This window comes from Ammospiza caudacuta, chromosome 6, assembly GCF_027887145.1.
Source record: "Ammospiza caudacuta isolate bAmmCau1 chromosome 6, bAmmCau1.pri, whole genome shotgun sequence".
Classification (NCBI taxonomy): Eukaryota; Metazoa; Chordata; class Aves; order Passeriformes; family Passerellidae; genus Ammospiza; species Ammospiza caudacuta.
The window spans coordinates 20,308,917-20,437,646 of NC_080598.1; the positions used below are offsets into that span (position 1 = coordinate 20,308,917).

Genomic DNA, 128,730 nt, shown 5'->3' on the forward strand with positions numbered 1-128,730 from the left:
TTTCAGAATCATTCTTGTTTAATTCCATTCTCATCCACAGAGTTATGAGAACTACAAATTAGTGAAACAGGCAATGAATCAAGGATATAAGGCTTGCCAGTAAAGGTTTAACTGACCTTTTTTTCCTGAGCATTGACTTTTTTGCAGTTTTACTGGGCAATCATTTCAAAAGCAGGAACAAATGCATATTACGACAAGTGCAGACAGTATTTCTACTTCTTGTCACTTTATCTTTTTTAGCTTGACATTGGAGGTAGGATGAGTTTCTCTGGGCAGATTTCTGTCTATTTCCTAGGTCAATAGATCTTACTTTAATAGTAAAAGATGGACAAAACTATTCAAAGTTACTGAAACAATTCTTTGAAACTGCTAGGTTTGGCAAAAACAATTTCCAGTCCAGCACTTGGTATATACATCATTTTCCCTCAATACACCATCAGCTTTAGCCTTCTCACAGTTTTCCAGAGTGCAGGTAACTGATGGATTAAAAAAATCTCCATCATAAAGAATGGAATGAAGGCTGCTGCTCAGTGGGGGATTTAGCCAGAGGGATCTGGGAGATATACTTTGGGGTAGGGGAGCCTCAGGAGCAAGGAGAAAAAAAACCACAAAAAGTAGGTTGTGTGGAGAGGCAGAAAGGAATTTCTTTGGGTTAAATGAGACAGTTTTACCTTCTACATGTCTGTAAGATTCAGTACAGCAGTGTCTGCTTGTGTTTATCATTTCTGCTGAAGCAGGGGAAGGACACAAATTCGGGAAGATGTTCTAATTGTAAAATGGGATCACAGCCATAACCTAACTCCCTTGGGTTCTAACCAAAATCCTACCCTGCAATTATACATTTTAAAATATTTCCGTAAAAGAATAGGGGAGTATAATACAATATTCCATTCAGGTGTTTCTGAATTGAATGATGTAATTTTCTTTCAAATTTTTTCCTGTTGAGCCCCTATTTCCACTTCTGTTTAGCTCTAAAGAGATCAGAGCCTCACATATTTAGTGCTATAAAATAAATTAAAAATAGTTTCTTTATGAAGTGTTATCTGAATTTGATTTCTGGATGGAAATCAGTAGAAGCTTGCTATGGCAATGTTGGGGTACCTAAGTCAACTTTTTGGCCTGCTATAGTATGAAATGTGTTCTCTGTCAAAATGTCCAGGATGTTTAATAAAGTTACATCTTCCTAAGCAGTAGTAAGCTGTTTACACACTCTAAATCTGTATCTTTATGCTTCAGCAAACCAGGAGAAAAGAAAATACTGCATTTCCTGCCCAGAGAACATTGTTTTATTCTGTGCCAGTACTCCTAATGAATATAAATTCATCTGTACATAGAGAAGGCAAATGGTTTCTTGTTTACGTGACCATTTAGCTGTATTAAACAAATATACTCTAGTCTCACTTACACAATTAGACAAGCCACCCAACAAACTTGGCTTTCAGCAACCAACGTGCATATGCCTTTAGCTGTGGGCTGTTTCTGATGGAGAGGAGGAGCAGAGCTTTCCCCCCTTCTCAGTCACACCCACCTCTGCATGAGGGGCAGAACAGAAAGTCAGGATCTTCTTGTGCTGCTTTGAAACATTCGAAGTTTCTTGATTTCCCCTGGGTGTATAAGAGCAAGAGAATGCTGATAATGTAGGGTGCAGTCAATGCTCTTCATACTCATCTGAAAGGTCACGGAGATGTCCATACCTAGGATGATCAGGAGTGTCACTGGGGTCAAGGCTGCTTCCTCTTTTGCCCTGTCTCTTTTTTGGGGATTGTTGCTAGGCAGAGTGCTAATATCAAATACTTCCTCTTTTTTCTAAGATAGTTTTTAATTTTTACTGTAATAACTCTTTGTGACCAAAGCAATACGTGTCAGACTTCAATATGTTATTCCACTAAGCATTTAGCAGTGGACAGTGGTTGTTCAGAAGGCTGTCCCAGTTGTACTCAAAGGGGCTCTTCAAAAGATATTCTCCAGGAATTTTGCTCATACCTTTCCATGTTCTGGAGTTGCTTTAATTGCTACTGCTCAGATGGAGATTTTTGATCTCTAGGGATGGTCAGACATGTTCCAGTATTCAGCTTATTCAACCTTACAGCCTCTCTCTTTCTCTCCTCTCCAAGGAGTGGATGAAATTGTTAATAACACTGACAGGTGCAGAAGAAATTCACAGAATTTACAGAGTGACTAGGTTGGTTGCCTTCAACATCATTGAGTCCCGCCTGAATTCAGGTCACTCTGTTGCGTGGCTTATGAAATTTTGAAAGCTATGAGGTCTTTTTTGTTTTTTACTGATTGGTAGGGGAATCACGTCTGTAGATGAAAGTATCACAAAAGTTACAAGGGTTTAAGCAAACATGTTCATTGGTCACAAGAATTGCTTCAAGTGGTTCACATAGATTAAAAAGCAGTTGTTCAAAGACTTCTCAGTTTCCCAGATAACACAGTGAAAAGAGCTTACATAGGAGCAAGTTCTCACCTACCGTTATATGAGGGAAAAAAACTCCATAAACAAGTTTTGAAGTGCTTTAAAACCAGAAGCTTAGCAACTGTTTTTACTGTTAATTTGTATCAGGAATATGCCAAGGGAACCACAGTTTCTGGTTTTGGCTGGCATTAAAACAAAGCATTTTCATTTCCAAGAGGAAGTTTTCAGGGAAATGTCAAAGCCATTATTTATTTATTTAGTGCATTTTTGTCTGTTTTTCTCAGTTTTAACATGTGTAAAAACCAGAAGCTTGTCTTGACACCTCAGTATTAATTCCCATGGCCAAAAAATTCAGGATAGATCTGTAGAGATGACAGACACCAATTATCAGAAAGTTATTGGAAGTCATTAGAAATTAACTGCAACAGCCAATGATATGGCTGACAAATATTCTTCTCTCGTTTTGATCTTGTTTCAAAAATCTGTACCAATGGATTGATCACTAAAAGTACCTCTTGTAACAGTCAATCAAATAATTCTGAGGATGGATATCATATCTCAAATTTTACCTTTTTTTCTTGGTTTCTTACACAGAAGTAGGGGCAAAACTTGGGACATTGATTATACTCACTTAATCTAAAATTGCAAATGCCAGATAAAATTTCAATATAATATGTACTATAAATACCATAATTGCAACCTGAATGTAGATCATATGAGGGTGGCAAAGGTAAGCATTCAGAATTTAGGTAGGGGTAGTAGTAAGGCTCTTAGTGAAAACCAAAATTATTTGCCTTCTGTGTTCAAATTACAGCTCCTGTAGAGACAAGAACTTGTACCTCCTCACAAGTGTGATAAACCAGAGACAGCTGGGACCCGGGTTTTGTGCCCGGTTTGGGTTCGTGCCCAGGCATTGTGCCTCAGATCTGTGAAGCCATTGCTTGCCATGTCAACTGGCAAAATGAAAGAATTGGATTGGTCAGAGAAGAGCCCATTGTGGCGTGGAAGGTAACGTAACGTAATGACAGTCTGCAATTAACGTCAACGAAGTTGGTATTAACTTAAGCAGAGGATCCGGCACACCCTTTCCCCAAGCTCTGTAGAGGTTTTGTTGCTGTCCTCAGCTTGTCCTGCTGAAGTTTTCTCACCTGTCTCTGATAGCTTCAGTCATTCTTTCCTTCCATCAGTCTACAGGTTACTCCCCAGGGTTTTACTTTCCAGCCCTTCCCAGGTACTCACTCTCCACCCTTTCTTTCAATAGCCTGTTAACTTACCCACAATAAATATGTACACTGCTACTGTGGAAGAAAATGCTGGATGCTCTCTGGCCATGGGCTCCTTTCCCTGGTTCTTAGAATAAATTTTACAGTCTGGGTTTTTTTTATTATGACATGTCGCACTACTTGAGAAATCTCACAGAGGTTTCTTCAGAGAAAACAAGGCTGAAAATCATGTGGAGAGAGAGTTAAACTCTTAACAGTGCATGGCAGATGAGCTCAGTGTTATATACGGTTATCACTTTTTACTATGTTACAGTAACTTTACAACTGGTTATGCAAGATACTGTGGAATGTGGAAGAAAACTTTCTGCGGAGATTAGATTGTCTAAATGGAAAAAAAAATGAGTGAGAGCTAAGAGCAGTGAAGGTAGAAATAATGAAGTAACTTGCCTCATTTTTCAGCAGTATTAGCCCATGTTCCTTAATTACAGAGTGACACCTTAAGTGTGTGGTTATATTAAAGCTTGTCTAGTTCCAACCCTCATGCTGTGGGACACCTTCCACTAGGCCAGGTTGCTCAAAGCCCCATCCAACCTGGTCTGGACACTTACAGGGATGGCGCATCCACAGCTTCTCTCAGCAACCAGTCCCAGTGTTTCACCACCTTCATGGTAAAGAATTTCTTCCCAATATCTAACCTAAAACTGCCCTCTTTCAGTTTGAAGCCATTCCCCATTCTCCTATCTCTTTCTGCCGTAGTAATGGTTCCCCTTCAGCTTTCTTGTAGGCCCATTTTAGGGACTGAAACGTTTCTCTAAGGTCTCTCCAGAGCCTTCTCTTTTTCAGGCTGAAAAACTCTCTCAGTCTTTCCTGACAAGAGAGGTGCTCCAGCTCTCTGATCATCTTTGTAGCCCTTCTTTTGACTCATTTCAACAGGTCTGTCTTCTTCTTATTCTCCAGAGCTGGATGCAGTGCTCCAGATGAATCCCCTCCCTCGAGCTACTGGCCACACTGCTTTTGATGCAGCCTAGGATGTCATTGGTTTGACATCTGGAATGTCAGGCTTCTTATCTGGGAGGTTCAGGCTCTAAGTTTAATTCTTATCTGAAAACTGAGTTAGAGGCTCAGGCGAACTTCTGTCTGAAGAGCCAAGCTTACCATTCTGTCTCTCCTTGTCAGTGGATGTCTGGGCTCCAAAATTTCATTGCCCTTTTGTGCAAGATTATCCATTGTGAGTTTAATTATTTTTCTATAGTTTTGCAAAAAAATCACATGTGATTTATGATTTATTATTCCTCCAAATTTTTTGGGTATATGAACTGAAATAAAAAGTTTTACAGATGACATATTTGTGGCTTGAAATTTCTTGCAGCAAACTTCTAGGTCTTCATACAAATACTTATCTTGTAAGACATCTAAATGCTGCAGTACCAGCCTTTTACTACTAATTCTGTTTCCATCTTTATTTTCCTAACTCATTCCTATTTAAATTTCAGAGATCCTCTTTAGTTGTTAAAAATCACCATGAGATTGTTAAATGTGCTTCTGCCTGCTCAGGAACAGGGAATCAGCGTTCTAGTTTAATTCCTTTTCCTACATATAGTCATCTTCCCTAAAATGCTTCCTAAAAGTAGGATTTTCCAAATCCCTAGGCCTTGCCATTTACACAGGGCATCACAAGAGCTGCCACTTCCATGAAGGAGAGGGACTGTGACCCTTGTGGCTGTGACTGTTAAAATGCTCTCCTTATTTTATCTGTCAAACACTGGTAACCACCAGACATCGGGAAGAGAGCCTGGTGCTGAGTACAGCACCTGCTCTCTGAGGGTTCTGCAGCCAGCAAACAGAATGAGAGGGGCAAAGCAGGAATAGGGGTAGGCAAGCTTCTGCTTCCACAGATCATGGCATCACCCTTTATTTTAAGACCAAGCAAGAATTACAGGACAGCAAAGTGCTGTCTGCCACTGCTGGGGTAAATAAAGCAGTTGAACTGATTTTCAAACCACTCACAACTCATTTAAAGTACTTAGTAAACAAAATCTGGTTATTTCTGCCTATGTCTGTGTTTAAACATGGACAGGACACAATTCAAAGTAAGAATCTTGATTTTTCTTTGACTGCACTGCTTGACTAATTTTAGTTGCAACAAGAGGTTTCCAGAGTAATACATCTGTAGTGATTGCTGCTATTATTTTACTGCTGAGGTGAGTTGCAATTTTAAGTTTTGTTCTTTACAAACAGAAAGAACATGCAAAACCACTCTCACTTGGTTTAAATTAATTGCCATTCTGCATATGGTATTTAGGGGCCAGTCAAAGCAGAATGTCAAATCCTCCTAGCTCTCTTCTATCCTCCATTTTTCAGAGCTGGATCTCAGGCAGTCCGTTTTTGTAGCTGAAATAAATATTTTAACCTGTTAATGATATTATTTTGAGCATCTAAATCATGAGTAATACCAAGGTAGCTTATTAAACTGCATTGCATATAGAAGTGCTTGAAATTTCTATCATAATGGAAAAAGGAGGATACAAATCTTTTCACTTCATTTTTCTTGGGGTATCCCATACCCATACTGCATACTACCCATAGCTGCAATGAGATAGTGTAGCTCATTGTGTATGTAGAGCATAATATTTTAATTCATATACCCTGTGCCTTGTGCTAAGATTAAGTGATTTAAGCAACTTGTCATCCTCCACGACTCATCTCTTGATGGGGTAGGTAAAGCAGTTGAACTGTTTCACACCATTTGCAACTCATTTGAAATACTTAGGAAACAAAAACTGGGTGTTTCTGTTAAAGTCTGAGTCGGGATGTGGATAGGACACAATTTACAGTAAGAATCTTGATGCATAATGCAAGAAATGTTAACAGAAAAAGTATCAAAATAAATTAGCTCTAATTCAGAATCAGAGTAATGGTGTGATTGCTAGCAGGAATATGATGGACTTTTGTCTCTCACAGAAGTGGATATGGCAGTCTGCTGAGAGTCAGGAGTCCTCAGATTTGCTATCAGCTTCATGATGTAGAATGCAAAATTTCTCTTGTGTCTGATTTCCATCTCGATCACTGGCTAAATATTTTTATTATAAATGTCTTGAGAAGAAACTAACAAATTCTACATTTCTATCCTATTATGACAGAAAATCAATGCTGGTTACTCCTAGAATTAAAAAACCTAATTATTGAAAATTGATAATTTTAAATGCAAACGCTTTCCCCCATATTCTGGTGTGCTGAGGGTAGGAATGGGCTCTTCTGCCTGCAGTGATTTCATTATACCTTGACACTGGGAGCAAATTAAAGTACCTTTGATGTTGTCCTAATCTGAGCAAAGTAACTAATGCTCTCTTGTTTCACTCATGGAAGAGAAGTGTTTCACCTCTTGGGACTCTTGTATGTAATAGAACATAGTGCTGGATTAAAATAAACCCACCTTAATTGTGAGTGGTAAGGTGGTCTCAACCACAGACCTTGCTGTATACACAACTGGACAATCCAGTGGGTTTTTCCATTTAGTGCTACTTATTTCCTAACAAAATCTGTACATATCAAGATCAAAGACAAGTAAGACTTTGGGAAAGAATTTCCAGTTTGACCAGTCATGAAAGAACTGAATGAGCTCATTCTGTACATAAGAGACATTAGCTGTACCCAAAAAGACATCTGGCTCTAGAATTATTTACTAGGGTATTTGTGGATCAAATCCATGTGAAAGTTCTGAATGGAGCAAAACCTTTGGCATGTTATATTTTAAAACCAAGGAGATTGAATAGAATGTCAAGAAACTCTCATGGTTGTTCTTTTGGGCGTACCCACTAATTAGTCACTATTATAGCTAATATTTGCTCATAAAGTGAAAGGAACATAACTATATTTATGCATGTGAATTAGTCAGTTCTACATCAAAATTTATTTTAAAAATTATTTTCCTCAGACTATTTTTATTCAAAGGCCCTTGAAACTTAACGTGGGAAAGTTATTCCTATGGGCTTAGAGCCAGGACGATTATCTGAATTGATTTAATGAAGAATACCTTGAGAGAAAAACTGTCTTTGGGTATTTTTTTCCTGTGGTCCAGAAATCCAGACAATGAAAGTCATGACAAAGTTCTAGGCAAATTTATATTTTTCTTAAATTATGCTAATTTGCTAAAACATAAGAATTTGCAGTTGTATTTTAGTGATTAACCTACTAGCTCCCTTCTATCCTCTATTTTTCAGAGCTGGATAAGAATTTAATTTTCATAGAACATTATTCACCTCCCTCTCAATGATGAGACTTCTATGGGAGCTCATATAAATGTTATTAATCCTTTAATAATGCATACTTTGATAATGATTGTATCCTTTCCCATGCTGCCTCACTAAGTGGGCAAAGTGCTACCTATCCCAAGGCAATGCACAATGCAATGTATAATCACAGCAGCTGAATAACTGCATATCTACTGCTATGAGTTAATATCTGGAACAAGCAGTTATACCTTGGCTTGAACATAATTGACTCCTTTTTTTATTTGCTCCTGAGTGTTTCTTATATCTTTACTTCATAGCACTGCCAGATGAGATTACACAACATATTCCACACAAAGACCCTCTTTCCAACTGCTATGACTTTGTCAAAATTTTAATTTCTTGAAATTTCTTTTCTAAAAACTTAATTTCTTAAGTTGACACTTTATAGACTTTTGATCCACTTCTGCCAAGTCTTTTATGAAGGAGGAGGTGGAAACACTTCAGTGAGAATGTAGAAGGAGTATAAATTGCTTGATATATCCTTTAACAAATCAACATATTGCCTTATCATGGAATTTGGTGGGGACTTGCTTGTGTGAAAATCATGCCTTGTCAACTGCACTTGAAAAACCAAACATTTTTCCATTAGAACTGATCAGAAATCAAGTTGTTCATACGACTGTTGATGCCATCCTAGGGTGTTACATTTAGCTCAGAGAGATCCTGGTATTTCTATTGTGCAGTAAAGCATTTAATGGATGCCAAATCAAACTCTTAACCTTTCTGTAATTCAGCAGGAAAGTAAACTAGACACTGGGAAACAGAATCAAACCCTTCTGATAAACATGTTTGCTTTTCTAATAAGTTTGAAGATTTTTTTTTACCCCAACACTAGTGTAAGATAAGAACAGTAAGTTGATGAGGTTTAACCAGACGAGGACTCCTTCCAGCCTGATTATTTAGTATAAGCATGAACACAAGCACATGAGAGAAAATATCCATCCAAACCAATACCCCATCTGTGGCCATGGCCAACAGAATATCAAGGAAAGATCTGAGCGGGCACAAAGTGATAATTCTGATGACTACCCTTGAATGCTGCACACACCTGTGCTCAGGGGAGCTTGATGTGATTCCTTTGAGACCACTGTCTCTACGGATTTCGTGCTGTTGGTTTTGTTTGTTGTTATAAAGGGCATATGGATCATGGTTGTAGTCAGTAGAGAAGAAGCAAACAAAATGGAACTTGGAAGGCCTGTAACTTGCTTTAGAAGTTCCTTAAGATTGACCAATTTCATGCTCTTAATAACTTTCTGTTGCAGCTCAGCTGTTGCTAGCACATGAGTTTTCACTGCATCTTTTTGTTTTGGCCTTTGCTGTTGCTGTTACTGGATTATCAGTGTGTCAGCTTCTTCTTAGAGAAGCAAAGGGGAGGTGGAAAGTGCAGCACTGCCTGGGAGAGAGGGGAGAAGGATGTGGGCCTTGGGGATCATACAGGGAGAATATCTGGAATGAATGAGTGAGGAGGAAGAATGCAGAAAGGTGTCAGAGGGAAGTGGGCACATGTGGATGAGTGAGGAAGCTGAAATAGCATATGAAAAAATGAATGGGATATATCACTATTTGGACCTCCAGATCCTGGAGACAAAATAAATCAAACACAATTAAAGATACTGGCTGGCCTATGTGACTAAAAGAGTTAAATAACTTGATATAAATAATTCCTTCTTGTGCTGTTCTGGGCAAGCCATGAAAAGGACGTCATGCTTCTGAATTTTATTTGTCTTGGAGGTGGTGCACGGACATCCTTGTGTCTCAGAGTCTCCTTTAGATGACATTGCTTGCCGGAGGTTAAGAAAAATTTCTGTCCCCAGTCAACTTTGATCCCTCCCTCTGTTTGATGACTACTGTTCACTCCATGAAAACTGTGACTACTGCCTGAAAACTAGCAGAGCAGTGAACACACTACAGAAACTAGCAAAATCCTGGTTTCAAGCAGTTGACTGTTTCCTTTAAGCTTCATAAACAGCACAGGTAACATTAGATGCTTATTACTGTTCCCTCTCTCCTCTCTTCCGTGTCTTTATGTTACCTTTTATCTCTAAGATTTCTCACGTTTCTTGTTTGTACAGCACAGCAGAGAGTAATTCTATGCTCTTCTTCTACAAGCACCACCATGGCTTAATAACTATCTGAATAAATAAAAAATAGGACAATGCAGAGAGATGTAAACAAAATTAAACTCTAATCTCTTTTGGCAAAGCATGCAGGTGCATATTTCAAAGAATTGATTCAGAGCATAGGATATTACGGTGCCTAGCACAGGAAAATCCTGGTCCGTGTGAGTGGAGGTCTTAGCTGTTTGGGTAAAGCTAATGCCAAGCATGCAGTTAGTTTGCTCTGAAAAGCCTGTGTTCTTTCTGAACAAGTATGTGGAATGGAATTGGGTTTTAAATAGAATCTGACTCTACAGACATCAGTAATCCCAGTTGTTCCAATACAGTAATTCATGAGTTTAGAGTTTTATAAATTCTCAAGAATGTTGCTGAGTTGACACCTAAGAACCAGTACCCCACAGACATGAAATGGAAATGTTCTTAATGAAATACAATCAGAAAATTAAAAAAAAAAAAAAAAATACACCAGATAAGGGAGGGAGAAAAAAAGAAAAACAAAGAGGGAGAGAGAGTAAACAGTCTAGGATTGCCATTTCCCTTTTACTCATTCCTTCCTCCAAGGAAACGTTACTTATGCTGCTGCGTGATTTTTAGAGAAATACTTCAGCTAAAACTCCCAACTCTTGCTCTGTTTCTACAGCCTTCACATGGCTCCCAAACAGACTGTCTTGATTACTTCTATTGATCTTTTCATCAGAGAGTATGTTTTTGACAAGGATTTACTTTATCTACCAACAATTATTTTACAAGGCTCTGATCTGTCAGCATGTGCATTGTGTAGGGGCAGAGTCAAGACCATGCTTCAAGGACATTTTTAGCCACCAGGCTGAAGGTAATACAACTCATCCACAATGGCAGTCTCTGTCTGACTGTTTGCTCTGTATAGATTCAGTTTGTGTGACGCTGTTAAACACCCAAGCCTTTGTCAAAATGAATAGGAGATTTATTATCTGAGATAAAATGACTACTACTCTCAACCTTTGCAGAACTCAAGGGCAAAGCAGTTTTTCCAGTTAGAAGAACTTTGTCCACTACCAGGAGCTAATGACATTACATGCTTGGATAGAAGTGGGGGACCCTGAAAACTCCTGCCATGAAACCTGATTCAGTAGAACAAGCAACCCTCACAGCCCCAAACACACCCATGTTAACAGCAGAGGGACCAATCTTTTCTCCTGGGAACAATCCCTGGAGACCCAGGCCCCTTGCTGCTTACGGGTGAAATGCTGACTGCTTGTTTAGAGTTTAACATGGCTGTTGGCACATGAGCCTTACAGGCAGTGTAATTAAATGTACATGTAACACCATGGGAAGCAAAAAAATAGCAACATATATATCTCACAGTAGTAATACTGATTGTCTAGAGTGTTTATAGTGGAACAGAAGTCCTGGGAGAAAGCCAGACTTCAGATTTCTAAAACAATGCAGGATTTTTCTTCAAGTGTCAATGAGGCTAATGTGGTTTTTTTGGAGCTGACTGTGATCCAAATTTTGTCCTGGCTGTGCAAATCCAGTCTTCTGGCTTCAGCTGAAGGGGTTGGGAGAGCAGGATTTGGCTGGATTGCACCACTTCCTGAGGTAGACATACCTAAGAAATAACTCTCTAAGCTGATTGGAGGCCTGCTGTGCCAAGAAGCTCACCTAATTTTTCTAATTATGCCAGCTGGGCCAATAAAACATTGCCACTGCCTATGAACTTAGCATTACATCTGACTTTGATTTGAAGAGGGAGGGCTGGACAGACTTCAGAGCAGTAGGGGTACAAGTAGCTCCACTGGTAAGAAGAGGAAAAAACATGTTTGAAATAAAAACAACAGTAGACAGCAAATCTGCACTTTCCCTGTAGATCCTTTCCCTTTGGGGACCCTACGCCACAAACTGCAGAAAGTACTCTCAGTGTGAGAGCTTATATACATATCAATGCAGATTGCCTAACACAGCTGAAGTATGAGTCACATCCTAGATGACACAGAACCTTTTGGGAGAAAAGAACAAAATAACTTCTTGCCTCAAGCAAAACACTCTGTTTGTTATTGCGCTTTATAGAAGCTTAAGGCTGACAAGATAGACCGATAATCTTCTATGCAACTGCTCAAAGAATCAAATGCACAGCTATGAAATTTCCTATGTAATTCTGAAAGCAGCTCTTTGTATTTCCTGGAGACTAATAATGACAAATCTTCAGAAAAGTGAAAGCCTATGAATTTAATTTAAAATATAAACATACACTCTGATTTAAAAAAAAAATAAAGAAGTCTAAAATATGTATTTCACAACTCTAAAAAGTTGTGTGTCAATAATCAGAATTACAGTTGGTAGCCTGTATCATTTAACAGAAGCAAGGCAATATAATCACAAGTACAAATACACATTAAGATGGATAATACAATGGATATTAAGAATGAAACAAAGAATAAATAACAAGTCAGACATAGCCTCAAGGAATGCATGCAGGGGTAGAATTGTTCTTTCAGTAAGGTGCAAAACAGTCTGTCCTTGTATGTTTTGTCGTTTCCTTGTAAGCAACATGTTTGCTCTTGACAGTCGTTACTTTTGCAGTCAGGATACTGAGTTCATTTGTATGACACATCAGATCCTCTGCAGTGCCAGAACGTTTGGCACTGTGGGGAGGAATATGTACAGCTCTGAGCCTTCCTTGTACTGTCCTGATCAGCCCATCATCTAAACTAACAGAATCCTCAGGTTTGCCTGAAGATCCTGTGAGCAGAGCAGGGATGTGCTCCCAGCAGAGACCAGGAGAGCATCTGCTAGGACACAAGAGACTGTGAAACGTAGTACCAATGCAGCCAGGCAACCAGGGTACACCAGCAAAACTTGCTGATAAAAAAATGAAAGGGCTGGAAAAAGGACACACTTTCAAAACTCAGCTGGATACATTTTTCTTTTCTTCTCTTTTAACCTTGTAAGAAGATAAACTCGTACCAAATCCCAGTGACGTTAGAAACTTGACTTTATGGAGAATGGTGGAACAGTTTGCTTTGATCACTATGTATAAATACTGTGTGTATACCAGCTGTATAAATACTGCATGGAGTGTGCTTGGCCACAGGGGATATAGGCTGGAACAAGGGCATTGCCATGCCCTGTTGGCAGGAGCTGACCCCAGGGCTGCAGCAGGGCCAGGGCACCCCTCCTAGGGCCTCAGGGGTGTTGGGGACCAGTTTGCCAGCAGCACTTTTCAACCCTTTACATGTAATCTTGGGCACGAGTCAACAGATTACCTCACTGAGGCTCACTGAGGCGGATTAACCTGTGCTCCACTAAATTATTTTGAGGTGGAAAACTTGTGATTTCACTTGCAGTGCCGGTTTGCAGTAGGGGATGGGCTTTTCCTAATCCAAATTCCTATCTGGAAAAAAGAAGGAAGGATCTATTAAAAGAAAGGTAAAATCAAAGCCCCAGCCCTTTCAGGCACAATCTTGGTTGCTGTCCCAGTAGCAGAAATGCAGCAGAGCTGCCAAGCCCTCTCAGAATGGGTTTCCCAAAGAGGCAGGAGCAGCATGCTGCAGGTGCATACCTTGCTGTCCTTCCCTGGAGGAGTGGGGATGCTGGTGAACTGCCATCCCTGGAGCAATAGGTGCCCTGCATGTGTGGCACAGGTGGTGACAGTCCCCTTCTGCCCGGGAGTGCACTGACAGAAATCACACTCCCTTTATCTGGGAGTCAGATACACCTCACATTGGGGTGGACACCATCCTTAGGGGCTTTGCCAGGAGCAAGGCTTCTCCTGCTACTGATGCCCACACCCAGCAGGGCCCTGAGGGGTTAACAGGCTGTACCTGAAGGTCCCCTGGTGAAAGGAGTCCTCCTCCTTATGTATTTCTCAACATTTCTTGGGAGGACACTCCTGGAGCTTGGGCAGTTTTGGGTTAGGCCCTGGGAAGGACACAACCTCCTTCCTCCTGGCCTCTCACAGCTCCTGTACTGCCAACGTTTTGCAGCATCTTCAACAGTTTGTCATAGCCATGGAAAAGCTCTCAGAAGAGTGGTTGTTCTCTTTCTTCCCTCCCAAAAAGCTCTTACAGCATAGATGAGCATGGATGGTTGAGCACATTCAGATAAATTTGTTTAATCTTGTACTGATTACTCTGAGTCCTTGTAAAAGGAGCTTTAAAAGAGCTGTGTGGGGCACAATATAGTTTGATTCTTTATTAGTCAATGGTATTTGTGACTGAATTGTGTATGAGAGATTATTGTAATGTATTACATTAATTATATCTTTGATATAAACTTTTAAAAACCATAGTTGCCAGGATTGAGGCAATTTGCTACTGGGTGACTATTATGGGCATATTATTTCTGAATCCTTAGCTTGGCCACATCAACAGGTCAGATTAGTCTCAATTAGCCTAAAATGAACTGACAACTAAGAGAAAGAAATAAACCTGACTTTAGAAAAATGGTTCCCTCTTTATCTTCACTATCATAAATGCAAGAAAGATTGTAATTCTCATGCTTTGTGTGTAATTTCCAGCATATGAAGCCCTGGTGATCTTGTCACATGTGCTGGAGAAATCGTGTAATAACACCAGCATGATCATACCAGAATGAATGAACCAAGCTAGGGAAAACTCTCTGTGTCTCTGGTAATTTTTAGTCATTGTATGTTCCTCAGGTGTGCTTCCTCAGTTGGGTAAGTGAGGTGTCCTTACTGAGGCATCTGGGATGCTCAGGGATCTTTTCAGTTGGGTGGATGAAGTGTAAAAAGCAGACTCTAAGCCATTTTCATGATTTCCTGAAAGTCTCAGAGGTTAGTCACTGTGCATACTTGTATTTTCCTGTGAGGTAAATTGAGATCCTCCTAGAACAAGTCCACTGTAGTTGGACATGTAGTTGGACATGTAGTCCACTGTAGTTACCTCAGGGTAATGCTGACAAGTTTTTCCATGTGTCTTGGAGTGCAGGCTGCCCTTGATGGCCTTGTGGCTGTTTTATCTGAAATACTGCTTCAGGAGTGCTTCTTTGGTTCTGGAAAGTGCTTCTTTGGTTCTGAGGCAGAAGAGCTCATGAGCTTTGTGAAGTTTGCACGAGTTGAGTCGACTCAAACTGTTCTTTGCTCTTTATCTGCAGTTTACTCTGAGCCTGCAGAGATAAGAAGTGGCAGAGGAGAGTAGATCACAAAATTTTTTAATCAGTTGAAGCCTTCCTTGTGCCAAATAAGCAACTGATGACTTGAATCTATTTTATAGTGCAGCTATGTCACAGGAGAATATACCAGTTCCTATAAAAAGAAAATCAATTCTATCCCAGCCAAACCCAGCACACAGTGACTAATAAACTTTATTTTATTTTGTAAAAACCCAAAGAATATTGGATATCTAAAAATAATTGAAGTGGAGATTTACTTATGAAGGAATCCCAGCTAGGATTGAAATATTGTTTCTTGAAATATGGTTCAGTAAAATTGTGTACACTATTGCTGAGAGATGGACAACATTAGTGCCATGGCTTCCTTGCTAAACGTAAAACTTAGATCAAGAGTACCGCAACCCTAATCATAACACTAGGCAGAAAAGGCAGCCTTGGGCTAAAGATGGCCCCAAGGAAAAAGCTGTGGAGGAACCCATGTCGTGGCAGTTTTGATTCCCCTTGGGATGCCTTTTGAAGCTGCAGTGTGCCTGGAGCTTTGGGCTTCGTGCTTTTAAAAACCCTAACCCTAGGTGTAACCTTAACCATAACCATGGTCAGGTAAATCAACCTAGGGTTAGGGATGGTCCCAAGGAAAAAGCTGTGGAGGCAGCCATGTTGTGGCAGTTTGCACTCTCCTTGGGATGCCTTTTGCAGCTGCAGTGTGCCTGGACCTCAGGGCTTCCTGGTTTAAAAAAACCTAACCCTAGGCATAACCCTAACCTAAAACCTATATAATAAAGACAGAGTTAGGGCATGGCTAGCTCCAAAGAAAAAGCTGTAGAGGCAGCCATGTTGTGGAAGTTTTGCACTCCACTTGGGATGCCTTTCGCAGCCACAGCGTGCCTGGAACTCAGGGATTCCTGGTTTAAAAAACCCTAACCCTAGGCATAACCCTAACCCTAACCCTAGTCAGGTAAATCAGCCTAGGGTTAGGGATGGTCCCAAGGAAAAGCTGTGATTTAATATGTTGTGTGAAGAAGGAACAAAAATGAGCTGGTCATGAAAAACTTGAGACACATAACAAGAGACCTGAGTTCAGAGTGAAGGTATGAATGCCCATTAATTCAATATTGAATTTAGACACTAAAACTTTGAATACTGGTGATTTTCTCCAGCTGGAAAAACTTCTAAGTGAATGATTTCTCTGCTGCAGCTTGTGTCCCAACGATGATCAGACAAGAAAAAAAAATAAATAAGTGAAGTATAAACAAATCTTCTTATGTTATGTTGAATGGATGCTTGTAGATTCAGGAGTAAAGCTCATCCTCAGGATCTGAAAGGAAAAGTTGTGTGGCTCACTTTGAAGTGCCTGGAAAGAAATTCTTCGGTGCCCAGAGCCCCCTGGTGTTGCCGTCGGTGTAACAAACATCAACCATCTACACCAGCACAGCTCAGGGTGACCTGCAGGTGTTCTGACCTGTCGGGAAAGACCTGCCAAGCCAATCACTTTCTCCCACCCAATCATTTATTGACTCCATTATTTATCTATGGTTAAAGGAATGGTAATTTGTTTTTGACAAAGATAAGTGGTATCATTTATCCTTGCTTATAGGAAGGTTTGCTTTGGAGCTATTACCCAATCTGTGTCAGCAACAATTCAGAGCAAAGATAGGTCCTGTGTAAAGGAAAATTTAGGAAAAATCTAAGTCTGCTCTACTACATCCATTTCAGTGCTCTGGTTTACATTTACTCCATGTCTTGTTTCAAGATCTCTCATTTTGTCTTTAATGGCCAAAGCATGTTGTTCCCTGTCCTCCTTTTGAATTTAGGGTTCCCATTTGCTCCTTCCCAGCACTGGGACTGCATCTTTGATAGAAATCCTTCCTTCTCCAAGGCAGGGGCTCCAGTACTTGCTCAGCCACAGCCTCGGTGTGCCTCCATGACTTACCTTGTCTTATGTTCCCCTTGCTTCCTGTCTCCCCACGCCAGGACTGAAGCCTGTCAGTGCCCTTGCTTCTATTTCTGTTTTTCCTTCTTATGCCACCAAACTCTGCTGTCCCTGCCATTATCACCTGTCAGTCTTTCCACATGCCACATGTCTCCCCTTCTCTTCTTCCTCATTGTATTATTTTTCCTCTTTCAGTGTATGAATGGCTGGTGGTACAGACTTATGACACACAGGGCTCTCCAGGAAACAGGATATCTTCAGGAATGCTGAAATACAGGCTTTGTACAGGAAAACAACTAATGATCTTGAAGCAACATGCAGGAAATCTGCCATTTCAGTAAGTTAATGGTGGGCAATGAGCTGTTGTGGACCAACAAAGCACATAATAATTAATTTTCTATTATAGACATTATTTCCCTTCTGCAGAACGAACAGGAGAATAATAATTTCGTAGCCTGCCTGGTAAGGCCAGAAACTCTGTTACACACCGAACTGGTCAGGAATTCAGTAGTGGTGCTGCATTGGGAAGCCTGGTGGGCTGGCTGGGAAGGGAGGAACAGAGCAGCGTGCCACCTGGGGGCCTCGCTGGGCAGCAAAAGAACCTGAGGCATGGAAAAAACGAACAATGTGCATCAGGAAGCTGGGACGGAGCTCGGGATTTCTGCCAGCAGGAACTTTGGTGGTGTTCATGTTCCCCACAGAAAACTCAGTGCTCGCTTCTGAAGGGGGAAGTATAGGGGTGGTTATTGTCCTGTAAAAGAAAAACAGGTGTGAGAGCAGCCTAAGCTGCCTCGGGGCACCCTGTTACTCTGTTGAGCCATCCAAACTGTAGGGTAGGAGAAAAGTTTATTTAAAAACTTCAGCTTTTTACTGCTTCCCTTACAAATCCTAGAGCAGTTATTCGTAGGATGTCGCTTGGCATTACACAATGTACAGTCAGAGCTGTGGTGGCCGGTTCAAAGCACCCTGTTACTAAAGCTGAGTAGTCTAAGAAAATTCCACAAATCCAAGAAGTTTCTGTCCAAAAAGGAGACTGAGGAGTCCTGCAATTTTATTTGAATAAAGAGAGAATGTCTACCAGGCCACTCCCCTGTGGCATTTTCTTTCTCAAGGTTTCGGAGGGGGCACCCTCCTTTTATCCTGAACCCCCGGCCGCCTGCTGCCCCTCCCTTTCCCCATTGGCTGAGGCACCAGGAAGGTTCCGCATTCCAGAGCAAGTCCACCTATCCCACCTTGAACCTACCATTTTACCCTAAAGTTCAGACCTTTGTCTCTTTCAGGAGTGGAACTGCCTGACCTCTGCTACAAACCCAAAGTCAGCAGAGACATTGGGACCCATTTCAATGACATTAACACCCAACCTGCACCCAGCAAATTGTCTGTAGAGACATGAGCTTTCCTCTCAGTAGCAGCCGCATAGATTTACAACAGTGCAATTTTAGAGATGAATTTATGTTGCAGTGGGCCCTAAAACATGAGACAGACTGGTTTGAAATACTTTGGCTAGCCTATGCCAGTCAGGTAAAGAACTTTCAGGGCTACAAAACATGTGCACACTCAGAGAGGTGCTTGCTTTCTGAGAGTTCATTAAGTAATAGCGGCTAAGGTGATGTGCTAGGAACACTTCCAAGTGTTTGGTTTTGAGTGTTTTTCATTTAAAGCCGTTTCAAAGCTCTATAGGGTGTTAGGACTTTTGACCTGGAACTATGTTTTATGGACCCAGCAATTCTCACACAAGGGATTCACTGAAAAGTCAAAGCAGACGTGCTGTAAAATGCTCAAAATTTATTAATCATAATTGCTTTTTAGTGTCTTAAGGAACAAAAATAAAATAATATTCAAAAACAAAAGAAAATATACCATACCCCGACAACATGACTGAGAGTAAGAAATGGGATAACATTAATTCTGAAAGAAATTACCCAAAAAATCAGTTTTCAAAAAAAAAAAAGTAATAAATAGTAGTGGTCCAACTTTTTAAAGCTTCCTAGGAAACAATTTACAATTATTAATATTATTAATGTTATTAATATTATACTTTTGTTTAAAAAAATCCTTCATATGCCTCTGTTGGCAAATATATATATATATTTCTTCTGTAAACAGTTAACCACATAACAAAACAAAATAAAAAATCCATATTTTCATACAGCTACTATGCTGATGGTGTTATGTAAACAAAAAGTAGTGTGCAGCAGCTTCTCACAATAGGATTTTTCCTTTTCCTCACAAGAACATGTAGGGAAATATGTCCATTATAAATTATTCAAAATATTGAAGTTTATAGTTTTGAAAAGATATTGCTTTCTGCCCTCTAAGTTTTCCTCAACAAAAAAAAGAAACTTATAGAAGCAGAGGGGTACAGTTTTCCTTGGGTTTGGTTTGTTTCCTGGATTTGTCTTTTGATTTTTCTCGGTGAACTGGAATGAAAATGTTATTAGAAGTCCAGCACTTCTCAGAAGACAAATGAACAGAAAATGTCAAGATGAACTTACACCACTCAAGGTGTAAAAGAACAGACGTAAAAACCAATGGGAGATATATTGATAATGAAAGCTGAAATTCTGTAGACAGACAGACTGAGGGTTTATGCAGAAAATATCATCTGTTCATCCAAAATTTTAGCTGCTCTTGACACTTTTGTATTTTTTGAAGTTTCTTTATTTAGTCTTATGCTCAGCCCTTGTTTGAGGACTTCTCTCTAGTTCTAATTTTTGACATTTGCTTGCTCCTGGGAGGTCTTTATCTGCTGTGTCTCCTGTTGGGTGTTGCCTTGGGTAACGCACTCAGCATCCACACAGCTGCATTTCTCCACGTAGGTGTAGGAGTGATCAAGGGAGGTTCCATCACTGCACATCAGAGTCACCTTTCTCTTGCTGGTCTTGATTTCCTGACAACACGAGCATTTGTGCACCATGGTGTTTGTCGTTTGAGAATATCTGATAGAAAAACCAATGAGAAAGATTCAGAATTTGTGTGAGGTATAAAGCTGCCCCTCCCAAACATTACAAAACATAACCAGAAATTGTGTGCTTGCATGTGGGACTGTTGCTCAATATTAGCATTCTTACAGTATTGTGGTGAAATACAGGTAAATTGCTCCTCATTGCAAAAATTTATGACTAAGTCTTCATTATGGCACGGAAAAAGTAAAGAATTATTCCAGATCATATAGTGAGCCAGTCCAGTGAGATAACAATGAATGACAAATAACCTCAGTTTCAAATGGGCAAAATCAAAATTTCAATCTATTCACTATGATGCTGAACAGGCTGTTGAACACTGAATCTCAAGATAATCAAGCTAGCACAATATCATGTTAATTAGCACCATGGAAACAGTTGATGGCTGGGTGGATGTTGGACACATCAGAAAAACACTTGTGATTTGCTTGATGTAACTGGTGTAAAGAGTAGAAGACAAGAGGCCACCATTATCTTTTATGCCACTTACCGTGAGTAAGCATCACAGCTGCCTTCACAGTACGTTATCTCAACAGGTGCAGCAGACATACAGCCATTATAGTTGATGACAGTAGTCGTATTGTACTTCATACAAACTGAGGTCATCACAAAGCAAAGGAAAACAGGTTAAAATACATGTGCATATAAATAGATAGCTGTGTATGATATGACAGTTTGTAACTGAAAACTAAGGAGGATGGAACAGAAATAAAAAACTAAGTCACAATGCATTTTTCTTTTAATTGCTGAGGGCCAAATGAAGACTTGGTGTTTGTGTTATCAGTGGATGAAACTTTCCCTTTTTCTTAGACAACTTGATTCAGAATGGAGAAATTAAGAGCAGTACTGTGGTAACTGCTTGATGCACACCCATCTCTCAGAACTGGCTTCACTTTCCTCCTTAAAGAGAGTGTATCTATGGAAGCTGGAGAGTAGTCATTGTCCTCACCCTCCCACAAAAAAGCCAGCATTTAACAGTAGGGGATAGAAAAGTTCATTATCTGTTTCACTGGGACTTAAAATGCGTAATGGAAATGTCATGTTTCTTTTCCACCTGTTTCCTTTCTCATCCCAGTGAAGTAGTGAGCCCAAATCTGGTCAGTTCACCTCATCTGTCTATGCACCCATTGTGCAAAATGAGCTAATATAGCTAACCAGGCACATATAATCAATACTTTTAACAAAATTATTATTACTTACGTTTCGGTACTCTTCGGCACACTAAACAGCAGCCATCATCAGATAGCCTGATATCATCCTTAAGTGGGAAAACATAAAAAGATAACTCAGGTTTCATATCTGCATGCTAAAGCAGACTTTCATTGCTTCCTGATTTTCTCTGGCACCAGAGAATGTGTATATTTTTGTATTTCCATGGAATCTAATTTCAAGCAAGGCTAAATATTAAGGGCACATAATTCTTATCAATATTAAAGTAGTGATTTGAAAGTTGAAATGGAGGAAAACCCTCAGTTTAGTAGTATAATTTCAGCAAGCAATAAAGATCCTAGAACATGTAAGTCAAAATATTGTGACCAAAGTCAGTAAAGGTGAAGGATTAAAACAGACAGGGTAACACAATGAATGAAATAAGTGCCTTGCCAGAGGCTGATTTTTGCTTCTAGGTCACTTGACATTTTAGGAATCCAAAATATTATGCTGTATATTTTTCTCTCATGTCTGATCCTCAGTGAGGATTTTTGTATCACTCATTTTAGTTTTGAGTTGCTTTTCTGAGATAAAATTTGACTGGGACTAGGTTCAGAGAGGATAAAAGGAGAGCTACTTCCTGCATGATGCTTCTGCTAGTTATTTTCATTGGACACTATGATCCTTCTGTCACTGGTGTTAGGCACTGCAACCTTTCCAGAAATGAGAACTGGAAGGACAGTACTTACTGGATCACAGTCATCATGGTTAAAGGCAGGACAGCTTGCCTCCTTGATGACTTGAATGAACTGGTCAGTATGTTTTTCACATGTGTAAACAGTACAGTTATCACCAGGTGGATTCCAATGTTCTCCTTCCTGAAAGTAGTCAAAATTAAAACAAATTAGGATCATCTTATATAAAAATGAAACAAAAGCCCTCCAGTATCTTATTGTTGCTGTGTATAGTAGTTTGATTATTCCAAACAACTTCCTTGAATTTCAGCTGATAATTATTTGCCATATTATCATACTGCTATTAAGTGTTTTTCATTGACCAAGTGAAGAGGTTCTATTTTTATATGGATATAGAGGTGCTTTTTGTGTGAATAGGGTAAGTACATGGACTCGTTTGGAAAGAATGATTTGCATTTCAATGGTTTTGTCATTAGAATTTATGGATGTGTCAAAATGCCTCCACAGATAAAATTGTCCTTTGAGCAAAAGGATGCTACAGTTTCAGAACTGGAGGCAAACCATAGCCCTTGGCCTTCACCTATGTATTTTCCTATGTTGATTTCTGAAAGCCATTGTTCAGTATCATAGCACAGTTGCTTCCAGAAGTCTTAGAACTGGCATTTTGTGGTGTAAGGTATTGTTTAGGCTGTGTGGAGATTGTCCAGCCCCTGCCTGAGTAAGCATTTGTCTAATTTGAGAAAAGATGGAGGAAATAAATGTGACAACAACAAGGAGAGGAAAGAATGCAAAGACTAGCAAAGTTCCCCAAAAGTGAGGTAAACCAGAGGTAATTACATGGAGCACGTGTGTAACGTTGTCTCCCACAGTCACTACACAAGCCGCTGCCTTGCACGTGCCACAGCACTGTCCGGGTTCCACAGTGTATTTATAGCCCTGTTTCGAAAGAAATAGAGAGACAATGGCATTAAGTCAGGTCACTGACCTGAACTGGTGGTTATTAGAGCTGAGAGGGGTAGGAATTTCTGGCAGCAGACCAGCACTCACCAGTGGGCAGTACGTGTCACAGATAACAGGCTGGCATGTGACCGCGAGGTGGTGAGGCCTTGAGGGAGAGGATGCAGAGCAGGTGCATTCTTCACAGGGGCCTGATGGAACTGCAGCTCCAGGCTAGGTGAAGTTGGAAAACGCCATTATTAGTCAGTTAAAACAAATTGCTCCGTGTATACAAGTCACAGAAAATACAAAGATGAACTATGTACAGGCTAAACTATCCATAACTACAATTTTGGTTGTTTCATTTAAGCAGAGTTTCTGGTTTGGTAATATCGATTTTGGAATCAAATTCTGCTAATGTAGAAAGGAGAGCATAATAAGATTTTGCTTGTCCAGAGGGTGTTAACCTCAGCAAAATAATGAATAATGTTTCATCTCAGACCTTCCTACAAAATATAGACCATGATAGGTGTCTCAAAAACACTGCACTGTGAACTATGTGAGGCTTTATTTTTATAGTGAGTAACTCTATGTACTTACTGCATAATAGGTTTCGTTGACTACACAGCCCTGTCCTGTAAAGAAGGAAGAAAGAGGTGTAAGTTTTAGGAAACAGAAATGTATGAAAAAACTTCTGTTTCATAGCTTTGTAGACCCTTTTTGTAAGCTGTGGCAGTGGCCTTAAAACACACATTCACGACAAGGCCCAATATGATACTACAGATAACTTGCATCTCTAAGATTTTTGTAACCTAGAAAAATACAGAGGTAAATACCACATGAGGAGGGTGCACAATACTTACTGCATTCGAAGATAGGACAGCAGTTTCCAGGTGGCATTATTGTGATTATTTCCTGTCCCTCTAAGCACTGGGGTGTGATGTCAGCGCAGAGGCTTGTGTTGCAGTCTGTTTTATGTAAGAGAATATGGAAAATAATAAGCTCAGAATTTTTCAATTAAAGCAATTTTGTTTTACATGAATTTCTGAAGTCTTCCTATGGGGTAGATATGGTGTTTACACAAGATAGTTTAATGACTAATTCATTCTATGTGCCAAGGTGTTTTCAATGTGATCGGGCTTTCCCATAATCTTTGTGAAACAAAACACTGAGAAAAGCAGAGTAATAATTGCTAGAAAGAGATAATTTCAAAGAGAAATTTGTACCAGTGGGGAAACCTGATGACTCTCTGCTCTGATAACTGGTTCTGGAACTTTTCTGAGCAATTTTTAAATAATCACTACTATTTTTTAAAGTTAATCTTCCTAATACTGGCCTTTGAAATGAAACCACAAATGTTTTGAATGGTTTTTGAATATTATTTCAGGTAGTGGCAGTATTAAAGGCTTTCAATGTAAAATTATAGGAGATTTTCAGTTACTTTTCTAAGTCTAACTATATAAAATCTTTTAATCTTTAAATTTGTTATCATTAGGCATTTACTGTATGCTCTGCAAGAAGGCTCTAAAAAGCATTATGACATCAATGCAAAGTATTAAAAATGCAAAATTATTGCTGTAGTTTCCTAAAATTAATATAACCTATTCCCCATGATAAAGAATTAAGACAGTACTCACAACACTCAGTCCTAGTACAGCATGGATCATCTGGTATTGGTATCTCAACAGGCATATAACCTGGTTCTTCACAAAATATTTGCTGTGTCAGAGAACATTCGTGCTTTTTACACTTCACCTTAAGAGTATTTTTGTCACAGACACATTCCTGGCAATCTTTTGTCCATTTTTCTCCTGGCTAAATAAAAAAGAAAAACACAGACAAAGGAAAGAAAAAAATTAAATACAAAATTAAACCAAAATAATTTTATTTGCTTCTAGTTAACATATTCACGCATATAGTGATAACTGATTATATCAGCTTTTTCATATTCTAGATTTCATAGGAGACCCTCAAACTGCTTATTCCAGGAAGACATTGGAGGCTGCTAAAGATTCTGAGTTCACAAAGCTATTACTTCTTATTTGTTAATAGTGTTAGTATGAGAGTTACAGGAGTTCTAAAGGAGAAGTGATTAAGGCTCACATCCATTTTTTAATAAGAGATGATCATAAGGCATACTCATTTTCACATTAGGTTGCTGATTTCTGTGCAGCTGAGGAACAAAGAATGCAAGATATGAACATGATAAGCAACAGGTAAACTTTGTTCTCCATCTCTCCCTTCATTTCTAGTAATTTTAGCAAGCCAAATTTGTGGAAATAAAATAAGCATATATGCCTAACTTCCACTACTACCATTTCTCTCTCTCTTTTATTTTTAAGGTTTTTTTCCTGTATGTGAGGTTAATGAAAGAATATTTTATCACATATTGTTAAATTTCTTAGGGGTGCTCTAGTACTCATTATTTTTAAGACTGAAACTGCACAAACATTTGTGACAAAGCTTTGGTTTAGTGGAATACTAAATATCATCTTGTTTCACTTGTTTGTGCTCATTAAGCCACACTCATTGTGATACTCACCTGTCTGGACATTCCATTTGGTTCTCTGCAGACTAGAGAGAAAAAGAAAAAAAAGAGACAAACGAATGGGTATTTACACCACTGAAAACTGACAAAGGAATACATATGTGCAGTTTCAAATAAAAAAACTGTGAAGATAAAGCTAACAAGAAAATGAACATGCAGACTAATTTTTCTGAACTGTAGAGTTCTACCATCTCAGTGAGTCTTACGTAAGGATGGATGATGGGAACAAAGGGTAATATTGACTATTATTCAATTTGTAACTGGGGACACTTAGGGAACCTGATGTGCAATGATCTGACCATGTAGAAGATGACTATAGAGCTCAGGCCTCCTGACTAACAATCTCTGTCTCTATTTATTCCTCAAATTAGCTACTTACAGCATTCGGAGACACAGATGCTGCTCTCTGCATGCAGGAGTGTCATTCCTTCAGGACAGAAACAGCCTTCAGTTACTCCATAGCCAGGATGCTCATAGCTGGAATGGGAAGAATATATGTGCTTGAGTACAACACTTTTGTGGTGAGGCAGAGGGCAGAGCAGCGTATCATGTCAGATACAAGAGAGACAAAAAATGTACACTTTCTGAAGGGCAACAGGAAGCACCTATTCCTAGAGCTGATTGGTATTTATAAATCGTGAATAAGTTTGTGAAATTCACAACACATTTCATTGTGAAATAACTCAAATTTATGAGGAAAGTAGATAGATAAGAAAAATATAAGCAGGTGCTTCAGGGTGGGGTGTTTTGTTTTTCCCTACCTTTGGTCACAGCTAACTGGATTAATGGGCCCACACGGCTTGTATTCCATGCTTGACGGACAGCTGAATGCTGTATGGAAAAAGACAAAAAAAAAAAAAAATTAAAAATTAACAGTAGATGCATTTTTTTCAGAAAAAAAAATTACTACAGCTTTGCCTTCTTAATCTGCAGCTTCTGTGAGAAAGGACCCCACTGGGTTTTTGTAGACAATAACCAAGTGTCAGATATAAGAGGTGTTTAGTGCATAAAGCAGTAATTTCTACCATTTATCATGCACATTTTGAATCCTGCAATACTTACAACATGTATTGTTGGTCATTCTTCTCCAGTCAATGCAGACACCTCTAGCAGCACACTCTGTAGCATATATCTCCAAACTGGAACACTGCATGGATTCATCGTCTATGCGACATCCATCAAAAACACAGCCTTTGAAAAATGGTTCTGGTGGTATCACGGTATGACATTCTGCAAAAACCCTGCAGACAGGAAAGAAAGCAACCCCCTTCTATATTAATGAGCCATTATACAAAGTCTGTTCCTGTCAGACAACACTTTCCAGTTAATACCATGTGACTCTGCTTCAGAAAGGAAAGTATTATGAGAAACAAGATCCTAGTAATGGCCAGTAAGCTGGGAGATAGATTCAGGAAGATTAAGAAATCTGTAGTGCTTTTTTTTCCTAGATGTTAATGGTCATAGTATTTCTGTATGTGTACGCAACTTTTTAGTGGTGTAGGTGTAAAAGGCAACTGCACTACATTGAGAAAAAAGGAATGAAAAAAGTAGCAATAGAAAATTCACACATAAAAGAGCTCCAAACTTACTAGATACTACAGAAAGCATGTGTAAGAGGGCTTTTATAAGTAACCTTGTCAGCCTACACAGGTATATGACATACTTCAGACAACAAGCCTTTGCACTTTTGGAACACCATATTTTAGGTAAAACGTACAAAGAAAGAAGGACATTTCTCAGCTGTTTGCATCAGCTTTCTTCACCTTTTTGGCAAGTGGCTTCTCTATGATTTGTACTGAAGACCCACTTCAAATTTAGAGTTCAGTCTTTGCTTAATACTTAATGAACAAACTCTGGAAATATTGCATCCAGGGAGAATTGATTTTAGTGCTCACTGCATCCCTGATTTTCTGACTTTACCTCTCCTTGCTCAGTTATCTTTGGCATGCAAATCATTAAGGCAGACCAGTTTCTTTTGCAAAGGCCTTTTACTATATATATTCTGTCACTGAGCTGACATTTTCAGTTATTATCACATGCTAAAGCTATAGCTGTTATTCTTCTTGTAAGATACTGAGACAGTTGTGTCTAGAAAAAATGAATTTGTTTTCTTACTCGCTTAAGATAAGTTTGCAGAGCGGAGGTGTTTGACATTGAGGCTTTGGTGGAGGTGTGGTTATAGTTGGTGGTACTGGCACTCCATGGCATGACTTGTTGTTGTCAACAATCCAGTGATGAGCCATTTGGGGACAGGAGGAAATGATCTTACCACTTGGTAAGCGGCATTCATCTTCTTTATTGTTTGTACATGTTCCTGGAACAGACAAGGTGGGTAAGTCTCCTAAGCCACATCAGAGATGACAGTACATTCCTGGGCTGATATGTTTAGGTGTGATGTGCTCATAAATGCATATTTTCCTTTGCTTCCTAGGGAACACTCTCTAGGTTGAACTTTAGGTTGTGGAAAAAACAAACAGATGTAAAACCCCAGCCCCAAAGAAATATTGAGCTTTTGACATCCTACAGAAGTTGAAGAGCAAAACTGTACTCATTTCCATTTACTGCTGTTTAAAAATCTCTGTCAATTGTAAGACTGCATAGCCAGAGTGGGTGAGCATAACCAAGGTAGGGGTGGGGAAAGAGGACTCCCTCCAATCTGTGCAGCCTTCTTACCACATTGTCCTTCGGTGTTGTTGCCAAATTTGCTGTATGGGAGCTTGACAGAGAAAATGAGACCACTAAAGGTGATGACTGCACCAATTTCTTCTATTTCAACAATCATATTGATGCCAAGAGTGGAGAAAGAAATGCCATCTTTTTTGAAGCCTGGTCCAACAATCTTTTTGTTGAAGTACATCTGTATACAGGGTTTAAAAAAACCACCAAAACACCACATCAGAATAAGCAATTCTCCTTCCTGATTGTTTTAAATATATATTTTCTAATCTTCACAATTATGGATAAGTCCATATTGTTGTTCATCACATCCAGTGCACATTGGCATCCTAATGACAGCATATATTTGCATTGATATCTTGGCTTGTATTGCTATATTGCTAAAATGGGATAATAATCCAAGTGGCCTCTACATACCGTGTTTGTGATAATTGTATGCTAATACACAGTATTCTATGCATATAAATCCAAGTATTTTCATTGTATCCCTCATGATTATGTGCCTTGGAAACATTTTTCATATGAAAATGTGTGGTAGTTTTGTTTAGCTACAGAAACATCCCTGTCATTATTATGTGATAACTTTGCCAGATAGTCACACCATCTCTATATTACATAGTGATTGATATAGGAAGAGCTGTCTGAATTCAAAATGAAGTCAGATGCCCTTAGTGCCAGTTTTATGTAGTGGTGATCATATTTATTTGTTAAAATTTTCAATTTGCAGCCAGTATCTTATATGAGTTAATGAAGGTAAATTATTTGCCTAATAGTTTTTCGTCAGAAGTTATTCTGCAGCTCTCTTCTCACTGAACCAGGCTAAAGCACGACTTAAAATTGTCAGTCACTGTTTTCTTTCACAGGGAACCAATGTGTGTTTCTGACTGAGAATTTGGCATGGCACTGTAAGGAGAGAATGCCTATTCAGACAAAATTTTCTCCCTTTCTATAGATTCTCTAATCAACAAATAGATTCTCCAGTGTAAGAGTGGGACTATCTTTTCATTTTCACTGGTTTGCCAACACGACTTTGGATCATGAAGGTCAGGTGACAGTCTAAGTTACCCCTTGTCTTCAGCTATACCTCTCTTCACTGTAGGAAATTGAAGGGGGAATCATGTCAGGGCTGTTTGGTGCCAAAGTTCCATATGGAGAGAAAGCAGTTATCCAGCAGATAAGGGATACATATCCATCTTCCTCTGGGAGAAGATTCCTGCTTGCAATTTGTGTTTGTGTTTCCTCAAAGTGTGCTTTTTTACATAACAGTATGGCACAATGTACCAGTTTTCATGAAATGTGAATTTTGTTCTTAGCATCCAGTGCAATCCTTTTGTTCCCCCCTAGTGATATCCTCTGCCCTGATCACCTCCATGATGTGATATTCTAACAGACTGTATCTCAAAATAGCATCAGTAAGGCTTATAGACATTAGTTCTTTTTTGCAAAAATAGAAAAAAAGTATTTACCACATTGGTCATCACACCATTCATGAGTTGACGAGTCAGCACCACTTCTGCAGATTTGTAGAAAATAATAATAGATTTAGGGCAGGAGAGTCCATCTTTTGCATCGCAGTAATAATTGTCAATGTAAACACGGAAGTTGTCATATCTAGGGACAATCTGTTTCACCAGGACATAAGTGCAGTTTTCAAGGAAGGTATAATAGATTCCATCAAAAGTAATGTAATGAGGATCACCCCATCCACTACACACACCTGTACAGAGAAAATATTTGGAAGATTAAGATGAGAATTTAGCAGAAGAAAATCTAAAACCTGAAGATGCTGCAATTTATAGCGCAGCCCTAAGAAATGAAAATGCCCATATAATCTGCGTAAAGCTCGGCTGTTTCTTCTTTATTTTTTTTTTAATGTTATTCCTGTATCTAGTGATGCTTACATTGACACTCATATCGGTAACAGCATCCATTTTCATCAGGTACCAGCATTGGTGGATATTTGTTTGCACAGGTAATTTCCTTTACCGGTGGGCAGTATGTTGGTACTACATCTATGTTGTTGTCTCCATTACAGATGACTTCTGTACAGTTGGATAATTTGAAACTTTCTCCAGGCTGCAAAATGAAGAAAAAGCTTTTTTCAAAAAACTCTGTAAACAGGTATGACCTTCACTCCTCCTTTTAGATTTATGCTATGTTTTCAGTACTGGTAGTGTTGGAAAGGAAATCAATGTGGGTTACTTCTCTTCAATTTTGGTATTAATGACTTTTAATGGCAACTATAGGTATTCAAAATTCTGACTGTGTTATGAGGAATAAACCACACTTACATTTCTGAAACTAAAAAAAAAAGACTAAAATGAAAATTTTCACTGAGAGAAAAAGTTGTCAATATTGTACAGGATTAATTTTTTTAATGTTAAAAGGAGGTGGAAACCTTAACTACACCAGTTACTTCTGCATGAGGAACTCTACTGGAGTATTAGGTTACAGGAACTGCTCCCCTCTGTTCTGTGTATAGCGTAATTCATGGTCAACAAAGAACATAATTAAAAAGTTTAGAGGAGCATAGATAAAAAACCAGGAGAATGGAAACACATACAAGCCTTCACTGAATCTTAAATATTTCCTTTAGTGAAAAAATAAGATATATAAGAAAACTCCTTATATTATATCAGTGAGAAGATACCTTACAGATGCAATGCACCAAAGAGTTTCACTAAAAATCAAGTAACAAAAAAAGAATATTGTCACATTTTTTAGAAGTATAAAAAACTAAAAGTAAGAAAAAGGAAAAATTAAAATATTATGTCCTATATATTGCCCATCATTAGCAAAATAATTAAGACAATCACCACATGTAAGGTTTAAACACTACAAACTCTACCAATTAGACACCACCCAAAAAATGATGTTATTTCAAAAGTCGAAAACTAACACAAAAATAACGTACTTGTAAAGGAGGGTAAATATTGGAAACACAACCATGAAAAGGAGGACGTGTAGAAGTGGGAGGCAGAGGAACTGCTGTTGTTATTGTAGACCACTCAGAGGAACTTGTGGCTGGCAAAGTAGTGACAGGACAATGTACAGCGTGTCGTTCAATATTACATGTTGGGCTACAGATGGCATAAAATCGACATCCGTCACTATCAATTCTATTGTAAATCAAGTCACCTGTAGAAAAAGAAAAAAAAATATTAGAAGCATAAAAAACAAACAAAAAAAGAAAGGCACAAAAACAAGGGATAATGAAAAAAAAAGGAACATGAGCAAAAAAAAACAAAGTGGAAACAAATGGAAAATTAATAAAAAGGTAACAAAATAATGCACACGAACCAGGTGAAAAAATAGCATCACCAATCTTGCAGAAACACGGCGTAGTTGAAATAGGAGTTGTTGTGAAGAAGGATTCACTTAGGGTAGCAATGGTGGATGTGCTGGTGGTAGGTGAGAGAGTGGAGAAAGGGCAGTTGTAGTTGGGGGTGCAGCAGAGCACACGGATCTTGTAGTTGAGGCACATCTTGAACTTGCCCGTCTGGTCCTCGTTCTTGCACACCAGTCCAAAGTGGACGTCGCACTGCACGACCTGCCCCACCTGCTGGATAGCAACGTCGGGGTAGTCCTCCGCCCGGCACTCGATCTCCTTTGGCTGCCGGCAGACCTGCTTGCCGGCGGCGCGGATGTGCTGGTAGGTTTCGAAGTCTCCCTGGCTGGGCCCCGAGGAGGGGAAGTCGACGTCGAACCATTCGCTCCAGGTGCACACTTCGGGTTCACAGGGGGTGGTGGAGGAAGTTGTCGTAGACGTCGTCGGCGTGGGGATGGTGGTGCTGGTGGAAGTGATGATTTCCGTGGAGGTGGGACTCGTGGTGGTGGAGATGTATGGCGTGGAGGTGGAGGTGGTGACTGTGGTGGTGGAGGACGGGATCGATGTGGTCGTGGTGCTGGTGGTGGGGCTGGTTGTTATCACGGGGACTGTGGGCAGTGAGCAGTTGTAGTTGGGGGTGCAGCAGAGCACACGGATCTTGTAGTTGAGGCACATCTTGAACTTGCCCGTCTGGTCCTCGTTCTTGCACACCAGTCCAAAGTGGACGTCGCACTGCACGACCTGCCCCACCTGCTGGATAGCAACGTCGGGGTAGTCCTCCGCCCGGCACTCGATCTCCTTTGGCTGCCGGCAGACCTGCTTGCCGGCGGCGCGGATGTGCTGGTAGGTTTCGAAGTCTCCCTGGCTGGGCCCCGAGGAGGGGAAGTCGACGTCGAACCATTCGCTCCAGGTGCACACTTCGGGTTCACAGGGGGTGGTGGAGGAAGTTGTCGTAGACGTCGTCGGCGTGGGGATGGTGGTGCTGGTGGAAGTGATGATTTCCGTGGAGGTGGGACTCGTGGTGGTGGAGATGTATGGCGTGGAGGTGGAGGTGGTGACTGTGGTGGTGGAGGACGGGATCGATGTGGTCGTGGTGCTGGTGGTGGGGCTGGTTGTTATCACGGGGACTGTGGGCAGTGAGCAGTTGTAGTTGGGGGTGCAGCAGAGCACACGGATCTTGTAGTTGAGGCACATCTTGAACTTGCCCGTCTGGTCCTCGTTCTTGCACACCAGTCCAAAGTGGACGTCGCACTGCACGACCTGCCCCACCTGCTGGATAGCAACGTCGGGGTAGTCCTCCGCCTGGCACTCGATCTCCTTTGGCTGCCGGCAGACCTGCTTGCCGGCGGCGCGGATGTGCTGGTAGGTTTCAAAGTCTCCCTGGCTGGGCCCCGAGGAGGGGAAGTCGACGTCGAACCATTCGCTCCAGGTGCACACTTCGGGTTCACAGGGGGTGGTGGAGGAAGTTGTCGTAGACGTCGTCGGCGTGGGGATGGTGGTGCTGGTGGAAGTGATGATTTCCGTGGAGGTGGGACTCGTGGTGGTGGAGATGTATGGCGTGGAGGTGGAGGTGGTGACTGTGGTGGTGGAGGACGGGATCGATGTGGTCGTGGTGCTGGTGGTGGGGCTGGTTGTTATCACGGGGACTGTGGGCAGTGAGCAGTTGTAGTTGGGGGTGCAGCAGAGCACACGGATCTTGTAGTTGAGGCACATCTTGAACTTGCCCGTCTGGTCCTCGTTCTTGCACACCAGTCCAAAGTGGACGTCGCACTGCACGACCTGCCCCACCTGCTGGATAGCAACGTCGGGGTAGTCCTCCGCCCGGCACTCGATCTCCTTTGGCTGCCGGCAGACCTGCTTGCCGGCGGCGCGGATGTGCTGGTAGGTTTCGAAGTCTCCCTGGCTGGGCCCCGAGGAGGGGAAGTCGACGTCGAACCATTCGCTCCAGGTGCACACTTCGGGTTCACAGGGGGTGGTGGAGGAAGTTGTCGTAGACGTCGTCGGCGTGGGGATGGTGGTGCTGGTGGAAGTGATGATTTCCGTGGAGGTGGGACTCGTGGTGGTGGAGATGTATGGCGTGGAGGTGGAGGTGGTGACTGTGGTGGTGGAGGACGGGATCGATGTGGTCGTGGTGCTGGTGGTGGGGCTGGTTGTTATCACGGGGACTGTGGGCAGTGAGCAGTTGTAGTTGGGGGTGCAGCAGAGCACACGGATCTTGTAGTTGAGGCACATCTTGAACTTGCCCGTCTGGTCCTCGTTCTTGCACACCAGTCCAAAGTGGACGTCGCACTGCACGACCTGCCCCACCTGCTGGATAGCAACGTCGGGGTAGTCCTCCGCCCGGCACTCGATCTCCTTTGGCTGCCGGCAGACCTGCTTGCCGGCGGCGCGGATGTGCTGGTAGGTTTCGAAGTCTCCCTGGCTGGGCCCCGAGGAGGGGAAGTCGACGTCGAACCATTCGCTCCAGGTGCACACTTCGGGTTCACAGGGGGTGGTGGAGGAAGTTGTCGTAGACGTCGTCGGCGTGGGGATGGTGGTGCTGGTGGAAGTGATGATTTCCGTGGAGGTGGGACTCGTGGTGGTGGAGATGTATGGCGTGGAGGTGGAGGTGGTGACTGTGGTGGTGGAGGACGGGATCGATGTGGTCGTGGTGCTGGTGGTGGGGCTGGTTGTTATCACGGGGACTGTGGGCAGTGAGCAGTTGTAGTTGGGGGTGCAGCAGAGCACACGGATCTTGTAGTTGAGGCACATCTTGAACTTGCCCGTCTGGTCCTCGTTCTTGCACACCAGTCCAAAGTGGACGTCGCACTGCACGACCTGCCCCACCTGCTGGATAGCAACGTCGGGGTAGTCCTCCGCCCGGCACTCGATCTCCTTTGGCTGCCGGCAGACCTGCTTGCCGGCGGCGCGGATGTGCTGGTAGGTTTCGAAGTCTCCCTGGCTGGGCCCCGAGGAGGGGAAGTCGACGTCGAACCATTCGCTCCAGGTGCACACTTCGGGTTCACAGGGGGTGGTGGAGGAAGTTGTCGTAGACGTCGTCGGCGTGGGGATGGTGGTGCTGGTGGAAGTGATGATTTCCGTGGAGGTGGGACTCGTGGTGGTGGAGATGTATGGCGTGGAGGTGGAGGTGGTGACTGTGGTGGTGGAGGACGGGATCGATGTGGTCGTGGTGCTGGTGGTGGGGCTGGTTGTTATCACGGGGACTGTGGGCAGTGAGCAGTTGTAGTTGGGGGTGCAGCAGAGCACACGGATCTTGTAGTTGAGGCACATCTTGAACTTGCCCGTCTGGTCCTCGTTCTTGCACACCAGTCCAAAGTGGACGTCGCACTGCACGACCTGCCCCACCTGCTGGATAGCAACGTCGGGGTAGTCCTCCGCCCGGCACTCGATCTCCTTTGGCTGCCGGCAGACCTGCTTGCCGGCGGCGCGGATGTGCTGGTAGGTTTCGAAGTCTCCCTGGCTGGGCCCCGAGGAGGGGAAGTCGACGTCGAACCATTCGCTCCAGGTGCACACTTCGGGTTCACAGGGGGTGGTGGAGGAAGTTGTCGTAGACGTCGTCGGCGTGGGGATGGTGGTGCTGGTGGAAGTGATGATTTCCGTGGAGGTGGGACTCGTGGTGGTGGAGATGTATGGCGTGGAGGTGGAGGTGGTGACTGTGGTGGTGGAGGACGGGATCGATGTGGTCGTGGTGCTGGTGGTGGGGCTGGTTGTTATCACGGGGACTGTGGGCAGTGAGCAGTTGTAGTTGGGGGTGCAGCAGAGCACACGGATCTTGTAGTTGAGGCACATCTTGAACTTGCCCGTCTGGTCCTCGTTCTTGCACACCAGTCCAAAGTGGACGTCGCACTGCACGACCTGCCCCACCTGCTGGATAGCAACGTCGGGGTAGTCCTCCGCCCGGCACTCGATCTCCTTTGGCTGCCGGCAGACCTGCTTGCCGGCGGCGCGGATGTGCTGGTAGGTTTCGAAGTCTCCCTGGCTGGGCCCCGAGGAGGGGAAGTCGACGTCGAACCATTCGCTCCAGGTGCACACTTCGGGTTCACAGGGGGTGGTGGAGGAAGTTGTCGTAGACGTCGTCGGCGTGGGGATGGTGGTGCTGGTGGAAGTGATGATTTCCGTGGAGGTGGGACTCGTGGTGGTGGAGATGTATGGCGTGGAGGTGGAGGTGGTGACTGTGGTGGTGGAGGACGGGATCGATGTGGTCGTGGTGCTGGTGGTGGGGCTGGTTGTTATCACGGGGACTGTGGGCAGTGAGCAGTTGTAGTTGGGGGTGCAGCAGAGCACACGGATCTTGTAGTTGAGGCACATCTTGAACTTGCCCGTCTGGTCCTCGTTCTTGCACACCAGTCCAAAGTGGACGTCGCACTGCACGACCTGCCCCACCTGCTGGATAGCAACGTCGGGGTAGTCCTCCGCCCGGCACTCGATCTCCTTTGGCTGCCGGCAGACCTGCTTGCCGGCGGCGCGGATGTGCTGGTAGGTTTCGAAGTCTCCCTGGCTGGGCCCCGAGGAGGGGAAGTCGACGTCGAACCATTCGCTCCAGGTGCACACTTCGGGTTCACAGGGGGTGGTGGAGGAAGTTGTCGTAGACGTCGTCGGCGTGGGGATGGTGGTGCTGGTGGAAGTGATGATTTCCGTGGAGGTGGGACTCGTGGTGGTGGAGATGTATGGCGTGGAGGTGGAGGTGGTGACTGTGGTGGTGGAGGACGGGATCGATGTGGTCGTGGTGCTGGTGGTGGGGCTGGTTGTTATCACGGGGACTGTGGGCAGTGAGCAGTTGTAGTTGGGGGTGCAGCAGAGCACACGGATCTTGTAGTTGAGGCACATCTTGAACTTGCCCGTCTGGTCCTCGTTCTTGCACACCAGTCCAAAGTGGACGTCGCACTGCACGACCTGCCCCACCTGCTGGATAGCAACGTCGGGGTAGTCCTCCGCCCGGCACTCGATCTCCTTTGGCTGCCGGCAGACCTGCTTGCCGGCGGCGCGGATGTGCTGGTAGGTTTCGAAGTCTCCCTGGCTGGGCCCCGAGGAGGGGAAGTCGACGTCGAACCATTCGCTCCAGGTGCACACTTCGGGTTCACAGGGGGTGGTGGAGGAAGTTGTCGTAGACGTCGTCGGCGTGGGGATGGTGGTGCTGGTGGAAGTGATGATTTCCGTGGAGGTGGGACTCGTGGTGGTGGAGATGTATGGCGTGGAGGTGGAGGTGGTGACTGTGGTGGTGGAGGACGGGATCGATGTGGTCGTGGTGCTGGTGGTGGGGCTGGTTGTTATCACGGGGACTGTGGGCAGTGAGCAGTTGTAGTTGGGGGTGCAGCAGAGCACACGGATCTTGTAGTTGAGGCACATCTTGAACTTGCCCGTCTGGTCCTCGTTCTTGCACACCAGTCCAAAGTGGACGTCGCACTGCACGACCTGCCCCACCTGCTGGATAGCAACGTCGGGGTAGTCCTCCGCCCGGCACTCGATCTCCTTTGGCTGCCGGCAGACCTGCTTGCCGGCGGCGCGGATGTGCTGGTAGGTTTCGAAGTCTCCCTGGCTGGGCCCCGAGGAGGGGAAGTCGACGTCGAACCATTCGCTCCAGGTGCACACTTCGGGTTCACAGGGGGTGGTGGAGGAAGTTGTCGTAGACGTCGTCGGCGTGGGGATGGTGGTGCTGGTGGAAGTGATGATTTCCGTGGAGGTGGGACTCGTGGTGGTGGAGATGTATGGCGTGGAGGTGGAGGTGGTGACTGTGGTGGTGGAGGACGGGATCGATGTGGTCGTGGTGCTGGTGGTGGGGCTGGTTGTTATCACGGGGACTGTGGGCAGTGAGCAGTTGTAGTTGGGGGTGCAGCAGAGCACACGGATCTTGTAGTTGAGGCACATCTTGAACTTGCCCGTCTGGTCCTCGTTCTTGCACACCAGTCCAAAGTGGACGTCGCACTGCACGACCTGCCCCACCTGCTGGATAGCAACGTCGGGGTAGTCCTCCGCCCGGCACTCGATCTCCTTTGGCTGCCGGCAGACCTGCTTGCCGGCGGCGCGGATGTGCTGGTAGGTTTCGAAGTCTCCCTGGCTGGGCCCCGAGGAGGGGAAGTCGACGTCGAACCATTCGCTCCAGGTGCACACTTCGGGTTCACAGGGGGTGGTGGAGGAAGTTGTCGTAGACGTCGTCGGCGTGGGGATGGTGGTGCTGGTGGAAGTGATGATTTCCGTGGAGGTGGGACTCGTGGTGGTGGAGATGTATGGCGTGGAGGTGGAGGTGGTGACTGTGGTGGTGGAGGACGGGATCGATGTGGTCGTGGTGCTGGTGGTGGGGCTGGTTGTTATCACGGGGACTGTGGGCAGTGAGCAGTTGTAGTTGGGGGTGCAGCAGAGCACACGGATCTTGTAGTTGAGGCACATCTTGAACTTGCCCGTCTGGTCCTCGTTCTTGCACACCAGTCCAAAGTGGACGTCGCACTGCACGACCTGCCCCACCTGCTGGATAGCAACGTCGGGGTAGTCCTCCGCCCGGCACTCGATCTCCTTTGGCTGCCGGCAGACCTGCCTGCCGGCGGCGCGGATGTGCTGGTAGGTTTCGAAGTCTCCCTGGCTGGGCCCCGAGGAGGGGAAGTCGACGTCGAACCATTCGCTCCAGGTGCACACTTCGGGTTCACAGGGGGTGGTGGAGGAAGTTGTCGTAGACGTCGTCGGCGTGGGGATGGTGGTGCTGGTGGAAGTGATGATTTCCGTGGAGGTGGGACTCGTGGTGGTGGAGATGTATGGCGTGGAGGTGGAGGTGGTGACTGTGGTGGTGGAGGACGGGATCGATGTGGTCGTGGTGCTGGTGGTGGGGCTGGTTGTTATCACGGGGACTGTGGGCAGTGAGCAGTTGTAGTTGGGGGTGCAGCAGAGCACACGGATCTTGTAGTTGAGGCACATCTTGAACTTGCCCGTCTGGTCCTCGTTCTTGCACACCAGTCCAAAGTGGACGTCGCACTGCACGACCTGCCCCACCTGCTGGATAGCAACGTCGGGGTAGTCCTCCGCCCGGCACTCGATCTCCTTTGGCTGCCGGCAGACCTGCTTGCCGGCGGCGCGGATGTGCTGGTAGGTTTCGAAGTCTCCCTGGCTGGGCCCCGAGGAGGGGAAGTCGACGTCGAACCATTCGCTCCAGGTGCACACTTCGGGTTCACAGGGGGTGGTGGAGGAAGTTGTCGTAGACGTCGTCGGCGTGGGGATGGTGGTGCTGGTGGAAGTGATGATTTCCGTGGAGGTGGGACTCGTGGTGGTGGAGATGTATGGCGTGGAGGTGGAGGTGGTGACTGTGGTGGTGGAGGACGGGATCGATGTGGTCGTGGTGCTGGTGGTGGGGCTGGTTGTTATCACGGGGACTGTGGGCAGTGAGCAGTTGTAGTTGGGGGTGCAGCAGAGCACACGGATCTTGTAGTTGAGGCACATCTTGAACTTGCCCGTCTGGTCCTCGTTCTTGCACACCAGTCCAAAGTGGACGTCGCACTGCACGACCTGCCCCACCTGCTGGATAGCAACGTCGGGGTAGTCCTCCGCCCGGCACTCGATCTCCTTTGGCTGCCGGCAGACCTGCTTGCCGGCGGCGCGGATGTGCTGGTAGGTTTCGAAGTCTCCCTGGCTGGGCCCCGAGGAGGGGAAGTCGACGTCGAACCATTCGCTCCAGGTGCACACTTCGGGTTCACAGGGGGTGGTGGAGGAAGTTGTCGTAGACGTCGTCGGCGTGGGGATGGTGGTGCTGGTGGAAGTGATGATTTCCGTGGAGGTGGGACTCGTGGTGGTGGAGATGTATGGCGTGGAGGTGGAGGTGGTGACTGTGGTGGTGGAGGACGGGATCGATGTGGTCGTGGTGCTGGTGGTGGGGCTGGTTGTTATCACGGGGACTGTGGGCAGTGAGCAGTTGTAGTTGGGGGTGCAGCAGAGCACACGGATCTTGTAGTTGAGGCACATCTTGAACTTGCCCGTCTGGTCCTCGTTCTTGCACACCAGTCCAAAGTGGACGTCGCACTGCACGACCTGCCCCACCTGCTGGATAGCAACGTCGGGGTAGTCCTCCGCCCGGCACTCGATCTCCTTTGGCTGCCGGCAGACCTGCTTGCCGGCGGCGCGGATGTGCTGGTAGGTTTCGAAGTCTCCCTGGCTGGGCCCCGAGGAGGGGAAGTCGACGTCGAACCATTCGCTCCAGGTGCACACTTCGGGTTCACAGGGGGTGGTGGAGGAAGTTGTCGTAGACGTCGTCGGCGTGGGGATGGTGGTGCTGGTGGAAGTGATGATTTCCGTGGAGGTGGGACTCGTGGTGGTGGAGATGTATGGCGTGGAGGTGGAGGTGGTGACTGTGGTGGTGGAGGACGGGATCGATGTGGTCGTGGTGCTGGTGGTGGGGCTGGTTGTTATCACGGGGACTGTGGGCAGTGAGCAGTTGTAGTTGGGGGTGCAGCAGAGCACACGGATCTTGTAGTTGAGGCACATCTTGAACTTGCCCGTCTGGTCCTCGTTCTTGCACACCAGTCCAAAGTGGACGTCGCACTGCACGACCTGCCCCACCTGCTGGATAGCAACGTCGGGGTAGTCCTCCGCCCGGCACTCGATCTCCTTTGGCTGCCGGCAGACCTGCTTGCCGGCGGCGCGGATGTGCTGGTAGGTTTCGAAGTCTCCCTGGCTGGGCCCCGAGGAGGGGAAGTCGACGTCGAACCATTCGCTCCAGGTGCACACTTCGGGTTCACAGGGGGTGGTGGAGGAAGTTGTCGTAGACGTCGTCGGCGTGGGGATGGTGGTGCTGGTGGAAGTGATGATTTCCGTGGAGGTGGGACTCGTGGTGGTGGAGATGTATGGCGTGGAGGTGGAGGTGGTGACTGTGGTGGTGGAGGACGGGATCGATGTGGTCGTGGTGCTGGTGGTGGGGCTGGTTGTTATCACGGGGACTGTGGGCAGTGAGCAGTTGTAGTTGGGGGTGCAGCAGAGCACACGGATCTTGTAGTTGAGGCACATCTTGAACTTGCCCGTCTGGTCCTCGTTCTTGCACACCAGTCCAAAGTGGACGTCGCACTGCACGACCTGCCCCACCTGCTGGATAGCAACGTCGGGGTAGTCCTCCGCCCGGCACTCGATCTCCTTTGGCTGCCGGCAGACCTGCTTGCCGGCGGCGCGGATGTGCTGGTAGGTTTCGAAGTCTCCCTGGCTGGGCCCCGAGGAGGGGAAGTCGACGTCGAACCATTCGCTCCAGGTGCACACTTCGGGTTCACAGGGGTTGGTCGGTGAATATGGTGTAGTTTTTGTGGTTGTGCTGCTTAGCACTGGTGTTGTAGTTGTTGGTTTTTGTGTTTGCCTTGTAGGTTTTGATGTTATTCTGGTGTGTATGTAATCTGTTTTGGGTTCAACTGGGTATTCCGTTGTTGTCTTATGTTTTGTTTGCAAACTTAGAGTCGTTGATTCTGGTGTGGAGATTGTACTTGATGGAATAGTAGTTGGTTGTGTTGTTTTTGTTATAATTTCTGGGGTTGTTTCACATGGCACTGGTATATTCACGCAGCATTTAAATCTTAATTCATAATTATAGCAGATTGGTGGAAGTTGATCTTTATTGTAACATTTCAACCCTTCTTCTGTGTTACATGTTATCTTTTGCTCTAGTAGAGGATATGGTGTATTCGGGAACCGTACTGCTCTACATTCCACATCCTTTCTATTGTTGCAGACTTTGTATCCATTATTTTCAATGTTCTCAATCGTGTCAAAATCTCCATCTTCGTAACCTGACCCTGGATAGCTTACATCATACCATCTTGACCAGTAACACTTTTCTTTGAAACAAAGAGGAGTTGTTGGAGGAGATGTGGTGACAGGTGTTGTGGTTCTAGTTGTTTCTTCAGTAGGTGAAGGTATCAATATACTTTCAGTAGTAACTGAATACGTTGCTTCAGTAGATGTTTCTGTCAGAATTGGAGTTGTGACTGGGGTTGATGCGCTGGAAGGCGTTGTGGAAGAGCATGGTACAAAAACACAGCAGAGGATTCTGATTTGGTAGTTGTTGCACATTGTTGAAATTTGATCCTTGTTGTAACATATAAGCCCTCGTGTTGTACTGCATTCCACTTTTTGGCCAAGGTCTTTCAGTGGTATATCAGGGAACTTTTCTGCTCTGCATTCAATAGCCTTTGGGGCTTCACAAACTTCATAACCTTTTGCTCGTAAATCATTGAAAGTTTCAAAATCTCCTCCATCATAGCCAGGGGTTTGTAGACTCCCATCGTACCATTCGGACCACTTACAGACTTCATGAACACATACTGATGTAGTTGGTGACACTGTGAAGGAGAAAAGGCAAAGGAAGACACCATGAAATTAAGAGTTACTTCCTGTAGATGCTATTTTTTTTTGTTGTTAAATGTAAAATTTTGTAAATTTTTGTTTTGTTTTAAATGGGCTGACAGTTTTCCTAATGTCATTTGTCTTACATTATGCTCCTGTTGTGCATCAGTTTAGTTTAGTAAATTGTATAACAGAAAATCCATCACCCAGCAATTTAATGTACTGACATGCTTGGAACTGTCACTTCCCAAGAGAATACTAATTATGTTTTACAAGGCGCTAAAATAAGGCTCAGGTAGAATTTATATGCTCTGGAAAAAACCCAAGTCTCAATTGCTTTGCATTTGGTTCAGTGTATTTGCTTTCGTTCTATCTTGTTTCAGTATATACTAGTCTCTCTGGAATGTATTAAAATCCATGGAAAGAGTAACTTTTATAGTATGCATCAAAATTCATTGCTACTTTTTTCTTCCAAATCTTGGCTCCTCACTCAGGGCAGAGCAGTCTTTGTTCCTGTATTTCAAACCTTCCTACACTTTGTATTTTAGCTCTGATCTGAAGAAACCATTTATTGGTTGGAGAGGTTTTGCGAGTCAACTCTCATTATGAAACAGATGGAAAATAGATACTGAATTCTAGCATGCTGGTATTTTCTGTAATTTCAAAACTTATATATTTTATACTGAATGCTGATTTCTTAAAACAACATATGCCCAGAGTAATTTGGGATTCCCAACCTGAAGAATGCTGTACAGGAATTCTATTAACCAAAATTTCATTATCTCAATGCCAATATCTGAGCAATCCACTTAGTACTGTATAATATATTTTCCTCACTAAACAAGAGAATACAATCTTAGTGGCTACAAAGGACCTACCTGTGGAAGTAGTGGTAGGTGGTGTAGACGTGAAGTGAAATGTCGTTGATGTTGTGGGTGACGTTGAGGTTAGACAATCATACATAAACCTTTGAAGTGTTCCATTGGGACCACAGGTTGCAACAATACACCATCCTGTGCCATCTGTAGTGTTGTAGACCACATCTTTGTAGTTGTACTTCTGCCCCTCATAAATGCAGACACATTCTGTAGATTAAAACAGGATGTTATTTGTTGCTACCTGAAACAGAGAGTACCCTAAATGTGTCTTATTCATATCAAAATTACTTCATCAACATACCATGTTCATCATATCTGCATACTTTGCCATGAATTGTACATTCGCTGAAAAAGAGAAAAACAGATTATGAGTCTGGACATACTGGTTCATGACATAATTTTTTTCTTATAATTTTTCTTCTATCAATCCTTTGCTAGTCACTGTGTGTTTAAATGTACGGTGATCCTATCTTGTGTGAGTTAGGCAGTCAGTTCTGCTATACAACTTGAGGCTAGGTGATTATATTCAGGCTGCAAGTTCTCTGGCAAGAAAGGTAGCTCTTCTTTGAGCCAGCATATAGAACATGCAGCATCCCTACCAGTGGTTTTGGGAACAGGACAAAAAATGTGAGATGGATGATTTGAAATCCTATCTCCCCAATAGGTCTGTTTTTTGGAGGAGAAAACCACAGTGGATTTGCATTTAAAAGGATATATACAAAGGATTACTACCATGGATGTTGAGGTAGCCTACACAGTCAATTACCATTAGGCTTCCAAAATATGCAAGAAGAATTCTGGTTTTAAGGGCAATTTATCTATGAAGAACTGAATCTTGATGTATTTATTTATAGGCACTAAGGACATCTATACACTGAATAAACTGAAATTAAGACAGGTATTTAATGGATTAGGTTTAGTGCTGTTAATGGCCTAGATTATATTGTCCAAGGCATCTATGAAATGCAAAATCTGCCAAGGATGTTGGTTTAGCTCCAATGGGCTTTGGCTTAGGATTTCTGCTATTCAGATTGCTTACCATATTCAAGTGTAGCTACTTTGAAGGTATCTTAAGACAGCTGCTTCACAATTGGATTTGCTAACTCTGTACTTAAGCCTTACAGAAGGCTTAGCAGCACTTGTCACTGGTAATGCGTGAGGATACGTGCTGACTGTTGCAACTATGCAATAACAGAAACAAGCTCAAAACAATGCACATGAGTTGGCTGCTAACTTCTAATGAATTTCACATAATGAGTTTAGGTATATCTTTTTAAAAATTCTCAGACTATTCCCTAACTAAAATTATTTTAGCTTGTTTTTCACTTCATATAATAATGATAACAACTTTAAAGAACTTTAATAGATATACAAAGTAAGTAGTAAATTGATATCTTGATGATAAAATGTTTCACTACTGTTATCATTTAATTTCCTGGGAAGGGAAGAAAATTAGACATTTACTGGCCTAGTTGCTGTTGGTAATTAACAAATTTAGCATGATGAATTGTCTTCCACAATTTTCAACTCTATTTTTAAAATTCTTTTCTAATCCTACCATGATTCACAATTCTGCTTTGAAGGCATCTCCATTCCTGGTTTGTAATTTTTTCCATCTTCATAACAACCACAATAAGAAACACAGGTCATGGTTTCCTCATCAAAATAGGGCTTATTCTTTGGACATTGTGGATAGCAACCTGCAATAAAAAGAGAGTCAAGTTGACAGTAGGCCTTTCATAAGTATAAAGAAGTCTACACTCATATCTGATTTTCCCAAAATGTGCTACATGGTAAGTGGAATGTCAGATCCTCTTACTGCTATTCCTTTGATAGCACATTATGCTTTGGAGTATTTTGTCCTCATCTTCATTCTAAACAAGTACATAATCCATTAGAGAATACAATACTAATTAGAAAATCTTTTCTTATAATTTCTAGTGCAAACATGTAATACACTGAGTAATACAAATTTTGTTCACCATACTGCATTTTAACCTTTCAAGTAGAATGAGATATGCATAATTATGTTTACCTTCCAAACCCCTCATCTCATGAAGGCATTTCCCACTTGGATTATTGCAGGTCTTCATACAAGGTGCTCCACATGGCTTGTAGTGCCACTCACATTCCCCTTGTGGATTATAGTAATCACAGAAGAGAGCTAGAAGAAGAAATGCCAGAAAAAAAGTATCTGTGATGTTTTAGCTCTATACCGTTCCCATTTTTCTAGGTAAAAATCCAATGGGATCAGCATAACCTCATAGGTTGTGAGCAATATCTCATTTTATTGCTAATGCAATACAATTGTTAAATTTCTAAAATGTTTTAACACCAACAGTTATGCATTAAACATGAAAAATCAGTTGACTGAATCACTGATCTTAGCTAGCGTACACTAGTTTTTATTTACAAGGAACCTGATGTAGACATATGGCAGTGTAATAAAATATTGTATTTCACCAGTATTGTATCATAATTGTCAAGTTAATTAGACACTAATCACACTGCTTGTAAAATTATTAGCTGTGGTTTCATTTTACTAAGATAGTTGGGTAAATTAGTAGAAGACAATCTGCTTTGTTGGGGTTTTTTTTAGGGTATTTGTTTGGGGTTTTTTTTAAGCATACAGCTGTGTTTCTTAGAAATACAATTTTTTCCTTCCTTTCTTGTTCTACACTGTTCCCTTTTTTCCCCCCTTCTGATTTCTTTCTCTCTGAACCTCTTAAAAAAGTAGTGGGTTGAAACTCACGACAAATGGATGGGGTTCTCCATGATATGCAGATGTCTAGCTCATTACATGCTTGAGCATAGGCAGCTACTGCTGTGCAGAAACATTCACAGTCTCCTCCAGTGTCACAGGCACAAGCATCATCCACACATGCTTGATAATATTCATTTGGTTCAACCTGATAGAGAAAACATTCAAGTTTTCATGCCCTTGTTTTCTTTGAACTGTCCTAAAATAGCTGAATAAGATATCTGAAACTCATAGGTCCTTATTAGAGAAAGCTAAGAAAGGAAGAAATAATGAGAATGCTTTGAGAAATCAAGAGGAAAACGTAGAATAAAGCTATTGCTAGTAAGCTGCAATATTAAGAACTGTTTGGTCTTGAAGACATGCAAAATACTGGTAATTACTATAAGCTAGTAGAGAGTCATAGATATCAGGTGGCTGATGTTTGTATTAGTAGAGAATTATGCTGTTAGCAAATAAACATATCTTGAGATTTATCTACTGTTGCTCCTTCAATTAAAACAAACAAGCTAACCAACCAAAACAATACATTTCTTTAGTGTACTTGCTCAAGACAAAAGCTGAGAAAATGAAAGTGAAAGTATTTCTATGCAGGAACTTGGTCAAACTTCACTTTGTCAAGCATAACAAAATGTACGTAAGAGTATTTTTTAATCTATTCCACATAAAAATGGATGTAAACATTTTGTCAAGAATTTAAAACTAAATTTTTTGTCATACCTGTGAGTGACACTTTGCAAACACTTCACTGGTGATGATGCTGCATTGCTTCTGTGCCCAGGCTTTCCTGTATGGGTTTGCAGTGCATGGATCCTGCGTGCGATTGGCATTTGGGCAACTAGAAGATACTTTCCAGCTATTGGCAAACTCCAGCACATTTCCTACCACAGACTGACTGCGAGTAGTGAAGTCATTATTTCCATTGCCATCATAGTTTCCACAAAGTCCGCAGACCTGGTCCTGCATCAGGATAAACAAAATGACAAAGATCAGTAAGGCACTAATTTCTTAGTATCTGTGAGAAACAGACCTCAGGACAACTCTTATGTAACCATTTTATATAAGATTATTAATGCCTATTTAGTAACAGTGTTGGACATTTTCATAAAACACTTTTCAGGAAGAGATGTCTCTAGCTAGTTGTTACAAAGAAGAAATAGACTGATGGTTTTGTTTTAAGTTCAGAGCTATTTAGTTTTAGTTGATCCTGAAACTGTCTCTTCAGTGAGGGTTTTCCATGAAGAAAGCTACTGATAAAGTTGCTGTTATGCCTTTGCTGAGTAATGTAATTTAAGAATAATGCATAGTACACAATTTAAGTCAACATAACAAGGATAATAATATGTGATTTCTGCTCTTCTGGTTTACAGCCTAAATTTCCACTCTTTCTTTGAGAGATAATATGACTATGTTACGGAAGTAATTTTATTCATGTTTTCACTTTTAAAGTATACCTGAAAGCTGGGACTAAGTTTGATGAATATACTGGTTTTCTTGTCCCACATGAGTATCAGACCAACAGTAGTATCAACCACTAGGTAGATGCCCATGGAGCGGATTTGGAATGGCATTTTTCCTCCAGGTGTCCTCTGGATGACATCAGAGTGTCCATCACTGAGTACCAGCTCATAGTTCTAAGACGGGAGAAGAAAAAGTTAGAGACCAATTTAAAAGTCACTATTTTGTAGCTGTATATATTGACAGTAACTTCTTGAAATAATATCATCAAGAGGATCCTATTCAACAACCTCAAGTTAAGAAATTTCTTTCTAGATTTCCCACCTTTGCTTTCTAGAGCAGAGAGCAAAAAAAGAGTCTAGTGACATTTTCAATATGTTGGAGGCCACTTCTATGCAGTCTATCTGGGACAGCTTGTTCCATCCTTCTGTCACAACTTAAAGAAAATACTTACACCCAGGAAAACTTTAATAGACTTAGAGCAGGTAGTTCCTGTAGTGCCACATGGAATGTTTTCAGTGATGACTCTGAAGGTTCCCTGGTTCATAGCTTGTTGACCACAGTAGTTCTGAAACAGGATAATGATATTCACTGTTTACTATATTGAAGGTATTTAGAGCAAAGGTATTTAGAGCAAAAGTCTAGGCAACACTCTCTTACCTGGACCAGAACATATTCACAGTCTCCTTCAAAATCAAAGCGTTTGCCATCAAAAGTGGTATAATGCCCATCTCCATAAACAGAACATGTTTCTAGGCAGGGTTCCTCAGAGCATTGCCATTTTCTGTTTCTACATGTGCTAAACAGGACAAAAAGCACTCCAAATGTAAAAACTAGACAAATACACAATATAAATATAGGTACATTTCTGTATTTTAATGTATGTTAAGATTCTAATGAAAAAATGAGGTTTGCTTATTCTCAAAAATGCAACATAGCTCAAGAACTATTGGAATTTATGCAAGGACTGTGTTACTTAATATAATGAATCAACTGCATCAGAAGACACCAATTCTTTCACTTTCCCAGATCCTGTTGGATCTATTGAAATGGAAGGATTTCCTTGGAAGAAAGATTTTTTGACTTGAATGAACATGACAACACCAAAACCATGGTGATTTTCTGACAACTTGCAATTTCTGGGCTGTGCCATTGAGAAAAGTAGACAGAGCTTACTTTTTAGGTACTAAGTGCATTATTTTATGCAGGATTCTTTCCTAGAAATCTTGATACTGCTAGAGTGAAATGATGTTATTTGCTTAGATCTTAAGCAGTTCTATTTTTTTTATTTCCAAAATATTATTTTTCAATATGCTCTTACCAGTTGTTACAGCCAACTCTGATTGATTCTCCTGCACTGTAGGAATTCCCATTGTGAATACATGGACAGTCTTCTGGAGCAATGCAGCCACCTTTGCCATCCAACACTTGATCATGAGGACATACGCAGCCAGAGACACAGTGAGTTTTGTACTGTAAGCACCATAAAGAAAAGATGTCTTGAAACATTCCTATGGTGGAAAAGTCCAGCTGTAGCTGGTAATTGTAAGAGATATCTTGTATAATATACTTTCAAGTATAAAGAGTCTGTACTTACACATTCCATATCTAGAGTCTGACAACTCTTCTGGCATCCTGCTCCTACCACATTTGCAGTGACATTGCCACAGTCAACATAAACCATGGGAGGCACACAGACTGAAAGAGGGGAAAAGCCATGAGAAATGTGAGACCAACAATGCATTTGTATCTTTGTGTTTCCAAGACAAAGTGGAAATACTCCTTTGTGAATTATGTGTACCTTAATGTGATGCACATAGTGAGAGATAGAAACCAAATGTTGTTTTGATCTCATATTTACATGGTTTTTGCAATTATGCTTGGACTACTCAATAAAATGAATTTTTATTTAGCTTCATGAAACACTTCCTTTCAGAAAAACAGAACAAAGCAGGATAACAAATATCCTTGTTTACTTGTTCAGGGTTTTTTTTTTGTTTTGTTGCTTTGGGGTTTTTTGCTTTTACATTTTCATTAAAATGTGAATAGTTTTCCTCTCACACTGAGTGAGGTGACTAAGTATCCTTTTACCCTGGTAACCCAGGGGGTTCTAAGTTCTGAAAGGTAAGACAGTGTTTCTTTATCTTTTGAGAATGTCCTCTACATTACAGAAGACCTCAATTAATTTTCTTCGTTGATTTCAGACTTATACAATTTGCATCACTATGAGGAGAATAAAGAAATTAAGAGTGATGATAGAAAGGGAGAGTTAAAGAAAATCTTAAGTGATATGTTACCTGGTTCAGGCTTCTCTCCAATGCAGCTCAGCTTTCCATAGGCACAAGTACTATAAAAAGAAGGGAATGGATACTTTAAAATTTTTTGTTGTTAAGTTTCAACCTATTTCCCAATGAACTTGAAATAATGGAAAATTACTGTGTGATAAAACAAATAAAATGTGTCCTTTATAAAATAGTTTGCACATTTAAAATATTAATATTCTATATTAGAGTAGAACAAAATACAAGTAGATTCTATATAATTAAATGTTTTCTCTGTCTATATGCCTGGTTTAAAGCTGTCCTTCAGAATAGTTCAGATTTCTATATAATGGGAATAATCTGTAACAGCATTATCAGGCATCTTTCACCATGGAACAAACCTTTTCCAGTCATTGATAAGAAAAGTATGTGTGGAGGCAAGGGAGGAAGGGAGGCATAGAGAAAGGGACAGGGTGGGAGTTTGGCTGTTAGGAAAGGCTGACCCACCACAGGACTGTTTGTTGAATTCCTATAGTTACTTATGTGCAATCTTCCTAACATGGGTAGCCCTAAGAATTTAGGAAGCTGTGATTTTTTTAATTGAAAATTTTTGTTATAGAAATTATTTTGATTTGATTTCATGACATTTATATAGTTTCATGACTGCCTATATCCAATCTCTTCACTTGTTTTTACAAATCTCTTACCAGACAAGACCATTATCATGAACAACTTCTCCAGAAGACAGAGGCGTTCCTTTGTAGTAACAAGGACAGCTAGAAGCAGGCACACATTTGCCACTGTCATCCATGTAGGTTCCATTTATGCAGGTACAGCCATCAACTGGGACAAACTTGATGCTGCATGTGACATCAGGCTCACTGAGAGCGCGGCAGGTGGGCTGGCAGGAATCGACACTGTAGGTGTACTTCAGGGACTTCGGACACAAGGTGGTGTATTTTGCTTGAGAGCAAGAAGGTGAGTTACATTTGTTGCTCGTTCAAGAATCAACATAGGTATAAAGTATTTGAGATAAAGTATGTAAGATAAATATGGCATTTTATGTACACATACTTTACTGATATCCCCAGTAGCGTAATTTTTTGTGGTACTAGAGCAAAATTTTCCCTTATAAATGCGTCATATGTTTACCCATGTTAAAAAAAAGAACGAAGTTTGATTATATTATGACACAGTATGTTTCTTCCTGTATGTTTTTATACTTTTAGTCTAAGTTGAGAAACACCCTACTTATTTTATTCCTATTGCAAAGGTATTGCTCTTCAGGTTTTTTCTGATGGTTTTAAGCAAGTAATCTAACAAAGCCTGTTTTTAACATTTCTCCTTGTTTGCTGTCTTTTATAGCATTCCTTTCCTACTCAGCTTCTTCAAAGTCAATGCTATACTTGAACCCCAGTTTAATACAATTTACTGTGGAATCCCTGAGAGCTCCTGTGTGGGGCCTTCTGGGCAATCATTTTCAAAAGGCAAACGGGATGTAAAACTTACTGCAGGCTTTGCTCCTCCATCCAGTGAGAAGAACTCCTTTGGCAGCACAGGCTCTGACATAGCTGGAAAGGGCAGCACACATGCAGTCCTCGCTCTTCTCACAGTTACACGTGTCAAACATGCAGGTCTAGGAACAGAGGATGATGTGATCACCAGAACGTCATGTCAAAACCATGGAACTCTGCAGTTTAAGTGTGTTATGTTCATTAGAGGCTAAAGCGAGTGTAATCCACATGTATAAGCCTGATTTTCATTGAGCTCTTTCCAAAGAAATTACTTATGTGAAAAAAAAAAAGTAATTAGAGGTCCACTATCTTGAGCTATTTTTTCTTTTTATTTTTTTCACATGTTGGCAGTTTTCCCGCTACTTCAAATTTGTTGCCACTGTGCCATATATATTTAAAATAAATGGAGATTATTTGATGCCACCCAGCTTTTGGAGCTTTTGCCTAGAAGCCTGGGCTCTCTGCAGCAGAGTAACAAAGAATACAAGTTATTTGATGGGTTTCTATGCTGAGCAGGGATAATACAATATTATTAATTCCAGATTATGTTTATTGAGCATAATCTTACAAATTTCCAATAACAGGAAGGTTTTTTAAAAGTACACAGGGGCTCTAGTACAGGGTTTCATCACCTTGAATTCCCGGAACATTTTCGTTCACATCTTATCTAATTTTCATTGTTGCTTTTTATGCACATTGCTTGCCTTGTCCTTGCATATATGCAAAAGCCTTCTGAGAACAGTTCAGAGAAATTAAAGTGCCAGTTAAGATTCTGGCTAAAGCTTGCATTATATCTCTCAGAAGGAACAATTTTTTTCCTTTGATAGCAAATCCAAACTCCTAACTTAGTCTTTAAGTTTATGCCTAAAAATAGGTGCAGGAGGAATACAGCTGTATGCTTATCCTCCAGGGAATAGAAAGATAGTTTCACAAAGGAGGAAATTTTGTATTGTGTAGATAAGAATGAACCCTTGGCTTTTAAAGAACTATCATGAATGCATCCCCCCACAACAGGCAAGTTACTCTCTCAGGTTAGTATCAGAAATCTGAGTCTTTTTCTCCTGTATTAGATGGATGGAGTTAGAGCCAAATACCTTATGGTAAACTTCTGGATTCACTGTTGAGTGACATTCAGCAAAAGGTCCCGTGGTATCAGAGAGCAGTCCACACCAGTGCTGAGCATACTGGTCTGTGAATTGAAAACATGGGAAGGATTTCTATGGCAATGCATTTGCAAAACTCTGTCTTAACATAACTATACCTCCTCCAGAGAAATTACAGAAGCTTAACATTACAATATAATTAAGCTCTGCATTAGCTGAGGCACACAGTCTTTCACTTCCTCTAGGTACAAGTATGAACTCTTTGTAAACTGAATGTTCTCTAATTCATTATAATTGTCATGGAATAGACTAAAGATACCCCTAGCTGAATTTTAAAAAGGAAGGTTCACACTGTAAATTAAAACTATGCTAGTTCATCTCAGAAAACAGAATAGTAGCTGATGAATACTCAAGAATTATATATTTTGTTGACTGAAATGCAGCTTGAATGCTTTCAGTCTCTGAACTGCAAGTCTGGTTCTTAGTTTAGCAGTGGAAGTACTGCAACCTTCAGAGGGGCTAGGCACAGCTGTGACAATTAGTCATTTCCAGGAATGAATCCCTAATATGCTGTATGGTTCTAGTTTCCCTTAAATAAGTTGACTTGCTATCTTGATCCAAAGGAATATATCTGAAGATCCAAAATATTTCACTAGTTATTTATTAATTGAAGACTTCTAGTATCAACTGAGGAAAATTGTGTGCATGTGCAAATAGTTCTGTTATTTTGGCTAAATGCTTGGTGGTTGATCAGCTTATTCCATCTTTGCATCTTACAGGAGATTAGAAGAGATTGCTGAGTTTACCATTTTGTATGCTGACAGTACAGGGGTCCTCAAAGGTATTTTTGGCATCAGGACAATCAGCCCGAGTTTTCCAAGTATTGCCAAAGGCAGCTGAAGTGCCCTCTATCACACCACTGGTGGTTTTGAAATCATCTGTCTGTACATCATTGAAGTTCCCACACAGACCTGGAAGGAAGCAGACGGTCTGTACAAGTTTCCTACAGGATGACAGGTGCTGGTGAAGGCAGTTGTTAGGATAAGGTCACTCACCACAGGTCTGCCCTTTATGTGATGGGTCCAAGTCTATAAAAACTTGCATTAAAGGCACAAGTTGAACCTGTAGCTGAAGGCCAAAAGTTGTTTGCAGAATTATGAAGAAAGATGAAGGCCTGAAGATGGTGACATTTGCTAGGGATATAAGAAAAAAATAGTTATAATTTCATTTGAGATGAGCAGTTGAAAATAATTGTTCATTACAGGACCAATATTATAAAGGAATTCTACAGCTGTGTTTGATATGATCCTAGCTTCTGAAGAACTGGGGGGAAAGTGATCCTTACAGAATTTCAAATCCAGCACCGAAACAGTCTAACCTAAACACCTAAGCAACAAATGTATAAAAAACCTCCACTTTCTGTCACATGTTTTAAAATGAGGGAAGAACACACATTTCTGTTGTTATTTAAAACCTTGCCTTTGCTATAGCACTATTTAATTGAAGAGTCCAATGGAGTCTGGACCTATTTTGTCCATTCATGGTTTGATTTGTGTTCAGGTGCAGTAGTGTTTGAGAAGAACTGGCATGTGAGAAACTTCAGTGATGAATGTACTTTCAGAACAAGGACAGGGGAACACAGAACTAATGACTTGAGAAATTGGAGTCCCGTTGCATGTCAGAATTTTTCTTTCCTCTCTTATGACAATGTTTGGATCTGAAAGTGTGCAATAACACAATTTGCTTCAACTAATTAGATATTGCTAAATATAAACTGTGATCTTACTGAAGTTAGTGTTGAATAGGAAAATCCTATTACATAAAAATGGGAGATAGTGCTCTATGGCAGTGCTCTGGGTTTGCTGCAGTGTAACCATAGGTAGAATATATTTTTAGCTTAACTCATGTAATAACATTTTAAAATAAAAATGAGAAATAGTAGTTTTTCAAAGGAACTTACCTGCTGAGAATGGTAACTGTGTGTAGATCATATTCACAAATACACTCCCAGAAGGCTGGATCACAATGTTCTGTCCACAAGAAAAGACAATAGTTATCAAGCAGATAAGTTAAATACTTTCCAAATGTTTCCTATCCAGTGCTACTCAAGATAAAGGGAAAAAATGGAGGGAGACTATGATGAGGTTCTGATTCCTGTACTGTTTCTGTAATCTTTATTTCTGTGTTCCACTGACTGTCCAAGAGAGCAAAAACCAGAATTTATCTAAATAACAGAATGCTAATAAGATCTTCTCTTCTAATGTGCTTACTTTACTAAAAAAAATTAAGACTAATGTTCAAAATGACTAATGTTTTGTTTTGATAAAACAAGAAGGCAGTGCAAATTTCTTGTCTGTGCTGTTAGGTGTCATTTGCCTTGTCTGCTACTCTTAGAGAACATCCCTGTAGGATGTCAGGTGTGTGAATTTGCTGCTCACCGTCTGTCCTCCATTTAGGCTGATGGCCACACCCTTGAGGCATGTCTCTGTGTCAGTCAGGCCACACTTGTGGATGTCCCCCAACACTGTGAATTCATTGCTGTCACAGAGCTTGAAGAAAAAAAACAAAGATATTGTTAAAAGGATTTCCATTATTTCATATTGAAATAGTTATATATAAAAAAAATTCACATGCAAATGAAATTCTTAGCAAAGCTAGCGTTTTAAAAATATTGTTTATTTCATTTCTTCTTGCTCCTATGGTCTAACATATGTCTGGAATCACTAAGTTGGCATTCATGCAGTCTGCACACTGGAAGCTGTGCATTGCTTCTGGCTTTCAGGGGTGAGTTAGACATATTAATCTGAACATTAAAACTTCCTCATGCATTAGTAAGACGAGTTCCTAATGTGTAGGCAATACCTGTTTAGTATGCTAGAGCAGAAGGAGGTGTGCCTTTCTTGCCCACTGCTTATGAGGTTTACCAGGGGGAGAAAAGATTGTTTCCAATGTCTTCTGCACTGAATAGATTATTCAAGACCCTGGTGATTTGGACATTCTTTAAATATCCTCTCATAGAAAATGAAACTAAAATTATTATTCAGGAAGTTAATGCATAAAGGTTCAGATTTCTACTCAGTTCTGATTTTCATAGAACTGTGTTCATCTTCAAAGTGTGCCTAATGGCCAAAACAGAATAGGGAACGACTCAGAGAAGGCTGTAATTTTGAATGTGTCTTATCACTTTTTTGGCATATTGAAGATTAAATTGAGGACAGCTGAGATGCATAATTATAGCAATCTAGAAATTCAGTATTAAATTCTGGGGCTTTTTGAACTTTTGTGTACAAATTTAGGGGTTTTCCTCTGCCTCCAGACACCCTGAGAATCTAATTTTACATGTTGGTGCCAAAAGGAGGAGTTTGATGTGTAAAGTCTGACCTATGCTGCCATTGTGCATCAAGGCAATGCTTGTGAATCTTATCCAAAAGTTTTAATGATTTAAATAATTTAAACTTTTGGATAAGATTTCTAAATCATCTCATTCCAGCTCATTTCTAAGATTTTATGATGATTTTGCTTGGTAACATTCAGATCGATCATGTCAAGAGCAGATTTTATTTACTATGAAGTCCTTATGAAAATAGTTTAGTCATTCAGTAAAAATAAACAATGAATACACCTAGGGCTATGAAATCTAATAAAAACTCAGTGCAAATCCTAAAAAATTACCAAACCCACAAAAATACTGCAATATTATTTAGTATAACCCTAACAGAAAAGCCCCTGAAATCCATTTAGGGGTGTTAACCCTATAACCATGTTAACCCTCAATGACTCAGAAAACTGATGTGATTGCCAGAAGTTTTCATCAAAAAAAATTATATACAATAAAAACATTTTCCTTTAGCAAGGATTGTGACTCATTTTTACCTTGGTTAGGACATAACTACAGTCTCCAAAGAAGGAATAGTATTTCTCATCAAATGTTGAAATGTGGGAACCTCCTTCAATACTGCAAGTCCCAGGGCACGACTGAGTGACACAAGACCATTCACCTCCAACACAGGTACTGAAATGAAGGAAGCATTAGTAAAATTGGAGTAATGCAAGTGCAAACAAAATAAAAAGGCAATAAGAGCAGATGATGCCCTAGTTTTCCTCTTGAAACACTGATCACAGTGCCAAAGAAAGCAGTATTGCTTAGAAATCTCAGACAAATATGGGGCAGGCACATTTCTGTTAAGGTGATAACTTTCTATATATATTGTTGTTCATTTCCAATCTTTGGACAGAATTCAGTCCTGGTGAACTTGTAATCCATGTCAAATATTTTAAGTATTTCTTGGAAAATAAATAAATAGGCAGGTGCAGTTGCATACACTTATGCAGTAATACTTCAGTAATTATAGGGATAATAAAAAATATATATTTGTTAAACATGCCCCTCAAATGTGAACTCCCACACTAAATGTAACATGCCCCCAAATGTCATGATCTCCACAATATTTATATGAGTACCTTCGCATTACACTGTAGGGCTGCAAAGGTATAGCCCTAATTCACATTTTTAAACACCTCTGGTATTTGACTTTGATTATCTTCCTTCATTGGTATTTCTTGAAATTGAACAGGTGTTCAAAAACTCAAATTTTTGTTCCAAGTGTGAAGGGAAAACAGACATGAAAGCGACCTCTAAAGTAGTGTAATTATGGAACTTCAATTGGTAAGTACTTGCTCATTTGTTTTTTATGGGGAAATCAGTAAATATTGAGCTCATGCACAAAAAACCCCCAACTCAAAACCAAAAAAAACCAAAAAACTAGAAAGTGAGAAAATATTACCATGATCTGCATTTAGATGAGAAGGAGGCACCAGGAGCATAAGTTTCATCTTCATAGGTACAGTGGCATTCTCTGCGGGGAATGCAGCCGGCGCCATTAACATCATCAAATACCATTCCTAGGGAAAGAAAGGGTCTGTTATTTATTCTGGGCACTGCAGAACCTGCCTTTGAACACATATGTACCAGGTGCCTGAGACTATGTCCTGTTTCTGCTGTACTTTAAAATAATAGGACACAAGCTATGTGGAGATTGAAGGGCTGTATTCCATTGGAATCTATTTAAAAATCTTAGCGTGATCAAAAGGGACCTCTAGGAAAATACCTTTCTGTTACGGATTTCATTAGAATGGAATTAGGATTAAAACTATTAGGTAATGAGCTGAAATAGATGAACCATTTACAAGACTGCCCAGGGACATATCTGTACAGTAAATATTTTTATGCCCAGAGACAGAGGATTGCCTTAGAGAAGTCAATGCTACTACACAAACAAGTGATGGTGAATTCTGTGAGACATCATGGGGATGGGCAGAACAGCTGCAAGGGGTGAAGCTCCTGTGATATACAGTCACAACAGCAACAAAAATTTAGACCCAGAAGTATGCACAAAGAACACATCTATCTTGTACTGATATGCAGTTCTTGTGTACAATTCTCTGAAGGACCAGATCTAACACACTGCCTAGTGCTCTGTCAGCTCCTTGTTGTATAAACACGTAACACTTGACAAGAAGGATTTGGTAATTTGTGGAACTAGATGTAGCTTTGCTAGCAGCAGGAGTTATGATTGCGTGCAAAATCTGCTTAAACATTTTATACTTTCTGTGAACTGAGTTTGAATGCTGAGAATAGAAGACTCTGCTGTTTTTAGGAGCAAATTATCTTATTCTAAGTTCAGTGATTTTATATATATACATTAGAAAAGTATATATGCAAGGAATATTTGTTGTTTAAAAGGCCATATTTAGTAATTTGAATAGAAATAGTGCATCCCGGGGAGAAATGTAGCTATTACTTCCACGATAATAACACTGATGATGTGATGGGAATGATCCAGAGTAAGAGAGTTATTAAATGTGTACAGGTGAGTACTCTAGGGGGGTTGGTATGAGAAAAGGGCAGGAAATGAGCTTGCCTGGAGGACAGACACAGCCATCTGTACAGTGATCTTCACAAAGCGCAGATCGTTCCGGGTTGCTGCACGTGTCGGAGCAGGGAGAGCCACACTCATGGTATTGCATGTTGAATGGACATGATTTGGCTAAAAGTAGAAAGAGTATTATAAAGCTGACTTTTCATTTAAAAGCTGGAGGAAGCTTTTTTTTTTTTTGCAATTTAGGTTGTTTTGTGTCAAGCTATGACAAGGTATCCTGATCCAAGCAGAGGCTGAAACATTTTAGATTTTCTGATTGATATTGAAAACCCCCTAAACTTCCATATTCCCAAAGTCTTGTGTGTGACCAGGTAAAAACTGATTATAATTGCATGCACTTTTCAACTTTCTTCTTCAGGAAAAAACCTCACATATGTGAAGTTTGCTAGATGTGTAAGCACAGGTGGAGGTCCCTTCCCGAGGTACTCACGGCACAGATCTGAGGTTCTCCAGTTCTGGGGCTGTCCACCCGCATGAGCACACTGCCGGGAGTACTCAGCAAAGGTGTTGCACATGCAGAAGTCAGCCATAGAGCTGTCACAGTGGCACAAGTCTTGTATGCAAGTCTCAATGTAGTCCTGGACATTCACAAGCATGTTACAACTTGTAAATGCTTTGCTGGTCAATACTGTCTCACAGATAGAGGCCTAGGAAGGAAAAGAGAGAAGGTAAACAAATGTTAAGAACATATGAAAATAATTACTTAAGGCATGGAGCAGAATAAATCAAGGATTGATCTGGTCCAGAAACCCTTCCAACAGTATCCATAAGCTGATATTTAAGGAAAAATATAACAATAGGGCAAAAACACACGGAACTCCTTTGAATAACTCTAGTAGCTTCCATATCCTTAGTTACTCTCACCTCAGGTCATTTCCCAAGCATTATATCCTTTCTTTATATTAAGACATCCTCAGTAATTTTCTCTTTCAAGAAAATATGCAATCTTCTTCTGGAAGGGGAATGCAAATTTTTGGCATTCCCCTTAGCAAAGAAAACAACATGAAATTAAGAATATTTTTCTTTTGAGACCTACAACTGAGTCATATTCATGTTCTACTTTTTCCCTCTTCTAAAAATTTTTTTCCAAAGACAGAGAATGCATTCATAGTGAGAGAACACATTTTGAGAGAGATGTTCTTACAAATTCTCTTGAGCAGTTCATCAGAGAAGTAGGAGGAATAAGATCATCACACTGCTCTGTGGGTCCATCCATCTTCTGCCTATTACCAAACTGTATGGGGGTCAGTTTTGTCTCTGTAAAAAACAGTTCAAATATTAGAATAATGTTTACTAAATTTTGCATGGAGTTATTTTTTTTTTGTGACACTACCTGCTATGACGTGAACAGTGATTACCAAATAATATCACTAAAATATGAAGGGGGAAATATGAACACGATCTATAAAAAACTGGATCTTAACTATTGAAAACAAGTAGAAATTTTTATGTGACAGGTCTTAAAATATCTAACAATGATAGAAGTAGTCTAATTACATCTCAAAGTCCTGACTTTGCACAACTGACATCACAGGAATACATAAATAAGTAATGCCAGTTTTCCAGTTTGTACAACCCACAACCCGTATTAAAGTATATTCTAAGAAGAAAAAAAAAAAGCACCAGTACTTAATAATGCTTATTATTACTTACTCCCTGAAATAAATTCATTGCTGCCTGGAATTCCATTGAAGTCCCCACAAAGTCCACAAGTTTGATTGGCATATTTCTTATCTAGTTCCACCTAAAAAAAAAACAAAAAAAAAAACAACAAAAGGAGGAAGGAAGTCTATAGAAATGGCCATCTTGATGGTTAGGAGCACAGCCTATACCAGTACTGCTTATTGATTCTGAGCTGAGCTTGGTGGGGAAAAAGTGGGAAATTGAGAGAAGACAGAACAATACACTAAAAATGGACACAAATCCAAAAGTAACTAATGCCTGCCTGGCTGTAATACTGCAAAGGTGTAAGCAGGCTATTTTCAAAATACAGACTTTTTGCTGTGTTCTGGATGTTTTCTTACCAGGAGGGCATCTTGTCCATTCCAAAGGAAGGTCAGTCCCAACTTGGCAGAAACTTTCAAATAGTTGTTACTTCTCTCTATAAAGACTCCCATATGGCTGTAGGGCATCTGGACCCTGGGGAAAGATCATCATAAGTCAACAGGGGTAGGGACAGAATATCCATTGAATGTTCACAATGATATCCTTTCTCATTCTCTTTGAGAATTTTCAAGACATACCTGTGAAGAAATTAGAGCAATAACTACCACAGACAACACAGGCTTTTAATATTTTGTCCATTTCCTATGCATTGCCTCTCATTGTGCAGATGGGTCAGCCTTGCTTTTCCCTTTGGCTTTTCCATTAAGGGTGTTTTGCTGGGTAAAATGTTAGCATATGTCTGTGGTTGTATTTTTCAAAAAAGTGCTGGGAGGCTCTGTTTTGCAGCCAGTGGGCTTCAGGATATTGCTATTTACTCCTTGAAGCATTTGCTAATAAAGGGATAGACTCCAGGCTTTCTGTGGCATGAGTGCCATTCAGGAAGCTGTACCCGAGATAACCTTTAGACTAGCTCACTGTACATAGCTGCCATAACAGACAACTCACTGTGCGATAGGTGCCCAAATATTTACCTGGCCTTTTGGGTAGGTTTCACACCCTATGCCAAAGTCAGTGCTATAATTACTACATAGATAGCAAGTTTGAAGAACAGATAATTTTAAAATAATTCAGGTACAAGCTGAAGAGCAGTCACTGCTTTACTGCACACTGTTCAGTGCAAGAACAAAAGCTGTCAAAAATTCCTTGCAGGGATTCTGTGTGGTAAAATTAATGGAAACTACTGACTCCAAGGGTGTAAAGAATGCAGCTTACAGACTTAATTGCATGCATACATATATACACTATTGTAGCAGTGGGACAGCATATTGGATACAGCTCATCTGAACAAAACAGCCATGGGGATAATCTGCACAAGTGACACTAAGCTTGCTGTCAAGCCCTCCTTTGTTTTTGTTACTACCTCAGGAAGGACCTGAGCCCTCCCACTGCTTGGGAGCAACAATGAAATGAGGGAAAGGGACACTTGCTCAAAGAGCCCACTGGGAACAAAGAAGGAACATACAGTTTGTTGTCAAGCAGGACAGAGGTGGGGGTCAGTTCGATCACTACTCCTTCCAGCTTCATGATGACGTGAGTGATCACAGTAGCATTTTCCACCATTGCACGCCTAATCTGGATGTTGAAGTCCTCATAGGAAGACTTGCAGTTGGATGCAAAGATGTAATTGCAGACCCCAGGGAAGTAAAAGATGTCCCCATCAAAGGTCTTGAAGTGGAAGTTACCCCATGTGCTGCAAACACGGCCATTGTGATAGGGGTTGCCAGCTGTGGATTCAAAATAAGAAATAAGAATTTTCTGTAGTTTTTTTGTAACACCCTCCGTGTAGATGTTTTATCCCTCCTGTTTCTTTCACCAGCCTCTTTCCAAAAACCTCATATTTTTTCTGTTTTGTCAAGCTATTTTTGTCATTATTTATTTATTTATTTCAGTTGCTTTTTGTGCTTAATCATTTTTGCATAGGGATATAGGGCCTAGAATCAAAAGAGACCTCTGGGGTCACTAGATCTAGTGCTCTAGTTCTGATTACTGCCCTATCCCATATATCCTTTCCTAAATGTATGCAGTCCTCAAGTTTCACCATAAAACCATATAAAAGCTAGTTTAAAACTAGCTGGTACTCCTACTTGGGAAGCCCACTCATACCCACAAATTCTAAATGGCTGGAAGACTTTTGTCAACATCTTCTGAAACATATTCCTGTCCCATGTATGCCTGGTTGTTCTTGTGCCAAAATTACACTTCACCTTGAAGGGGTTCCACCTCTCTACTCCTCCTCCAGCCCATTATAGAAAGCTCTTCTTTCTTTTCAGGCTTCCTTTCCTTCAAGGATACTCTCTAAAATCCCTGATTATCTTCCCCATCCCTTTCCACATTTACACTCAGCCTGCTTGAATTGTACCCTCTTCCTTGGATAAGGTGTCTCAACAGTTTTCAGCACACTACTATTTTCCTCTCTTTACTGGAAATATATATAATACCAGGGAAAAACATGTACAATAGGTATACGTGTTCAAACATATATATTAATTTTTTTTCTTACAGCTTCATCATAGAGCAGTGAGTCAAAAGCGCTGGATTCACATTTAGATTATCTGTGTTACCTGATTAATTAATTCTCTGGTAATTTTTTGGTTTATGATGCTCAAGGTTCTTACACAATTCATTGATTTTTTTTTCAGTCACTCCATGCTCTTTGTCATTAACAAGGGCACAGATATCTGAGCCATGACATTTGCTTAACTTACCCTTTACGTTCAGTGCGTTTGGAAAAGGTGGAATGATTGTCACTCCTTGGGATTTGAAAGCTGGTAGAAAAGAGAAAGGAGAAAAAATGGCCAGGTTTAATCTTTTCTGAAGTCCTAGAATATGGGTAGAGATTGCCTAGTCTTTTTAGTGAATATTTCCTACTACTAGTTACACTCTAGTGGAAAGTTTCCACAGGGTTTTATTGGTGGTTTTTACACAATGCTTTGTGTTCTGTCTTTCTATAAATTTCACTAAGAGCTAAATTGCACAGACTGTAGTACTTTCTTCCACCATTTGTTCAAGACTCCCATCTGATGCTGGTCCTGATACTCTGAACTGAAGAGGAGCAATATGATCCTCAGAGCACTGTATTGTAATACTGATTACAACATCTATTTTTAAATAACCCGTGGCACACATTTTGCAGGGCAGACTTAATGATCAATTATTTCAGCCTGTCATTACTAATACACCCATCAGCTTTGGATCCTTCCACCCTTATTTTGCACTGTCCAGTTAAGTTTCATGCAGGATCTTGTAGTACTTAATTATTCTAATGTTTAAGGTAGTTACAGCTTTCTTATTCTCTTGTGAGTGATGCAGTCATCTTGACATAGTGTAAAAAAATGTGCCTTTTATTACCTACTATCAAGTACCTTTGTGATATGTATGTAAACACACACCTCTTCTGAAAATACACTTTTAGATATAAGTTATGTACCTTTTGTGAAGTCAAAGATTAGATAACTGTATTATATCAGTAGAGCAGATCCACTGGGTCAGATCTCAGAGGAAATTCCCAAGCTTAGAGCAATCAGAGAATGTCTGAAAACTGGATATATTTTACAGAGGGCTTCTCTTTCATTGTGTGTGGTATGTGTGTAGCTAGGAATCAAAATATTCTTGTAATCTTACAGTTTATCACCTTTATTCAGAAAAAACCTTACAAAGGGATCAGCCTACATTTTTGTCGCTGCAGGAGAGATGGAGAAACATACTCTGATTTTGTTTGTTGTTCACTGCCCTGGGCTTGAACTGGATCAAGAAGAGTAGTAAAGGAAATGTGAATGTCTAATTTTCTTGAATCCCCTCATAATGTCTCAATTATATCTGTTTAAATGTGCAGCACTCCATATATCAAAAATCAAAGATACATTTATGTACAAGAGGCCAGAAATGCATCAGGACCTATGCTACATGCAACGATGGCCAAACACCACTCCTTCAGCCTTTGCCTTTTTTAACTTTTTGGGTAATAAATTACTGCAGGGAAGCCATCAAAAACATGCCTGTGGTGATTTGAGCAGGTCCTTGTTCTGTCACAGTATACCCCTGGATTCCCTTACAAGCTTTTCAGATAAAAGACCTAAATTTTTTAGGTTTTATGATCACTCTGTACTTTAAGCATTAGTAAAACCTATTTTTCTAGCTAGATGGCTTTCAAATAAGTCCCTTTTGTATATGAAGAATTCACTTTAGAGTTAGAGGACTGATCTTTGTCAAAGCCAAAGTTACTCTGTATTTTCTAGTTTCAAGCATTCATTGTAATAAGCCACAGAAGGAAAATAAATGCAAAAGCCACACCATACAGAAGGAAATAGGTCTTTCCAATAGATTTGTGCCTGTTGATTTTGGCCCAAAGCAAAGAAACCATTTTTCATTCCATTCCAGTGCAACATCAGAATTAGAATGTATGCATTATCCAGATGGGCTTTCAGTGCTCTCACTGTTTAGTGAGAGTTCGTCAGAGGGCAGGCTGAGGTGAAGACTATTCTGGCCAAAGTGCAAGGGGAGGCTCACCCCTGCTGCACCTCACCAGGGCAGGCTGTGGGTAGGACCACTAAAGGGGCTAAGGCTGAAAGCAGAGCTGTGGGAACTCTGCAAGTGCTCTCCTGGGGAGAGAGCTGGGGTTAGAGGACGTGTGTCCCTTTTGAGGGTAGGAATCTTTCAGGGCTTCTGGGCTCCTTCAGTGCCCAGCCTCAGAGAGTTTTCTGCTTCTCTCTCCATGAACTGTGTGACTCTGCTCTGTCTCATGCCACATGCACTGCGCAGATCCCTGCTGCCATTGCATGTTTTGCTAAGGCTACAGCTAGTCCTGTCATAGGCTATTCTTTGACACTACCACTTCTTAACATAAGCTACTGTGGAACTACCTAGGAGCAGGAAAATTATGAAATCATACTATAGGATCTGCACGAGAAATCAAAATGCATTTAAAACTAACATTGTTGTTACATTAAACTTAAAGGGAAATTATCAGGTGGAGAAAGAAAAAAAAATTAAAGGGGTCTCCATCCATCTGTGACTATTAAGTGAATAGAATATTTATAGCAGTTCCATTTGTTTTCAGCCCATTGCAAGCCAACCTTATGTGCTAAGCTTTTATGCAACCTCATAAGCAAGAGTAAATAAATTTTTAAAACCTATTGCCTGATGATTGTAAAGCAAAACACTCCCTTTCTTCAATACTTTATCATCACCTGATAAATAGTCTTTAATAATTCATGCAGACATACTCCTCCACTGATTTATTCCTTTCTAGAGGTACCTTTGCACCTTCTGGTTTGTACATTTAGAAATGCTATACCACCTTAAAGTGGATATTAAAAGCTAAATGCAAATCTTGAGGCATTTTTGTAGACTTATAAGTTCAGAGAAAGTTCCACTCAATGCAGTGGAGCTGTTCCAGATTTCAGCTGGGGAAAAACAGGATGACAGTTTCAAAAGAGTTAATTTTCTCTTCTTAGGAAAGAAAGTATTTTAAGCAGAAAATAAAATCTTGCATGAAGGTAAGAGGTTCATTAACTTCACAAAGCCAGGGGAAAAAAAGCTTCAAACTCCAAAGCAAGCTATAAATTCTTTAAAACAGTAAAAATGCCAAGCAAGTGAATCTTCCTACCTTTGATCTGTATGAAGACCAGGGCTAGTATTGATATCCATAGTGGCATTCGTGTCCCACCACCTTTACCCATCTTCTGGAGGTCCGGTAGGAACCACCGAACAACCTGCCTCTGAGGAAATACCTGTCTGTTCCCAACTCTTATATAGTGAGAGAGTAGAAGTTGGCTCAGTTCCCAGATTGTTTCACAAGGCTCTTAAAAGGTGGGGCTTCAGACGTTTTCGTTTTCCTTTGCAGGTGAAGAGGTAAATAGAGGATGCTCTGACTTTCCCTCAGCTATTTACACTCTAGGAGGAGTCTTCTTTCCACATTTTTGATGAAATGTCATGAAGTGAGCAAGAAGAATTTTTGCTTAGGCTTAGTCTTCCCAAATTTTTGTTTCTTGTGGGATAAACACAATTTAAGAGACTTTTGAGCAGGAAGTTAGAGTGAATTGCTTTTTTTTTTTTTTTTTTTTTTTTTTTTTTTTTTTTTTTTTTTTAGGGCAAGTGATGATAATTAGCTTCTCAAAAAACTCCAAAGTTCCACCTGATACAAATTTTTTAAACGAGTTTGCACCTGCCTATGTAGCTACTTTGTTTGTGAGAATGAAGGGACATCAAATGCTATTTAAAATCAGCAGTTATCCCACTGGCCAAGCACAACACAGGTGTACACAATGAGAACCCTTTTGTGCTGGCAAGTCAGTAATATGGCCTTTTCCTTGAGGGTCTCCTCTTCTTATATGGGCAATTATAGGGTTATTTCAGCTGTTTTCCTTCTAACATGATTTCACCATTAAAAATTAGGTGGATTCTACCTATGATTAAAAAAATCCATGTAATTTCTAGCCCTAGAAATATTAAAGGACAGATATGCAAGAATATTTTCTGGAATATTCATTATGTTAGGAGCAATGAGGGAGTGAAAAATGCTTTTTGAGTATGTTAAAATAGTTATTTACAGCTATAGCAGTTCAGGAAATTAACCTTTTCTAGTGTTTTTCCTTGGGGTGTAGAGAAACACAGTCTTTCACTAGGAGAGTAGATCCCATAATCCCACATGGGTTCAAACAGTTCCTGCAAGGAAGAAGGTACTGGTGTAGTCCCCATATTCTTTGGAGTCATAACAACATTCAAAATGGAATGAAGTTTAGCTGCTATGGAGGAATGTTAGATGGGCATTGAAAAGGTAGTGAAATACTCATTTAGGTTGCCTAGGAATGCTGTCCAATTTCCATCACTAGCTTAGTAAAACACCTACATGAGAATGGTCTAAGTGCTGTTGATAGTGCACTGGGGCAAGAGAATAGACTAAATGTCCATTTGAAATTCTCTCAAATATTATTTTCTATTACGTTTTTTGAAAAATTATCATGGAATCATAGAATTGTAGCATGGTTTGTGTTGGAAGGGACCTTAAAGATCACCCGCTTCCAACCCCCTGCCATGGACAGGGACACCTTCCACTAGACCAGCTTGCTGAGAGCTCCATCAAACCTGGTCTTGGACACTTTCAGGGAATGGAGCATCTACAACTTCTCTGGGCAACCTGTTCCCACTCCTCACAGAAAGGAGTTTCTTCCTAATATCTAATAACAATCTACTTTCTGTTAGATTTGAAGAAGTAACTTTAACACTAAGAGGGAAATAAAAGGCACAATTTTTCCCTAAGCAGCAAACAAAAGCAAGAAATATGCTGCTTGTCCTGAATATTTTAAGAGTACAACTATTTAAAAAAAGGTGACATAACAAAATTGAATTGGAAGTTTTGAGGAAAAGAATTGTTCAGTTTCAGTCATGAGTTATACCTTTGGCAACTTCATTGATGTGTAAGTCTGTAGAATTTACTTAGCACTATTTAACAAGGAAAAGAAGCCTACAAGATACTTGTACATACAGAAATACATGCAGTGAAAATTTAAGGAAGTATCATTGTTTCTAATGGTTAGTATCAAAGTTCCAGGATGAAGATCCAGAAAAAATAACAAAATTCATGGATGTAATGGTATGTACTTAAAGTAATGATAAAATAGTATGGTAAACTCGTGGGTAACACATATAAGCTTATTAAGAGATTATGTTAGTGAGAAGAAATATATACTTTATGAATAATTTTATTACTTACCACTAAAATCAATTAATATCAACAGTTGCTATGCTGTGGTTTCATGTACATTTCCTGCATGTTCAGGGAAGCGCTGTTATCTCTGAGACGTCCCAGTCTGGTCATCATAATTAGGCTGAAACTGGTTTACAGTTCAGTTTAACCCCTTTAATTGAGCTTTAAGGCACCATCAGAAGTGATTTCCTACATCTGTATTTTTGACTGAAATTTTCAAATCTCATATATCTCATGAATCAATTATCCTGACACTACTAGGTGGTTAATTCATTGATTATGACATATGACCTCTGCCATATTAAATTTCTTGTCTTGTGCTATTCCTTCTCAGAAATTTATTATAAAATGTGTTAAAATGTATGAGACTTGCAAAAATAATCTCAAATATTTATGATAAATTGATTTAGTAGAATTATTAATTTTTCAAAGACATAATTCCTTTTAAAATTGTATTTTACCTTCATTCACTCAATAGACATACACAGGTGACATGGGAGAGTATATTAAAAAATTAGTTGGGAGTAACATGTCCAATTTCTGTACCTCCTTATGATCAAATCCATACAATTGACTGCATAAATGGAAATAATAATATGTTAGAAGAATTTGTGGATGTACCTACTTTTTTTGTTTTTAAGCAGAAAAGATAGAAGATTTTGCTATTGCATTTGATCTGAAAACCCTGTAATTTCTTTCTTTAGTTTCTCTTCCTTTTTCACAGGATCATATTCCTACTCTCTGTGTCCATGATATTAAATTGAGTGAAATATTTCAGTAAAAGTGTTGTTAGCATTTTCAGATCCATTCTTTTTGACCTTACATGATCAAATGCTACATGGTTGTGATGCTATTTACACATCTTACGCATGATTTCTGCATCTCCTTCTTCATAAAATAAAATGAGAACATAATATCTTATCTTCATAGATACCCGCTGTAGAATGCAAATAAAATGTGATAGCAAACTTGGTTAACTTTTGGGTGCAATAATGACTGAAATCAGTGTCTCCATTTATAGTTAAAAAAGACAGGATGATGAACTTATAAGGACATGCAAAATGTTGCCTAGTCCAGCTGGTGCCGTACTGGAGTAGGGAGTAATCATTTCAAGAGAAGGAAGAAAACGTGTAATTGACAGGAATTACAGCACTTCCTCTGTGTGAGGGCTAAAATGCAAGTTAACAAGGCACTGCCTGATTGACTTTTCTCTGGCTGGTCATTTGGTCACTTCTGAAGCCATGTTTAAGCTCCAGAGAGATGCTGGAACACGGCATGGAATTCAGCTGAAGTACCATTCTCATTGTCCCTGAATTTTGACCTGTGAAAATTCAAATGCATTATTTTTATCTTAAAGCTTCTATGGAAAAGTGAGGTAACTGATCAATTTCAGCTTAAAAGTTGTTCATTAACATTATAGGTGTTCTCTTACTTATGTGAAGATGAACTACATTTCAATCAGCTGCAGTAAGTATTTCATAGTATGACACAATATAGTCTATCTAAAGTAAAGCTATAGTTAAAGAGTAAAACAGGGATACGATTCCTTTTATGTTCTTTTCTAGTCAAACAGAGCCATTGATCCATTCCTTTACTTCCAAGTGCTTAGATAGAACTCATTAATTGAAAATCAAATCACATTATAACTGAGATTTTAAGCCATTTCCTTAACATGAGTAGTTCTCCTTCTGTCTTAGTGTGTGCGTTGTAGAGGAGCAACACATAATGCTTTAAACTCCATTGCAATCTCTATGTTTGACTTCAAAACAAGTAATAGGTAACTTGATATTAAGATCTGTTACTAATCTGTTCATTTCAAAGCTTGAAGTGTCATTTAGAAGAACCCAAGCAAAGCATAACATTTAAAATCAGGCACTAGAGACTGACTAGCTGCAACATAAGAGGCTGGTTAATACTGATATGATTAGGAAGTAAAAGATACTGAGTATAATATCTCTCATATTATTCAACCATTTTCCTCTGGGAAGCAGATCCATCAGAGAGCAACTTGGAGTACTGTATTAAGACATTCTCCTTATAGAAAGCTAGTAAAGATCCTGTGCAGAGTTAGTAAAGGAGAAACAGTGTGCACCCTGTACCATGAGAGGTATGAACATGGGGCCCAGAGTAGGGTTCCCATGTTGTCTGAACACGTCCGGGATATCTGTGTGTAAAGGGGATAAACACTTAAGCCTCTTTACAGTTTGTAAATACAGACACCACAACCATGCATGCCAATATTTGGAATTGGTATTATAAACTAAAAATTTGATGTACACACACATACTGGAGGGCATATTTACATTGTGCAGTGGTGCGTGTTGCAGAGATCCCTCTGCTAGCAGCCGCCAAGGTAAATTCATAGTAGGAAATAGTGTCACTGCATCAGTATGAAGTTGCACCTAAGAGAATTTACTTTTCTCTGAGGCATTGACACTGCAGCATTGTGTTTGGGATCAGAGCTCTACCTAGACCTATGCAATGCCATAGAGCCATTGCAGCAATGTTTAAAGCCAACTGAAAGCTGGTATCTGTTATGCAGTGCCTTCATGACCCAAACAAAAAATCAGTCTTTAGAAGCAATTGGTGTTTGCAGACTCAGAGAAATAAAGGGTACAACTAGTCAAAAAGTGGGTGAAATGAAGGGCTATGCTGAGCAGTGCCTATAAACTCTCAAAGGAACCTGTTGAATATGCACAAGCTCAAAAAAATCTATGTTAATATACTCTGGTGGACACAATTCTGCTGAATGACAATTCGTTTGTTTGTTTGTTTGTTTGTTTGTAATAATATAAACTACAGACTGCATATAAGTGGAGATAGATATGTATATATACTATTACCACTAGCAAGTTTTGTCAGAAGTTCTATTATAAGACCCTCAAGTATATTGCCTTATCTTAAATCAGAAGCAGACAATCTTAATCCAAAAAAAAAAAGGATGGAAGATATAATTAAATGCATACAAGCAAGGACAAACATGGAAAAAGAAATAAAATCCTTTGGTGCATGTATTATTCAAGACTCAGAGAAATTAACTAAATTCAAAGAAGTGGTATAAAAGTTAGCAGAGACCTCTTTAGTATTTCAGTTCAAATATTGCCATTCTCATTAATAATTTAAGATTCTGTTATGTCATCCTTCTTGAAGGGAGAGCATATTGCATGGGAATATCTGTGTATGTGTGTTCAATCTCTACTGTGAAGTAACTTTTAAAAGTTACTTTAAAAAGTCCTTTTCTATATTCAGCATTGCAGTTCATGAACTTGGATAATGGTACAGCATAAAGACTTTTCCATAAAACTAATGGAAAATGTTGAGCAAAATGCAGGGAGGTAAAAATTTGCCATAAATTAATTTCATTTGAAAATTTGGCTAAGATTAAAGACTGCTGTCCTTTCTATAAGACCTTATTGCAGTAGCAGGATAAGAATCATAATCACTTTAGAGACAAACCTGATGCTCACTTATGTAGTTATTAATATGAGGGTTTATTGTATTCATAGGTTTTTATCTATGGTTTTATTTTTATTTTAGTAAATTTTAAGGAGAGCTTACTTTATTTTTATAAAGTATTATTAATTTTGCAATGTCAAAACACTAGGAGGTATTGATGTTAAGACCATCAGTGCAGTTTCATGAAATAGTTTTAAATTACATGAATGAAATGTTATGTTTCTTAGAGGGTTCTTGCTTTTTATGGACAGAGCTTAGATAATGTTTTTTGTGTTCAGTTATTTCTACCTATGTGTACTAACACTTTGTTACTGTGTGTTATTCAGTCCTCACTGAATACAGTCAGCAATTTCCTCACTTACTTTTCTGTGGTGCCCATCACTGGAGTCCCTGAGAAGTTCATCAATAGTGTATTGCTTTTGAAAATACGTTTTTAAGTATTTGGGATACATTATCTTTGTTTTACATGTTGCTAAATAAGGCATAGTAATTTCGGGGGCAAGCGGTCTAACACCCCTAGGATTAATTTTCAAAATACTGAACTTTATTTTGGTAGTCGCATGTTTAGTATGCCATGTTCAAGTAGAACTGTGAAGGTCCTACAATTCTGCAGCTGAGATGTTGAAGTATCCAACACAGAATCTAGAAGAAAAAAATCATCAAGTGTGAAAATTCCAGTTTGATTAAATTTGTGCAGCATCAAAACGATTCAAAATAAGGGAGAATTTGAATCCACTTCGACATGGTGACATCTGTGTGCCATTTTCACTCTGCCGTGGCCAAATTCTCCAGGCAGTGAGAGAGGACTGTGGGCAACCATCACGCTCGGAGCGTGCTCTCATCGAACCTCGAATCCGGGTTCAGCTGCCTGCAGCAGGTGCCTGATGTGCACACAGTCCAGTGGAGAGCAGCAGGATCCAATCAGAGCCTCGGGGTTGTGCAATCCTGCACACGCACAAAGATGGCACGTTGTGACTTCTGATAGCCTGCACTCCCTGCTCACGTAAGTAACCCTTCCTCGGTGAGTCTGAGCAGGGACAGGAGCACTACTCATGAGAAATTCTCATGGGCTCTGTGTTGTAAGTTATCACAGACCGTGGGTTTCAGATATATTCTCTAAATATGCATCATGGTGGTGACTAATTGGTGTTGCAGGGTTTGCTAAGCTGAGCTGTCAGACTCCTTATCATTTTGCAGTGCTGAAGTATGATATAAAACAAGAATGCTGTCAAACTTGAGCAGCTAGACTTGTACTGAATTGAACATTCAACACGTCAGTGGATGAATTGTCTGTTGACCTTTTTATAGTCAGTTTTCGGCTTTATTGATCTGAAAACTATGAAAATCCTTATCTGCTTTGGTCAGTTGCTGCAAATGGCTGAAAACTGGTGTTGTGTGTTCATGCTTTGAAAATAAGAATTGTATGGACTGAACTTTCTTGCCATGACCTGAAATGACTTGCAGAGTTAGGGATGAAAAGATTATTCTGCTCTTTTCTGTTGCCATCATCAAGCAAATACTACCCATGGCAGTTTCACTGTCAGTCTTCAGTAGGAGATTGATGTTGTACGCTAGTAGCAATTGTTGCAGATGATGTCTAATTTTGACTGTACATGTTCTAACTCTTCACTTCTTTTGAGTGCTAACTATTTCTGATGAAATGAAGGTAGAGTCTGAACTATTAATAATAAATTGAACAGAGAGAATCACATGTAGATTTCAGATCTGAAACTGATTTTTGTAATCTGCTGATTAGGAAAGTAAGAAGTGAATGTCAATAGTCACACTAGATGTGACATTCTGAGTGTGGTTAGTTCTAATACATGCTTATGGGCTGATGCCTTTATACAAATTTGGAGTAGAAGAGCTATGATTACTTTTATACAACACAATAAAGCACAGTTGTCTCTTTTTATATTTCTCTTAATAGTTTAGGAATGTTGTTAAAGTTTCTGGGAAGAATTTTGGATATTATAGATAGAAAACTGCACTGGATCAATTAAAATAGGCAGTAATGAACACATCAAATGCAGATCTGAACTGAGAAGTTTACACTGTCTATGCAGTGGACGCTGAAGAGATTTGAAGAAATATTGTCCATTATTGAACTAATTATATGATCATGGAAATGGATGCAAAAATTATTTCTGTAAAAAGCTGACTCCTTTGGAAATTGAAGGTGAAGCAGGGTTTCTTATTGACATTTATCTCAGATTAATATTGACACAAAGGGCTGTTTTCCATTATTAGCCTTATCAATGCAATAACATTTCTGATAGAGAAAATATTGCCATGAAATGAGGAGACTTTTTCCTGTCTTCACAAGAATAAACAAAGAAATTACTCTCTACAGTCTAAAGTTTGACATATGTTTCATAGCATGTAGTGGGCTCTTAAGCCTTCTGAAACAAACATGGTCCAGAAGGCTGTTCATCTCCATTTTGTGTTTCTGTCCAACAAGAAGAGAAACAGGAAAAGTAAGTTTGCTTTTATGGTGTGGATCCTGCAGTTTTGGAACTCCTTTGTATGCTCATTTGTTCTCTCTGAATCATTCTTGCAAACAGGTGGGGAGCGCTTTATTTTCTTGCAGGTTTTGGATTGAATTCAAGGCTCCAGGAAACCCAAGTCTCTTACGCTGGCGAATTTCAAAGCGGTTCAGCATAACTCAGCTGGGCTGCACAGAAGGAAACCTGCAAGTCCCATGCTTTGTCAGTGGTATTCCAAACAGTACATTTCTTGACTCAAAGACTTGAAACTATCAGGTAATCACTTCCATTGAATCAGACTCCTCTATATCCCAGACTCTGCTCTCATACATATTTTATCCTGTACTTTTTTCATGTAACTTACCAATTTACATTTAGGGCAAATCATTTAGGCAAACATCCCTTCTTGGCTCAGAGATTCCCGATGACAGAGAATTGCCTGCATCTGTTGAAAAGCTGTTTTCCTTGTTATATACTCAACATTGCTAAATGAGAGTCTTCCTTTTCTCAGGCAAGAATCAAGGGGGAAAAGCCTACCCTGCATACATCAGCAGCTGAAGCATTTCCCAGCTGAACACTAACTCAGTTTGCTGAAAGATTTATGACAAAATTTGGTTAAAATCTGTTTGACAGGCTTGTTTTTCATACGGAGTTTCAGTCCCCAGGCAATCAGTTCAGTTTTATCCCACACAAGTGAAGGTGGATCAGATCAAGAGAAGATATTGACTGCATGTGAAAAAAGCGAGAGAAGCCTTTCACTGTGTTAGGAATGGTTTGGGTTGCATGTAGCCACATTGGAGCTATACAAGAGTCACTTCAACCTGTTCTCTAGGCTCTGTGTTGTACTTCAACTTTGCTGTTACTGCTGCAGATTGAAAGGTTTAAATGATTTTTTCTTTTATAATTTGTAGAACACTTAATACTGAGTGCTTTGCACACAGTACGGCTTGAAGCTCCATCAAGCTAGACCCTCCTTTGAACCAGCTTGTTGTGGGTCACATGAATCCATTACATTGACACTGATTAGGGTGGCCGAGGAAATACAACATGCAATGTTGTCATCAATAATGCGAAATCACTTTCCCTTCTAGCAGTTCCAAGCTGAATTTATAAGTATCACTAAGAGTTCATAATAAAATTTTGTACATTTTCTCTCATGTAACATTATAATATTCTAGATTCTTAAGTAGTAAAAAGAGGTTCCAGTGTATCTGACCTATAAAATCTTGATATTCAATTTAACTTTTTCTACTGAAGGTCTCCTTTGCAGATAATCACAAAACTTACTGTGCTGTTCTCAAGGCAAAGGCTTTTCTCTCAACTCTTATGAGGTAATGATTATCGTTGTGTTGTGCAGTCCACTAAATTCAGTGGTCCTGGGGACAATTCCTTGGGTTTAGAATTTGCATTGTTTTAACCTCTAAACTGAGATAAGCAGGCTTGTGGTTTAGTTTAGTTCTCCCCCCCCTTTTTTTTTTTGGTATGTATATGTTGGATGTAAAAATGGGTATGTCTTTGGTCCTAGCTCAGAAATTTAAAAATCAGGCAAATTGAAGGGATGATGGCTTGTGCTGGTTCCCACAATGGTAAATAAAGGGATAGGATAGAAATGCCTGAAAAAGCAGGTCAGAGCCAGAACTATACATGAATAAGTAAATAAATGGGTCTAAGGACACTTCCTCTGTATAAAGAGCAATGAGTTTTACATTGTACAGTTACAACATGTAAGATTAGCCAGGGCAAATCCTATTAAAATCTTAAATACACAATAAGCCTAGCCACTGTCTAGGGCAGTGTATAACAAAGCTCAGTATTTAATAACAATGTCAGGTTAGGTGCTAAGAAAGGGTGGAGGCCAGGGCCATGGCATTCATGAGAATTTTAAGTGCCCACAGTCTGTGCACAAGTTCAATCACTCCTGCCCTTGCCATTCCCTGAAAACAAGGTATTTAAAACTCAAAGCCACATTTCATAGTGTCAAAACAGTATTTGTTGAAACACTGAAAGTCAGAAACAATGCTTTTGTTGGCAGCCTTCTTGACATGTGCTTGTTCAAAGCAGGGAAGAAATGGTGTGACACAGCATATTGGAGAAACAGCTCCAGACAGATCTCCCTTGCATTGCTACTTCTCTTCATTCCAGTAACTGCAAAAAATAAAATTACTCACAATGGAAGTGCCACCACACTGTGTCCTGGTGGGTATGCAGAGAATCTTCTTGTCCCCCTCTCATGGGCATGTTGAGATTAAGGAGGGAAAACGGAAGGAATGGTAATTGTAGGTAGTATGCTGTACAATGGTAATGCTGCATCTTAAATTCTGGCCACAATCCCAAACCAGATTTACTTACAGCTCACTGTTTCTTTAATTGAAGAATTTGCAACTCTGTCTAAGGTGAGCTAAAAGAGCTGGAAATGGAATTGAGAGGGGCTGGGCTGAGCAGGAAGTGTTACGGACAGACTGCTTCCTTCATGTGCCATAACCATTATCTGCATGATCACTGAGCCTAAAGAGAAGGGTTATCCTCTACAGTGTATTTAAAGACTTACCTCTCTATGTATTTAGAGAGTTTTGCAGCTATCCCAATTATTGGCAATTGGTTTTTTCATCCTCAACACCTAAAGTCTGTCTAGCAGGAAATGTAATCATAAAAACCACTGGTAGTTACAAACTGAAGTCTGTTTTGAAAATCTCTCGAATCAGGATGAAACTGCAGTAAAAATTCCTGGCAGCTGACATGACATGCATAAGGATGTGCAGCAATGCTCTGTAAGCATAAGACTTGTAAGCCTACCTCATGCGAAACAGGAAGTAAAAGGACGCTCTTTTACAGACCTGCTAACTGGATATTATAGCAAACTGCATGCACTTTCTTGGCTGGCTTCTGGCATCTATTTCCCTCTGCAATTTCTGAATCCGTGTTGCCCATTCAAGGTTGATATTGTCAAGAAGCGGTGTTACCAAAATCGTGAATGAAACATTGAATGGCTTTATGTCCACAACCTATGCATATTTATATGTTCATACAAAGAACTAGAATTATTGGTGATATTAGTATAATATATAATTACTTGCGATATTAATTTAATAAACTATTAAGGTATAAAATTCTTATCTTAGCAATTTCCCATTATCTTAGGTATTAGTGCAAAATCTGGCCTGTTTGAATATGTCAGTATTTTCTATTAGAGTGAAGAGCAGAATTTATCATGACAGTATTTTTAAACAAAATATTGAGCAAGTACACAATCACAGAGATTGCAAAAACATTGTTCTGTTTAATGCCAAAACACTAAATGAACAACTTCAAGTCAAGCATCATCGAAAACAAAGACTAGCTTGTTCAACCATTATCTAAGAGAACAAGAACTACAGCAAAGAATACAATTTTGTAGTTGGTTTCCACCCAGAAGTGCATGCTTAATACTAAGCTGTGCTCTGCAGATAGGTGTCTGAAAGAAAATTTCTCATATTAAGTAAGAACAAAGTAGAGAACTCTCACTTTATTTTATCTGAGATTAATTCAAAACTTTCTACCTATAACCACACAGGTCCCAGATTTGGAATTCTTGTTCAGCCAAAATGTTTCCCATGAAGACCTACAAGGTTAAATCCATATGCTTCTGCAATGACTGCAAAAAACAAAATTGCACTTTCACCTGGAGAGATCTCCTGGTTCATCTAATGGGGATAGAAGAGTAATTTATTCTTGGTGGGTGTTGCTGTGTACTAAGGAGTTTAAATATACTGAGCTGAGCACCAGCCTGCACGTATGAGGAGCATGCCAGTTTACACAGGGCTTCTGCAGGTGTCAAACAGCACCTTTTCCATAATGGAAGAGACAAATATTACTGTATCTGTCACAGGTCCTTGGAAACAATCCTGAATCTCAAGAGCTTTGCTCTTGGCTGACTAAACAGGGAGCAACACACCTGAAAGGGCATGTTCTTATTGAGAGCTTTGGTGCAGCAACAGCAGGAAATAAGCAGAGCCCTCAGAAATTCATGTTGCCAATGCACATGTCACAGGTTCTGTCCATAATTATATTCTCAAAGATAACACATTTCAGCCAGGAAATTTAACTCTATTTTGAACAAAAACACTCCAGTCAGGTCAAAACTCAGATTCTGAAGTATACTATGTCTTTTTATGCAGTAGAACCTTCAACTGAATTAATGAAATATATTGACCCTGTAGTCCCTGTAATTAATTATTGCACAAACTTCTGTGCAATTATCCTGTGGCTTGTGATTGTTTGCTTGGCTGTTTGAGACCATGGATACCTACAAGTGCAACATCCTGTTGACAAAATCACACATTTTCACATCTCAGAAATGTAATACTTTATATTCTGAAAATACTAAGATGCTGTCCAAATCAAGGCTTGGTTCCAAGTCCCATTTCCCAGTTGTTAGGCAGCGATTTGGCTGATGACTCCTCACTATTTCTCATAGCAGGGTACAGGGGTGTCAACAAGACTCTGCAGCTGAGGAAAGGGAGAGTATCCCTTTAGCTCCTTTTCTATGCTGGCAAGCAGCAAAGTAGGGATTCAAGGAGGAAAGCTATTGTGAGAATGGAGTGAGGATTCTGAGGCAGTTTGGATGAAAGGGTCCTTTGGTGCACAGAGGGGGAAAGGGCCGTTTTTTGACTTAGTAGAGTCAGAAAATAAGGGAGGAAGATTTTGATCCTTCACATTATTAATCATAATTAATTATTATTATATAAATTAATACATGCAAATACAAGTTAAAGTTGGATTCTGCATTTGCATGAACTTAATGACTGATGGTTGTGGTTAGAGGTGCTTATCCTGACAACTATTTGTTGCAACAAACAGCTTCTAGATCACTTGTTTTTATCTGCCATTTTGGGGAGTTGCAGAATTTTGTCTACTTTTATTTCACAGAATCACAGAATCAATTAGATTGGAAAAGACCTCTGAGATCATCAAATCCAACCTACTTGTTTGGTTTTCCCTATTTGTTCAAGGTGCCATCTGGGAAGTTGCTTTGCTAAGTTTAGAAAGTAACACCTACCCTGTTGTAGGAAAAAAATTGTGTTGCATTCTCAACATGATTGTTACATTGGAGAAATGATTGAAAGTGATGGTTTTCACACTGTGATGCTATTTTGGGATTATGTAGGATAGTGACCTTTGAGAACAGCACAGTAAGTTTTGTGATTATCTGCAAAGGAGACCTTCAGTGGAAAAAGTTTAATTGAATATCAAGATTTTATAGGTCAGATACACTGGAACCTCTTTTTACTACTTAAGAATCTAGAATATTACAATGTTACGCTTAGACCTGGTGGCGTAATTATTAGCCAGCTCAAATTTTAATAAATGAGCGTAAACCCACTGACTTTGATAAATTAACACATAGCATTAGGTTTGCATTCAGCCTGTTCTGTAGAGAGGAATGCTCATTATATCAGTGTATAGACAATTTTTAAACTAGATATAATGCTTTAGGTGGGATAGGAATCCTTTGTTCCAGAATCAGTGCATGTGAACATCTAGCTATTAAAGATCCATATTTCTTGTAAATTTTGTCCCCAGATGGGATCACATTGGTCCTTTAAATGAGGTTTCAGGACAGAGCTGGTGCTACACTTCAGTCTCACATTTAAACTCTCCAAATACTTAAGTTAAAGCAAGAATTATAGCTGGGTACTTATTCTTTGTTATCTGTCCATGATAATTTAATTTAAGCTGAAGAGAAAAAGCATCTGTTATTTGAACACCCTTGACAGTCCTCAATCACTGATCTGGTACAAATTTTCCCTAAACCCTTGAAAATTTGACTTAAATTGAAATAAATATTTGCATCAAATGTCTCATAGGAAGCCATTGTTTGGATACACCTAACTGGAAAATTTCTATTGTGTTACCAAAAATTAGTAGAGGTAAATACTTGGGTACTGTGAGTCAGCCCTCTTGTACTTACTTCCATGTAGCTCTCTTGATTTAATGAGTTGACTTCATGATGACCTGTAAGAGAGGAACACACAGCCACTAGTGTTCCCTGGAAAACAGACGGTAACTGGGATTCTCTGCCCTCCCCTGAGGCCACTCAGTTGTACACCTGAACATTAACACCAAAACCATAACTTACATCTGTCAAAAGCCTGAAAAAGTTTGGATCTGGATCACATTCTTTTCTCTTACCTCTGATTACAAACTGGGCTTTGCTTGTTCCACATTTGCAGCAGGTAAAATCTGTTATTTTACAATACATGGCTCAGACCTTATGTTAGTAAACATGAAATGTTGGGAATTTAGGGAAGATGGGCCAGTACAGGAGCAATGACCTAAGAAAAACGAAGGTGTTGGATGACCTGAAGCCAGTCTTGAGCAGGTGACTGTGGAAGGTGGTATGAAGTCATGAACGTATAAAGGGAGGCTGAACTGCTGTCCTTATATGTATTTATAAGTGCAAATATCTTCACCTCAGACCAAATTTCTGCTGCACTAGGTGTGTAATTATGGGGCAAAATATTTCCAGAGTGGACTGCAACAAAAGAACAAATCGACAGACAGCAAAACAGGCACAGGCAATAATGCATAGGAAAAAAGCAGAAAGCGTGGAAGCAGGATATAGTACAACATACACACAGTGCAACTCTTTGAGTAAATATTAGCAAAGAATTACTGCAGATATTCATCCAGGTCAAGGAAAGTAGATACGTGTGTGAAATCAGCCGATCTGCCCAGCCACTACTCACCTGTTCTCTTGGAGGCATTCCATGGACTGGAAGGACCAAGTGCAAGACTGAAATGCCAAAACACCCTGCCACAGCCCGTTCTGCTGGGCTCACAGCATTGCACAAAGCGATCATAAAAGAACTTCATGAAACTGTGTGCAAGATGGAAATAGCCTGCAGGAAAAATGTCTGCCCCCTCTAACATTTACCTTCAAGATGTTACAGTTAAGGCTGGGACTAGGTCAAGGAGGGAAATGAGCTGCATTTTAAACCTCTGTACACTCTAGTTATTGGTATTCAGTCAGTCACCCACAGCTAATGTTTCTCCTTCTTTTATCTTTGTTACAACAGGCCCGAGCTACCCAAGATGTACCATTTGTGAAAAGAGCTCTTTAGGGCATGAGGAGGTCCATGAGAACCTCCTTCAAGATGCATCCACTGTGTGGTGATGCTGATGGCAGAGGCTTTCAGTCACTGCTTACAGTGACAGACACTATATATCGCTACTTCACCAGTCATGGCAGCAGAAAGCAGTGTTCAGAGCAGAGAATGGTCTTGACAATGACCCTTTTACATTTTTTCCACTATGTTGTTTAGAGCAGTGCCACAGAGATCACCAGGAAGGAAGAAGTGACTCGTTTGGAGGGAGCAAGAATAAAGAGAAGAACATGGTAGCAGTGAGAAAGGCTGGAAACTAGCTGGTTTTATGGGGTGGGAAAGGAGATGTTCAGCAGTGACCAGCCAGCTCTGATAATATCTTTTGATGGTAAAGACTAATTATGAGAGTGGCTCATAAAGAAATAGCTCATCTCCCCCTGTATACAGAGATACAGTCCGAGGTCACCTTTAAGTGTATGGGATCCTTGTTCTTCTCAGTGGCTTTCTGAAATATTGTATTGGTTCTAGGATAAAAGAAGGATCCCTTTTCCATGTCAGCTTGGGTCTTTATTTTGCTATTAGTCCTGTGTCTATTCAGATGGGTGATAGATCGAACATAGCTCTGTGGGAAGAAGTTGAGATGGTTTACTCCTTTGGAATCTGCAGCAATCCCCAAGTAATGCTGCCAGGAACAAAAAGGTGCTAGACATTAACAGATACAACACTCTCCGGTTTAACTATGTCCAAAGTACCTCTGATTTCATAGTTGCACTTCCCAGAGTTAGGGTCTCATAGCCAGCAGCTCCTCCTAAAATTCAAGTCCAACGCCCAAAGCTATTGGATAAAGCAGTTTTACCTCCCCAAGGATCCAGGACTATGTTGTACTTCTGTGTTTGCTGTGCAGAGGAGCAGAAGAAACATGTCAGCCCATTACCTGATACAGCATCCAGGGACAGGTTCCTGCTGTCCTGGAGGTTGTGGAGTTCACCCGTAACAACTCCCCATCTGGGCAAACCTTGGATTTTATGTGTGCACCCAATGAAGAGGGAAAGCTGCATCACTAGGAATGAGAAGGAAGAAAACAGAAAAAAAATCTTGAAGCATTTAGGCCCTTCACTGAGTAATTGGTTTTGTTAATGTGCTAAAATATCTCTAAAAAGATAGAAATTTTGCTGCCTCACAGATGTTGTTTCAACTGATTTTGGGGGATTAATTGGTTGTTTGGCCATTTGTATGTTAGAATTGCAGCCAAAACCAGAAGAGATACGAAAACAGAGCAGCATGGACACCTCACAGATAATTATAATGGGATGAGGTATAGAGAAAAAACGTGCCAACTAATTCTCAGAAACTGGTAAACCATTTTTTAACATCTAATAAAATAAAAGCAAACTCATTACTCTTCCCTCTGACACATTAATATGTGAGCTCATATTTTCTAACTGGCCAATAAAAATATTACAATTTTAATATTGTTTCTATTATATAGAAACAATATTAAAAAAGCAGAATCCACATATATGAAACCCATAAATATTACAATAAAGGGCTTGAGATAGGTATATGTATATCAGAAGAAATCAAACAAGAAACTCTTAAAATAGGGGACTTATAAGAAGGAGGAGAAAAAAATTGTCTGGCATTAGCTGAGAAAATATCAAGCAGAAAATTGCCAGGTTTAAAATAAAATAGAATTTTTTTTTTTTTTAGGAAAATGCACACTGAGGAAGAAAGAGGGGTAAAAAGAGCAGTAATATAGTTTGATTTGAAATAAATTGCTTTGGGGACAAGCCTAATGAAGGTGGTTTGTGAAAGACATAATTTTCATGCAAACAGGAAGTGAAGAAATACTAAAAGCAAATATATAAAATAATGTTCAGGAGTAAAGATGATAGTTACAGTTATGACTTTCAAAATCCCTCATTCTTCCAATCCTTTGACCTGGTTATTTTGAAGTGCATAGCTGTTTGAGGTTTGATTGGGTTTTTAAATATTGAATGCTATTATAATTTAGTGCAAGTACATGCCAGTGCTGTGAATGCTCACTGCTGGTAGCTCTGACTGTTGTACCATGTAACAATAAAAATGGACTTTATCGCACACTTGGAACTCAAATTCTCAACCTGCTGCTCATTTCATGTGCCTTGTAAGAGCCAAATTCCTTGGCTTTACTTTTGAATATGAACCCATGTTGCTCAAGGAAGCTTTTAGTTTGACAGCATCTCTTAAAGTCCACTTTAGAGGTTCAAAATAATTAATATTCTCAGCCAAGTCCAACAAGAGTTTCCCTCCCTATCAGTGGAAGATACTATTCCTGCACTAGCCTATGAATAAAAATACTTAATTCCTTTCATCAGGAAACCTCACAATTCTCTGTCCGAGCTGAGCCCCAAACCATGAACCTCAAAGGAACCTGAACTCTCCCAGTGACTGGAACATCCTGATGTAATGATTCAACACAGTCTTGGCTTCCATGACAGCTTAATAAGGTAGGTGCTATAGGTAATTTTTCAAGTATGATAGAAAAATCTTCACTCTTTTGTTCACCTCTGTGGCACTTTCCCTTTTATCCACTTTAAAGTAGGAACCACTGCTGCAAGAAAATTCATACAGTGAGTGAAAAACCCCTTTTCCACCAGATATGTAGCAAAGATATGTAAGGGGTGTCAAATCAATTTTCAGTACATTCTCCTCCCTGACCTTTTAGACATTTATGAAAATGAGAATGGAAAAAAAGAAATAATTTCTCCTGGGGTTTTTGATTTTCATTTCCTTTGGAGTTGTCTTTTTTGAAAGTGCATTCACATCAGCTTACAAAGCCATTTTTATCTTTAAAACTGTTTCAGATGAGAAATCTTTTAATTGTGGTATCATACTAATTTAATTGTGGTTCCGTACTAAACCTAAAAAAAGTAAGAGAAGCCGAATTATGGCTTGCTCTGCATTTATTTTATGTATTTTGATCTTGTCTCTGTCCTGCTGATGATATTACTCTGAAACCTGTGGTAAAATGCCTGGGTGAGAAAGAAGCTTAGCTCTTTGAAATGATTGTGGTCAAATTTGTGTTACACCCTCTGCGATCTGATAACAACAAATCTAACATGCAAATCTTTGCAGAGACATATACATTCAGGTAATCCATTTATTTGCAGACTTGAGCAAATATTGACAGAAGCAACTTCATACCTGTGGGTAATGACCCACCACAGTGATGACAGATCACAGCCCTAACTAGAGCCTGTACATGAAAACCCTGGATGTACAGAGCTCCATTTCCCCTGCAGAATAATGTGTTTTCTTCTTTTGAATCAAAATTGATCAAGGCAAAGGAATGACACTGATCTTTTTGGGTCAGCTGTCAGAAGCTACTTCTGAATGCTGCTTTTTAATGGTGTTTGCTACAGAATGGTGTAACCTCAGGTGGAGCTATGCTACCCGTTCCACTCAGATTCTAGGTGGGCTGAATGATGCCCTCGGGGTGCTTATCTCCACTCTCAATAGAGAAGAACCACGAAATTCACTGCTGGATTTAAGACACCCAGTGAGTGCATTTCACACTGAGTTTTTCACCTCCATGGATTCTATTTTAGCTAGGAGCTACAGGCTAGGTGTGAGAGGTTTTGTTAGATCAGTGAACCAGCATGTGAATACCTATCTGAAAACTGCTTTTTGGAGAATAACCCATCCAGTTTTGTAGATGTAGATATGATGTGATGCAGTAATATTTTAATAATATTACTATTAACAGCAATGTTCTGAAGATATTAGTAACATAAATCTTTTGGGTAATGGCCTTAAGAAGAGACCTAAGTATAAAAACTCTTAGGTTTAATAGATTACTTTTCTGCTGGTAGTAGTTTGGATACTTGCAGATTCCTAAATTGCTTATAGTATCGTCCTGCTTTCAATCTGACTTTTCATTCTAGAGCTCTATTCCCAAAAGAGCTGTTGAGTCTGAGATAGACCATATCATTATGGTTTAACAGAAGAAAAGAAAGGGAAACTGTTTGTTATTTTTAGAAGAGAAACTGCCTTCCTACAAGTTCACCAAGTACACCTCCCTCAGTACATCTTGCGTGCCTGCTTGATGAGGAACCACAGGCTTTAGTGTATCTGACTCTCCAAAGAGTGTATTTTGTAGGTGTGATGCCAACGTGCAGCTGTGCACACCTAAGAGCAAGGGCCTTCTTGATTTACTCCAATCCATACTAGGTTTTTACTGGAAGAACTAGTCAGGAATATTATGCCAGGATGAATTTGCTAAAATGATCTTTCAAGTGACCAGTCAGCTTCCAAAAAAGAAACATCTCTCCACCTCTATCTCTTCACCCCAAGAAGTAGCTTTCCATCTATTCACTTGGAAGGCTCACTTTTGGCCTACAAAGGATCTTAATGTGAAAACTAGCAAGAAAAGACACTGCAGGTTGATTTTCTCCCCCCCTTTTTTTTATTTGCCCTTTTTTTTATTCCGTATTTTGGGCAAACTTTTCCTCCAGGTGCATAATACCTTTTCCTTTCTTTTTAAAATAGGGAAGGTATGTGTGGTTTTAATACATTTCTAATTATAGTCCATAGCTTCCTGAAGCAAAGTTAAAATTATAACTTTTATGATGACAATGAATCAATTTTTCTACCCTGTGTCGGGGGGATGTGAAGGCTAATGTCCTCCCAGTGCCATTGACTCAGGGTTGCTAAAGGAAGTCTTGTGAAGGAAAGTCTTCTCTTATCACTTGGCATTTCTGACTTGCTAATCTGATTTCAAAGAAAAATTGTTTATAGGAGTTCCTGGTTCAAATCCTCCTCCTTGATAAACTTGATGTCAAAGCAGGTGCAACAGTAACTGGATGAGCAAGTCAAGCTTGTTGAGTTCAGATCCAGAAATGCTAACAATTTACTGATTTAGCAGCTCTCAGATGCCAGTTAATAACCAAAGAAATAGGAACCCATTCAAGCTTTTTGGTTCAGACAATCTGACTTTTTCCTGTACTGGTGCTGAAATCTAACTCTGGGAGATGTCCCAAATCCACAAATCTCTGGGTGAGTTGCTATATTTGTTTGATGTCCCTGGCTACATGAACAAATAAACAAACAACCTGCATTTTCTCTCCCTTCAAATTCTCCCTTTACTTCCCATTGCTACTTACATGATTTTACTACCCACCCTGGGTCTCTTGTAGCATAGTCTGACCAAGCAGGTGCTATGGGGAATGAGGAATGCAGCTCAGGCTACTTTTTGTGGCCCATTCAGCCCCTTCCTGATAGCAAGCAGGAGAGTATCAGCAGTGATAGTCTGCATTCAAACACATCATACTTGCTTGGGGAAGTCATGGGATACCTGATATCCTTCACATGATCCCATGGAAGAGAAGGTGATGAATCCACCACACACTGAGCAGAATTGTTAGCATTTTCCAGATATTTTCCTAGTGCCCCAAATCAAGCTTCCAGTTCAGGTTTTAAAAGTCTGTATTTCTGACTGCATATAAAATGTATTACAGGAACTGTGGTGACAGAAGGCAAAAATTTTCTTGAGTTTTCCATTTTGTGTATTTTTTTTAACCATCTGTATAAAGTCATCCCTCTGAAGTATTGATTCAAGCTTAGTCAAGTACTGACTAAGTCAGTAATAAGAGCTCATTCCTATTTAGTCCTAAGTAGCAAAGGCTTCTCCCTCATTATACTTTCAGGGACTCTATTGCTGATCCAATTGGGAATGTCCACCAACAGAAGGCTGCCATCACTCCAGGTTCACAGGGAGGTGGACATGTTTTGGGAGATCACAAGATTCAGTTCTGCATGGCTGGTGTCAGCACTCAGAGCCCATGGGGTCGGCTGGTCAGCTCATCTGTGCCCGTGGCCAGTGGCAAACCAACATTCCTCAATGGTAACATGGACTGTACATCAATTCTCTGGAAACAAAAGCAAAAAAGAAGATGTCCATGGAAGTGGGCGACTTGCATCCTGTTGGCACGGTCCACGTTCAACGTTGTTCCTATTGGCTCCATTCCCTTGAAGACACAAGGAGCAGCTGTGCAGGAAGTAAGTGATAGCCACACCACCTAATGCTTTATGTACAAACAGGGGTGAGCTGCACAGCCTTGATAAAGGCAGGCATGATGGTGGTGGAGTCAAATCACATAAACTGCATGACCCCACAACCCAAATAAGGGCTGTCACAACTGGTGGGCAGGCTGGAGATGGCCCATAGCTGGGATCTGATCTCCACAGCACCCAATATTGCAGAGGTTTGTGAAGGAAAACTCAAAGCATTCATCTCTTAGGCAGCAGCCCTGCAGATTAAAAAAATAAAAGGGGGCAGTTCTCATTTGAAAAGAGAGGTAATCAGTTTTTTACCAAATATAAAAATATTTCAGTTACCTTAATTTCATTATAAAAAGTTTTTAAGCCCTTTTCCACTGATTATTCTAAAACAATTACATATGGGGTTGTTCATTGATTTTTCCATTTGCCACTTATCAAAGACTGGAACACTGACTTTTATTATTTTATTGGTATAAGAGAAGGGAAAAGGTATTGCTTGTTACCTGGTTTTTCACAAATACTTATAATTTCATTTTACAAGCATTATTGATGTAGATGCAACTTATTTATATTTTCATGGGATAAATATAAAAGACCATGGATACTATTGCAGTTCTGTCAGGGCTACAGAAAGAGTTTTCCAGACTGTACAAGGAATGGGCTTGTACTTGTGATGAGAATTAAAGCTCAGCAAGTGTGAACCAGTGATGTGCCTGCCTATGTCAAAGGGGATTTCAAAGCCCATGGGAATTCACTATTTAATAAACAGAGCAGATGTCTCACTCATAAGACATGAATGACTACTTGTCATGAACTCATGGTCTCACTGAACTGATGTTCCTTAGCACTTTATTATCTTCTTGCCTCTGGAAGCACTGGGGACTCCCAGGCACAGCCTTATTTTGGACATCATTCTTTAGACCCCAGATGTAGGATTTAGTTGCCTAGACACAGTGCAAATGAAAAAGCGCCCCTTTAAATATCCCAGGGTACCTGAGCATCATGAATAGTGAATCTGTGTCCTTCTACCTCTGCTTCTATAGACAATGCCAAATACTTGCAAAGGACACCATGGGCTTGTGTCCTTTATACAATATACATGTAGCTGTATCCCTAGGGGAGAACAGCAGGATGTCAAGTTTCATGCTGTAAATATTCCCCAGGAGGAGCCTGATTCCTTGCTTGATTCCCTGTAACTTCAGAGGGAATGTGGTGCCCAAGCCCATGTGTCTGCTCTGAACTCTGAAGCTGACTTTTGTGACTATTCACTGCTGCTGCAGAACAGGCCAGCTGGGAGAGGGCAGCAAGCCTAGAACATGGTCATGGCTACAGCTGTGCAACTGAGCCAGCCACAACACTGCTGAGGCCTTCAGCAATGCAAGCATCATTAACACAGGCTTCTGGTCAGGCAACGAGCTCTGAACTTACCTAAAATTCTCCAAAAACACACCCATTACTTTCCTGCTGGCATAAAGATGGTCGCATAAAAATCTGTGGGTTGAGTACCTCTCCAGTGTGATCTTCTGCATACAGCTTGAGTAACTTATCTGCATTCACCTCCATGGAAATCTGGAAATTGGGCCATTCTACGTGACTATAAAGAGCTGCCTTTCTGGAAGGCAATATTGTGGTTGGATGGCAGCTGTCTAACAGGAAGCCACTGAACTAGAGCACAGGTTGAACAGTACTCTATAGCAATTAGGTCAGTGGAGCTAAGGCTCAAAGTTGCCGCAGTGTTGGTAGAAATAAGACTTTACATTTGCATATTAATTGTCTAAGGTATTCACTATCTGCCCTTCATTACCAGGATAAACCAGTGGAATCAGAGATTATCCAGTTCTTATTTGGAAAACATGCTCTGTATTCATTATCTCATATATGCCAACTAAGTAAACTAATCCTCTTTAAAATTTTTACTACACTGGTCTTAGTGTGACACAGTTACTCTGGTACAGTGAACTCCTGTGCATGTGGATGTGTCATGAAACACACAATCAACTTCCAGTTCTGCTGAAATGCCTCTGTAAGGACAGTGGAGCTTTCAAATCTAGGAAGCAACATTCAAACTTTCAGCCTCTTAGCTGAATAAGCCTTTTTTTTTATTGCACACAGTATTTTTAATCAATAATGTCAAGGCTCATTTGAGCAGTGCTCTACTACCTGATCTCTTGAGGGCACTAACAGCAGTAAGGTGATAGTTGGGATTTTCTTCTGTCTAGGAGGCTAGAAATTTGTCAAGAGTTGCCTGTTCAAACCCAGTGGCTGGAAGATCTTTGCCTAGAGTTTCTCATTCCCCTAGGACTATTTAGATTCTCTGATAATACTATTATGGATTGAGGGCACCTATGTTAAGTGTGAACGCTTTGTTTGCAGCTGTTGGCTTTAGCAGGATGTGGGATGGTCTTTAGCAATTTTTCATCTTATTTGAAGCTAAAGCTTCACACCATTTTGTAGGATACACTGGAAGGATTTTTTTCCTTGCAAAATTTTAATGGACATAATTTGTTTAATCTTTAAGATGTTAATTTCCTGCATGAGATGATGCTTCCTGTTCTTCTGGTCATTCTTTTTGCAATACTGCTTGGAAGATATTCCAGCTACATTTGCTCTTTTGCTGCTCTCAGAATGAAGTTATTTCTCCATCTGATGTAATGGCTAATACAATTTCTGGCATAGGATAAAACATTGCACTTGATGCAGCTGACCAGAGTATTGTGTTAAGAGAGAAGAAAGGTGGGAGAAGCCACAGTCTCAGTATGCCTGGTAAACCAGCCACGGATGGCTTGTCACGGGACAGTGAAGCTGAGTCTGTGTGCTCTGTGTGCCAGGGGTGCTGCACAGTGAAACCCAGCACACCTTATCAACAAACTGGGCACTTCTGCCCTCCAGGCTGAAATTCTGAAGGGTTCTGAAGCCTGAAGGATGAGTGTCTAACTACCATCACCAGTGCATTAAGTCCAACTGATAAACTGGACTTCGTAATCCCTATGGGTCCCTTCTGCCTTTAGATATTCTATTTTTTTTTAAAGCCCTTTCTTTCTGCCTTCTACGTTTGATTAATTCAATGTTTAAAAGCATTATTGGTGACTTGACAATGAAACAAAATATTTCTAATATGTGCACAAGATGCTTTGATCACCTTAAAAGTTTTTGGTTTGGTTCAAAAATTATTTTCAGAAACAAAATCTTTTCCATGCTAATCCCATGATCAGCTCTTTTAACACAGTGCATTGTTTTCTGGGGCTTAAAGCACTAGGAACAGGATGATGGCACTAGTATGGAAGGATTTTTTAGGAACAGACTTTGCTGGGAGTCTCCTAAGAGGTAGCCAAATTTCTTGGGTTTGTTTATGGAGTCATTTTCTCTTCATTTATAGGAAAAGAAGAAGAAAAAAAAGAAAGCTGAGAAGGCACTGGTTTTCAGGCAAGAGTACAACACCAAAGAGTTACGTAGCTAAGAGTGGAAGAAAATCAAAGCCAAAGGCTTGCCAAAAGTCACACAAGAATTCATGTATGAATCCTAGAATTACCACAGAGATCTCCAAGATAAGAAATCCAGTTCTGACTGGCAGCTATTCTTAAGGTAAAAATTTGGTAAAACTGCAAAACACTTAATTAAAAATGCCCATTTTTCTTTTGTTAATATGAGCACCTTGCCAGTTTAACCACACAGAGCTCAGTGCTCAGAGAACGCCTTCCACTTAGCTTAATTAAAATCTCGGCTGATGGGATTGAAAATGAGAAATTAGGCCCTAGGTTCAAAATGTCATGTCCCACAGCATTGCCAAGGCAACAATATCAAAACATGATAAGCAGAATTATTCTGAACAGTAGGTACAGCTTAAAATGAGGTTTCAATAGCTTTTTCTGAAGGTTGAAGGGAGACACAACACTTAGTAGTTGCCTGCAAGTAAGCAGCACCTACAGTACCTGCAGTAGCTGTAGCCTCTATAATGCATACCATGGCCTTTGTGCTAGATACCCTATTGACTCTGTGTGACTCACTTTTTATGACCTCACCAATGAGATAAAACCCTCTTTCAATAATAGACTTTATCAATTAAGAAAAGCCCTACTGCCTGATAACCTGATTAAGAGCTGAGTACTCAGGGTGGTGGTGTGAGACCTTTCATTTCTAATCAATTATGGCTTCTTGTTGAACAGCTTTATGGAATTATCCAGCCTTTGGCAAACTTTTGTATGATGCTTACTGCTTCTAAAGAAAAATTATTCTTTATTTGTTCAATTTGTTACAAGGTGGGGCCCATCTGCTTGTAGGGATCCTTTCTCTTAAGACTAGGTGTCAGAGAGCTCATTTTCCCTAGGGCTTTCATATATTTGCCATTTTTAGAAGCCAAAAAAGCAAAAAAAAAAGTTAAAAAAAAGTGATGTAGAAACTTCAGTTTCAAGATCATAGATCTACGTGCTGGTTTGTAAGTTCTCTGACCAGCAACATCAGTTGTATCAAATTTGAGAAAAATCCCCAAATTCAGAGCTGTAGGCAAAGCTTTCCTTGTCTATATAATCCTGTAACTGTAGATCACAAAAGACATACATTCAATATTACCACAACATGGTAAAACCCTTCCTTCCCTCTGTGTAACTCTTGTCACACATCACTATCACAAAGTAATGGAAAATTTGATACATATTGTGAGACATACTGCTAGGGCTCTATGTTCCCTTTCCCAAGGGTGGAAACACCTATGCGAGAATGCCGTGTAGTTTACTTCATAGCCTGGTTCTCCTTTTGTTGCTCCCCTTGGGTTCTAATCTTTCACTAACAGGGCTGTTAACAAAGTGCTGGGTAGGAAGGAGATGTGTCACTTTCTTGTGTTTCAGTTTGAACAACAAAAAGGGCTGATAGCACTGGTGTAGATAGCAGTGAGGTCCTGCTCCTTGGTAACCACCAGTGTTTTCTGGTGGCAGCAGGAGCTCCAGGCAGTGCTGCGAGCCCTTGGTGGAGCACTGGGCCTCAGGATAAGTTTGCCTCCACCCTGTCTAGCAGCCAGACAAACCAGAAAGCACTGTGCTATTCTTTTCTCATTTGTTTGTTTTGGCGGTTTGGGGTTTTCTTAGATTCAAGCCCATCAGTTTAAAACTTGTTCCTCAGGTGTTACTGAGCTGACTTTTGCCATTAGGATGATTACAGGTTTACCTCAAGAGATGAGATCCAGCTTCCTCTGGTAGCAACTCCTTTAGGTCTAGGTGATTCTCCCCCTCTATTCTGCCCTCATGAGACTCCACGTGGAGTACTGTGTTCAGGTTTGAGGACCTCAGCTCAAGAAAGACAGAGACCTGTTGGAATGAGTCCAGAGCCAAGCCACTAAGTTGATCACAGGACTGGAACACCTCTCCTAGGACAACAGGCTGAGAGAGATGGGGCTGTTCTGCCCGGAGAAGAGAAGGCTTTGGGAAGAGCTTAGAGCACCTTCCAGTACTTAAATGGGGCCTACCAGAAAGCTGGAGAGGGGCTTCTTATATGAGCAGATAGTGTCAGGGAAAGGGACAATGGTTTTAAACTTAAAGAAGGCAGGTTTAGGTTAGATATTAGGGGGAAATTCTTTACTCAGAGGGTGGTGAAGTACAGGAATATTTTGCCCAGAGAGGTTGGGTTGCCCATCCCTGGAAGTGTGCAACAAGACCAGGTTGGATGGGACTTTGAGCAACCTGGTCTAGTGAGTGATATCTCTGCCCATGGCTGTGACTAGATGATCTTTAGGGTCCCTTCCAATCAAAGCCATTCTATGATTCTATTTTATTTGTCTGGGATATCTCAGCTTTGCCTGACAATTAGCAGTTTAGGAACTTTCTGGAACATGAAAGACAGTGAGAAAATAAATCATTACCTATTTATGCACCAGTCTATGCATAGGACCTGAGGGACAAATACCATAATGATGGGCCCTGCCCAGAATTGTACCAGGATGCAAGGACATATGGCAAGGAGACAATCTCATGCAGTTAGGACCAGGCACCTTGGAGATTATACTAATCTCACATTGTACCATATCATATCTCATAGACACATGTAATTTTATTTATATATGTGTACAAGGAAAGGCATGGAGGAATGTACTGGCAAGTATTGCAAAGGAAAAGACTTCCCCAATTTAACATGGTTACACTGATAAACTTGTAGTCTGGTAGTGGTGGAAATCCTTCAGGTACATAATGGTTCTGCATGAATCACAAGCTGCTTAATAATGCATTGAAATGCAGTCTTGAGCCATGACTGGTAGAAAATGTACTATCTGATTTATCCTGGGCAAAATGTCCAGAGGGGGTGGTAAGCACATTAAGTTAGATGAGGCATCCAGGGCATACCTTTCACGTGTTATCAGCTGTGCATGACAATCTGACCCCAGAGACATTCCAGTGTAAACTGAGCTAGAATTATTTGAGACATAAAGACTTTCTATTTGCAAGAAGTAAATATAGAGAAGAGTTGGCATAGGACCTTGTTAGCAAGCAATGAGGGTCAGTGTACATTTATAGGGAAAGCAGCAAAGCATAGAGAACAGAAATCATTTTATTGGCTCAGGAATTAAGCAGTAGGGAAGTGCTAATCAAAACTAGATGGTTGGAGTCCAGAAGCTGTGGAGATCACTGCAAAATCGTACACACTCTGTTTTTATTCTCCACCTTTTTTTCTCCTACAAATGCTTTCACTTTTTTTTCCTTTTTACTTTTTTTTCTTCTCCCTGTGAAATAATATGCCAGCTGTGCAAATGTTTGACCCTGTGAACATTCAAAAATTGATTATGCTTTCTGGCCTTGCTGAACACAAGCCAAGCCCTGTCTGCAGAAACAGTGTTTCCAGAAGCAGCAGTGAGTACACACATACATGCTCTTTGCTAAGAGCACTTGCCAAAGCCTTGTGATCGTGTCCAGGAAAGAAATATTCCTGGTCAGCTAAAACACTCAAACCTTTGCCATAGGGAATTAGTAGGAAAGATCCATTCTTTAAATTATTACCATAACACTTATTTATACTATATGTGTTATACAATAATAATGTGTTCCCTAGAGTAAACATCTGTCTGTCTCCCTTCTGGATCTTTGGCCAAATTCAATCAAATCTGGTAGATGAATAGATGTCTCAAGTTTATGTAAGTTTCTGTAAAGCTAGAGAAATTAGTTAGCCAGGTAAACGAAAACAACTTTATTAGGATATCTCTGTTAAAGTCCCTCCACTTCAGGAAAAGCTTCAATATTAATTTACCCCTTAATGCACAGGGAATCAGCATGAGAACTGAACATCAAAATGTTTGTATTTTGGAAACAAGGCTTCATTTTCCCACTCATTCTAAAACATCTGACCTGACAGGTGGGTTCTGTGATGTCCACTAAGATCAATATACTGACTGAAAGTTGGCACATTCATAATCTCTTAGCTTGAAGGAATAACATTAGCATAGTTCCATTAGAATTCTGTTTAGTGTAATTCAGTTAAAGTTTCAGTGGCACAAGAAGACAGAACCCTCTGGGAAATGAGTTTTTATTAGGTCCAATGGTTGTGGAACTATTGTTCAAAACTTTTTTCACCGTGGAACTGAATGACTCCACTGTGGTCATCCCTCACAGCCCATTACTGATCTGAGAGGGATGAATTACTCCCCTTTTAGCTGTAAAATTACAGGTACTTTTTTTTAGAGAAACATAGTCCTATTAAGTTTGGAAAAAATCTCTAACATCATCAAGTCCAACTGTCAATCCACCACCACCACCACCACATTCATGACTAAACTATGTTCTCAAGTGACATATTCACAGGTTTTTTGAACACTTCCAGAGATGGTGACTCCACCACTTCCCTGGGCAGCCTGTTCCTAGCAAGGGTTTCTTCAACCCTTACCGTGAGGAAACTTTTCTTAATATTTAATCTAAACATCCCCTGGCATAACTTGAGGCCATTTTCTCCCCTCCTCTTATGTAATCATGTACTTTCCAATCTCTGTGAGTCATTAAGGCATTTTCAGCTCTACTGCCCTTTCTTCCCCATTCTTTGTTACCTCTGAACCTGAGAGCATCCTGGTTGTCTGAAGTGGCTCTTTTTCTGTTTTGGCAGCTGTGCACACCAGGATAATGTTTTTCCTTGTCTGACTTGGAGAGCTATGCTCAGCTTCCTCCTTCACCTTCCTCCTTTCTTTGTTCCTGGTACTTTGTTGAATTACCATTCCTCCTTTCAGTCTGAACTTTGTGTTTTTCTCTCTTTTTTTTTGACTAACTCTAGTTAATTCTTAATTTAAAAATTGTTTCTTCAGTGTTCAATAAGTTCTTCTTCAGTTTTCTCTTTGGGTCATGAGGCTGGGCCTTTGGACAGATGTTTGGTCTTTATTTGGTAAAGTCTTGACACTTGTGGTAGAGGGGGAACAGCATAGAGGTTCTTGCAGCCCCTGCTGATCTCCCAGGCAGCTCTTCTCAGGTAAATCCATGGACATAACTACCATGATATTCAGCCACGCAAAAACCTGCACAACACAGTGCATCAGCCCTCCTTGCTGGAGCTGTCCACAGCCATCCACACAGTATTTTGTCTTTGTTACATGCTCACAGCCCAATCCCATAGGTGATCTCCAGTCAGTCTTTAGCCTTGCACAAGAAACAGCCCCCTTTAACATGTTCCTGCCTGAAAGTTAAGGAAAAAGGGACTTCTCTGTCTTCCTCATAGTATACAGGAAATGATATTACTCTCCGTCTGCAATTTAGGCTTGAATGCCTGTAGGCAAATAGGATCTATTTCCTCAGTCAAATTTTTGATGGAGAGTGGGCAGGATGCAAGCATTTCTGTCTCCATATCAAGCGGAAAAGGTGACAAAACAGACACACCTTCTCAAATGCACATATTTCCCTGGAGAAGTTGGGATGGGAAATTTTAGATTTTCGTGTGATACTCTTTTCATTTGTGTTGTTCCTGATATGACATCTACATTTCCACCTTTCTCTCTCTCCTTAATCCACGTGCAAAGGTGAAAGAAAATCTGTTAATGAATGATTTATCAAAGTGCTATGCAAGACTCAGTTCTTCTGAGTGGATTTGTCAAGTAATGTGAAATGTTGTATTATACCACATGAGTTACTGGTCTTTGCCCAGTGCTCCTGAGGGTGGTAGGGAGGTGGTTTTGGGTTGCTCTACCAGCAGCGTAAGTTTTACTGTACACTGAGATGGGGATTCAAGAGTCTCTTCCTGGTTCTGCAAAGCTGTGCATTTGTAAAGGACATCTTCACCTTCAGAAGCCAAGAAGGAAGCCTCTAGTTGTGTTTCATTCACAACAAAGGGGGAAATAATATAATTTATTTGCTTTCATTTACCTCTGGGACTATTTCAACTCTACAACTTCAACATGGGTGATGTTCAGCTCTATCTCCTTCAGTTCTCAGTCTCCAGTAAACTTCTTAGTGTTCCAGGAGATAATTCCAGATCTGGTGTCCTGACTTTCTTGTAGAAGCAGGGCTCCCTTGTCACAAGCACAGTAGTGAAGCATACAGTCTGACAGCCTGTGGTGTTCAGAGATGAGAAAGGGCAAATGGCAAGATTGGCCAAGGGTCTTTGGTCCTCCTGCTTTAGGAGAATAGGCAAGGAGAAAAGCATGCTGGGGAGCAGCTAACTGAGGGCAAATGGGCAAATTCAGAGGCAGCTCAAACAATTAAGAAAACTGTTTCAAATTTGATTTGAATATATAGAAAAAACCAAAACCTGTAGTACACAGACCATATATTTCTCTTCCCAGAGTAGCTTCAAAATTCTGAAGTTTACAGTTTTAAAGAATGAGTCACAGACTCCTCTAAACACTTGGCTTCTTAAAATTCATCATGTTTCCTTCCATTTTCCCTATTTTGGATTTTTTCAAAAGCTATGGCCTTTTTGAGAAAGGTTTATTTTCTAAAAAAAAGGATTGAGGAAGGTAAGCAAACAAGTCTGGTTTTCCAAAAAAGGACTGTCTACTTATCAAAAAATTAGGAAAGCCAATAGTGAAATGAGTTTTACTTTAAGTAAATGAGTTTCTGGTAAGAGGTGACTAATGCCATTTATCTTCTTAATGTAGTGAAGCCCAAGATTGTATTTGTCTTACTGACTTATACATAGCTGATGCCTCCCCGCTTAGTATTTCAGGTAACTGTGACTCACTTATTAAATAGTAATAACCTTATTTATATTATTCTTTTCACCCTTTTATTTATCCAGAAGTTCGTTTGAGTGAGCAACACATGCAAGTTACTGAGCAGAAAATAAGTTCAACAATTGCAAGCTGCAAAAATTACATGAGAGAAGTAAAATGAAAGATAGATATGCAAAACAGGAGTTACTATCCAGCATGCCTATGTGAATGCAATTTTGTAGCCTTTACCCAGTTGTCCTCTGACTTAATTTTTTTTTGCCATAGTGAAATATTTATTTGGTACATAGGAATCCTTGAGGTCCTTCCAAGCCTATATGGCCTCACCACCATATTCCTGCCTAAAAGGTAGGCAAAATGGGCATGTCTTGAAGGAGGCACCTGAACAGGATATGTCTGCAATTGTTATCAGCCACCCTCATTTTCAGTAGGCTTACCATGATTTTAGCTAATGGAGGAAGTGGTCCATTAACTCCTTAACTCTAAATGTTTGATGGAGATATGCTCCACGTCGAAGTTTAACTCCCCACTGAGAGGTTTTGTGAGGGTTTTCTGCTGATGGAGAAACTATGTAACAGGAAACTACAACCTCTTTCCTGGTTTTAATTTTGCGTTTGTGTGACTATTAAGGTAAGTTTTAACCATGGCTATAAGAGGAAAAATACATACAGGATGTAGTAAATATATCTGTCTTAGAAGTTGTTTTGACTAAAGAGAAAGTCTGTAACACTGAGACAACTAGGGAAGTCACTCTGCCATCTACCCCTGCCATCAAATGTGCTCACAACACTGTGCAGATAAACTGGAAATGTCTAGATGGTCAGAAAAAAACCACCTATTCATGTTGGAACTTGGGAATACAAGGATCACCAAAGAAACAGTAGGAAGGTGGAATTCAATGTGAATATAGGGGGGAAATGAGAAATATAAATAAGCTTTTCTACTCAAATTCAAAAAAAAATGAAGATTTCAATGGACTGGAATTTTTTTGTTACATTAATTTTTCAAGATGGATTTCCATTTTCTCATTATTTTTTCTTTTTAATCTCAGTGTCTTGATAGGTTGTGTTTGTAATAAACCCTATGCAAAAAGATCCCATGTGTCAGTTTGCATACTACATAAATTTCAGTCTATATGGCTTTGATCTGCATACTTTTAAGGCAATAGATATAAAAGAGAATAATTTCTATCCTTCAGCTTTCTAAATTAGACATTCTTCAGAATTAAAGAAAACTGCTCGTGTCTCAAGGAGAAAGGAACCCTAAACAGACTCTAAAGTCAACTGCAGAGCTCACAGAGAGACATGTCCTTCTTCAAAGTCTTCTACAGACTGGAATGGCCTGTCTCTCCTTCCTACACTCTGACCTCCCAGGATCTTCTTCCCTCTATGCACAGTTCATTTCTCTAGGGTACAAAATAATCTTTCGTCTTGGAATAAGAGGAATTGGTGTTGACAGATTCCAAATGCAGTTTTGTCAAGTGCTGGCAGTCCAGGAAACCCTTTTGGGACTTTCTGGGAATTGCTGTGAAGCAGTTATGGTAGGAGAACATTAAGAACACAATTACAGAGAGGTGCATCATACTAATTCCAGCAGCCAAGCCAGCAAATCCTGTAGGTTGTCATTGGCACCAAGAGGACAGGCAGTGCCTTCCAAGGAAAGTGCAAGAAACCTCACAACAAACAGCAAAAAGGAATATCTCACCACAATGTGGATACAGCTGGCACACAGCTGATCCATGTAAAGGAGCTTCAGTGGCTTTTTAAATAGAGGAAAATCCATAGATTTGAAGAAATGAGCAATAGAGACTCAAGGGTGATGAGCTGGCAGCAGGGGCTGGTAATTCTGAGCAAGGTCAGAAGGAGGAGTGAGGAGGTTTGGTGGTGCAGCGTGCTCTGTATAAACCTCAGTTTGTACCTCTAATGAACCAAGGGGATCCCTGGTATTTTACCCAGGGGCTAGACTGAGCTAGCTTTGTCAATCTCAGAAATAATTCTGTACTGTGATGAACTAATCCTCTAGACTGGGACTAATACCTCATCTGTAAGTAAATATCTTGGGTCAAAAGCATAGATGTGCCACTGTTCCTGTAAGTGATGTTTTATCAGTTTGCTAAAGTGCTGACTCTTAGCTTATAAAACACTTGAATTTACTGTATAATACAGTCAACTTTGAGAAACAGATTGTAAATAAATGTTTCTGATGAAGACTGATAAGTTACTGAGCCACAAAACCATTTCTGTTTGCCAGTTAAGATTCAGTGGCCTGGAGAAAAAGTAGATAAGGAAAGATATTTACACTCTACAAATAACTTCTTTTTACTTTTGGTAGTTCACACATGTTTGAGATAAATGCCAGATAAACAGGCATAGTTTCTAATTCTTTCTACATAGTGCCCAAGGAAGGGAAACAATAACTTTGAGATTTTATGCTGCCTTTTTAACTGTATGACTTCTATAAGAAAATATTACTGATGAGCAGAAACCAGAGCCTTTTTTTTTAATGCAAGATCTGAGAATTTCAGAAGGAGCCTTGAAGATTATGATTTTCATTATGTAGTGCCTAGCTTGTTCATGGCTTTATTTTCAGTTGTTCTTATTACTTAGAGCATTACAAATGAGAAAACAAGTAGTACATCGAAGAAGGACTCAACAGTGCACACCCAGTGGTACCCAGCTTACAATCAGCACATTCATTGTGAAGGCATCGGGGCTCTCAACGCCTTGAGAGCATGAATCACCAGATAAACTGACATCCCTTTCCCTAAAGGCACGTCTACCCTGCTGTCACTCCTGCAGCAGCAAAGGGCAGACATGCCACAAAACCTGTGTCAAATGCATCTAAAATAGCTCATGCTGCTGCAGCTGAATTATGAAAGTATCTGTTTTATTTTTTACATAAGATAAAATCTCTAAGGATATGGTCTGTCACGTTTAGGAAGACTCCCTTCAGCTGAGCCATCTGAAGACAGCTCTCTGGCCTTATGGTTCCATGTAGAGCTCCATCAGTTCAGAGAGGAAGATGAGCAGCTCTCGAAAATGATACCCCTCTCTTGTTGTGAGTTGGACAGAGTAAGTGAGGCATTTGTGAAGTCTTATGTGCTCAAACTTCAGATCCCCAAAGTTAGGTAAAAAGAGCCTTCCACAATGTGGTTGCTCTCCATATCTATCCATTTACTGTGCACTCACACATCCTTCTAAATCAGGGCTAAATCAGTTTTTCATATGACATGAGCTCAATAAGGCCCACTTTGGTGTCCTCACTGAAGATCCTAGCACAGTTCTGAGAAGAATAAATTCTGATGCAATGTTGAAGACCTGCACATCCAAAATAGGAACTGTATCAGGCTCTAATGCATCAGTACATGAATGTGGAAGGCAGTCAGCAGGTCATGGAGAGGTATTTATTCACTGTATTAAACTTCTAACTCTAATGACCATAGAGCTGTGCAAACAGAAACCAGTAAGTGTTTGAGAGGCCTTGCTAAAAGCTGTACAATTGCTCAAACAGACAAAAGAAGGTGTGAGCCTTGAACATGAGAATAAAATAAGTATATTGTGGTTTAACTTAATATCAAAACAGTCACATGGCTGCTTTTCAAGGAATAATACAAGAAATTAATCTTGCAGTACATTCATGTGGTAAGATTGAAATCTTTAGAAATTGCACAGCAAAGATATTTTAGGATCAAATATCCTTTTAAGTCCAGCAGTATTTTTCAAGACACTCACAAAGTTAATATTTGACGTTATGTTTCTAGTGATATTAGTACTATAAGTGGTGTAATTATAATGTTAACCAATAAAAGACAGAACCAACACAAACCCCAACAAAACAACTAATCAAATAAGTCTTCCTTTCCAATACCTGCTATTTCTGCTTCTCTTAAGAAAAAACTTTGAATATGGGAGAAAAGGGGTTATGATATGATGCTACTACTGAGATTCTAGAGTATTAGAAATGCTTTCAATATTATACTGTAATAAAAATGCTTTCCTATTATACTGTAATAAATATTGTGAATGTATTGAAACATGATACTGATATTAGAAATTGCTCTTTAGCTCTCCTGTTATTAACACTCCATGCATTGCATGGGAATAGGCTGCTATTTTAAAAACATCAAGAGCTAGCTTGAGAACTACAGTTTTCTCTGCATTTCCTTTTTTTTTTTTTTTTTAAACACTTTGGTCAAAAACTTTCCTTTTGTTCTTCATCAGTATTAACAGTTACACTGCAACCACTGGACAAAATTACATATTTTCAGTATTTGGAGGTATTATATTTGTAACTAGATATATATAGTACATACCAATTTGAAATGTTTGGGTTCTAGTGACAGCTGTAGGCAAATATTCCTAGTTTAGTTATATTTGTTGAAAACCAGACAGAAAAAAGCAAAGCTCTTAACAATATTATTTAAAGTTATTACACAGCCTACCTACTTGAAAGAAAATACAGACCTGCTACTGTTAGCTTCAGTAAAAGTGCTGATACTTTCTCTGCAGTCCTCATATTTTTATATAATTTTTGGACTTGGATGACCTAAGAAATAGCCATGCTGTCCATGTGGTCATTTACTTCCTTGTTTGTCACTGGATGGAAGTCCAAGGAAAACTTCTATTCCTGTGTCAGCAGTGACCACCAGTTCCCAGCGAGATGCATTCCTCATGTTAGCAAAGTGACCACTTGTAATGATCACACAGACAAAATGTTCACACAGACATAGGAAAAAGACCCATTTGGCAATTGCAAAAGATCTTTTTTTATCTTACTAGAAAGGCTGTTATGTATTGACCTGAAAAACTCATTCCTCCCTTTCTATTAATTGTAATCTAACACCCCAGCAGTACATGTCCTTAGGCAATAGGTTCAGCATCTCTGCACAGCTTCATCCTTGAGACCTGCTACAATTCTTCTAAGTTAAAATCCAAAATCAAGGGAATGATAACAGACTTTTAAAATAATATTACAAATCATTGGCAGGGTAAACTTGTAGCTTTTATTTAAACAACCTAAATACTGTATTGGTTTTCACTTGGAACAGTCCCAGATGGCAGAACGTGAAGTGGCGTCAGCCTGCGATTTCCACATGGAGGTGCTTTGCTTTGTACATCTCAGAAACAAATGAGGAATGGAAGGTATTTGTTGAAGAAGGGATGAAAAGAGTGTGTTTCATTGGTGGATTCTGTTTGCTCCTGTGTCACACGAGGCTGAAGTGGATGCTGGGAGGGAGATGTCATATTACAGACAAGATATTGCAGTTAATCATTGTCACTGAGAGTCAAGGTACTGTCTGGAAACAAGGAGAGTTTGGAACAGATGCACCCACCAGGTGTACAAAGCACATGGCACAGAGATGACTGCAGGCATCTTTTGCTGGGGAGTTTCATTCCTTCTTTCTCCAGGAAGGGTTTTTGCACCATTCCCTTGTACTACAAGACAACTGATCCTGCAGGGATGAGGAAGCTCACTGGGTGATTTTCCAGGTAAAAGGACTCTTTGTATAGGTCAATGAAATTCACTGCCCAGAAGCATACAAAGAGCTGGTGTAGGAGGAAAACTTGCATCTTTCACAGGCAAAACAAAAACCTTTCACTGCTACCTTGCTTCCCTTCTGCTCTGTATGAGAGCCTTAGGCTTGCTGGGAAAACTGGGCATCAGCACCACACCTCGCTGCTCAGCAGCTGCCACCCCTGCCTTGCTGCAGAGCCCACTAGAAAATGGAGATAGCTGAAAGCCACAGGGCCTTTTTGGAGATTCAGCTGTGCTGTGGGCATTTTAGTTTCTCTACCTCTAAGGCCTTTTCTTACCACAGGTTATGGTGCTCCATTTCACTTATGTACTGGGCTTGGGAACAGAAGGAGGAACAGAAAGGCAGAATACTGGACAAATGTACATTTAACTGAGTATAAAACTCCACTGCTTCCCCAGCTGTCTACTGTGTTGAATAAACTCTTTTTTTTTTTTTATTGCTTCAGGTTTTTATGTTGCAGTTAAGGTTATCCAGTGATGATCTGGCCGCCTATTCATCCACGAGGCCAAAGGTGCCTTAAAAAAGGCAGGGGGTGAATGTGTAGATCTTTATCTTTAGTAACCATAACAAAGCTCACTACATTGTGCTGCGTATTTTTACGTTAACAATATTGAATGAAAAGGGTATGACGTAAAGGAGCACCTCCCAAAAGATCTGCAACAATGCTCACAGTTTATGGATATGGCTAATTTTTCTAAAATGTAATTAATTAGACAAAGGGAAAGAGGTGGACTTCATTTTATGCCCTGTTTGATATCTGCAGTGTTTGTGTCAGATGCCTATGCTTCCTTTCGCAATGCCTGCTCAGAAACAGGCTTTCTCAGGGCATTATTCATGCAAATGATTCATAGCACTGTACTGCAGGGAAAGTTGGATGAACTTTACCATAGAAGTTGTGATTTCAGTCCTCATGGAAAAAAAGTTCTGTAAAGTGTAGTATTGCTAGACCCTCTCAAAGATTTTACAAAGATTATACACATTAGATTTTTGTCATGTTTCTATTATTCCTGTTTCCAAGAAACTGGAATGAGATGGAACAGAGATAATTTTTATGGAAATACCTAGCTTTTTCTGATTATTTCTTTTTTGATGATTAACCATATACAGTAAAATTTTTACTTTCACAATAGGTAGATCAAGCTTCCTCGGTGTTTGTGAACATACTCATATCTCTTCATATTTTTGAATAATTGAATAAAATCTTTATCATACTTTTGAGATTATCTCCAAAGGGGCTTAAACTGCTGCTTCCTCAAGCAGCAATTTCTCCATGGCAGCACCTTCTATGAGCATGTTTCAATCTCCTGGATTTCATATAGGATATGAGAAACATTGATCAAATTGACTGACAGAAAAGAGAAACTCCTCCAATACAGATACTGCAGCATTCATTAACTTTAAAAAACCCTTTGTGTTTTAATCCCTTTCCATCTTCCTGATGCACAGCTAGCAGGTCAATCTGTGTGTAAATGTAGGCAGAGCAGCTCTTTGCTCCTTTTGGTTTGATAACAGATTAAAGGCACAGATCAACAATTACCTGTGTGGCCAACAAATGAGCCAGGTACAAACTGCTCACTGAAATCAATGCACAGTAACTGGTCTTGAAGAAGGTGCCGTTCAAGGAGCTAAAGGTGTGAGGAACTGAGATATACAAATGTGTCAGCCTTGGGCCAAACACAAGCAGAACCTGAAAATTCATTGTGAAAACAGATCAGCATGGTTGCGGACAAGGCCACATCCAGCTACTTTTATCTGAGAAATAAAAACAAACAAACAAAAAACCCCAAACAATAAAGGGTCTTCCAAACTGAGATAGATAGATGATAGATAGATAGATAGATAGATAGATAGATAGATAGATAGATAGAGTCATTGTAAGAGCAATTTTCTGAGGTGAAGTAGGAACTGGTTGTTGTAAGAAGTTCTCAAACCAATAAAAGACTGCCCTTGTGGATGTAAATCTAATGGGATGTCCCCATAAAGCACTCAGAGGTGTACCACACACATATCAAAACCTGTTGAGCCACTCCAGTACAGTCACGTAAAGCTCGTTTACAGTATCTCATCTGTGATTAGATTATGATTTGTCAATGTTTCCATGAATCTTGTTGTCTAGGTAAAAATAGTGAACCAGCAGCAAGGCCTCAGTAAATATTCATAGAGATTATATGGCAGTGTGTGTTGGACAAAAAGAATGCCAGTAACAGAGATTAGGAAAAGGTCTTTAGAAGGTAATTTTGACTATAGTGCTCTTTTTTCTTCCAGGGTCTCTAAGGTTTAATTACTTAATATAATGGGGTAATACCTGTTATCTTCAAGATTATCTCTACATTCCTAGGTATACTTTTACTATGTCAGTGGTACTTAAAAAATTTGGAACATTACTGCAAGCTCTTAGAGTAATTTGCCACGTAGCTGGTTGTTTTTTTCTAGTAAAGCAGGAGCTAAAAATACAAGGAGTTTTGACTTTTCAACCATCAAAAATCAGACAAGCAAGACAGAAATGACCGCTGGCTCACATCCATCCACTGGAAAGTCAGCAATGTTTATACAAAATCACGTACTTTCTCATTTGTTCCAATGGAAAATACAGCAAAATCTTAGTTGTTGTGGTGATCTCAATAAACATGTCAATAAAATCAGTGGAAACACTACACCTCACTGTGTTTTAAACCTGAGCCACTATGATAACTTTAAACCCACAAGGTTTTTGAAGGTATTCTGCTGGTACAGAGACTTGAGAGTAAAACTTGAATTTAGCAAAGATTTCTAATGTTTTCCATCTTTAGTTTCCAATGCCAGTGATCAAGTGAGTGCAACATCTCTGCTTCCTTTACTTCCTTTTGCTGGATACACACTTGTAGTACAATCTTGGCCATTTTGCATGTGAATGGCACCTTTCAGAAACCCTTAATGTCTTGTATAAACAATTCAGTAGATTCAGTAGGTGACTTATTCACCTTTTACCCCAGCATCAGGTCATTGTTTCCCATCCATCATACATAAAACTAGATAATTTTCTGAAAGAACAATTCTATGGATAAAAATTGACCATCAGAAGTAAATTCAGTAAAGGAGAAGATCCACCAATCCTATGGTGGTCTGATTACAGCTTGGAGGAATTTTCATGGCTAGAAAACTTGCTTTAAATTTTCAACTAAAGAGAATGCAATAGTTATCCTCTCTTCTGCAGTGTTTGTCTGTACTCTGCCTTGCTTATAAATGGAAATCACCTCTGCACACTGGATTCCTAAAACAGCTTGTGTAATCACAGCACATGTAAGGTCTTGAATGAATGAGATAGAGTTATTACTGAGGAGTTCTGTGCTGGAAATGCAGAGAATTATGCAGGTTAGATAGCAGATACTTTTATTTCAGTAGTTTTCATTATCTTTCTGGTTCATTTTTACCCCAGCTGTCTAACATCAAAAATTAGCAAGATTAAAGGAAGTGAAAAGCCAGCATTTTTTTCCTGTCTGTGACAACAGTATAGGTTATTACCTGGGAAAACTTTTCTGGAGGAAGACCTTGCTGCTTTGCCTAAAGCTAAATCACTGCAAATAGTGGGGTGACTCACTGAAAGCATTCAGTGAAGAATCTGTGTACGTGTGCCCTTACAGTTTTGAATAGTTCTGCTATGTCAGTAAAGCTGCAGCTGTAGCTGAAGTTACGCTGTCCTTAATGTTGGCCTTGGGCTCCTATCTGCCTTTCATCTCAACACTGAGCTTTTTCACTTGACCCCACAGACAGCAGTGCAGCCTGACCGTGGTGGGGGATCTGGTCACCCCTGGGGCCCAGACTGACCCATCTGCTGCTGACTTGCCAGCCAGTGTCTGTGTCCGTGGACCCGGCACACGTGCACAACCTAACACAGAAAGCTGGTGCACAGGATTTGCACAATTCCTTCTTCCTGGCTCCTGACCTCTCAGCATACCTTCTCTCACATTCTGTATGGAGTAGAGAGATATCTGGAGGAGAACCAAGTGTTTGTAAAGATGTTCCTCACAGCAATGGATATGAGATGTCAAGGAGAGGCCCCTTTGGCATCGCCTGGCCTTTGGCAGGAATCTTCTGTGCTGACTTAAAAAATGCATGGATGTGCATTTCAGTGCAGGATACAGGATAGATAGAGGATACAGAATACAGAATACAGGACCAGATGTAAAGGTGGGAGGGTGGCTGGTAAAAAGCAAAACAAACTATCTCTGAACATCAGCAGAGACAATCTCTAAGATATCTTCATTCTTTGACAATTGCAAAAAGGCTGGACACAAGTCAGGTTGTAATGTAGTTCTAAAGTGGCACTGAACAGTTCTGGCACACAGATTGTTTGGAGTCCTGTGTTCATAAATCAGTGTATGTATCCTTAAAGAACACAGTAAAAAAGCCCAGCTCTAGAACAAATCAGGTCTTTTCAAAAATGTGGCAGAGGAAGCAGCATCCTGTTGTCAGTGGTACAAAATGAGTGAATGTTGAGCAGCAGCCTCTGGAGCTGATGGAAATGTGGTCTGTTGGAAGCCATATTGCCAAGAAAGCTGTGGAGGTATATGGAAAATTTAAAACTGAAAACAAAACTGATGAAGGCATTGGAAAGACTCCTTGGGAATGTGATAGGCTTTGAAAGAAGACAACAAACAGTTTCTATCATGATGCCTTTTATTTTTTTTCTGAAAAGATAAGTGAGCAGGCAGGGACACTTAGAGACCTTGCCTGTCTTTTGCAGTATTCCTTGCTTTTAACTTCTGGCCTCCCTGAATTCCTATTGTTCTAGACTCAAACCAGGCCGGCACAGTGTTACCTTATGCCCTGCATTTCGAAGAAAATTAGGCAGCCTATTCAACATCTGCTTGTGTAATTTCTAATCCAAAGTTACAAGTGATATTGCAAAGTTAAAATTTACATTTGAAAGATACCTTTCATCCAAAAGGATTCCTAAGAGAATTTGCCAGTACATGTGTGCCAGTAACATCATCATTCCAACAGCAAAATGAAGCCAGAGCACCACATTAAATAATTTCTCATTCCTTTGGCAGAAATATGTAGAGATCCAAACTGCATGCCTCAAAAACCTCTCAGGAATTTCCATCTATCTAAAATTTCATAGCAGGGGAGATATCACAGCCAAAGTGATATTTAGAGGGAAGTAAAAGCTTAAAGGACATATTGATGGCTGATGTCCTCATCAAGATTAACCATCTGTATTTAGTCAGTGTAACTGCTGCAAATAAGTTTTGTGCTTTATCAGCTTGACCGCAAAGGTTAATTAACCTTCTTTCTGGATTTGATACCTTTCCAAGAACCCGTAGGAAATGATTTGTAGAGGCTAGCCAGTTTGCTACAGGTAAAGCTACTATGCATTAAAAAAAAGAAAAATCAGAGCACAGTGAACCTATCTGAAATCTGTCTAGAAAACAGAGAATAGGTTCCACTTGCATAAAATTTCCTCATATCAGAGACTATATGCTTAAAGTCAGGCTTGGCATCACTATTTCATGACAAGCCTCCAAGTCCTCTGGTGCCAGTCTTAAAGCAAACATAGCTGATCTTGAAAGATCACATGAAAATCCCAACCTTCCATTCATTGCAGTGATAGCAGGATAAAGCTCTAAAGTCAGTCTGGAGCTGTCAATAAAATAAAGTGTGCTATGCAGGCAGAAGACCTCATGGAAATGTTGGAGCAGATGTCTGCTTGTCACTACTGCTGCATAAGGGAGACGGCATAAATTCCAAAAGTCACTGTGCCCTACTGTATTTTATTTCCTGAAGACATTTACCTTGCCTCTTGAATGGATGCTCCATTAAAGGTACAAATGTGAAATACTGCTTTCCCAGGGAAAACTCACCTGGAGGTCATAAATCAAGAAGACATAAAAAAATCAGCCTAGACATCTTCTTTAAAGATGTCTTGTAATGAGGAACAGAGCAAAGGATACAGAAAAGAATGGGATGTAGGCTTTTCTGTGTACATCACCTTTGCTGAATCACACTCATTTCACCCCAATTCCAATTCAAATATTTTCGTTGTATACAAAGAAATGTCATATCACCTTCTGAATCTTTGGCTAAATAAGCTATCCTCTTTTAACTTATTTTAATTAACTACTTCATAGTCCTTGCTCCTTTTGAGTAACAGAGACTTAAGAACAAATAAGTAATATGCAGAAATACATGTATTTTATAGGAAAAAAGGAAGATTGAGCAGACCAGATGAGTCAAGCAAGTTTTTTCAAAGCCATCTGTATTAATATTCACTTATGTATGTCTACAAGCGCATTTATGCACAAATTTGGTTTCCTCTTCATACAGAGATTTTGCACAAGGAACTGTCTCAATCTCTTGCTATACATAAAAACTATGAACATGATGTTCTAGTATGAGAAGGGATTATGTACATTTATGATGTTAGAAGATACTCAAAATCACTGTCTAAATTGTCACTTCCCTTCAAATTTTTGTCCAGAGAGGAGCAGCAAGACAAGGAATTTGTGATTTCATGTGCAGTGAGAAAACATCTACATGAGGTAAACCAATCTTTCTTTCTTTCTGGACAATGACTGAAAATCAGGATTTTTGCTGGGTCTTTGTCTTCACATGAATGGCATTGAAAGCACTTGAGAGCACTTGAGGATTTGTTTGAGGTGTTTTATTTTTGTTGTTGTTTGTTTGTTTCTGTCTTAACCTACATCATAGCCATGAGTGTTTATTTCTGACTCTTGACTCTGGGTAGTTTTTGTCTGTTTATTTAGTTCATGGACCTGTCAGTGCAATAAGCCAAATGAAACTAAAAACTTGCACTTCCAAAGTGACTGAAACCCTGATCTGATTTATTTTATGACTTGAGCCCTTCCTTGTCTTGTGGCAGCCAGCAGCTGGAGAGTTAGCTCTCTGATTAGACACTGCAGGAAAACATTCAGTGTTTTATATAGATCCTCTCTGACTTATCCTCTGGTTTCCATGGAAATCCATATGATCCCCATAGCTACCAAGTCTAGTTCTCTTCAGTGTGTGTAGGATAGACCTACAGGTTAACCCACAAAAGCTCTATCCATTCAGTTGTATGCATGCTAGGGAGATTCAAACAAATCAAGGCTCAACACAAATATTAAATTAAAACATTTGTACTTTTTGGATTATATGCTCAAAGATGATGTCCACCTGTTTTGTGGCTCTAAGCTGGTATTTTTACCTCACTGAAGCATTTTTAATTGTTATAATTAATGTAATCATTTTAATGAAATTATAACTAATGCAAGTTAGAGCCTCTTTGAGTAGCTCTAACACATTATTTTTTGGTTAAGTTTTGTGTTATGGGGAAATATTTATATAAAATATAAGAACTATATTTAATACTAAGAGTGAGATATATGTATGTTTGTATGCTTGCATTCCAGGGCATTTAAATAAATTGAAGGTAAAATACTATTATAGGATGACATATAAATTGAAAACTAAGAAAACAAATTACTTTTTGCCCTTTTACCATATCAAAGCACTAATTTTAAATCTACCTTGATGTTGGATATCTGGTTTAGTTTTCTTGTTGAAGTCCCAGCAGCAAACTTGTCAGCTGTGTGGCTTATAAAGTTCCGCCGTTCAGAAGGTGTTGACAAAAGACAAATTGCTGAAGAGGGACTCAGTCCATTTGTCAAGGAAAACTGAAGGATGAAGTTACAAGTCTTTATCTGAAACCATGTGGATAATGTTCTGCATGGACAGCTGTGTTAGTGATTTGATTTTATGGCAAGCAAACAGTGCTTACTTTAATAGGATTTATTAAGATTTATTTAACACAGCTTACCTTCTGCTTCCCTGCAAGTGTCAATATTGCTAAAGCCTAATATTGTACATACTTTATTGCTCTCTTAACTGGCACTTGTGTGATCTTTGGTATCCACATAACCTGATAAGGCACCTTTGAGGCACATAACTTGCTGTAAATGCTTTACCTTTTTTCTCTTGTAATCTTGCTATGTTTGAGGTAGATTCTGAGAATTTTTTATTAGTTTCATATAAATTTTCTATTTGCTGTTTGCTGTAATAAAAAACATCTGTGTTTTCACATTGGAAACTTCAGGAAAACCTTCTTGTGCAGTTACTGGGCTTCTGAGAGCCCCAGTGGGAATGCACAGGCATTTGGTAATTTCCTAAATGTGCTATTTTTCGTACATGAACAAGGTAATCATATTTTTTAGCAGATCTTTAAAATCAATTTATTGCTTAGGTTTTGTTTGTCCCATCTTCCTCCAGTACAAAGAGCACACACACAGAGGCAGAATGGCCTTAACTCTCAGGCAAAGTACACTGCCCTTCAGCCAAATCAACATCCCCTCCATGTCTTTGAATTAAATCTGCAAATTACAATATCATCCTGAAATTTAACCTTTCCAGATTTTGTTCAATTCTATGCACTCCCTAACATCTGTAGGATTCAAACTTTTAACCCATTCATTTCAACGCATTCATTAACCCATTCACACATTTATTTCACCCATTCCTTCAGCCCATTCATAACCCATTCACTTCACATAGCCTTAGGGTAAGAGCTGTTACAGCAGATCTTCGGATGCCTTTTCTCTTGTACTGCTACCTTCTATGAACTTCAATGGAAAGTAGGACCGTGCTTGTTAGATAAAGAGAGACACTCTGGGTACGGTTTTCAGTGCTCTGTAATTAGGGCTTTGCTGGTTTACCTTCCCTGTCTGTGGACTTGCTAGTTCTGCTCCATAGTGGTGCTGTGACAGCTGCAGCACAAATTGAGACTGAATTGAAGTAAGAGGCACCTCAGCCTTTAGGTTAATGTTTTATACAAATATTTGGGGAAATAATTTGAAATTAAATGGGCATTATTATCATGAGGAATGAGCATCTCAGTTTTCCTTAGCTAGCTCATCTGTCCCTGTTAAGCCATTCATATAACCGGCTTTCAAAGTTTGAAATTGCTTCCACGACAACTCTTATTTGGCTGTAAACTTGATTGTTTTGAATCTGGGGAAGAGAACCTGTAAACATAAAATCAATGACTCTTGGCCTTTCCAGTGGTGTAACATTTTTGTCAGGAGCCTGTTTGTATCAGATTTTTAAGCATCCTGACAAAATAAAAATATGATTTATGGTGCTTTAACCCTGAGACCTCTCACGTAAGTAGCCACTGTGAAGCAAACAAAAGGTTGTGCATTTTAACTACTTAGGCTTTGGGGAAGGGCTCCCTCGGGGAAAATGCAGGATCCTCAAACTACAATAGATCACGTTTCCTTCACTCCTGTTTTTCTGGAACATGTGTCTGATGGATTTTGATATAACAGTTGACCATTGTCCCTATTCTTACTCATCTCTGATCACACTGAATCTGCTTCATCCAGTCAAAGCAGACAGTTTAGCACAGACCTGAGCAAATTTGTCTTGCATAGGTGTCAGTGCCTCAACAAGGAAAATTTTCTTGTCTGAGTACAACTATGCAAACATACATCCATTGTTCATTACTGTGAAAATATTATCTGACGATTGCCTTTTATTTATCTATGACTTCACCTCCCCAAAAAGTAAAGTGATTTATATTTACCAGTGAGCATTTAATTTTGCATAACAATTTGGGGAATTTATCAAACTATATGAGCACTTCCTCAAGTTCTTCTTAATCAGGATGTTTTTAAGCTAAGAAACAAAGTCAAGGAAAGAAGTGCTCTTCTGAAACACTGGCTGAAAAAATCAACAAAATCCTATCGTGTAAAGATGGTGCGTTATCATACATTTTTACAAGTCCAACAACTTAGTAGTACCCTATACTATTATTTTCCAAAGTTGACGGAAAAATCTGATCCATAAAGGATGGTTTCATTTTCCTGGATCTCATAATACTTAAAGCGGATACTTAGAGGATAAAAAAATGTAGGATAAAAATCCAATAGCTGAATTTAGTGAGTGGATCATATTTTAAAATAGGAGTAGCCTTCATTAAGGGACACTTCATAGAGTAGCATGGAATACAATATGAACATACCTAATGTCCTGGCAACACCCAGAAAGTGACATAGGAAGTATAAGCTTAAGATGATGGATGAGATGGAGAGAGAGTTGGAAAGGAAATTCACAATTCGAAGTTCTTTGGGATGAAGAACAAGGAGGCTGGATGAACTGATGATAACCCCTGACATTCATTTTGTAAAAATAAATATTCTTTATCATTAATTTTAGTCATGCTACAGGAAACTTCTATGTGTTTACAAGCAGTTTCACTGTTCCCCAGTTATGGATATTAAGTGCAGACACAGAGGAATTCCACCTTTCTGATACTGAGTAATGTGTGCCTCTCTGTTGCTGAGTTATTCTTGCAGTTCTGCTGAAGAAGGTCCTTTGATTTCCTATAGCCCCTGGACAGGGCTTCTCTCCTTGCACCCTGCATCACATGTAACTACAACATTAGTCTGGAGTCAGCTGATACACAAAATCACCAGAGGCAGTGTTGATGACAGATGTGATCTTAGTCCAGCTGTAGTCAGTGATGATCTTCCCCTTGATTTCCCTGCCTTTGATATTTGAAATTCTGTATTGAATGAGCTGCTTCACTCAGGATGCTGAAAACCACCCCCAGATACTAAAATCTGGTCCCTCCTGGAAGCTCATGTCTGCTGGTTTGAGCCATCTTCCATGAAATACCACTGATCACAAGAGCACACATGACAAGGGTGATGCTAGGACTGGGCAGCGCTTTGCACGGCTAGGAGTTGGAAACAATAACTGCCTTCAGAAATCAAAGTAATATTTAACTTGACATTTGATGGTAGCACAAACTGAACTCTACTTCCCCAAGTTTATGGGAAGTTTCCTTGATCATGAAGCTACTACCAGTTTTATGCTGTTGTTCCAATCATCCCTGACAATCTGTAATCTTCAAGCAGACCAATCCCAGGATTTCTTGTGTATGATGGAATGAAATTGTGAGCTTTGTGGACAAGAGGGTTTAAAAAGCATTCAGGTCCTCCAAGGAGCACACTGAAGGACTTGCAAAGTATCTGGACAATAAATTGCAGGATAAAGACTGGTCAAATCTGGGGCGTATTCCTGATGAGATCTCTCTCCATAACAGACCACCACCAGATATTTGATGGGTTACAGGTAGGGAGGCGGGGAAACACTTTGTGCTCAAAGGCTGGAGTCCTGATAAGTATCTTTAAATGAGTATCCAAATCAAATTCTAGTTTTTATGTCAGGAGATTACCTGCCAATAAAATCTGAGGGCTCTAAATACATTCAGTTTGATCTGGTTACCTAAGTGAAATACTTAATTCAGGACCCAAGTCAGTGGAGAATGATGCAAGGAGATTTGTGTCTCTAATTAGCTCAACTGCCTTGGTGGGGTATTGACTTGGTGGGCAACTAAGGACTCTAACTCACACTAATGCACTTAAATAGATATTATAAACCCAAAGTGATATTTGGGGCATTCTATACAGACTAAAACTTTAAGAGAATCCTAGGAATCAAAATCTAATTCGACCCCTGCCTCTCCATCATACAGTATAGTGCTCTGCCAAGCAAACCTCTGCCCCAGCTCCTCCTCTTAGACACCTGCCTCATGTAAAATTAGGAGCAAATAGACCAAGAATCTGCCAGTTATTGCACATCTGGCTCCACAAAACTTGTGACCAATGTTGGTATTATGTCAACCTATGATAACACAAGGCAGGCCAAACAGCAGGTTGTATTGGCTCAATAAATGAAGTTAAACCACTATTTCTATGGAACTGAATTACCAAGTACCTTCATGAAGAATGCAAGCACTTAGAAATAATCTTAGGTACATTTGGGAAGAAGCAGTCATCCAGGGAAAGACAAGGCAGGGTATAGGAGAGAAAAGAGACTGAGAATGAGATATACTGATCCACAGGTATCTGAAGACATTGTCATTTATTGTTTCCTACGGGGAAATCTGCATAACACTTTTCCTAGTGATATTCTGGACTCATTTCTTCTAGAGTTCTTCTCACAGATAGCTCTGCATAGCAGCTAACATTGTACTGACCAGCTGGATAACTTTGTCAGAAGAAGGATTTAGCAGGATAATACAGTCAATAACCACTCTTAGTGATTCTCTGTTAAGATTGCTTTTTCTATGTTTGTTAAGATTGCTTTTTCTATGTGTAACTCTAGGTGCTTTGGTTACTCTTCCTAACACTCACCCCTTTTAGCTTTGGTCAGTCACAGCCTACTGTCCTCCAGAATTTGCAGAGCAGGAGGATTAAGGCTTACAGGTATTCATCCATCCATCCATCCATCCATCCATCCATCCATCCATCCATCCATCCATCCATCCATCCATCTATCCATCCATCCCACTTCTCTCTTCCCATTTCTACAGCTCCAGTATCAGGTGTTAAACACTAAAAACTCCAATTACAAGTGTTAAGTCTTCCCTGAACAGTACATCAGGAGGAATACTAAGTAACCTGGAAAGTTTCAGTTTACTTGGAATTGTTTGCAGTAAATTGCTAAGAATTTTTTTTGCTAAAGGTGTGACCAGGCTCTACCAATCCCAGCTGCCTATAGCAGGAAAGGTTTTGACTTTCTCTGCTGTGTACGAACCATTAATCCAGAAAACAATGCCTCGATTCTTAACATCTCTCCCTCCTCTTAAGTTGCCTGTTGCCATTTACTCTTCATTAACTCTTCCAGCTCTACAAATGCTGTAATCCTGAGGCTACAACATTTCTGCTGTGAGCATGGGCTGTGAGCCCACGTGCTGTTCCTGCAGTTGCATCACAAGCACATGATATAGGAAAGAATGAGTAGAGGAATGAAGATAAGTAGTGGGAGAGGCAATTCAAAAGGAGTTTAGGTTCTGCAATGCAAAGCCACATCCTCCTATTTTCTCTTTTAGAGAAGTTGTGAAATAGGGAAATGTCCCATATGGAAAATCAGAATGCAGAATTTGAACATAAAGTTTGGTTAGGTTTAGTTCCAGCATCTGGCTTGAAAAACACCTGAAGTCCTTCTGGCTTGCTTGAGAGAACAGGCTCTGGCCTTAGGCATAAGGAACAGTTTGTGTGCACACAGGGCCCCTGTTTATTTAGTAACTGAAGATGGTGTGCAGTGAAAGCTATTCTAATTATTCTCCTTTGAGCTTCATGAGTTTTAAATCTTCTCCTTCACTTTCCTAGAGATAAATCCCAGATAATATGAAAAAACAGTATCTATCTCATTCCAGCATCCTTATTTTTTTGCAAAGATATAAATAACCCAAATAAGAATAGCCATTAGAGAACTGTAATCTGGGGGGGTGAGGGAGGGAGGTGGGGGTGGATGTGTCTTACATCATGTAAGGGTAACAACCATGCATGAAGTTTGTTAGGAAGGGCACTGGACCTTAATGAGCCTTTCACTTCCAGTGTAGTTCTGAGCATCCTTGCATAGCTTTTATTACACCAAAGATGAGCAGGTCCCAGCCAGGGCAGGGTCTTAATTCAAGAAGCAAATTTTACCATCTGTTTCAAGTTAGGCCTAAATTCTACTACCATCACATAAAGTCTAATTCAACAGAGAACTACAAAAGTGATGTTTTAAGCTTTTTGTTTTCTTCATTTATATTTCTGTGACTCTACTGGTTTGGCTCTGGTTTTTCTTTGAAAGGAATGTTACAGAAAATGGGAGCTCTGTTTATCAGCTGTGCTGATGCTGTTCTTGGCAATGAACGCAGGGAGACTGGAAAACAATTTTGTTGATGGAATTTCCTCAGTACCTTTGGCATTAGACACAATGGAGTGAACATGACTTTGACGTAAAAAATTCATTGGGATATTTGTTTAAGACCAACCCTCCATGACTCGAACAAACCTCAATCAAGAGAGGATGGGCTAGAAGCCCAGTAGTTACTTTTTTAAAGGAAAAATGTTGGATTTCTTTCTGAAATTTACTTGGCTTTAGGATCTATAAAGGCAATACATTGACAAAGGGGTTTTTTAATTAGGTCAGACATGGTCCATCAAGCACTCAATATTTTTGATATGGTAACAACAAAAATGTAATCAACTTCCTGATACCCTCTGTTTTGAAGTTACAGGATTGTGTGCTGTTACTCTTTAAGAAATAGAGAAATTCCTCTGTAAATGCAACATGAGGTGTTTTTTTTTTAATTTATATCTCTCTCTGCCTCCTCCTCTTACCTCCTGCTGCTTGCACTAATCAGGAAAGGAGCGGCAGCTACAACTCTCGTTTTAAAGGGGTCCAGCATAAAAAACTACCAGTTAGCAGCTGGTCTAAGGTCTGACTAAACAATGACTAAAATTTAATTGTAACCAATTTTTACTTACTTTCCTTTTCCTGAAAATGGCTAGAGTTTGCAGCAGTGGAATTTTCTAAAAGCAGAACAAAAATCCCCAGATATGTGTGACAGGTCTTATAATACTGAATGTCTGGGGATAGCAAGAGGAGTGAGAGCAAGTAAATTCTGTCCATTCAGAAGCCTCAATCAAGACCAAATAAAATTTATTTGCAGGGCAGTGTGTCAGTGATCAGCTGCAGTGAAGATCCTGTACTTGCTGCAGTGAAGAGGCACAGCCTTTAGTTCCCCAGGAAGCCAGACTTTGATGACATCCCGGAAGGATTGGCCAGACCCATCCAGGTCACACAAGGCCCAAGGCATCCCATCACTGACTCTCCATTCTTCCTACTCTGGCATCCTCACATTGCCTGATCCATATCTCTCTAGAGAAAACACCTGTTTAGACAGGAGAAATTCCTCAAGTTTCCCAGTGGCCACAAGTCCCACAAGATGTGAGCCAGTGTACAGCCAGCAGGTTCCCTGCCTCAGCTGCAGCTGTTACACAGCAATTTCTATCTGCTGGCATCTGGGCTGGGGAACATACAAAGTACCAAGTACAAAAAAGGTGGGGGATGAATCTCCATGCATGTTGTGAAATTGGTAGCCAGATATAATTCAGTGAGGGATAGAGATGGCCTACATGACTCCCAGAAGGTCAGCACTCCAGGTAGTGCTTGTACTGCTTACACCTGGAGATGCCAGAATGTTTACACCTGGAGATCCATGGCCTGCAAGAAGGTCCTTGGAAAATATTCAAGAGTTTGCAGCTGCCCCTTCCTTCCTTTCCTCTCCACTAAACACTCCAGTCTCATGCAAACAAGGCAGCTGGGATGCAGGAATCACTCTCAGAGTGCTCCCAACTGGTCAGGGAAAGGAGATCAGGCTTTTGCAATATCATTCAGGGTGCACTCTCCTCCCCTTCTTCCCACCATGTAGATTTTTGTGCTATTTAAAGAGGAAATGTGTTGACAAGTCTAAGCAAAAACTGACTGGGATAGCTGTAAATCCAGAGCACCCATTGGGCTGGAGACCATGCAGAGCAGATGGTGATGCTGGGGGTGTTGATGAAAAAGCAGTGGTGGAGCTCTTTCGCTCCTTCTGGGAGAGAGGACATGCCAAGAACATGTAATTGAGGGACAAAGGATAAAGCCAGCAATAATATCTCCATCTATTTGCAAGTTTTGCGGTAAATGGGCTCAGTGTAGGGCCCAAATGATTCAAACTGGGCACCACCTAGTTCTCTGATAGGTGCACTCATTGCAAACACCGGACTGCTTTTTTTTTTTTTGTACACCAGCAAGTTAAAAAAATTAACCACAGGAAAATGGAAAAAATGCCAACACTTGCTTTAAAAGGCTGTAGGACATGGAATAAAGGGGGTTTCCCCTTGGCACACGTTAGGAGCATTATGTAACCTGTTTTGTAAGAAGCTCACTGATCTCCTGGCACTGAGAAAGACCCACATATGCTGACTGCAAAAATGAGAGTCAGGAGAGTCAGGAAATTATTACACAGGAATGAGTCTTGCCAAAGTAAGCAAAGTGCAAACATCCCACACTTCCCAAATTATCTTTCTTTCCTGCTTAATGCACTGTAAATGAAATTCAGTTGGACTTTGACATTATGGACTGGATTCAATCCCATTTATATTGTGCATAGATAGGAACTGATGATAAAATGATATTGTTCGAGCAAATAGCTTACTTCCTTTGCAATAATTCTTACAATTGTTAACATATCAATAATTTTAATAATGTGTTGCATTTATAATAGAACCTTTCTTCACCAAGAATCCTAATGCTCTTATGAAATAAAAGGATTGTACTGTGTGTACACTATCTTAACTGAAAATATATCCGACATCACAGCTCTGCCTGTAAATCATGCTTTAAAACATAAGGAGATTAACTTTCCTACCAATCTATTGCATTTTCAGTGCCTTTTTACTGTTAAATATGGCTCTGCTTATTCCTCCAGATGCTTTCTACCAAAATGAATATGTGAGAAATCTGCAGCATTAGGCAACCTTCCTAGGGGAACTCTACATTTGTTTTCACTGCTGCAGGCAGTCTACGTAATTTTGATTTCCCTTGATTTTCAAGATAACAATTTAAAAAACTGTGGTGAAAAAGAGACTCCTCACTGAACAAAATTAGTATTTCAGTGGTTCTATTCAGCTATTACTGCTGACAATCTGGGTGTGCAGAAAATATGAAGTAAGGCCTCATTGTCCAGTCTTGAGTGAAGCAGGAAGGTGCATGCTGGTTTTCAGCATGTCAAGAAACATATGTGAGGTCAACTCTGAGAAAAACACTCTTAAAAGCATACACTGCTGCCAAATATTATCAGACTATACATCCTGGAAACTTAGGCCAAACATCTCAATTAAAAAAAAAAAAAAACCAACAAAAAATCCCTACATCTGCATGTAGATGAACTAATGAAAGTCCTTTTAATTCTTGATTCAATAAACTTGACAGCCTTGCAAGGCTCATATCAATACAAAGTTAATGTGAATGTATACCCGAAGCATCAAACAGGTGGTTTGAAGGAATTTGTTGGATACTGGGCAGTGAAATGCTTTCCACATGTATGTCCTAAAGTAATTGTAAATAGAGTGTGTCCCTTCACTGCCTCAGTTTTTCTAAGTGAAGGGAATAAGAACACATGATCAGTATTACCCTGAGAATGCTGAGAAATTATTAATATTTTTCTCTCTTAGGATCCTTGAGTTCTACTACTACTACTATTATTATTATTATTATTATTATTATTATTATTATTGTATTTAGCCAATGTAGATAGTAGAAGTAGTCAATATTGGCACTGCTCACAGGCCCGTGTCACGATTTAATCAATTTCTACTCTTATTGGTGTAGATTTTTCCTCTGATCTAAGAGTTAATTTGTTAGTTTTACCTACTGGCCCTTTTAATCATATGTAAAAAACAGAAAATGGGAAAAAGAGGAAGAATGTCAGCCACCCATGCTGAAAAAAATGTCAGAGGAAGAAGTCAAACTGCATTTCTAAAAAAACCCCGAAGTCTGTAAACTGTTTTTCCAGTAAAAATAAAACAAACAAAACCAAACCCAAACCTCATGTTGGCCAAGAATGGAAAATGACCATTCCTTAGGTAAATGTTTGAATAGTTAAAAGAATGAGGGAAAGATGGTGACAGCTAAAATGTTTTGTGCATGTGTGATATAACAAGCTTGCTTTACAAGACAGGTATAATAACAGTGCAAGCTGTAGGAATGCCCTGCCCTGTGAGTCAACAGGCTGACAACATGGCATTTATTTACCAGTTTAGAACAAGAAGCAGAAAATGGTTTGGCTACAGGAGATGGAACTACAGGGCTAGCATGGGTAAACAAACTGGAAGTATGCATGCTGGAATAGATCCAGGATGCCAGGGTGTTAGTACTTCGAGCTCTCTGAAAAACACCATAAATATGGTACTGGCCACAAATGAGGCAGAATTTTAAATGTCGTCCAAGATTGCAAATTACTCACAGGCCTATAGAGACCCAACAGCAGCAAACACTGTTTCAACCATTATCAGCTCCTGTGGGTTATCAGAAAGGATGTGGGTTTGTGATTGATGCTCTGTAGGGCCAATAGCACAGCCCTAGCCTTCCAACCCTTCCTGCCTCTTTTGAACATCTCATTCCAGGATTTACACCCTGTCTGACCCAGTACTTTGCAGATGAAGGCAAATGTGAAAATAAAGCTTTCTGAAGCTGTAAAAAGTGTCTTATTCTGAACTGGTTTGGTATCCAGACCTCTCACTTCCCAGATAAGAACAATATCCTAGGAAGCCAATCAATGAGAAGCAGCACAGTTTAAATTCATACACACACCCTTAATACAAATTCACTTCCATAAGGAGATAAGCTTTCTGTAAGTTCACTAATCAACCAGTATAAATGGAGAAAGCAGAATGGGAGGAGTGGTTTCACAACCTAATTTTCCATGATTTACATTTAATTTAAGTCAAAAGTAGAATGAAATAATTACTCCCATGCTAATTTACATCAGAAACATTTCTTTTTTAACAGGCCAATAATTGCTTATAAGCTCAGTCAAAAAAATAAACTAAGAACTGAGGCATAAAATAGTTGCAAAATTATCATATACTTGAACCACTCAAGACATTGAGCGATGTGCAATACATTTGATATGCTCAGAGCTAAACCCTGCAGTGACTGCTTAACTTTTGCCTCTGCAGAAACTCACTCTTGTGAGTTATCAAAAGAAGCTAAACTCCCTAAAGATTTTACAGAATCTTTAGTAGCATCAGGAGGAAAAAACATAACTGCAGCTAGTTTTAGCCTATTTCTTAGAAATTGTGTTGCACGGGAGTATTTCTGGTTTGTGAACAGAGTTAAAATTTAAGGATGAGATGGGGCCATTGTCTTTGCAACTAAGTTGCTTCTTTAATTCTGGGTCATTTTTGCAGGAAAACAGTCCTTGTCTAGTAGAGCTGATTTTGTCTCATAACTGCTTTGTTATCATCTCCAGTGAACACACTGAAAGCCTCTGGCATCCCTGCCTTTTTGCAGTGCTGGCCCCTGTGATGTCCCACTGTGTGTGTTCTGAGCAAAAGGCTGCAGGACTTCTCTAGACCCCTTGTAAATCTGCTGCTCCCCAGGTAGCTCCTGTCACTTACTGACATTGCAAATTTACCAAATCATACATTTGTTCATTTTTTGTTGTGGAACTCCATGGTATGTGACAAAAAAGACTCAGGGCTGGACATGTATAGGAAGAATGAAGATTCCAGTCCTTTAAAGCTGTTCAAAAGCACTTTGCTCAGTCACAAAACATCTAAGTTTTGTCCAGTAGTGTTTGTCCTGCTTTCAGAAATGTAGGGACTTTAAGTTGTAGCTGCTTCCTTGTAATTAAGTAGGCACAAAAGCTGAACCCATGGAAATTGTACAGTAAACACTACTGCTTACTGGCATATGGGAAAGAACAATGAGGGCTCAGACTCCCATGCTACAACCCAAGAGCAGCACAATATGCTGTATTTTGGGGTGATTGCATTGTACTGGCATGTGATTTAGGGAGAAATAGTTGCTTTTGCCAACACAGAAACAAATTTTCTCCTGCCATTATGTTAGGGCCCCTTTTCACCTCTCCTGTGCAGAGTGTTTGCTGAAGTCTGTCTGGCCAGTTAAGCAGGAGGTTGGCTGTGCTGCAGCAGACTTGTGGAAAGCAATTAAATGATTTATTACTTCTATGGAAAATGGGTTTTGGAAAGCAAACATTATTCAGTGCAATATCACCACTAGTGACATACAGCAGTTTGCTTCTCTAATGTTTTCCTTTAGGACCTCACGAAACACGGCAGAATACCACTGGAGTAACACTTGGTCCCACAGGATAGCTAATCCTGAGAAGAAAATGTGACTGAGCTAGGATAAAGGAGGTGCACTGAACTTTTCTGCAGTATGAACACCAAAGAGAGTCTGAATTTGCGAGTGAATTTCAAACGTGATTTATGAAATAGAGACAGTCTTACAAGCCTCCAAAAATCTCTGCCAGGCACAGCAAAAAAGTCCAGGTTACTTGATTTAACTTCAGGCTTTGAGATTGTCACAATAATGGTGAAGAAAGAGTCACAGATTCAATAAGGGGACATTCAGCAATATTACTGTAATTATAATAGAGATTATAAAACTAGTGCTAAAAATCCAGTGTGGGAGCTGAGTAAGGAACACTAGTTCAGGACATGAACTATGTTAAGTGCTCAGTCTGGCAAAGCTCCTGGACATGCCACTACCATCATGATTTATGTCACATCATGTACTGAAAGCAAGAGGACAGAGTTTAATTTGGCTCTTTGGATAGAAATACACCAACGGTCAGGAACATGTTGTTCAAACAGGGAATATGGACTTCAGTGTGCACTGAAAGTATCAAGGTGGCCTCTTGACTCATGCCACTAAAACTCATGCATCTGGTATACACATGAAATTTAGTATGACTCTCTAAGTGGAAGAGAGTTCTGAGCTCACCAGATTCCCTTCTGGTATCTAGAAAGAATCATATCAGGTAATCCCTCATAAATGTACTGATCTCTACCTTAAACCAAATAGGTTTTTCACCTTTGCAATTTCCTAAAAAAAATGTTACTGGGCCTTACACATTTGATGGCTTAATAAATATGTCTTACTTCAGATTAAGAATATAAAGCAAATAGCTCTGTAAAACCTGTTGATTGTTCCACCCTTCTTGTATTGGCTTTCTGGATACAGATGATATGTGCATAAAAATATGCAAATGGACTCTTTACCTTTCATCTGAGAAAGCTGTCAGCATCAGATCTATTTGGTTCTCCACAAACTTTCATTTCTACAGGCACATAATAGAGGGACTATTGTTGTAAGTAGGAATTAGGAGCACAGTAATGCAAAACACATGAAATAACAGGATTGGTATACAATCAAACGGATGTTGTACTTATAAATCTAACACTTTACTATAAACAAAAGAATAACTCTCTCTTCCCACCATTTCTTTATTGTCTCACTAGAGTTCTGCTGACTTCAGTAAATTTTGTTCTGCCTTATATTGGCCTAAGTAAAAGCTGTAACACATGCAACAACAACACAGGATTGTTTAAACAGACTTAAAGGGTAACACAATCAGCAGTGCTTGATGAGTAATACTTTCTCACTATATGTATATGTTATGCTGAAACTGATGTGAAGTTATTATGCTCAATAACTGATGATGTAAATGTGTTGAGAGAATACCATAGCAATGTGAGGGCAATAGACTGATGCAAGCAGAAAGGGGAAAATGGTTACCAAAATAGATTTAGTAAATCATAAATTCTATATGCAGAAATAAAAGACAATTTAACAGTAAGCATACCCATAATGATTATAAACAAAATTTTTGTAATGCTAAATATTTTGATACTTAATGAAATGGAAGACCATCGTGTTATCTTCAGAAGTGGCTTAAAAAATAATTTTTTCCTATGTTTCCCTTAAATCCAAAAATAATTTCCAGTAAATAAAGAAGATATTAACCTAGGACTGACATGTAGTCAAACTGTGGTACTTTTTTTTTTTAATGCCATTTTTGTGTATGCAGTTTAATCTAATACTCTATCAAAATATAAGAAAGCATTTCAGTGTTTTTACATGCAACATAGCCTTTTGATTTTTAATTTGTTCTGTTAACAGCTTCATTGTTTTAATTCTCATCTTTAGATATTGTAATGAAAAGATTAAGACCTAGCAGAGCAAATGAACTGGCACTTTATAAAATTTCATTTCTGGAATGCCTACTACTGGTATTTTTCAAAAGTCAGAGCTCAAAACATATTTTGAATATAGCAGCATAGCAATCTAAGTTGAAGAGCATTTAAAAAATCACTTTATGAGATTTACACCTTGCCAATTTGCCATATTTAAAAATATTGCAAAAATTTCAGACCAAAGTTATTTTCTGACATCAACCCATGCTCAAAGAAAACCCGGATTTACGTAAAAAAGATGCCATGCTCAGTGTTTGTAGTAAGCCCTGCAGTAACAACATCACTGAAGGGGAAAGACAGACTTGCAAAAGTTCTTCATCACTGTTCCAGTGATGTAATTATGCACAAAAATTTATAACAGCAGAAATTACCATAACTTGTGGTTATTTTGTTAATATTTTGTGGTACAAAAGTGAGGGGTATGACAAACAGGCTGAGACCAGCTGCAAGTTAAACTAAAAAGTCAGTGTGGCCTGGCAGGTTAGAGCCACAAGCCCAGAGAAAAGCAGGAGGGTTTTTTGGTAGTGGCGGAAGGTACCGGAGTAGCTTTCTTTGCCAAAAAGGACTGCAGAACACTGCCATGTTTTTCACTGCTCTTTGCATTCATTAAAAACAAAAACAAAAAACAAACAAACAAAAAACCCCAAACAAACAAAAAAAACCCCAAAGAAACTGTAACAGATTTTCAGTTTGGTGAAAGTAACTGCTGTTGCATGTTCTGATAAAGAGCGTGTCTCTGGAGAGGAAAAGAACATAGAATCATACATTCATAGAGTGTTTTGGGTTGGAAGGGACCTTCAAAGTTCAACTAGTCCAATACCCCTGTAAGGGCATCTTTCACTACCCTAGGTTGCTCAAAGTGCTGTCTCACCTGACTTTGAACACTGCCAGTGATGGGGCACCCACAACTTCCTCAGGTAACTTATTTCAGTGTCTCACCAATGCTATTAAAAAAAAAAATCTTCTTTATCTACAGTTTAAACCTAACCTCTTTCAATTTAAAAATGTTGTCTCTTGTTATGTCACTATAGTCCCTGGTAAAAAGTCTTTCTATATCTTTTATATCAGCTTCCTTTATATATTGAAAGGTTGCTGTAGGGTCTCTGTGGAGCCTTCTCTTCTCCAGGCTGAACAAACTCACCTGTCAGCCTCTCTTCAGAGGAGAGGTACTCGAGCCCTCTGGAACTAACAGGTCTGTGTCTTTCTCGTGCTGGGGACTCCAGAGCAGGATGCAGCACTCCAGGTGGGCTCTCACCAGAGGGGATGGAGTAGTGGGGAGAATCACCTGCCTCAGCCTGCTGGTCGCACCTCTTTTGATGCAGCCCAGGATGCAGTTGGCTGTCTGGGCTGCGAGGGCACATTGCCAGCTCATTTCTAAGTTTACACATCCCAGTATCCTTCAGCCCTTCTCTACAGAGATAACTCACCATTAATTAACCACGCAGATTGCACAGATAATAATACCTGCAGCCTGAAGTAATTCCTCTTCAGGGAGATGGCTCCTTTCCTGGGAGTAATTGCACAGATTTATCTGGGGGAAGGTTTGGGAGGGCAAATGCATACAGAGAGGATATAAAACACAGGACTGAGCCTGCAGCAGGAGTGTAGATGGGGAGAGAAGGAGCAGGGGCTCCCTGCAGCTGAGGGCAGACCCAAAGCCAGATTTGAGAGGTGAAGGACAGAAGAGGGTTTCCCAGGGACCCTGAAGGCAGCTGGCAAATCAGAGGCGCTGGCAGGGGCTGGACTGGGGAAAAGCTCCTACCCTTCATGAACAGAGCTCACAGGAGACCTATTTAATCAAACCTTTTAAAACAGATTCACCTCAGACCTCTACACTCCCTCTAAGGGTCATCCCACTGCAGATTATTATTCTGTACTCTAGTAAATGCAGTTACAAGATTTCTGGGGGAATTTTTTTGCCTTTTTTCTTTCTTTCTTTTTTTTTTTTTTTTTTTTTTTTGGTAAGGGAGAGCCCTTTTTACTTTAAAAGCTTTCCACTTCAGTGAACTGGCTGCCTAGGGATCCTGTCACACCACGTTTCTGTCACATCATAACACCACTTTCACTGTCTTCTTGTATCAAATGACAGGTGGGGATTTTCAGAGAAAGTAAATGCTTTTCTCACTTTTAGATTCTGCTGGTGTAAGCATATATTCCACTCTAAAGGACAGTGCTGACCCATCTCAGGGCTTGAGCCGTACTGCAGACTGGATACATAATTAATTTCGTTTTCTTTGAAAGAAAGCTGTGCAGATGAAGCAGGACCTGCTAGTCCAGACAGAATTCATTAGAAACAAAGATAACACGTTTCAATGTTTGCTGCCGTGTTTTGACTGCAGGAACAAGGAGAAACAGTTCTTAATTACTAATAATCCCTTGCATGCATTATTAACAGACTATTTTGTTCAAATAGCCAAGCCTGCAGTGTTTTACAAGCTTCATGCACAGAGTAATTCATCCTTGCTGATGATAATGAAAAGCTTTATTATTATTTTGTTAGAAGACTTTCTCAGGCAAGGCAGTCCACCTTATGAGGAAAATAAAAAGAAAAAATGTTGTTCAGTTTTAAAGCTGCCATAAAAAGCTGTGCTTAGGAAAAAAAATCCTGAATCATATATTTATAAAAAGAAAGTAGAAGAGAATCAGGCCCAAAGCTATTATAAACTAGGGAATTCAAAGTGATAAAGAAGCATTGGAATGGAACTGTATTATGGAATCCCACAGTATCTACAAGCAAGAATGATATTACACAATATTGTAGGACTGTTCATCAGATAAAATAACAACTTATTTTTATAGAACAGACAATCAGAAGTGCTAAGCCATCCCATAATATGCCCAGGGTGCAAAGAAGCTCCTTTCACTGAGTCATATTCTGCAGTGAAAAATCAACATCAAAAGCAAGCAGCTTAATTAATTAGCTATTAATAAAAATATGTAAGGAAAGTCCAGCACACTTGAGAGCATTGCACTGAAAGCAAAATATGAGACTGCTGGGAAACATTTGTTTGCTTTTTTCAACTTGATTGGGGTTTATTTTTCAGATGTTTTTCAAGTCATTGAGCTTGAGGGAAAGGTGAATTAATAGGCATAGCTTCTCCATCTGGCAGAAACCTCTGCATTGAATAATTATTCCATTAAGAAAGTGTAAATGTAGGATGACAATGTCTTTGAAACTGATTTTCCTTCTATAATGGCTATAAGGGTCATTATTATGATTTACTGTGAACAGCACAACATTGGACACGAAAATGTCACCCAATCAACCACTTGCTCCTGGAAAGGCACAGGCATCTCTTGGAGGATGTCCAGTCCAATTTATTTGGTGATGGAGAAGAACAAACATCCACAGGAGCTACGGGGGCTATTCTGGTTCTCAGTAAACAGACACCAAACAAGAACTTCGCCATACAGACCAGCATTGCAGGCTATAAAAATTCAAAGGATTTTCCAAACTACCTCTTTAGGAACAGTGGGATGAATTATAGCACTTCCTAAAAATTTTCCTGGAGCAACAGTGAAGAAAGATGGATTTATAGCATGTATCTCATACCCAGGCAATCTATTCCATGCCTAACCTGAGGTCTGGAAAAACAGAAAACACCATCAAGAGGAAACAGTAAGTTCAAGCAGGCATGCTAGAACTAAATTGGGATATTTGGGGATGTAAAGTTTTGTGCCCTGGTTCTTGAGAAAAATAGCCCTTGGGGAAAGGCTAATTTCAGGCCATAAAGTAGCAGCTGGTATGGCTACAGTGCACTTTAGTAGCCTTTTGTTTATAGAACAATGTGCACTGCAGGTCAGATTAAACTCTGGTTTTAAGCCAAGTTTTTATGGCATTACAGGAAATACATCAGTCAATATAGAATAATGTGAGATATGTAAAGAACTGAAGTCAAGATGCTGCAAAAGAGTGGCAACTGACTTGCCTCAAGATTCTCTTTGAGTACCAGTTTAGGGAGAGATGGTGATATGAAATAAACCATTTCAGAGCTGGAACACAGAAGAGTTTATGCACTTCTTCAGAGACCTTCATACATTGAAGATTAATATAACTTATAAATAAAACACGTAGGGATGGCACTAACTTCACTGCTAATGTAGCCCAATTTTAAGCTCCTTTTGATTTGCTGGAGTCATGCTGAGGGACATTAATGTAGGTCAAAATATGACTTATTCAGTGTCTTATTAATAATATGACTTATTCTCAGTGTTGAGAATGAGATCAGTTTCTAAGGACACCAAAAAAACAGTGAAGAGGAAAATTCAGAAGATGACTATAAATGTTAAAAGCAAGTGAGATTAAGCCCTTTACGAAGAAGCCATTACAAGCTATGAAACTATTCTCAGCATTAGTCTTAGCAAAAATCAGGGTGAAAATATTTTTGACTGAAAGTGCTGCTGGTAGAGATGTTCATATTAGGATATAGGGTTGGCAGAATTTGTGGTGAGTATCTGGTGCTTCCTGTCACAAATACATAATATTGGCATTTGGGATCAAATCCTTACATTGCTTAAAGGATTTAGATGAGGTAGGGCTGTACTTACCTCATACTAGGAAGTCAAAAGAAGGAGAGTTAGGAACATTTCCAGAGAAGGGCTGGGCTGACGTAAGATGCATAGCAATTTTCAGTAACTAAACAGAAAGAGAACAGTGCTTCAAGTCCTGATTTATACAAACTTTTTTAAGCTAAATGGGATAAACCATTGCCTATCTATTCAGTCTTTCTTGGTTTCTGGACTGGATGCTCTGGAGGATCTGTAGTTAAATAATTTTATTTCCAACAAGATAGTTTAAAAACAGGCCTTTGGAGAAATCAAGCTCGAGTGAAACAGGGATATCTGTGACCCAAAGTGTCAATCCACAGTTTCAGGAAGCCACTGGACAGACTGCATTTGAATTAAAAAAAATAAAGCCAGGGAGTACCAATTAAACTGCTTTACAGACTACTTATGGAAATTGAGGCTTCACGTATTTTAGAGAAAAGTAAAGTGCTTTAAGAAATTACGACGTGTCTGTGGCTTCACGATCAAACTGTGGCCTCCTCCTGACAGAAGGCCAGTCACCCAGGCAGGCCTCCAAGGAGGCTGCTTTCCTGAGAGAGGCATTTCGATTGTCAGAGGTTTAAATGGCTGTGAGAATGGCCCTGTACAAGGTAAACTGAGACTCTATTGTTGCCCTAAAGATACTGAATAATCAGATCCTTTGAAGTGTAAAAACAAGAAAGATTTTCACAACTGATACTTTTGTCTTCCTGTCTTTGGAAAATCGTCACAGTTTTTCTCTAAAGGATGTTTTGGATGCCAGGTAAGTAGCAAATACCATGTTGTATATCACGGCATGAAGGCTTTATGGACTTAAATGTTACAATCATATAAAAGAAAGAAAAGCCTACCTTTGTCCTTATCTTAGATCAGGAGGGAAATATAAACAAGGCCAAGAACATGTCTTTGAA

At 40.1% G+C, this 128,730-nt stretch overlaps 1 protein-coding gene across 1 annotated transcript; it reads right to left on the minus strand.

Annotated features, from left to right (window-relative positions):
• Positions 1-18,957: 18,957 nt before the first annotated feature.
• Positions 18,958-64,966, minus strand: LOC131559324 (mucin-5AC-like). Its single transcript, XM_058807653.1, has 48 exons — positions 64,866-64,966; positions 61,966-62,025; positions 60,723-60,984; positions 59,620-59,734; positions 59,249-59,339; positions 58,740-58,852; positions 58,026-58,242; positions 57,578-57,703; positions 56,441-56,558; positions 55,530-55,668; positions 54,095-54,205; positions 53,617-53,686; positions 52,712-52,849; positions 52,463-52,627; positions 51,648-51,742; positions 50,549-50,675; positions 49,747-50,002; positions 49,076-49,125; positions 48,376-48,476; positions 48,100-48,251; positions 47,439-47,577; positions 47,233-47,346; positions 46,775-46,954; positions 46,041-46,280; positions 45,315-45,471; positions 44,598-44,726; positions 44,121-44,262; positions 42,864-42,907; positions 42,563-42,769; positions 31,358-41,680; positions 30,972-31,195; positions 29,959-30,133; positions 29,524-29,774; positions 28,055-28,238; positions 27,497-27,695; positions 26,444-26,622; positions 26,143-26,212; positions 25,761-25,858; positions 25,376-25,407; positions 24,471-24,648; positions 23,697-23,801; positions 23,434-23,468; positions 22,945-23,067; positions 22,735-22,833; positions 21,952-22,080; positions 21,254-21,311; positions 20,544-20,649; positions 18,958-20,029 (listed from the first exon to the last, which is right to left on the minus strand). The coding sequence occupies exons 1-48, from the start codon at positions 64,936-64,938 to the stop codon at positions 19,798-19,800; spliced, it is 16,731 nt and encodes a 5,576-aa protein (XP_058663636.1). The 5' UTR covers positions 64,939-64,966; the 3' UTR covers positions 18,958-19,797.
• Positions 64,967-128,730: the final 63,764 nt, after the last annotated feature.

What these genes read in the sequence shown, in the direction of transcription:
- LOC131559324 (XM_058807653.1), bottom strand. Translation starts at nt 64,938, where the DNA reads ATGGGTAAAGGTGGTGGGACACGAATGCCACTATGGATATCAATACTA. An exon ending in TCAACGAAACCTATTATGCA is followed by an intron (nt 23,068 to 23,433) that starts GTAAGTACATAG and finishes AACTTCACCTAG; the next exon opens with CCTGGAGCTGCAGTTCCATC. An exon ending in GTGCCGAAGAGTACCGAAAC is followed by an intron (nt 20,650 to 21,253) that starts GTAAGTAATAAT and finishes TGATGACCTCAG; the next exon opens with TTTGTATGAAGTACAATACG.